Here is a 130,593-nt window from a genome sequence, read left to right on the forward strand (position 1 = left end):
AGCAAGGCAGGAAAGAAAGAAGCACTAATGCAAGGTAAGTTTGAAGCTGGCTGCCGTAAGTGCCAACTGATTGCTTCTTCTCCCAGTAGGAACCTCCAGGAGGCTGTATAAGCTAAGTGTCTCAGGACTCGCCACCAACAGGTGGGAGGGAGAAGAATCTATCTACTAGCTCCTTTCTCCCATCACCAAAGGCTCATTTGACAGACTTAGGTCTGCTACACATCCACAGTGCACGTGGGTGGACACTGGGAGAATCCCGCAGCAGAGGGCTCAGCATTAAGCGATGCCCAGGAATAGGTGAGAAAGGTGTGGCTGTGCCTGAGGGGAGGGGCTGTCTGTGGGTGCAGGAGGTTGGTCTGAATCTCATCTGAGCCTGGGGCTGGGCCTGAAGAGACCAAGGTCAGTGAGAGCAAGAGGATCTGAGCAGCTTATTGGATGTGTGCTTGATTCACCAATCTGAAGTAACCCACTGAAGATGACGTGGACCCACATATCATGTCAAGAAATTTTTCTGAAGAATGTGAAGCATCACCACATTGAAAATCCACTTTCCATTGTGAAAATCTGGCACATCAAACTAAAATCAAATGAAGCTCGGTGGAAGAGGAATTCTTTCCCAGAATGCCCGATCTCAGTGAATACAGGTCTCTGGGGGAGCTGGAGAGGTACTGGGAGAATGAAATAAAAAAGGAAAATAAACTGAGTGAAGCAAGTCGGAATGAGCTCAAAGTCAGAAGACCTTGTTACTATCGGTAAGATTAAGAAAAAGGGTTCTCTGGTTCACTCAACAGCAGATAGTCTATAAAGAATTTTTAGCTGTTTTAAGTTATTTTTACTTGTCACCTACTATGAAGCACTAATTGCAAGTGCATGTTTATGAATTTACATTTTTTTAATATATTTTATTGATTTTTTACAGAGAGGAAGGGAGAGGAATAGAGAGCTAGAAACATCGATCTGCTGCCTCCTGCACACCCCGCACTGGGGATGCGCCCGCAACCAAGGTACATGCCCTTGACCGGAATCAAACCTGGGACTCTTCAGTCCGCAGGCCGATGCTCTATCCACTGAGCCAAACCGGCCAGGGCTGAATTTACATTAAAGCAGAGGGAATACTCTGCTCAGAATCTTTATAGGTGCTGTACTGGAAGGGAGGGAACATTAAAAAAAGGGAATGCGTTTATCTGTTGGAAGAATGTGAGCAGTAGGAGAAATACAAGCCTGAATAGACATTACTTAAAGGGGGAGAGAGGAAATGTACATGACTTCAATTTCTTTATAGTCATCAGCTCTATATTTATTTCTGTATACCATTGAATTTAATTGTGAGTAGATATTGATAAAAAGGTTGACACTTTTTCTACAATCATGCAGTAATATTTCAAAAGGAATTATTTTACTTTAAAGAAAATATTTGAAGTGTTAAACATTCCCATTTAATTCTGCACCCAATGAAGAAAGTCAATTATTGAGTTTTTCCAAATATGCAAAAAATGATCTAAATGTTTTAAAATTAATATAGAACATATATATGTTGTTAAAATGCATAAAAGGATTATAGAGAAGACTAAACATAATGAATTCAATAGTGAAGATAGTGCAACTTTGTTTTAAACAACAAATACTTTTCAATTTCTGGTTTAACAGCTGTGTAAACTGCTACAGAAACCAGTCTATGTAATCATATCACTTGGCATATTCTTGAAGATCAAGTGCTTGGTTATAGTCAGCCATAGCTTCCTCAATCAAACCTATTTTACCACGAACTTCTGCTCTAAGATTATATATCAGGGCATCATTAGGATTCAAAGACAGAGCTGTAAAAAGAAAAAAATGCAAGATGTGTTTTATGATAACACTCAAAAGGTCTCAGTTTTTAGAATAAAAATCTTATAATATAACAACTTTAGTATTACTTGTTTAAAAACATTTTCTTCATATGCAGCTATTTAAAATATTGAATCTTTCTTAGAAAATTAAATTGGGGAAACACTACAATGTCTTTCTTTGAAAGGCTGCCAATGCTTGTGTATAGTTTCCCTAATAATTTTCTGCATCTTAACTTACCAATACTGCAAGTTATTACATAAAGGAACCCATATTGCTTACATTAAAGACGGGGTATATAAAAACATTCATTTCTAATGTAAGTTTTTCTAGACAAATAAACCTGATAGGTTTGTTCTTTTATTATTTAAAAAACACATCAACCACTGGAATCTTACCCAAAGCATTACAAAAATTATACCTTTACTTAGGTCTTCCTCAGCTAATTCATATCGCTTCAAACAACAGTATAACTGTGCTCTATTAAAATACGCTGCAGCCCAAAACGGACAGCTTTCAACTACATTTGCAAAATCTTCTTTTGCTTCTTCATACTTCTTTAATATTGTATTTGCAATAGCTCGATTCATGGCAGCACATTCATTTTCTGGATCAAACTTTAAAGCCTTTGAGAAGTAGTCACTGGCCTATAAAATGTGAAGATAATGATAATTTGACTACAATTTAATTGGCAGCTATACAGAAATTTGAAGTATTTTACTCTTAATATAAAATTAAGGCCAATGGCATTTCCAGGGGATTCTGGAAGCATTTCATCCCAGATACAGATGATAAGAAGGTGCATTGTCTGTAGAGAATGCAAAAATCAGTAATAAAACTGGCCAACAGTTGGTCTGCTTTTTGTTATCACCACAAGTAGACAATTCTAGACAACATCAGTGATGAAGAATAGGAAACTTGACCATGCAATGCAATATACAGATGATGTATTATAGAACTGTACAATTAAAACCTATATAATCTTAACCACTGTCACCCCAATCAATTTAAGTTTTTTTTTAAAATAAATACTCTTCTCTATTGAGGTGAAATGTTTCACTACCTTACCCCCACCCCATAACTCCCACATCCTTGCACAGCACAAGAAAAAGGTAAAATATAAATTAGAAAATAAGGTCCCAATAAGAAGATAAAATATATTAGAAAATTAACACTTTTCATATAAAAGCAGAGTATCTAAGAGCTAAAGAGATAAATTTTGAAAATAAGGTTCTAAACCATATTAAAAAGGGATTAAAAACTCAGTTATACTATGAAAAGTTATAAGGAAGGATGAGAGAAGATAAACACCAGCTTGTCAACAAGATCAAAGACTATGTTATTCATAACTCATCATCAAGCTGGAAGGACCCTTCAAAGTGTGGTCCATATACCAGTACTGGAGTGTTGATCAACAACAAATTAGAAATTAAAAAAAGAAAAAAACTGGCCCTTCACCACAGATGGCTTGAGATGCGGATTAGACACCCTACCACTGAAGGTAAGAATCTCTTCTCTAACTCCATGATGGATGAAAATTTGGCTCCTACTTTAGACTTCCCTAAAGGAAAACTTATTTTCCACAATAGAGCTTGCTCTCTCCAGTTCCTTACCACTTGATTTTTCCCCAGCACAATAATCTGGCTTCCACCTACCTCTCCCTCTTCTATGAGTTTGCTCTTATTAAGGTGGAAGATGACCTCAAGCCCAATGGACATTTTCTAGTTATTTTCTTCCATGACATTTCTGTGGCATGAACATTCTTGACCTCTCCTTCCTTCTTAAAACTCTCTCTGTCCTTGAATCAGGGTGACTCCCTGTTTTTTCTCCTAGCTTTCTGATCATTTTCTATCAGTGTCCTTCACGGAACTATTTTTCTCTGTTTCTCAGGGATTTTTCCTCAGTTCACTTCTATCATTGGTGAAAGAAAATCCTGATAGCATGGTCAGGAGCCCAGACCATGGAGCCAGATTTCTAGGTTCAAATCCTGGCTCTACTATCTCTGCTTTTGGGTAACTAAAGCTCTCTTTTCCTTAACTTTTCACATCTGTAAAATAGAGGTAACAAATAGATATCTATGTCCAGTGCTGCTATGAGGGTTAAGTGTGCTAATAATAAAGTATTGAGAATGATATGCAGAATCTAGTAAGGACTAAATTATTATTGATATTAGAGGCCCAGTGCACAAAATTCATGCACGAGTAGGATCCCTAGGCCTAGCTGGTGATCAGGGCCGATCAGAGCCTTCCGGCTGCTGGATGGGGCCTTCCTTCCCCGGCTGCCGGCAGCTGGTGGGGGCCTTCCTTCATTCCGCACTGCCCCCTGGTGGTCAGCACACGTCATAGAGAGTGATCAAACTCCTGGTCTCCTGGTCAAACTCCTGAGGGGACACTTTGCATATTAGCCTTTTATATATATAGAGATATCATTTTTCCCAGTGTCTACAAATGAAGATACATTATAGTCTTCAGGCAATACTCCATGAATTTGGCTGCCTATGATTTTTGAGAGGCAATTAGATCAAGATTTTGTAACCCATCTCATCCCAGAATGGCAACTCTTCTATGCTGCAGTTAAGTGCAATTGAGGATGTTAAGATGGCAACAGAACTGGCATCCTGTGAAGAGCTTAAAGAGAATTTACTCCTAAACAGAAAGCTGGACTCACAACCATCAGAAATTAGGCAAGGGAACGACTCTGAGCAGGGATAAGACTTACTTCAAAAAGCAATTTAGGCCCTGGCCTGTGTTACAGTGTTGGCCCACACACCAAAGGGTCTCAGGTTCCATTCCCAGTCAAGGCATGTGCAGGAGGCAACCAATCTATGTGTCTCTCTCACATCAATGTTTCTCCCCCTGACCCCCTTCCCTCTCTTGCACTCTCTCTAAAAATCAATGGCAAAAATATCCTCAGGTGAGGATTAACAACAACAACAAAAGCAATTTAGGCTTCATCTTAATTCACTGATAAATGATTAATAAAAGTGCCACAATTATACATCACCAAAGCAGGACTTCAGTCAGGAAGGAGTAAATGCCTGCCACAACTAAAAATAACAGAATTTAGTAAAACACAATATGTGCCTAACTTTGAACAATCTACCTTTCTATTAAAATTTCCAAAATATATTGTTTAAAACTAGAGACCTGGTGCATGAATTCGTGCACATTGAAAGGAAGTTAATTAGAAGAAATATTTTAGAGGCTGGGGAGGGACCGCAGGAGGTTGGCTCCAAGGCATGTCCAGCCCGTCTCCCCCAGTCCTGATTGGGCCCATCGGGGCCATCTCGCCCAGTCCCCATCAGGGCTAATCAGGGCTGGCCGGCCGGGGAGGGACCGTGGGAGGGCTCCGGAGCATGTCTGGCCCATCTCACCCAGTCCCGATCGGCCGGACCCCAGCAGCAAGCTAACCTACCAGTCTGAGCATCTGCCCCCAGGTGGTCAGTGTGCATCATAGTGACTGGTCAAGGGGTCGAATGAATGGTCAACCAATCAGTCAGACACTTAACATATTAAGCTTTTATATACATAGATATGAAAGCCTATACATTTAAATAGGATTTTTGAAGTACAGAAATATTAACTATGAATCAGAGGCCAAAAACACCAACCACAATGGATGGCCTTGATTTTTTAACAATTGTTCTAATGCCCTTATAACTGTAATTAATTAGAAAGCAGATTTAATTATTTTTTAAAGTCACCTGTAGTTCACGATGCATACACATAGCTCATCCAAAAGTGGTTTAAAAGCACTAAATGACTAATTAACGATTAAAGTTGTCAAAATGTATACATGTTTCAACCCTCTAGAGATTATTTACTCTGTTGAAGGACCCTTTCTCCTGACCATAAATCTTTCCAGTATAGTCAGAAACAAAGGTAAGAGGCCTGGAGCATAGTAATATAGCTGAATGACTGTATTAAAGTCTGTTTGTCTTTAATAAAGCCCGATCATCCAATACATCAAGACAGAGGGCAACCTACATTTCATATAAAATATTTGCCCAACAAATGTATCCCAGTTTTTAAGAAAGAACCATAAAAATATACTAGTATGTCAAACTACACTTCAGATCTAACTGAAAAGTATCATACATGATGCCCAGAGTTATTAATGACAAATATGTTTAAAATGTAAAGGTCTCCTTCTCATGTGGATCTTAAACATTTAAGGAAACAGAAAATTGCTGTGGGCATTTTAGTTGTCTTCATCTCATTAACTAACTCCATGGTGCAAAGAAACATTGTTGGGACCTAGCCAGACAGTGGTCTGAGTTTGATGAAGTTTAAGTCAATTGACTCTAGCTTGTCAGCCTAGGGAAATATTAGCCTCCCAGCTGTCCACTGAGGTATCAGCTACAAGTCTCATTCATGCCTTACAGAATTATACTTTCAATAATTCTCTGTCCAAGCACCTAGCTTCACCACTGAGGTCAACCAGGCTTATCACAGGGATCAGCAAGCTGTTCAGGGTCATGATCTAACTTAGGAAAGAATAAGAGCTAAACCAAGACAATGTCAGAAGACACAGAATGAAAGGGATAAGTCTGAGGGGGGAAATAAAGAAGCAAAACTGACATGATTATATTAAGGAGGAGAGGAAGAGAAAGTCATGGTTGACACTGGTGTTTTTACCAGGGTGATTTTATGAAAGATGACATCTTAAATTGAGAGAAGATTTATATGAAGAACCACTGGACTGGGGATAGAGGATATAGAAATTCTGTTTTGGCGTAATGTATTTGTAAAATATCCAGATTTAGTAACTGGTGATAAATATGGGTTAGGAGCTCAGAAGAAAGGTGGAGGCTGACATGCAGTCTAAACCATGGGTACAGACAAGCTTTCTGAGTAAGGAAATCTAGGGAGAAAAGGAAGGGTTTTGATTCCTGGCCCTACGAGCTTGCAATCTAACTGGAGTGAGGAGATAAGAGATCAACATACAGAGACAAGTGTGGAGTGACACAAAATAGCATTGAATCTGTATAGAAAGAATTGTATACAAATCAGTACAGAGTCAAGATCTCATTTTAAATTCATGACCACAAACCTCAAATGACAGCTTAATGTTGTCTGATAACTATGGATGGTGCCAGGTGGGGGGATTGCTTCTTAAATTATATAAATGTCTAACCACTATGCTATACACCTAAAGCTAATAAAAAATATTGTCATCGGTAATTGAAAAATTTTAAAGAAAAAAAAAAGAATTGTGCACTAAAAGACGAAAAGACAGCTTAATCTTTTCTGCTACATTTCCCTGGTGTGTTCACCCTACCACTCTCTAACACAAGCATTTCACATTTTCTCTACCAAACTCCTAGCCACCCCGTTTCTCTTTTTAACTGTCCACCCTCAACTGATAACTGATACTTGTATTCCATGGAGGAAATATAATCAGCAGGAATGCCTACTATCAATATTTACCAACCTATATTCAGCTGTGCCCTGACTCTCTGCCTTCCCTCATGACATAATGCATCGTGCATCCTGCTCCAAGCAAAGGCTACCGCTGCAACTTCCAAACTCTAACCCCATCAAATTCTCAAAGATTTTTAGCCTAATTGTCCCTGCCACTCTCCTGCATCCATAACTTCTACCTTTCTCCTAGATCCTTAGGTACATGCCCTTGACCAGAATCGAACCTGGGACCCTTGAGTCCGCAGGCCGATGCTCTATCCACTGAGCCAAACCGGCTAGGGCACAGCAACACTTCTTAACCCACTCTAGCTACTACCCCCATTTCACTGCTCTTCACAGAAGAATGTCTTGAACCAGTGGAACGGTCCCTAATTCTTCACCTCACATTTTCTCCCCAACCCAACCCTTCCCACTCAAGCCTCTGCTGCACTGCTGTTCCAACAATGTTCTTGCCGAAGTCCTCAATGATCTCGTCCATCCTCCTCGTCCTTGACATCTCAGCAGCATTTGACATAGGACACTTTTCCCTTCTCAAAACTCTTATTCTTGAGAGTGACATGCTCGCCTGCTTATCCTGGCTGCATGCTCCTGCCTCAGTCTACTTTGTGGCCTCTCCTTTCTGCTTCACTCCTAAACATTGGTGCTCCCCAGGACCTGCCCTTAAACCCTTTCTCTCCATCTATACTAGTTACCAGGCAATCTTATATGGTCTCAGATATGCTAATACTGATGTAATAATGCTGATGTGAGACTGTATTAGGCATGTATCGCTTCAAATATTTTCTTATTTATTTTCTATTTCTTCCTCCAATAAAATATAAGCTACATCATAAAAGAATCCTTTCTTACCTTGTTCAGCTCTGTATCCTCAAGGCGTTTATAAATGCCTATCACATGGCAAGTACATCATGAATATGTGGAGATTGAAAGAATGAAAAGCTAAGTGGAAACAGGAAATACTTGCTGAATTTTTTCAGCAAAATATAGATAAGAACCATAGCCTCTTCACACATAAAAGCCTCAAAGTTCGTTTTATTAAGAAGTGTGGTGAGCCCTAGCTGGTCTGGCTCAGTAGATAGAGCATCGGCCTGTGGATTGAAGGGTCCCAGGTTCGATTCCAGTCAAGGGCACATGCCCGGGTTGCGGGCTCAATCCCCAGTAGGGGACGTGCAGGAGGCAGCTGATCAATGACTCTCATCATTGAGGTTTCTATCTCTCTCTCTCTCCCTCTCCCTTCCTCTCTGAAAGCAATAAAAATATATATTTTTTTAAAAAAGAAGTGTGGTGACAGTTTTGAGTGGTGAAGGAGAATATAAAGGTGACAGGTCTCAAAAAATGCAGGCAATAAAAACAACTTTTTAAAATGAGCACATTATTTTAGAAGGCAAGGGCTGTGAAAAGCTCAGAGAAACACAGACTGTGTGGTAGCCTTCCAAACCAAGATAGGCTAGAAAGGACATATTGCATCAGAGGGAGCTCAACTTGGCAAGTTACTATGGCCCACCCTCCTATTTCCCACAAGAACCTCTGCTATTAGAGAAGGAAAATAATTTATTACACTCAAATATGAGTAACAGAAAAGTAATTCACCTGCCTTCATGGCAAAAACAAGGATGAAAGTAACTTAATTTTTTGAAAGTAAAAACTCACCAGGAAAAAAGTACTGCTACAGTGTCAGTGGTCGGCAAACTCATTAGTCAACAGAGCCAAATATCAACAGGACAACGATTGAAATTTCTTTTGAGAGCCAAATTTTTTAAACTTAAACTTCTTCTAACACCGCTTCTTCAAAATAGACTCGCCCAGGCCGTGGTATTTTGTGGAAGAGCCACACTCAAGGGGCCAAAGAGCCGCATGTGGTTCGCGAGCCGCAGTTTGCCGACCATGGGTCTAGATTAAGATTATAACGTAGCATTTCAAAATGAACTAGAAAACATTCATTATAGAAGCAATTGCGTTTAAGAAAAAAGTAATTCAGAAACAAAGGATCTCAGAAAAGGCATGGCCAATAAGGTCTGACATGGAAACAAACAAACAAAAAACCTAAAGAGAACTTGAATTCTAAGGTCTACAAGGGGACAATAAATATCTCAAAAAACACAGGGAAGAAGGCAACAAAAATGAAAAAGAAATTAAGAGCTTTAAGAAATGAGAAAAATAGTTGATATATAGAAGCTAAAGGACAGGAGATAGATAGAGTTGCCCAATGAAGAAAATCAAAACCACGAAACAGAAAAAAATTTTCACTGAATTCAGCAAAACTTTTCTGAAATCCACATATTGAAAACACATACTGTGTGTTTGTTAACTTTGACACCAATGGTCAACTCTAAGGCATGCATTGTTAAAACTTTTCATTAAAATAATTTGGTTATCCTAACAAAAAAAAAAGAGTCACAAATAACAAAAATTGAATTGTACCCAGCTTCTTGACATCAACCTACAATATCAGAAACAGTGAAACAACACAAGATACTCAAGGAAAAATAACAAAAGAACCAAGGGTTTTAAACCCAGACGTGTCTCCTTAAGATATCAAAGCTAGAGGCAAACAGTGATGAACATGAAAAAATCCAAGGAATATTGTTCACATGAGCCCTTTCTCAGGACCCTATTAAAGGACCAACTTCAGACAACCAAGAATGATTGGTTGGGATGGAAACTGGCAAAATAACCTGGTAATGAGAAGTGAATATACTTAACTAGAGAACTAAGACGAAAATTTGAAATAAGAGTAACAAAATGTACACAAATATTAAATCCTTTGGCAGTATAGGAATTATGAAACTCACAAGACAATGGGAGAACACTGACAGTGGAAAGTAAGCTGATACAATAAACTCAAGCATATTTAAGAATACAAATAGAAAAAAATTTAAAAGAGAATACTATTAAGTAAAATTGAATAATAGATGAGAGGGAGAGTAATTTATTGTTGTTCATAGTAGAGAAACTAAAAATACAAGGAAATAAGGGTATAAAACTACTATTATAAAGGTAGTCACTAGGGCAAAACTGTAAATTTTATCAATATCTGAAAAACTGAAAAAAATTAAACAGACCGCAGAATAAAATTCTTCTAAAACACATGAAAGCAAAAATAACAGAACAAAAACAAACATACTGTTATGCCAAAATGAAAATGGGCTTAACCCGCCTATTAAAAGATAATTATTTTCAAATTGTCTTTTTTCTTTTTTTTAAATAATTCTTTATTGTTGAAAGTATTACGTATGTACCCCTTTCCCCCCATTAACCCTGTTCAGCCCACCCCCAAGCAAAATCCAACTCTATGCTACGTGAAAGAGACACATCTAAAACAAAAGATTCTAAATGTTGAAAATAAAGGGACAAAGAAATACCAAACAAAAGCAAACCAAATGGAATCAGAGGTCAGATCTGATTTATTCCAAAGAGCTTTAAAAAACAAAGAAGGGCATTTATAATGCTGAAGGTTACAGTATATAGTGCATATATAATATGTATTAACATCTATACAAGAAATAATGCAGCAGCAATTTTCATAAAGCAGAAATTATAAGAAATATAAAAAACTATATAGAACCAAACCAATGATATGATACTTAAATAAACCTTTCTCAGTCCAAAAAAAGAAAAGAATGGATATTGACTAATTAAAAATATAATTAATAAGGTATATCTTATACTTCTTTGAAAAGAACCTTTTAATATTTTTCAATACTTGCCACATATTAGACCACATTAAAACTCAATAAGAACCAAAATTAGAAAATATAAAAGCCTTTCCATCTTGACATTCCAAATGCCTTATTAATTTATTATTGAGTCAAAGGGGAAATAAAATTACAAGTGCAAAATTTGGGGAAAACAAAAATTAAAACTTCAAAGACCAAAATATGTGGGATACTGCTAAAAGCAGTACTTGGAGAAAAGGCATAGCCATAATAATTTATCACAATAGAAATGAAAGGGTGACAATAAATGATTAGCTTCTGACTCAAAAAGATAAAGAATGGATAGCAAGACTTCAGTAAGTCCAAAATAATGTTTGCTGGACAAATGTTGAATGGATGGTGATAATGAGGAGAATAAATCCAGAGAGGTTAAATATTTAATTAATTATAAACATTCTTATGAAGGACAACATTTGTTTAAAAAAGAACTAATGAATGATTAGCCTAGGATATAAGGACTGAATTTTAAAACTATATATAACAAAGAAAGCATTTAATGTAAAAAGAAAACTCATATTACCTGGGAAAACTGCCTGTGGTGAAAGTAGATATTTCCTGCATTAAAGTAAGCCAGTGCGTATGTAGGGTTTAAAGAAATTGCTGCTTGATAGTCTTTCATTGCGTTTTGTTGCTGACCCATAAACTCATGAATCACACCACGATTTGTTAAGAATTCTGCTGTAGTATTGATCTGCAATTTAATAGTATGAGTATTTAGTATCTGGGAATAGTATTTATCTCCGATTTCATATCTGCAAAAATGAACATTATGAAATCTACTTGTGGGAAGCTAGTAACTTTATAGTTCAGGTGAAGCCCTATTAGAGCAAATATTTTGAGAGAGGACTTAGTATGAAGTTGGCTCAATGTCAACACTTTGTTGATTTTGGTTATAATAAAATAAATAATCTCAGTGCATTACTCAGTTCCTTTCCAAAGAACATGGGGGAAAGCTTATCTGCTTAGCTCTGTTAAAGCTGGGAAAGAAATTAAATAGTTAACATGTTTAGTTGTCCTAAGCAGCAGCAATTATCTTTCAGGTCTTTCCTTTTTCTCACCTCAGAGATTATAACATTTACCTGAAGCTATGGAAACAGAATCCAAAAATCTAGGGGAAAAAAAGAGGAAGATTTTCTTTCATTGTATACAAAACCTAAGGTATTTATTTGCTTCTTTACTACAGAAGAATCTGGGGAATTACATTATTCTTTCTGTAGTGCCTTCAAACCCAGAACATTATTTTTTTGCATTCATTTTTTATTACAAAACTAGAGGCCCGGTGCACGGATTCGTGCACATTGAAAGTAAATTAATTAGAAGTTGGCTGGCAGGATGAGATGGGCCAGACACGCCCTGGAGCCAACTTCCCTGGGTCCCTCCCCAGCCGGCTGCACCTGGGGCAGCGCTGGGACTCTAAGGGCATCTGTGGAGTGAGCAGGGTTCCTCAGGCAGGTGGGGTCCTTTGGCCTGGCCTGCAGGGATCAGGCCAAAACCGACAGTCCAACGTCCCCCGAGGGGTCCAGGAGTGCGAGAGGGCACTCTGCAAAGTTGCTGTTGCTGGGCAGGTTCTGCGTTGAGCATCTGCCCCCTGGTGGTCAGTGTGCATCATGGCCCGTCTCTTAGGCTTTTATATACAGGCAGTCCTCGGGTTACTTCGGACTCGACTTACGTTGTTTCTTGGTTACGTCACCATCTCTCATTTACAGTGTTTATAAAAAAAAAAAGTTCTGTCATTTTGACGTATGTACATATGTGCTTTATGTTTTTTATTATTTATTTACCACAAGTAAAGGTCAGGAATTGCTATCTTTCTTTTAAATTTTTTTTACTGTTTTACTTCATTACTGCTGTGTATATGCTCCATGTGAGTGACATAGGTGCTTATGTAGGTGGGTTCTGATTTACGGCAAAAATCAAGTTACGTCGTGCCGTAGGAACAGATCTCCAAAGTAACCGGAAGACTGCCTGTATATACATAATATTGATGCCCCATAAAACTATAAATTGCATTTACTGAGAGAATCAACATTTACCAGGAAGTTGTTTTTTGAATTTTAAATGTATTCAGGTTATAGAACTGGCAAGCCATAATAATTCTTTAGGAACCTCTTGGAACAAAATATATATATTATTTTCTCTACAAATCACTTTAAAAAGTAACAGAATATTTCTACTTAACCCTATTCATTGATGTGTTAATTTATGCTAATTATAACACAATCTAAGTGGATTTTTACCTTAATGGCAATGTTAATATCCTGTATTGCAGCAAAGTTATTACCCATCTGAAGACAGACCACAGCTCTTCCTTCATAGGCTAGGTAGCTCTTTGGATCAACTTCTATGGCAATGGTAAAGTGGTTCCAAGCTTTCTGGAATTTTTCTTGGGCCTAAAATAATTTTCCAGAAGTAGGAAATTATCCATAACATGACAAATATTTGATTCTAACTTAATCAAATAAAACCTTTAGAAAGCATATATTTATACAGTGCTAAATATAAGATATTTTAAACAAGAAGTAGGCTGTAATTACCTCTGAGTATTTACACAGAATTTTTAATTAATTAAAATAAATCTAATAGAGTCATTTCATACCAACCTTGGACAACATAAAATCACAGCCACCATGTGGAACACATATGCTTTGGACAATCACCACAAAATTGAGCTCTGCATACACAGGCAGAAAATGTATTTATTTGTGTGGCATTGGATCTCTGGTTTTGCATAATATACATAATAAAATAAATATGTGTTGAATAAATAAATGCACAAACTACTGGTGTAAAACCTACTTTGATAAATTGTACAAGCACCTGGAATTTTAAGATCACTACACATATTCCAGGGAAAATGCATGCAAATCTACGAAGCATCTATTTATACTAACCTTAATGACAACTGGAAAACAAGAAAAAAGGTCAGGAGAGCGGCATTGTGCACAGAAGGATGTCAGAATATTTCCTAGAGAAGACCAACGGGCAACTAAATACCTCCTCACAGGAAGACAGTGAGTTGATGAATTCAACATGGTCCAGGGCCTGTCCTTTATTCCTATGAGCTCAAAAACACAACTGGCCAGAATCTCAGAAGCTGACTCACATTAACCAAGATGAGCCCACTGACTCTTGCACAAAACTAATAAGGCATATAACTAGTAAGATATAAGTAATAAGACACTGTCCTTTAACCAGCAAATCTTCTCCCTCTTGGCAAATTATGTGAAATTCACCACCATCATCACAAATTCATTTTGTAACAAGGAATCAGGCAAACTGAGATTGAGTTATTAGAATATTAAGCTGCAAACAGCCTCACAGTAGGATTATATCTGTCATCAGCTCCTGACAACATCTGTTTTGCTCACTTCCATATCTCTATTGCTAAGCACACAGTAAGGAAAACTGTATTTGTTGAACATATGATCACTGTCCCCTGAGGAGGATTTGAACTCTCCTTCAGTCCTTCCTTTCCTGATTCAATCTTTCCTCATACTAATGTGTGTGGGGTTTTTTTTAGTCCTTTTCCATATTGATATGTATCCAGTGACAGCTTCATAAAACATGAATCTGATGTCACTGCTCTAGTGATACTCACATTTTTAACTAACTGGCAAGTTAAAAGATATTATTCCAGTTATTATTCAATTCTCTAGTCTCACCTCACATCACTCCCCACAATCCCTAACATTCCTTTCCCTGGACCCTCCAACTCTTTCGCTATCCTAACACTGTGTCCTACTCCCAACTCCTATGCCTGACTAATTACTGGTATTTCACGCCTCAATTTAAATGTTAATTTCTTTAAAAGCCCTCCTTTACTCCTCAAAGCTAGGTTCCCTTGTTATAAATGTTCCTAAAACCCATCCTTTTCCTTTGTTGCACTTACCCCACATACATATAACTAAATAACGAAGAATATGACTACTTGATGCTCATCTCTCCTCTAGATAGTAAACTCCAAGAAGAACCAAGTATAGTTTGTTTATTATTCTATTCCTAGGCCTAGATCAGTTCTTTCCCATACTATGTGCTCAGTAAATGCTTATTAAATGCAATAAATGATGATAACTCATTCCATTGGGTTACAGTCAGCTTTAGATGCCTTGGGAGTCATCATGTATGTCTCTTTAAATTGACTTTGCAAATTTCTACTGTGATCCAATAATGGCTAATTTTATGTTTAATTCTTAGAAGGCAAGCTTATTTCCCGTATTAATAAGTTTTTGGGAATATCTCACTATAACCACCAATTCCAACAACCACCTCCAATATTATTAATCTTAAACCAGACAAACTCACTTATTTTCAAATGAAAAAAATTCAACTTTAATTTCATTTTAATAGAGATTTCTGCAATTTATAATATTTGAATGTACTTCTTTGCCGAGTGTTTAAATTTTTGATATTAAAAGGGATAAAAAGAGAATTTAAGATTATTTAGTTCCTTTTCATGGAGAATACAGGACTTTTAGCACTTTATTTCAAAAAGGTTACTATGTAGGAAATGGACCTGTGACCCATCTTCAGCATGGTCAGCTTTTGATGGAATTTGCTGAACTTCCCCAGGGCAAACAGAATGTAGGGAGGAGGGAAGGGGATATAGGAACAAAGAACTGTGTGTGGGCCAGCATCATGGTGGAAAAACCCCTCTCCACTCCCCCCCCAGGTGCCTGCTTGGGCTAGATGGGGAGGTAGAGGCAGCTAGAGAGGGCCTCAGCCCAATTTTTTTAAATGGCCCAATGGAAGACAGCAAGACCTAGGCAATGTATGAGGAAACAGGTGACCCCATAGAACTCAGCCAATGAGGAGCTGGAGGAGAGACTGAATAAATAGGCTGTGTTGGTTGCCCCAAGTGTGCCTATACAATAGCTATGGACACCCACTCTCAATCAAGGATGTATTAAAAGTCTCATTTTCGCCATACTTCTGTCTCTGAGGCCGTTATTTGAATTCGGACACATGAGCATTTCTCACAATTAACATATTTTAATAGTGCAAAGACCTTGGTGAGTGATGGGTCAGGTCAGAGTGTCCCAAAAAGCCCTCAGAGAACTGCTTGGCCTCACACAGAGTCGCACTCTTCCATCTTGCTGGAAGGACAAATGCCTGGTGTCTTGCCTTCCCAGTATGTTCTAATTCACTGCCATTTAGAGGATGCCCTAAATTCAGAAGTCCCTAACAGTGGTTGCTGACCCATTGCATGGCTGGAGTCCACTTCAAAACTTTCATACATTGTTTATTCCCTTTAGCTTTCCACTAATTCAATAGGACAAAAGTTATGAAGTCCAGATATGAGCTAGTGAAACAAATGCTAGCCAGGTCCTTACATGTGAAACTCATCAGGCAAATTTTAAAAGTTGTCTATAAACGTGGGGTGAGGTAGAAAGGGGTGAAGGTGGTAAAGAAATCAGATTCAAAAGATGCTCATTTCACTAGTATACCAAGTCCCCAGATGGGTTCCCCAGGCAGGGTTGCTGAGAAACTGCTTCCCACTGCTGCTGTGGATACTAATAGAAAGAGAAAGGTAAAATGTCCCTAACCAAAGAGCGAGCAGGTATCCCCATCGCCAGTAAAGAGCCAAATATATTCTCACTCTTGTCCAAAAGGTGCTGTTGATACTGTTGTATTAATAATAGGAAAGGCACAGAAAAGGAGGCCAGACATGCATGTCACTGTGCAGCTGCAATTTCACACTCCCCAGGGAACCACTGGCCCATTCCCCACAGATCACTAGGGGAAGAGGTCCAACAGAGATAGGTGCAAGCCCAGTGAAGTTGGGGTGATATAGGAACAGTACTTGCCTGTCAGTCAAACCTAGAAACAGGGACTATTGGCCAGAATAGGCAGAGCCACTGCAAGCACATGAAAATCGGGGAACACAGAATCCCCTAAACAAAGGCGTTTGCTCTCTTGTTGCTCTAGGCTCACTCTTGGCCCTCTGGCATTTGACTGTATGGCCCATGGTCATGTGGACCCCACATGCAATGGACTACTGGACTGCAGCAGGGAGCACAAGTCAAGTTAGCCTGATGCTGGACTGGAGTGTGCAGACATAGATGGAAACTCTGGACATCTGGACACTGACTCTGATTTCAACGCTGCTGAAACCGAAGCTACATTTCTATGGCGGGACTGAGGGAGAGAGGACCTTGGAAACTCAGGGATTTAATTCCATGCAAATAAGAAGTCACTTGTTCTCTCATGCGAGTCTGAGAAAATTCTTTTTCTCAGGATATTGCAAGAAATCCACTCCTACCAGCAACCAGCAGGGATGAAGACCTCTCCCCACCAGTAACACTTTCATGGCCCAAAATGTTATGTAATATTACCTGCAAATTGTAACCTAAAGAAATTCTGGCTTTTGTGCATATTGGATTGTAATGCAACGCTTTCAGAAAGTCCTTCTGTGCTTGTTTGATGCCTTCACCGTGACCATATTCCATGTAAGAATTTCCCCGTCCAATGTAAGCATCCACAAAGCAAGGATTGATACTAAGAGCCCATGTGAAGAAATGGACAGCTTCTTCAAACTCTTTGTTTCTGAAAACAAATAAAATTATTGATGCTTTCTGTTGAGTTACCTAAGTACTTTCCTGTATATAAAATTTTCATAAAGGTTTACGTTCACTCTTACAAAAAAATTTTCACTTTATTAACCATCATAGGAAGTAAGAATATGAGTCCACATGACCTAAGAAAGGCTGAAGGGGTCTTTGAAGATTGAGGTAAAAGGGAAAGAGGGAGGTAAGAGCCATTTTCATAGCAGAATATACTGGGATAATATTCTAGAGTTCTTTTTTCAGATTTATAAAAGGATGCATGGCATTCCTGAACCTGTTTTTAATAGCTATCTGTGGCCAATATGGGGGAGGGAGGGAGTATATAGATGGAATACACTATTTAAAGCAGATTATAATAAGTTTATATGTATTTTATATTTCCTTATACAACAAAAGGAACCAAAATATTATACATGGGAGCCCTTACTTCAGATCTATAAAGGTATGCCCTTTCTTTTTGGACACCAGGAGAGAAGAGAAAAAGAAGAAAAATGCATTTTATTTATAAATTTGTAAATATATATAACTAAATAATAACTCAGGTTTTCTTCTCTATTTATTCTTTTGTGGTGCGGGTGAGGGCTGGTAAGGGAATCAAATATGTTTCATAAAGGAGTCATTTTTCCATCTCATATGCATATCTAATAATTACATTTCATCTCAATTAGCCTGGAGGACGCCATTTTTCTATACCTATCTAGTTATCAGCACTAGCATGTAATGAGCATCTAGTCTGTTTCAACTAAGTAAATAATCATTAAACTTTAACACTGGAAAGGGACCTTGAAAATCACCTACCAACACTTCAAATCAGGTGACAACTAAAAATCAAGTCCAGGGGAGGTGTCAGTGTCAAAGCCAGAGACACCCAGCTCCCCGCATCAACAGGGGAAAAATGATGCAGGGGCCACGATAGAAACAGCAATTTCATTTTTCTGAAGATGAGTATATCAGAGTGTCCTGTAGATTGAAGCTCTTGTTAAATGATCACATGGCAGTTAGCAATGAAAAAATGTATTATGTCAGGATACATGTTCATCAATACATAAAAGTCTTAGGTATCAGTCGGGTACCACAAACATGAAAGTATATTAAATTCGTTTTTCTAAAATAAGATGTGTTTGTGTAAACGGTGTGATCACTGACAGAGGTGCGTCTTCCCATCAGGGCCCATCCTTCAGTCGGGACTGTGAGCTGAGCTTGCAGTCGGTGCCACAGACAGAGGCCACCACATTTCCTAAATTAATCACATACGTGCCCAGATGCGCCCTACTGAGTTGTACAAATAAATCGTAAATACCTCCCCAAACTAAAGAATGTGGCTTGCAGAGTCAACGTTTCAAAAATATTGTATGCAAATATAAGAATAGTAAAATCAATGTGCTGAGGTAAAAAAAAAAAAAAGTGGCTAGGATATGTAACTCTGAGTAATCACGCTCTCCTCTGTGACATTTTTTTTCTTCATATGAAGATGGCTTTCATAAAGGGATCTAAAAAGCAACTATAGCACAACACTCTTCGTGACCAAATTGGGCAACAAGTAGATAGTCAGCCTAAGGAATGTTGTCTCCTAGCAACCACAAGAGTGAGAACCAGAGATATACAAAGGCATACTTCAAAAGTCTGCAACCCCCTGAGTTCAAAGATCAAAGCCCTAAATTTCAAATATTTATTCCTTTTCAAAATTGTTTTTCAATTGGGAAAATTTTTACTTTCCCCACTATAAGATACCAGTAATGAATCTCCAATACTGAGAAACTGTACTGCTGTGATATAAGTATGTTATAGACAACCTTGAAAAGCAAAATATTTTTTCCTGAAATAGATATAATCAATCACTAAATATTTCTTATTGTTAAATTCAGCAAAACTGTTAAAACTCAAAACACATGGAATTGGGACTGTCAGCTATTAGGGCTTTACCGGTGATTTAAATTCTACTTTTATTAAGGGACAATAGAGATTCTAATCAACTGATAAAAGTTGGTTATTTGGAATTGCAAAGCAGTATCAGCTTAAGAAGGCTCCGCCATGTAGTATATCCAGTGATTATAATTCATGAAAGAGATTGGGAACAGACACAGAGAAATTTACTGACTTAGTTGCTAAACACAGGAATGAGTTTGGGAGAAATTTTGGAGTCTGTTTTTAATTTAAGAGATTGCAATGACCTCAGACATTTTTGGTCTGTACTCACCCACCAAAACAAACATATCAGTCATCATTATTCCATCTCTTTTCAAGAATGACAATTACTTAAAGGGATGGATTGTACAAAGTTTGCTGGATTAAAATAGACAATGGTGTGACTATGTTTTGCTGTCTATATAAAAGAAAAGTCCCAATTTAGGCCTTTAAACCCAAAGACATCTTCACAAGTTACATTATTATGTTCATAAAATTTTAAAAAATCTAACTTTCATAGGGAAATGTAGCTGTGCTATGTCCTAAAAAGGAAAAAAAAAGAAATGTTTATTCCCTAAATAATTCAAAATTGGATATTTAAATAGCCTAGTCTGTATAGTTTATGAACTATTCTCATTTCCCCTCCAATTAATTGCTATTATTTCTGTCTTAAAAAGTAATACTGTAAACTACTAGTTAACCAAATAAATTTTATCTCACATAAAATCTTCACATGCTGAATCTCTATACTTTGAAAAGCAAAATGACCAGAAATTAATTTTAGATGTTAAATGTATATGTAGAAATGTAAAACTTATAATTAGTAAAAATCTATGTAATATTATGTCAGAACAAATTATAAAGTGATCTTCTGTATTTTAGCCTATGTAACTGTTCTCTTCTCCCCTACTATAACTTGACTTATAGCAGGTAATAATGTTTTAAGTAATATATTTTTGTAGATTTTATTGTATCTTGTAGATGTTTACTGGTATTATTTTAATTAGTTTTAGATTTAGAATTATGTTTTCTAAATGCAAAATTTTTTGAAAATATTTAATTTTTTGAAATCACCCTCTCTTGCAGGAAACAGGCTTTTTAAAGGTTAGTTTCATTTTAGGAACAAAATTAATCACTTAATTTTATTCTTAGACATTTCAAGCTGTGCATGATTTTATTCTGTGTATCACCCAGGTCCTTTTGCCCAGTAAATGGGCTTGAATCAGTGGGTACCCAATGCCAGGATACAGGTATTTGCTTGCAGACATGGTTAAAATACCTTATTAGAAGGTAGGAGGGTGCTGATGGCACACCTAGGTGTGCTCCCCACTTCTATGCAGGGATTCTTTGTCTCTCCCCATTTTTGTCCCTGTCACTTCCACATTTTCCTCTTTCTAGTCTTCTATTATAATTATTAGATGATCCCACTTGCTTTCACTTCAGCCTAAATTGCATACCTGTGATAGCACATGGCGGTAGCTTGACAAAGGCTCACATTAGTCTTGCTCAGCAATGTAGCTTGTTTAAAATCCTGAAACAGTTTTATAAATTTTGTTAGTTTTGCAACATCATCCTTTGTGCTTTCTTAAACTTCATTCTAGCTTGTGTTCTACCACGAATATACATAACACAAGCATTAACAAAGACATCTTAGCCTAACCGGTTTGGCTCAGTGGATAGAGCATCAGCCTGCGGACTCAAGGTCCCAGGTTCGATTCCGGTCAAGGGCGTGTATCTTGGTTGCAGGCACATCCTCTGTAGGGGGTGTGCAGGAGGCAGCTGATTGATGTTTCTAACTCTCTCTCCCTCTCACTTCTTCTCTGTAAAAAATCAATAAATTTTATTTTTAAAAGACATCTTAAAACTTTTTTTCCCTTTTTAGTGTCACATCTAGTGAGAATGAATGGAGCAGAGGAAACCCATAACTGAAAATTCACTCAGAATATTGTGCTACTGGTCTGCACTTTCCCAGTGGTTTTGCCCTGATGTGTGTAATGAGATCACATTTACTTTCTTTTTATTTTTTTTTTCAGTTCACACCACCAAAGACTTGCCCATCTAGATAGAAATGGAAATTCTCCTATAGAGAAACTTGGACTTTATAGGGCAAACACACACCCAGACCCAGAAAAGGACATTCATTGGGCCTTCTTTGGGGATTAGCTAAGGCTGCTTCTACCTTTGGAATTCACACTTCTGGGGAGAAGTGTATCATTTTGTCCAGGTTTCCTAGAAGCCTCCTGAGAAGGAGCAATGGAAAATCCCAAGACTTTGAGTTAGGAAACTTGGCTGGAATGGCCCTGGGGAAGAGGTTGTTTGAAGAGAATTAAAAGCCTGCAAGAGATCCTGCCTCTGCGGCCCTGAACACTGACCTCCATTAGGCTCCAGAGACAGTGTCCGAAGTGCATAAGCTTTTCAAAGACCTACAAAAATGTTTGAGAACTGAGGCAAAATAAGAACATCACTACATTGAAACTGATACAATATTTAGATGAATATCTACATATAAAAATATCATGTAAGTTGCAATGATTCTGCTTTTCCCAAAGCACTGCTTCAGCAGGAACCTTCACTGGCAGTCTTGGTTGTAACCTCGGGTGGCCAAGCTAGAACAGGAGAGTGCTGTCACCTCCTCTGGAGTGTCAAAGGGAACCCCTCCAGCTCCCTTCCTGGAGGCTGGCACCCGCACTCTCTAGCCTCAGAGGGCAGGTGTCTGAGTCCTGGTGTCCACCCTGGAGGAAGGAGAGGAGCTAACCACACAGACAGCCTCCCTTTCCCTCTCCCTCCTCACTGTCCCTCTTCCTCCTCCCCCTTCCACAAACCTTCCCTGGCTGCAGCAGAGGGAGGAAGCTGGCTAACTTTTCTGCAAACATTGGGAAGGCAGGGGGAGTAGTAGGGTCAAGCAGGGTCACTGGAATCCTATTGGAGGAGGAAGGTTTCAGTCAGAGACCAATCTGTAGATATGGAATCCGCACTTAGATTCCTGAAGTATATTTTGATACTAAAAGGAACTATTATTGGAAGAAAATAAGAAATCTATTGTCTAATCAAGTGTAATATAATCAAATATGCTACCAGATAACTCCCCCAAATACTGTGTTATTTACTGATTTTATCCTCACCTGAGGGCATGCTTAGAAAGAGTGAGGGAGGGAGAAAGAGAGAGAGAGAGAGAGAGAGAGAGAGAGAGAGAGAGAGAGAGAGAGAGCTATCAGTTTCTTTCGGAACATGCCCCAACTAGGGATCAAACCCACAACCCAGGCATGTGCCCTGACCAGAAATGGAAGATGCTCAACCAACTGAGCCAACCTGTCTGGACTAAGAGAACTGTTTTAAAGTGGAGGCAAACTTAGTGGAATTGAGATTTATTACAAATTAAGATTTATTTCCTATTTATTTATTTTGGAAGTTGTGAGTTGTGATCAAGAATTTAAAAGACTGAGAATACCAAATTCAGTTTTGTAATCAGATAAAACTTACAAAGTCAACCTGACTCTATATGTATAATTATCAGCAATAAACATGTGATGACTATTCTCATTAATTAGAATAAAGCTAACTAGTCTTTATGATTTTCCCCTTCTGCATTCATTTTTTTTCTAATATGAAGATCATAAATAACAAACCACACATAGCCACTCATACACAAAGCAAATTCCTTATTTGTAAGGTCCTTCACCCACATTGTCTTTGTGTCAGAGGACAGATTCTTGACCTGGTTCCTTCTGTTCTCCTCTGGAAACTTGCTCCATCATATTCCTGCCTTCTGTATTTTTAATTCTTGTTTCATGCCCCGACCTAACATGCCTTCCCCTCAACCCTCCCTGCCTACAAACTACACATGGCCTGGTCTTTCTAGTTCCTGTCACCACCAATCTCCTTGAAAGCATAGCTAACACTCACGTTCTCCACACCCCCCAATTCCATCAACTTCCTGTTATTTGTGTTATTTAATGAAGGCCAATTTTATTTTGTCATTTTTAAATTGCATCGAAAGGCATTTTTTATTTATTTACTTTTATTCTTATCAAAGTAACCCATGAACAAAGTGTATGGTGTCTAATACAACTAGAAAACTGACAGTGCTTGTAGCAATTCCCTGTCCCACCTCTCCTTGCCCCTGAGGCCCACTCCCCAATTGCAATTGTTTGTACATCTTGCTGCTATTTACCTTCAGATTTCAAAATAACATGAGAATTGTCATGTTTAACCTCCCACATAGGATAGAATTTAGCTGTCTTACCCCAGCACTCCACACATTTTCTTTTCTCCCACCATCCCTAAAAAAATAGTCTCTATTTTTCCTCTTAAGTGTAGGAGGATCCTTGGCTACCCAATCATATTTAAGTTTGAGGCATTAAAATACAGAATGGTAGTTTTCGGTGCCTGAACATCTCTTTTTTCTACTATCTTCAACCTTGTGGAATTACATCTTTTTTATTCCTTTACTGTCTTCCTGGTAGGTTTTCAAGAGGACAAAGAGATAGACACATGTTCTCAATCCAACCCACTTAACCATTAACTTCCCGAACAATGCGAGTCCCAATGCTGCGCTCTGCTTCCTGGCCAAGGGTTCCTAGGATCAGTTACCTGGTATGGTGTCAGCACTCATCCCACTTGACCTCTCTGTTAATCAATCATTCTCACCAAAAAAATTTCCCTGCGTAAGTGTTAAGACTGCTGCTTCCTGTTTCTTCATCTAGCCCTTCTATTATTCAGTCTTATATGTCTTCATTGGTTCTTTCTCATTTTTCTAATTTAATTTTTCAAATATTTTTTTATTTACATAAAGGAAACTCATTTTTGTTTGTTTGTTTGTTGTTGTTTTTTGCTTTTAATTTGTGTTTGCAGGGCATATTTTTTCCAGCCTTTTACCTTTCCGATCTATATCAATATGTTTAAAGTGTGATTTTTGTAGCCAGAGGCTTTTTTAAAAAAAATTCTGGCCGAAACCGGTTTGGCTCAGTGGATGGAGCGTCAGCCTGCGGACTGAAGAGTCCCAGGTTCGATTCCGGTCAAGGGCATGTACCTTGGTTGCGGGCACATCCCCAGTGGGAGGTGTACAGGAGGCAGCTGATCGATGTTTCTCTCTCATCGATGTTTCTAGCTCTCTATCCCTCTCCCTTCTTCTCTATAAAAAATCAATAAAATATATTTTTTAAAAAAATTCTGATCTGACATTTTCATTACTTAAATTGGTCTATTTTTTACCATCCTACTAAATGTCACTCCTAATATGGTTGGATTTAGGTCTACCATCTTATTATTTGTTTTCTGCTGTTTTCTTCTGTTTCCTGTTTGTTTTCCCTGTCCAGGCTTATTTTGGATTATTTTAATTTTCTAATATTCTATTTTAGAAATAGAATATTATTTCTGGGCAGCCGACATCTGAGGCTTGCCTGAGCCTCAGGCCAGCCCTGAGTGGCTGGGGGGCTGAGGGAACTGGGGGACTCTGGAGGCAGGCACCCCGGTGGGGCTGAGGAGACTGGGTGCCGCCATCTAGTGGCTGTGGGCACCACCATCTTTGCTATAGCGTGATGGTCAATTTGCATATTCCCTTTTTATTAGATAGGATTATTTTAATTTTCTAATATTCTATTTCAATTAATCTACATTTTTGTTTTGTTTGTTTGACTGAGGAGGTCACATTTGAGCAGAAACCTGAAATGAAAGATGGGCATGAGCCACACACAGATTAGTAGGGAGAGCGTTCTACGAACAGAGAAGAGCTTGTGTGAAGACCCTGGGGCTGGAAGGAAGCCTGGCATTTCCAAGGAAGAGCAAAATGCCAAAGTGGAGGGACCTGAGTGCAGAAAAGAATAACGTTTGACAATGAAGTCAGATCAATGAATGACAGTCAGATCATGATGGGTCTTGGTTGGCCACAGTCAACAGTGCAAATTTTATTCTAAGTGTGATGGGAAGCCACTGGAGGGTTCTGAGCAGAGGAATAACATGGTCTGCTTTATGTTTTTAAGGGGTCTGTCGGCTGCTGTTTGAAGAACAGCATGTAGAGACAGGGACAAGAGCAGAAGCAGAGAGGCCAGCTGGGAAGCTCCTGATGTAGTCCAGGGGAAAGATGCTTGAGGATGGAATCAGGAAGATAACAGTGGCAAAAAATGAGAAATGACTGCATTCAAAATATGCTTTGATGGCAGAGCCTACTGAACTGCTGGATGTAGAATGTGAGGAAAGAGAGGGGTCAAGAATGATTTCGGATAGACCAAAAGCTCCTCAAGGACAGGAAGTCTGCCTTATTTATCTCCACACCTTCAATACATAGGATTTGGAATCAGGTGAGACCTGAGATCAAATCATGCCCTAGCACTTCCTGGATAAAAGACTATTTAACAATGCTGCACAATTTATAATTTAAAAAAAATACGCATGTTTTACAAAAATTCTATTAGTCATTCAAAGTATTTCAACATGATTATTGCTAAAGTTTAGTTATTGCTCTTCTGAATATCAGCTTCCTCATCTATAAGTTACAATTATAAATTGTGCAGCATTGTTGAGAACCTGGTATGTTGATGTTAAATACCAAATAAATATGTGCCATATAGACAACACAGGCCCTGCATTTAATTCTCCAACAGCTGAGGTCTTTTGCTCCCAACCCCCATTTTCCTCACTTCTCTACTCCCAACACTGTTCCCTAGAGTTCTGTAGCTTTCTTGCCTAATCCAGAGAAATTCTTTAGTTCCCTCTCCCTGAGGAAATTCCAAATGGTATAACCTAAACCTAAAGGAGTTCAACTCTTGGAATTACATTTCATCATAGTGTAAATTGCCTAGAATATGGTTTCTCAGACACTTCCTTAATACATTGCGGACCAATAGTTTTACTGCTAGCTTTACCCAGTGGCCAGATAAGTTTCTATTGAACGAGTACAAAAACCGTTTTACATAAATGTTAACGGCACGCTTTAAAATTAAATACCCATTGCATTTTGAGATTATTTATTACATATTTTTACAAGCCATTATCTTTTTAAAGTATGATACTTTGTAAAACACTGTGTAATATGAAGCGAGAATTCTCGTGATCCGTCCGCAAAAATAATAATAAGTAATTCTGTGGGGCAGAACCTCAAAATATGACTCCAAAGGTAGAAAAATAACATGATAGATCCTCCCTTCCCCCAACTGATGGACGGAGTATGATGTAAACTCCACCTGCAGCCCAGCCGGACATTCCTGAACACCTTATATGGACTGTACATTGAACCACCAATCAGCACCTGCCAAATACCCTAAACCCCCGATTCCTAAGTCCCTAGGTGCCTAATTATGTGCCTTACATGAAACCACCAATCAGCGTGTGCTGAGTGCCCTAAGCCCCGTCCCCTCTTTTCCTCCCCTTAAAAGGCACTCTCACCCCGGCAAGCTCTCTCTCTCTCTCTCTCTCTCTCTCTCTCTCTCTCTCTCTCTCCCTCTCTCTCTGGTATCCCATGGTCTCCAGCCCTCTGTTTCATCTTTCATAACACAAGTCACTTTTGGAGATGAAAAGAACGAAGAAACACTCCATTACATAATGTTCTGTTGTAGTTCCTCAGAAACAAAGAAGCAGCAAAACTACCATTATTCAACTGCAAACTTTGTTTGATTTGTCTTGTATTTCTTAATCTTAACTCCAAAGTTAATTTTTAAAAAAATACAAATAAGATCAAAATGAGAATGGTAAGTTTTGTTTAATTGTTCTACAAAGAAATGCATTTTTTTAACCAAAGAAACCATGTATCTTTGTGATGTATCGCAGATGCTATCTCTACTACAATCCTGCGTGCCTGTTCCCACCATTCTCAGTAGCCTATTTTGAGCAGGTATTTTCCACTCTATACAAAACAAACAGATTTAGTTTGATATATTTGCAATGGAGAATGAGGAAAATTATAAATGAGAGAGAGCATCAAGCAGCAAAGTAAACAATACATAAATCATTTTATTTGCTAAATAAATTGAAATTTGTATAGCCAAGATACTCCCTTGGGGGAAGTGATAGTCTTGAACTTTCACCAAGTTAGAAACTTTTTAAAAAATATATTGGCTATTTGCCTGTAATCAAAACAAAGTAAAAATACGCATGTTTTACAAAAATTCTATTAGTCATTCAAAGTATTTCAACATGATTATTGCTAAAGTTTAGTTATTGCTCATTAATATTGCCATTTGGTAGTAAGAAAAACTTGTTCACTATTTTCAGAAGTGAGCATGAAAAATCAAGTGGGTTCAGGTTTACCTCTAATGCGAAATTGTGATGCCCTTGTCCTAAATAGATGAGTCCACGATTAACTAAGGTATTGAATGCCATAGTTTTCCCAGCATCAAGAAGAAGCACGATTCCATAGTCTATTAATGCCTAAAAAGAAAAGAAGCACTTACAACCTAGATTCAACTCTTTCCTACATTGGCCAAGGAAAAAATGTGTTAATGCCCAAACTAGGAACCCATAGTTAGTATTTAATTTGACTTACAATTTATGGCCCTAAATAATCATTTGTTGGATGTAAAGGGGCCCCTGAACTAAATATTTGACTGCTGCTGCGTTGTAATAGACGGGGCTGACTGTGGCTGCACGTCACGTGTTCTTGTGAAGCATCCTAAGCATTTCCATTGTGATTGGACAGAAGAGGCGTACCACCCGCCTCCCCCGGGCAGCAGTTCCCCAGCAAGACTGCCCACAGTAAAGCCGAGCACTTGTTGTCATTGGAAATTCAAGTTCTTTTTAGTATTCGATTGTTTTTCTCACAGAAACCTAAGCTTTATGGAGGCAGAGCTGATCCTTATTTTTCACCATTACAAAGTCAGTAACTAGCACTGTGCCTGCACAGAGTAGGCAATCGATAACTGATTGTTGAGAGAATAAATCATGAATCAATGTAAATGGGTCTTAATATAACAAAGAAGCCTGTTGGAAAATTACTTAGCTATCTTAGGGTTGTTTTTTTAAGACATTAATCTCAGTTGAGAATTAACTCAGAGAATCTTTCTCTATTACTTTTACCTTTTTATTTCATTCATTGAATAAACAATTTTTTACTGGTCATCGTTCTGCATCAGGTAACAGGACCATCCCAAATTTGAGTTGGAGCTGAATCTCTTACCTCATTTTTCTACTGAACATTTTGCCCAAAAGAGCCATATAATTTCATCAGAAAAGGGCCAGAACTTACATGCCTATAGCACGTGCTAACTGAAAATGCAAATACATAGTATTTTGTGTTTGCTCAGTGGTGCTCTAGTATTTCATGATTAGGCACTCAAGTGTCTAAAAGAATTGTACAGTTATGTACATTGAGGCATAATTAATAACAAACATTGCCAGGGCTGTAAAAATAATTCATAATACTTATAAAAACAAAACTAAAATGTTAGCACTCTTGCTTTTATAGAATCACAGAATGTAAAACCTTTAAGATACTTCAAGATCCACTAGACAGCTGAATATGTGACACAAGAGGAAACAAGAGCTATAAAATTAGTTTCATGAAGGTTAATGAGCAGGATTTGTAACATGCCTCTGCTGTTATTACTCGCTTTTTAGTCTCGGGTAAGTTACTTAACACTAGCTTTAGTTTCCTCATCTGCAAAACTGGGATATTAACAATTCATCATATTGTTGCACAAATGAATTTTCGTTTAGCCCAGTGCCCCCCACACAATTAGCTCTAAGTAAGTGGTAACTATTACTACTTTTATGAAGGTGATAGGAATCAGAACTCACCTGTTCTTAATTTTTATGAAACCATATCTTAAGAGAATGTCTAAGTGCATTTTCTGCAGAAAGATACTTGGGTTTTCTCAGTGTAGTGTTGGCAGCAATGCTGAAAAACGGGTGGAGGTAGACATGAAGGGAGGAGGTAGACAAAAAGGGAGGAGGCGACACTGTTAAATGCCTTCCGTTCCTCGTGCTGGAGGTCAAACGTTTTTACAAAGCCGCCTACAGACTGTTAACCAGAAGCAAACAAACCTGTGAACAGCAGCACAGGCCTTTACTCCCTGTGTGACTCTCCCAGCGTCCATTTCCTCATCTGTAAAATGAGTGTCTGAATGAAATGGGTTGGGTACAGGGCAGCTCCAAAATAGCCAAGATGATTTATTCTAGTAGTTAGGTCTCTATTTAGGTAGTTTTTTCATTTTCTTTATTCAGAGTGTGGGGCTCTGTTAAGTATCAGAGATAACAAAAATGGGAGGTCCCTGCCCCCACCCAGCCCATTGTTTGTGGCTTCAGAGTTACCCAGAAAAGGCAGGAATGGGGGTGGGGAGGAAGTCATCAAAGACACCTGCTGTGCAGGTTACTCTGATAAATGAGCCCTTAATTAGTCCTATAATCTTAACAACCCCTTTGTTTAAAATTATTCATTTGTCAATGGTTCTGGAGGAAACCCGATCCTCTGGTTACCGGGAATTCTACATCCTTTGAGAAACAACGTTTCTCAACTTCCTTCCATAGCAAATAAATTCCAAAATCTCTACGTGTTTTAAACAGACTTGACTTCCCATGCTTCCAGGAGATTGGGGAGCATGACCAACAGCAGGCATGTGACGTCGTCTATTAAAGGAATGCCTCATTGACTGTGGACCTGGATAGAAATAAGGAGGGGAGACAAGAGGACAACAGAGGAAGAGAAACAAGAGGGGACATAGCACTAAGAAGACCACAGACCAGCTGCTTCCCAGTGAGGAATCTTGACTGGAAAAAGACCAAGCAGACAAAGAACAGGAGAAAGAGGAGAAAGATTAGAAAATCTAAAAAATGGCTTGCACAGGGAGCTATAAGGACAAATAGAGAAAAAGGATTGCTGCAGCCATCAGCTAGGCCTGCAAAAAGCACAAGCAGTACTGGTCACTGGTCACTGGTCACTGGTCACTGGTCACTGGTCCCCATAACCGGAAACCATCACTCAAAACTGCTGCATCTGTGGCCTGAACACTGTGCAAAAAATACCTCAGCAAATTCTGAAGCAACAATATTGCTAATAATCACTGCTTAAAAATACTGCAAACGGTGTATCAGTAGAAACATTTACCCTAATGAGAATTATGTAATGTATTTTAATTTATATATGTCTTCAAATGCTTTTGTAAACATTATAAAATCAATTTTTCGTGTGACATTGCTGAGATTGTATAAGACAATCTTGTGAGCACTAACAAAAATAATAATGTCCTTTGAAATGGTTCTTTGGGTTCTCAAGGTGTGTGTGTGTGTGTGTGGTGTGTGCATATTTCCACAAGAATTATTTTTCAAAATTACAACAGATATAATAAAAAATATTTTACACATGCTTTACGTATGTTTACAAATACTTTAACATTTTGTTTACTAAAATGGTCATCTTACCATCTGAAGTTCACCTATCTTGGTGTAACACAATGCTCTGTTATAAAATGCTACATAACTGTTTTTGTCCATGTTGATAGCGGTAGTTAAATCTGTAATCGCTAGCTTATAAGTCTACAAAGGAAAAAATAATTAGGTGAGAAGGGTTAGTCATAATGGACTGACATTTAATTGTAAAAGAAATTATTGATTCTATCAGACTTTTTGGAACACTTTGTGCAGCATCTGTGATATTAAGACAATCAAGCTCATCTTTCACCAAGTTAATTAAGAAAATCTCTTGGTAGGAATTATTATTATAGTTTCTGTTACTTGCAAATAAAATTAAATATATAAAGAATTTTAATTTAGATGATTATCTTATTGCCAATGTTGAGAAAATTACACTTCTTATTGGTAAAGGAGAAGCAAGTCATGTTCCTCCAGCAAACATTCACCAGAGCTTGCTTGCTTCTGTCATTCATACTGTCAGATCCCATAACCGTCATGTTTTCTACCTACAGTCTCTTTTGCTTCCTCTTCGATGCTTCTCTGATACCTTGTGTCATCCATTTCTATAGATAGTAATTTTCATGGAATTAATACATAATACAAGGTCTTACCTTTGCTTTAAGGCATTATTTGCAAAATATTTCATATGAAATAGCTACAAAAAAGGTTCAGAAAAGAAAAGTAGGAAAAATAAAGTATTCGTGAAGTATCGGGTATCAGTGCTGCTACTCACACCTTTTGACCTACTAACTTCTCTTTAGGAATCAACTATAAATTCAAGCAATGACTGTGTTCTCAGTGTGTATACTAGTAACTGTAATGTGTAAAATAGTGAAAAAAATTAAAAACCCAAATGTCCAACAATCAAGTGGTAAAAAATAAACTATGATAGAATATTATTCAGTCATTGAAAATGGTATCTTCAAAGGTTAAGTGTGAGAAGCAGGGCACAACACAAATTAGGTAGCATAATCCCACTTTGGAAAATATATCCCATATATTATTAGGAAAAAAAAGACAATGCAAATACACCAAATGCTCTCAGAAATTTTCAGTTGATGGTGAGATAATAGGTGACTTTGGTCTTCTTTATTCCCTCTTTGTATCTTCCAAATTCTTTACAATATGTTACTTTCTAAATAATGTGTTATTTAAAATGTAAATGTCCAAAAAGAACCCCACTATTTTGTAAGCTTTTTGATGTACTGTGGAAGTGTAAGGCGTCCCATGTAGCTCTGCCCTGAACACTACGTTGATTCTTCTCTCACGGATTAAAAGAAGGAAGTGCGTCCCTACTGGCATCCAAGCATCACTCACTCTGTTTTCTGTGAACAAGACAGGAAATCGCCTACCCTGTTGTGGTATTTGAGAACACCTCTGTAGATGTAAGCTCGCACACTCTGAGGATAGATTTTGATGGCCTCGTTACAGTTCAAGATTGCTTTGGAGTATCTGCCTTTCAAACCGTAGAAGGCTACTCGGTTTAAATATGCCTTTTCAGAGAAAGAGAAGAGGAAAACAGGAATGTGTGTTATAGTAAAAGCATTAATTATACCAAAAGATATGATAGTTTGGACAAATCTATACCACCCAAAGATGTTATAAAATGTAGGATTTTTTCCAAACATACAGAATAATTGAAATAGTACAATGAACATCCATATACCTACCACATCCTACCTAATAATAGACAAATATGCAAATTGACCACACCTTCGCTATGCCCAAGCCACGCCCACCAGCCAAGCCATGCCCACCAGCCAATCAGGACGAGTATGCAAATTATCCCAACAAAGATGGCGGCTAATTTGCATATCAAGACAGCGTAGAAAGAAGCCAAGAGCTGCAGAAGGGAGCAAAGCTGCGGAGAAGCAAGCAAGCCGGGGGGGGGGGGGGGGGGAGGAGAAGGGAGGAGCGGAGGCGGGGCCGGGGGAGAAGGGAGAAAAGCAGGCAGGCTGGCGGAGAAGGCGGGGCGGGGGAGAAGAGAAAAACAGGCTGGCTGGTGGAGAAGGCGGGGCAGGGGAGAAGGGAGGAGCAGAGGCGGGGCCCGGGGAGAAGGGAAAAGCAGGTGGGCTGGCGGAGAAGGCGGGGCGGGGGAGAAGGGAGGAGCGCAGGCGGGGCCGGGGGAGAAGGGAGGAGCGGAGGTGGAGCCAGGGGAGAAGGAAGAAGAGCAGGCGGGTTGGTGGAGAAGGGAGAAAAGCAGGGGAGCTGGCGGAGAAGGCAGGGCGGGGGACAAGGGAGGAGAGCAAGCAGGGCGGGGTAGAGTGCAGCAGGAAATCCTATTGCAGGATTTTTCCTGCAACAGTAACGCTAGTAGATTAAATAATTATTAATATATTTGCAATATTTATTATATCTACTTTTCCCTGAACTGTTAAAAATATATGTTGTAGACATTGTAACAATTCATCGCAGCTCTCCAGTATGCATCTCCTATGAAGAAGACATTTTTTTGTACAATCACACTACCATAATATATCTAAGAACATTAATAGTATTTCCCTAAAAACATCTAATATTTGGTCCGTATTTAAAATTTATAGACTTTTAAAATCAGGATCCAATAAAACTTCACCTATTAAATTTTGTGTTATCTCTTTAGTCTCTTAAAAGTAAGAAATAAATGCAATAGCAAAACAAGAAGTAAATAAAATTAATAACATAGTATATAAAATTATAATTATTAATAGATACATTAAAATATTAACAATATTTATATACATCACAATTTATAAAACACATATATAATATCCCTGTTGGAGATAATATTTTTAGTTCAAAGGGAAATACAGATATATGCTTTATTAAAACAATTATATGAAAAGTAGGTATAATTAATCAATTGTTGCTCACTAATAACAATGACATATGAAGGATTTAATAGTTTTAGCAAATCTATAACACACTCTCTAAATCACCAGAAGTGTTCATTTAAATACCTCGTAATGTTTTGGATTGAGGGTAATAGCACGATTAAAATCCAGGATTGAGCTATCCTTGTGGAGTTTTATTTTACAAAGCCCTCGTTGATGGAAGCCTTCTGCAAAACTGGGATTTAATTTCACAGCTTTGGTAAAAAAATCAAAAGCCTAGAAGAGCATATTGTTACAAAGCAAATGGTTTAATAAGCAGAATTTATTAATTTATAATGCTAATAAATTATACTATATAGCTGTTGTTGAAAGTTTTCTATCTTTTTCTGGTCATTTTAAATACATTTTTCCCAGTGAAACTTGTGGAGCAAACAAAAGTAATATTTATTAACAAGTCAGGTTTAGTATTATAATTTACTAGCCCTTATTCCCAGATTAATGTCCGCATAGTCCAAGTTGTTAGATTTCAATAATTTTGCGTGTAAATTTAATCATTATTCTTCATATTGTGTTCCTTCAAAGAAGTCACAACCAGCACACTTGTTTTCCAGGAGGGCCTAAAACATTTCATAGCAGATGCATAGCTATGAAATTTCAGAATGATAGAACTCCAAAATTTTCCCCAACATTGTAGGGCAAAGTTAGTTTTAATGCTGGTTGAACAAAAGGGCTAAAAACATGGAAAAGATTTGTAATTAATCTTATTAGAATTTCTTAATAGAACAACTAATCAAGTGCAACTCTGTTTCAGATGCAAAAAAGGTTTGAGATGCAAATTTTAGACACTATCCACTCCTATGAATATAAGGATAGGAATGGTGTGTGTGTGTGTGTAAAGATACAGTTGTGAAATATTCAACATTAGCCATTAGAAAATAACAATTATTTTACATATTGGACAATTTTGAAATGGAGACTTCTGTAAAATAGCCAAATATTGGTAAGCATGTAAATATTGACTCAACTGGTTTTCAATGATATCTTGGCTATCTAAATAACCAGTTTCAATCTTTGAATTTTTAGTCGTCATTAAGAGAAATTAGTGTGCTAATCATTTTCCATTTATTCTACATTAGAATGAATCACTCAATTTAAAGTATTTAAATTTAATAGGTAAATTTATATTAATGTGATGAAATTATTTTGCTATAATAATTTCTTACAATTAGATTGTTTTGGTGAAAAACATACATTAGTCTTTACAATACTATTGACAAATAAACATCAAATAAAACAATGCAGTAGGTATTGTAGGATGCATAGTGTCTGTAACAAGCCATGCCTTATAATTATTATCTACTAATTATAATTATAATTATTGGTCTACTGCATTGGTCACTTCCTGTAGAAGTAACCTTCAGAAATAGAACTAAATGCAAGCATTTTCTAAAATCACAAGTAACCTAAGTTCCTAAATATACAAAATACCATTTGGAAGTTGCCTTCATCCATGTAACAAAGACCCAAGTTATACAGACAGTCCACTGACGCCTCTAAGGCATTTGATCCTCTCTCAGAATGAGAACAGACATCCAACGCCTTTTTAAACAGTCTCATAGCTTCCTGCAGGGTGAAGAGAGAGAGGGCTGAGAATGCTTCTTTCTACTGTTTACTTAACATGACAACCTTAAACGTTAAAAGGAATCCTGAGCACATAGCCCTACTCACATACAGATTTGTCCATACACAGCGAGAAGACCATTGCCTGTCTGATCGCAGCACGTCCCACAAGGTGCCTATCCTAGAGCCAGTGCTTAAGCAGGCTCTACATGAGGACGTTAGAAACCACACTTCCTAAATTCTAAAGATTATTTTCTTGTAGTCTTAAATTAAACTTAAAGTTGTAGACTAGTTTATGACCAATTTCCTATAATTTTCCTGAAATGAATACTGGGCAGCTTTTAGGTAGTAGAAAATCTCCAATGATAATATCTGATGTGGTTTTAATCAACCTTTGTTCTGTCCTGCTGTGCTGTTAATAGAGTTCCATTGACACCAGAAAATAAACTAACATAAAAAATAACCCATTTAAACTATTTAATCAAAATACTTGAAAGGCATTAATGAAAAAAATTCAAATTTTCAGATAGAAATGTCTTTTAAATCAGCTAATTGAAGTACATCTATATAGAAACAAAAAAACCTGTGACCCTTTAGCCCATTTTATTAATTCTATTACATTGCAAAAGAAATAGTGAGCTTTAACTTGGATATGCTAAGTGTCCATTTATGGTAAAATTGAAATTTTATCCTGTCTCATACTCAAAATATATATTTAAGGTAAAGTCTTAAATGGAAAAAGTAAAACTTATAAACTTTTAGAAGAAAATATAGGTATATCTTTATGACCTTGGAGTAGGGAAGAAATTCCTAAACAATTTTTTTAAAGTCATGACAACAAAATAAAACATAGATATATTCAACCACATTAAAATTAAGAACTTATTTTCGCCAAAAGGCACAACAAAATAAATAAATAAATAAATAAATAAATAAATGGCACAAATTGCAAGAAGATATGTATCAAACATATAGCCAACCAAGAGTTAATAACAGAATTTAGTTTTTAAATGCCTAAAATTTATAGGAAAAAGACAAAAATTGTGTATAGGAAATTGATAGACTAGGAAATATGAATGCCTAATAAACATATATAAAGAAGTTCAATCTGTGCTCAAACTGAGGAATGTGAATTAAGACCACAAGGAGTGGTCTCTCTCCTCCAAATTGACAAAAATAAAACTTGACAACACCCATTATTGTAGAAAATGCAGATTAGCAGGACCTTCATACTGCAGGTGGGAGAATAAATTGATACAACCCTATGGAACAATGTATCATTAGCTTGAAAGTTAGGCATTCACATTCTCTACACACCAACAATTCCACTCCTGGGAAATCCTGGAAAACTACTCCATGTGTTAACAGAAGACAGGAAAAAGAATATTTTTAGTAACCCTACTTTTTGTTGTTGTTGTTAATCCTCACCAAGGATATTTTTCTATTGATTTTTAGAGAGAGTGGAAGGGAGGAGGACAGAAACATTGATATGAAAGACACAACTATTGGTTGCCTCCCGCAGTTGCCCCAACCAGGGCCCTGTAAGAGCTGGCAACCAGGTATGTGTGCCCTTGACTGGAATCAAACCAGGGACCCTTCAGTCCTAAGGCCTTTGCTCTATCCACTGAGCCAAACTGGCTAGGGCAGCCCTACTCTTAAGAGGAGAAAAAATAATAAAAGGAAACAACCTCAATGTTAATTAGCAAAAGAATCCTATATAATATAAGGCTAATATGCAAATCGACTGAACGGAGGAACGACTGGTCACTATGATGTGCACTGACCACCAGGGGACAGACGCTCAAAGCAGGAGCTGCCCCCTGGTGGTCAGTGAGTCCCACAGGGGGAGCGCCACTCAGCCAGAAGCCCTGAGCTGGGTTCACGGCTGGCGAACGCAGTGGTGGTGGCGGGAGCCTCTCCCGCCTCCACAGCAGTGCTAAGGATGTCCGACTGACAGCTTAGGCCCATCAGTAGGACATCCCCCGAAGGTTCCTGGACTGCGAGAGGGCACAGGCCGGGCTGAGGGACACCCCCCAAGTGCACGAATTTTGTGCACCGGGTCTCTAGTCAATAAATAAATGATATAATTTTGTTTTATAAAAAGATATGCAGCCGAAACCGGTTTGGCTCAGTGGATAGAGCATCAGCCTGCGGACTGGGATGTCCCGGGTTCGATTCTGGTCAAGGGCATGTACCTTGGTTGCGGGTTCATCCCCAGTGGGGAGTGTGCAGGAGGCAGCTGATCGATGTTTCTCTCTCATCGATGTTTCTAGCTCTCTATCCCTCTCTCTTCCTCTCTGTAAAAACTCAATAAAATATATTTTTAAAAAAGAAAAGAAAAGAAGAAAAAGATATGCAAGCAGTCATTCTAATCAAGATATTAAAATTCCATTAATAGCCTTAGTAAGCATTATTCAAGACTTTGTACCTTGTTTCTCTTGGCCTTCATTTGGGTTTTTGCTAATAGAATAATCATGTTGATTTCAGGCCTATTCAAAGTGGCCCCATCCAACACCTGAATGGCCTTCTCATGGTTTTCACAAAATGAATAAATGAGTGCTTGCTGTATAGGACTCAACTCAATGAGACCTAAAATAAAAGGAAAGCTTATCAATACCTTTGTCAAGTATCTAGGATTTAGAATACATGTAATATTTTGATCAATGATCTATCTTTTAATATGAATTAACAAATCAATATGATACTAAAATCTATTCACCATCAACAAACAGTAAGCAATTCCAACACAAACAAAAAAAAATAAAAGTGTAAGCCTGGTATTTCCTATAATAACTTCTCTCACAAAATTCACTGTTTTGATGCATTTTACTAATTGATTATGTGCAAATGAAATGGAACTTTTAAAGTTTCAAAAGTCTAACTTAGATTTTCAAGTGAATCCTTCAAGCTATCTATGCATAGCTTTTGCAAATACCATAAAAATTTTAAAGAAGCGTTTACTTTTAAGTTGAGGCCATTATAATTTCACATTAATTATATTTACCTTTGTTCATTTCTGCTACTTGGTAAATAGTGAACTTTGCAAGATCATAACATTTCATCCTAAGAAGATATTGTCCTCTGGAAGAAATAATGCCTTTTTAATTCTAAGCTTGAAGCATTTTTCCACAACAAAGTTTCTTGTAACCAGTTACTTGTAATTTTATAATTATAATACATATATGTATACTTACATATGTATGATAAAAACAATGTGAAAATTATAAACATTTTATATTGTCTAAATGAACCAATTAGCTTAGAGATGTGATGAGAAAACAATTTAGGAAATATGAAGCTGAAAGAAGAAAAACCTCAAATCTTTTTGCAATTACTGTATTTAAAATGTTAAACTCTGCCGAAACCGGTTTGGCTCAGTGGATAGAGCGTCGGCCTGCGGACTCAAGGGTCCTGGGTTCGATTCCGGTCAAGGGCATGTACCTTGGTTGCGGGCACATTCCCAGTAGGGGGTGTGCAAGAGGCAGCTGATCGATGTTTCTCTCTCATCGATGTTTCTAACTCTCTATCCCTCTCTCTTCCTTTCTGTAAAAAATCAATAAAATATATTTTTTAAAAAAAATGTTAAACTCTGTTGCTAAGAAATTAATAAAAAAATAAACACAGATCAAGGTACATAAAAGTGGAAAAGTATTACATAAATTGTTAAAATGTGGTCCAAGGGTTTAAAAACAAAGCAAGCCCTTATCAGAAAGCATTATTCTAGTCCATTTTCCCGTATCTATCTATACATCCATTTCCTGAATTAGAGACAATAACATTTTTTTTTTTTGGTGATAACTCATAATGTTCAATGAGTCTCTTTATAGAAAACTCTATGGCATTTGAAATACAATTCAATGTGTCACTTTTTCCCCCCACTGAATTAGCTGAGGTTCACATTTGGTACTTCTGTGGACATAATCAAATAATTGTTCAAAATATTATCTTACTTTCATGAGCCCTGTGATAATTATATATAACCAGTAATATAGAGAGGCCTGAAATAATTTAAAACATGAAACAGTTGTGTTTTGATGCAAGGATAGAGCAAAGGGAAAGATCTGGTTATCTTATATTATAAATTTTCTTCAAGCTTAACAAAACCAATAACTACATCTGACTTGGTGGTTGTGTCTTGGCCACCGCTGAAAGATTAAATGTAAAAGGAGGTCACTGGAAGGATCAAGAGAGGACTTGAAGATGTGATTTCTATGCCAATACCTTATTATATATAACTCGATTCGATCTGGCTGAAGGTGGATAGCACGAGATATCTCTCTTACTGCCTTTTGCAATTTATGTACCTGTTGATTGATAAACAGAAGCTTAGCTCATAATAACACTCCTTTCTGGTGTTTATCCCCTGCCATTCTTCAATACAGAAGTTTTGCAGAAACATTTCCTAATACATGTTTTTCTTAAGAATTATCATAGCAGCCCAGCCAGTATTGCTCAGTGGTTGAGCATCAACCCATGAACCAGGAGGTCATGGTTTGATTCCTGGTCAGGGCACATGCCCAGGTTGCACATGACCAAAAGATATAAGTACATTGCGTTTGGTAGGGCGCATGCAGTAGGCAGCTGATTAATTATTCTCTCCATCATTGATGTTTCTTTCTCCCTTTCCTTCTCCCTTCCTCCTTCTGGAATCAATGAAAATATTTTTTTTTAAAAGAGCTATCATAGCAAATGGGATACAAAGAAGTAAAAAGAAAAGTTTGTGATGCAGTGTTGTTTTTAAAAACCAGTTATCTTTAATTTTGAAGAATTTTTACACATACCCACATATATAATTTTACATAAATGTGATTATATCATACATTTTGGGTTGTTTTCCTTTTTTTGTTTAGCTTTTCAGTTTTCCCCCCTTTTACACCAAACTTTATTCATGCAAAGGAGGGTAAAATTTAAATTAAAAGTCAATTCCACTTAAAAACTAGGGGGAACAAAGAGGCTTGCACTTAAAATTAGTAAGTAAATTAATAAATAAAACAAAATAAAAGAATAAGAAAAAAAGGTGACTGCTTAAAATCAATATAGACGTTCTAAACATTGACTATTTCCTTAATACTGGTCACAGAAGCATAATCTGGATTTGTAAAAATTTAGGGGAAAAACCTATTATCACTGGGAATATTACAAAAGGAGTTCGACAGAAACCCCAGCAGAATGAATCTGGACAAGCAACGGCTCCTTTACTGCACTGACATGGTGATACAAAAAGGAGAATGCACTCATTTGTGCATGGAAGCAGAAATTGTGCAACTGTTTGGAGGAAAGAATGAGTGGGCTCAAAAGAGGGAACCCCAAAGGAGCGAGTTTGAGATGTATTTAAATTAACTGGAGAATTCCTGTGGGACTCAGGCCTGCTGCTTCTCAAGCTGACCCTGCTCAGGTTGGTGTAAGTATTAAATCATCTATTCATATGTCTGTTCCACCCGTAAATATTTATACATTGAAACCCTGGTTGGGAAACACGGAGGCTCACTCTCTGATCTTTATGAGCTGACCTGGGGTTGGACTTCTCCAGACAGCCTTAGATTAGCTTCACCCTGGAGGCTGAGCCCACACAGTAGGCATATGTATTCTTCTATATGCAAACGGTTTGATTTGTGATTGTTTTATTTACATTGAATTATATTGTACATACTTTATACTCCTTTCTGAATCTTGCTTTTCTTATACCAGTCAGCTGATATTCTTTTTAAAATTAAACTTATTGGTGTAACATTGGTTAATAGCATTATAAAGGTTTCAAGTGTACAATTCTATAGTACATCATCCGTATATTACATCACATGCTTACTACCCATACCTAGTCGTCTTCTTACACCATATGATATAGTTCTAGTTGTTTTTTTATTGACTACATAATATTCTGTGTGTAAATACAACATAATTTATTCACTACTGTGCAGAGATTTTTGCCTCCTCAGAACAAAGAGTTTTTGAATGCATGTCCTTATACCCTGACATGATGCTGGGGCTTTGGTTTCTAAGTGCACTCAAAGGAAATTTCAGAAGCCTTCAGCTCCAACAACATGTAGGCAAGCAAAAGGACCACACACCACAAGTATGTCCATCCCTTTCCCAGCAGGAGTCAAGAGCAAACTTTCCCTGGGGACTACACTAACCCTAACCTGCCCTGGGTCTTCCACCTCTATCATCAGGAAGGTAAGAGCTCGGAATGGATTCTAGTCACACTGGGTCCTGAGATGGAGACAGTGGAGACCAGAGACTCTAGCCAAATCTCCTAGGAGAGGCAGTGTGATGAAGAAAAAAACAAAAAAACAACTTATTTCAATAGTGATTTTGAAGTGGAGTTTTATGTTTGTTTTTGTGGGGTGGGTTGGTGTTTTGTTTCTGTGGCTCCCCCATCCCTCACCCCCACACCATAATCTGCCTAATCTGATGGAAACCAGTGTGACTAGTGGATCTGTAGGAGACAAGAGCCAAAAAGTATTGAGCCAATTCACATGGGCTCTTGCAGGCCTTTCTTTGGCTTTTGCAGGATTTGGCTTTTATTCTGAGTGCAAAGGGAAGCTATTGAAGGATTCTGGGCAAAGAAGTGAAATAATCTGGCATGTTTTAACAGGATCACTATGGCTGCTGTGTTGAAAGTCCATCATGAAGGAGTAAAGAACAGAAGCAAGAAGACCAGAAGGCTACTGCAATAGTCCTAATGAGAAATGACAGGGTCTTGGTTAGTGGTGGAGTAGTGGAAAGGGATATCTATTTTGAAAGGCAGAGACAACAGAGTTTCTCTCCGGAAAATCAGATATGGTTGGAGTCAGCTAAGACTTCCTGTTTATTGTATTGTTTGAATTTGTTACATAAAGGATATGCTACATTTTTTAATTCAAATAACATATAAATCTAAACAAAATCTAAAGGAAAGCCTGAGTGAGTAGGATCCCATTTTATGCACAAATTCCATTCCACAAACCCATCACACACACACACACACACACACACACACACACACACACACACACACACAACTGATAGGCTCCCAAATGTTAATAGCAGTTAACCCTAAAGAATGAAATCATCGGTAGTTTTAAATTTATCTGTGACTATATACAAGTAAAAGTATTATATGCAACAAATATATGTTGCTTTTGTAATTAGGAAAAAATATATTTTTAAAAAAGAAAATGAAAGACAAAAAGTCATACCTCATCAATACAGTCTTTATAACTGGGCAATTATAGTTAACTATATCTACTTAATGTTTATTGCTTATAAATGCATTAGTCACTGCAATTATCTGAAAAAACACATTAACATATTTTAAATTATATTGAACAAATATCCAGAAACTTAAAACTTTTTAAAAAATCAAGGTTCTCAAACCTTAAATACCTTATTGTAAGTTTCTGCTAGACACATATAGCTTTGAATATATGAAGGATCAAGTTTAAGAGCCTCAGAAAAATACCAAGTGGCGTCAGTGTAGTTATCTAAGTGTAGCAGATCTATGATGCCAATATTTATATAAGCCAAAGTAACAGTTCTAAAAAAAAAACGAGAAGGCAAAATCTTGTTAGACATTTTAATTACTCCAATGTTCTTCAATTATGAATGAACCTAATGAAATACATCTATTTATAGCAGGTTTCTTTTAATGCTTTACTAAAGCAAAGTAAGTTAACTAAACACTCTCTATTAGAAATTATAAACACCTTTATAAAATCCTTAGCAGGGAATGAACATTTGCTGAGTTTGGGCCAGGAACAGAACTCCTGAGGTCTGACTTAGCAGTACTTTACTCTTCCTTGATTTAATCTTGATTTATCTTGAATTACAAGCTTAGTTTTCCTCAATTCAAAAGTTTCTGGGCCCTCAGCAGGTGGCTCAGTGGGTTGGAGTGTCCTCCTGTATACCAAAAGGTTGCTGGTTTGATTCCCAGTTAAGGCATATACTTAGGGTTCGATCCCCAGTTGGGGTGCAACCAATTGATGCTTCTCTTTTACATCAATGTTTCTTTTAAAACATACACACAAACATATCCATCCATCTTTGGGGGAAGATTTAAAAAAAAAAAAGGTTTTGCCTCGGGTTCTATTATATTCGCCATGAGTAGCAATGAGAAATAATGATAGTCTCAAGGCTTGTGATGAAATATCCTCTCCACATAGGTATTAACCCAGCTTCTTTTCTAGAGCAAATAAATGTTTTCTCTCTTAGAGTAAAACAATTTTCAGTATGTAAATGACCTTAGAAATTACCTATTCAATTCCCCTGTTTCAAAATAAGGAAACTACACATCCTACAGCCCAACTTCATGGAAGCCTTGTCCCCTTACCTAAAAGATGCCAAAATTATTATTGCCCATGTTTCAGCTTTTTACAACTGAAACTCTTGTCTTTCCATCTCTGGCTCAAAAATATCAAAAAGAAAATCACTGTGGTTATTATGGAGCCATACTCCATGACTTTCCTGGACAAGTGCAAAATTTGCCTTATTGATAAGCTAAGTAAACAGTCTGGTGGTTAGCATGGAATCCCCATGCTTTATTACTCTTTCTGACATCTTCCATTTGAATAAATGCTTCATTCAATTTATTTAATTAAATCTTTATAGCTTAACTTTCTGACTAGTGTATATAGCTTTCAGTCTGTGTTCCTTCCTTATACACACTAGTTCTAAATGTTATTGGCTTTTTTCCCTTTTGTTTTACTAAGTAAAATGAAGTCAGAAGTTCTAAATAGAGGTTTCCTTCTATTGAGTTGTGTGTTGTGCATAGCAATGATATATCAAGCAGAATATTTTCTCACTAGAAGTCCAGTGCACCCTCAGCCCAGCCTGCACCCTCTCCAATCCAGGACCCCTCAGGGATGTCCCGCTGCCAGTTTAGGCCCTATCCGGGACCACTGGCTCCTAACTGCTCACTTTCCCTCCTGCCTGATTGCCCCTAACTGCTCCCCCCTGCTGGCCTGGTCACCCCCAACTGCCCCCCATGCCAGCCTGGTCACCCCCAACTGCCCCCCCATGCCAGCCTGGTCACCCCCAACTCTCCCCCCCCTGCCGGCCTGGTCACCCTTCACTTCCCCCCTCTGCTGTCCTGGTTGCCCCTCACTGCTCCCTCCCCCTCCCACCTGCCTGGTCGCCCCATGCAGCCTGCCTTTCAGTCGTTTGGTCGCCCCTCACTAACACCCCTGCTGGCCGGGTCATCCCACACAGCCTGTTCGGTCATCCATTCGGTTGCGATGGTCACTTAGGCTTTTATATATGTAGATTATTTTAAAACTTGATGACAGTGTTACATAAAGTTAACTTTAAAAAGCTCTAACCTGGGCACCTCCAACCTGCTTTGAAAAAAACTTGTGGGGTTTATTTGTCATTCGTGGATTTAATTCCTCATAAACCCATTCAATCTCTAAAGTTTTCAAAACCATCTGAGGCAAAACAGATGTTAACAACGGGTCTTATTTTAGAAGTAATCCTATTTTTAGAATAGGATTAATATTCTAATTCTAGCATAACTTCATAATTATGTCATTTTTACCAAGTTATTAATGACGAGGGGGGAAAGCTTTTTCTTTCATTGTTTATTAAAAATGTTACACAAAAAGGATATTAGTAAAAATGGAAAGGAAAACCTACCTTTCTAAAGAAATAACAGTTTCAAAGTCACAAATTGCCAGCAACCAAAGTTTTAGATGTGCATAGAGTATGCCCCGATGTAGGAAACAACCAAGATTCTCATAGCCATCATTTATGAGAGCTTAAAAATAAAAATATATCTCTTATTCACATTCTGAACAAACATATCTGAGTTATATTTTAGTCTATACCCTTCCTACTTCTTTTTTTTAACATTATATAAAGGAAAACATGTATACAATGAGTATACTTATTTGAAGAGTACAAAATAGTATTCATTTAAAATGTATTTGTTTAATGAGTATCAATGTGGTTCTCATGGTTCACAAACTCATTAGAGCTGGAAGAAATCCTGGTGGAAATCTATGATAGGCCACTCACTTTATAGATGAAGAGATTAGGGTCCAGTGGGGTGGGGCTGGGTACACTGACCATGGCTGTGATGTAAATCAAGGGCAAAGATGGGCCTAGAATCTAAAAGCTAACTTCTGATTCATTTCAGTGGATTGCAGTCAGAAGGGTGCCATTACCCTTGATGACCAAAGAACTGGCCCTAGTACAAGTGCAGGCTGGGCACACAGCAGAGTTCCAGCTGACACACATAAAGGGTTGGTGCTCAAAGAGGCTTCTCCAATGGAAGCAGAACTTGGAGTGAAGGCAGATAATGACTCTGCCTGTCCCAAATAACAGAACCATCAGGCAAAAGAGCCTCCTCTCAATACTCCAGGTTTGTGGCTCTCATCAGTAACCAGTCTAAGGGTCATCTCACATCTCCCCATTTACTGATTCCCCTTCCACTTTCAAAAACATGCTACTGAATTAGATGGGTTTTCCACACTGTTTGATCTGTGTCTTCTAAGCTTCTCAAGCTTGTTTCAGCTAAGAAGGGAAAGTTTTACCAAAAAATGTGCATTGTGCTCACAGTCTGGGACACAAATATTCAGAGTACTAGATTTTGGAAAGTATACCTAGTACAAAAAAGAAAAAAACAAAGCTCATATAGATTAAGTAAATAATCACTTGAAGGAAATCTGACTGTCCAGTTCACAGTATGATTGGCTAGCAAGGAGAAAGTGGGTTGCAGTTTTGGTGGTTGCTCTAGAAAAATGGAAAAATTCTTCCTAATGAAATAATTATTAGAATCACTTAACTTCTCTGTGCCTTGGTTCTCTCATCAGTAAAATAGGAATTATACTGATACCCCCATCACAGCATTATCTTGAACATTAATTGAGACACTCTATATATAGCACTTAGAATAATGCTTTACAAATAAAAAATGTCCAATAAATGTTAGATGTTATTATTAGCTTAGAAAAAACACCCAGAAGATCCTTTTTGATTGTGGAAGAGAAAACTCTTTATGCTAGACTAGGAAAGTGTTATGGCCCAAATCAAGCTGGTCTGTCCTGAATAATTAAATGTCAAGGATTTTATATTATTGTGATAGCTTAGAAAAGAGGGGGTGAGAAGCCCAAAATATGGAGAAGAGGGGAACAAGAGAAAGGGGCCTTCAGAGGCCAGGGTGGGAGGGGTCAGCAAGATGGCAGATGGACAGAGCTGACGGAGTTAGATAAACTTACAGAAATAGGGGTGTTTGACCTTCACAGTTAAATTGTCTATGCTAACTTTATCCTTTGAACCCTAAAATGTTTAGTAACAGACAGTGGCCACAAGAAATAAGTGGATAAGCAACAACAACAACAAAAATGCAGAATCAGAGGGCAAAAATTAGCTACAAAGATTATAGGAGAATTAAACAGGAATCCGAAGCCCTCTCTTCCAAGAAATCCCGGAAATAGAAGGAAGGACACTAGACTCCTCTCAACACGTAGAGTGAGATTTGAGTTATTTTATTTTTATATTTATGGAAAGGGTGATATCAGAAAGCAAATGGATTTAGAGACATCAAGTAACAATCACCTTAGATTCCTGCCTTGAGAAGCTCTGTATTGCTTTGTGAGTCTAGTCTTCTCTTCATCTTTGGATATAGCCTCATCTAGGATTCTAGCACTTTGCACCCAGGTGACCATAATCATGTTTGGAGTGTTGGGTGGAGTTTGCTATTCAGGATGGGCTAATTTATTCAGATGGGGGTTGTTTCTTGTGCACTTACTCTATGCCCAGATTGTGCTGAGCATATTCATACACCAGGAATGCACTGATAATAGGGTAAGGAGGAAATGGCTGTTCCCATCCTCTTATTGAAGATTCTCAAAGCCCATTTTTAGCTTAAGGATTAAAAAATTCTGAATTTGACTAATCCATGGGCTTGGCATATGCAGTAGGACATAGCCCACCAGGATAATTCACTACTATTTAGCAAGCTGACTAGGAAATAAATCTTAAATTTCCAGAAATATCCTCAGGACTCAAGATGTAGAAAGATATTTCTTTGGTATGATATTCTCTTTTTGCCACAATTATACACCCAGGTAAATACATATATACTCACATACATTAAAAGTGCATATTAGAAACATTTTTAGTTAGACTATTGTAGCTTATAAATATATATGAATATATATTATATAAATTAATACATAGGTATATATATATAAAACTATATAATCTATATTGATAAAAGGGTAATATGCTAATTAGACCGGTCGACCAGACATCTTCCAGACATCTGACGTCCTTCCGGACAAAGCCATGGTGGCAGGGGCCGAGGCAGAGGTGGTTAGGGGCAATCAGGCTGGCAGGGGAGCAGTTAGGCTGCTATCAGGCCAGCAGGCAGAGGCAGTTAGGGGCAATCAGGCAGGCAGGCAGGCGAGTGGTTAGGAGCCAGCGGTCCTGGATTGTGAGAGGGATGTCCGAGGGGTCCCAGATTGGAGAGGGTGCAGGCTGGGCTGAGGGACACCCTCCCTCCCCTACCCCCATGCACGAATTTCTTGCACCAGGCCTCTAGTAATATACATATTATATTAATCATCCTTTATATGTGCAGTTGAAAATGAAGTACCTGAAACACTATAATCCTGTAGTGCTCTAAAAGGGTTACTCTTTCTAAATAAGCAGCCTCTATAATAAAATGCTAGCCAGTTATTAGGATCCAAGTGAATTGCAACAGAAAAATCTTGAGTTGCTTGCTTATAAAACTGCCGTTTAAAATATGCTCTCCCTCGGTATGTCCTAGAAAGAGAAAAGAAGTTCATCTTAACATGTATTGCAGAACAGATATTTTCTCTTTTTGGCAAACCTATACAATTAATTTCATATTTAAAAATTTGTGATTGGCCCTGGCGGGGTTTCTCAATGGTTAGAACATCATCCTGATTGGCCAAGGTTGCAGGTTCGATTCCTGGTCAGGGCACTTGCAAGAATCAACTAATGAATGCATGAATAAGTAGAACAACAAACCTCTCTCTCTCACTCTCCCTTTCTCTCTCTCATTAAAATAAATTAATAATTAGTGATTATTTCTCCTTGATTTCTAAGAAAGATTGATCATAATGTTAATAGCAAAAAGGATATAAACTTTTTATAAATAAATAAATAAATTATACTTTATTGTATATAATAATATGATGCTTATTAATAATATGCTCCATATTACTTATTTTATTATTAATATTATATTTCTTATATGTATCAGAGAGGTGTATCAATAAAAATAAGTATCAGATTTTAACATTTTTATTATTTTTGAGTACCCAAAATGTAAGGCCCTAAATTATACAAGATCGTTTTGTAGAAAAATCAAATAATCCATTTTGAACAAAATGGGCATCATTGTCACTGGGTAGAATTATTATGGTACTTTCCCCTGACACTGAAGATATGCCCACATAAATGGGAAGCTGCTCTACATGAATAAGAGCTATTATATCAGTTGCATGAATTGGATTCTATCTCCAATAACTTTGACTCCAATTTCAAAATTATCATTATTATTGACTTATACTCAAAATTATCACAACTATATCAATTTCTGAAAATCCCATCTTCAATCATTTAATGTAAAGCAAATCAGTTTTTAGAAATAAAGGTAAAACAGGAGGCATAGCTAGTCTGCTCTGAAGAAAATAAATCCAGGGAGAATATAAAAGATGCTAAAAAAAAAAAAGGTTATATTAGGAAAACAATAGTAATTTGGAGAAAAGTATGCAGCCAGGTCCTGGTCAGTGTGGCTTAGTTGGTTGGGGGATAATCCCATACACCATAAGGTGGTGAGTTCGATTCCTGGTCAGAGCACACATGGGAGGCAGCTGATCTATGTTTCTCATAGTTATGTTTCAATCTCTCTCTTTCAATTCCTCTCTCTAAAAATCAATTTAAAAAAATAAAAAGATATAGCCAGTATATTGGTAGACTAGTAACAGAGGTCTTTCAAAAGCACTAAGCACCTGACAGCCAGGATATTTTATCCTAGAGCAAAATATTTTTTTTTTACCTAAACTTTAAGACATGTTGGAGACATTAAAAATGGCAGTGGAGTAAATGGAAACTACATTGACACTCTCTTAGGACCAAACAGGAAATACAACTAAAATACAGAAAAAAAAAAAAAAAAAAAAACCACCCTGAAAAATCTACTGAAGACTAACTGATAACCTAGGACGGAAAGTGAAGACCGCAAAAGAGACTTGTATGAAGTGCAGAGATGGAGATGTGAAAGGGGTGGCCAGGCTCCCACAGACAGCAGCTGAAGGTCCAGAGGGATATCTCAGCTGTGAGGAGTTCCCACCGAGAACTCTGGGGTCTTAAATCCCAAGGTGGGCTCCCCGACCCAGAGCACCAGAACTGAGAAAGATGAGCACCTAACACCTGTCTGTGAAAAACAGCAGGCACCCTCTTAAAGGACCAATTAAAATTTCACGTGTAGCCACTCACCTTGGGCTCTGGCAGAGGGAGGAGAGAGTGCATTGGAGCTGTGTGGGGAGAATCTTGGGTTGGGGTCTCTGGGATTGGAGCTTGGAGGGCAAACACCTGGTCTCTTGGGCTAAGTCTCCTCGCTCTACAGAGGACATTTTTCTTGGATGAATCTTGCTATCCAGGTGGTTTTGGCCTGGGGGAAAGGCAGTTGTCACACCTGTTTGGATGACCCCACCCTGAGGTCAATAGCTTGAGGCCAATCAAGGCTGATAACAATCAAACTGCCTGCAGAGGTGGATCTCTGGAGACTTTGAGTCTTTGCCTGGGGCCAGGAAAAGCAGACACTGGTGCACATCTGGGTCCTTTCCCAAGGCATCCAGCCCCAACAGAGGGAGCCACAAGCTGTGGATTGCTGACCGCCACAAACCGGATACTGGGAGCCAGTCGGAAACAACACCTAACATTGTCCTGCACTATAGGCTTGAAGTCTTAGTAGATCTACCTAATGCACAGACACAAACCCAAACAGGCAGCCCAAATGGGGGGGACAAAAAAAAGAAAAAAAAGAAAGAACAAGAGAATTCTCCAGAAGAAGAGATAAATGAAAATGAGATAAGAAATGTATCTGATATAAGTTCAGAATAATGATGGCAAAGATGTTCAAGAACATGAGGAAAGATATAGTAACTATGAAAAGCGAACAAAAAATGAGAGGAAACAAAGAATGACACGGGACTAATAAAGAACACATAGGAAGGAATAGACAGAGTAGGGGAAGCTGAGAATCAGATCAGTGAATTAGAAGATTGGGTAGAAAAAATCACTCAATCAGAGAACCAAAAAGAAAAACAATTAAAAAATCATCTGAAATTAAAAAAAAAAAAAAAGATCCTGAATAGCCACAGCAATCCAGAGAAAAAAGAACAAAGTTGGAGGGATCACAATGCTAGATATCAAGCTGTATTACAAAACCACTGTTCTCAAAACTATCTGGTAGTGGAACAAGGACATATAGACCAATGAAACAGAACAGAGAACCCAGAAATTGACACAAGCCATTATGCTCAATTAATATTTGAAAAAGGAGGCAAGAGCATACAATGGAGTCAAGACAGTCTCTTCAATAAATGGTGCTGGGAAAATTGGACAGATACATGCAAAAAAATGAAACTAGATCACCAACTTACACCATACACAAAAATAAACTCAAAATGGTTAAAAGACTTAAATGTAAGATGGGAAACCATAAAAGTCTTAGAAGACTCCATAGGCAGCAAAATATCAGATATATGTCTTAGCAATATCTTTACCAATACAGCTCCTAGGGCAATGGAAACTAGGGAGGAAATAAACAAATGGGACTACATCAAAATAAAAAGCTTCTGCACAGCGAAAGAAACCATCAACAGAACAACAAGAAAGCCCACTAAATGGGAGACCATATTCGCCAATGCTATCTATACTAATAAAAGGGTAATATGCTAATTAGACCGGATGTCCTTCCTGACAAAGCTGGGGGCATGGCCAGCCTGCAAACCACCCGCAGCTCCTCGCCCAGGCCACCCTGCCCCCTAGCGGGGACTCCAACCCCGATCGGGGTCATGGCTGGCCTACAAACTGCCCCAGGTTCCTCACCCAAGCCAGCCTCATCCCACAGCAGGGACCTCCCACCCCAATCATGGGTATGGCCAGCCTGAAAAGTACCCCAGGCCCCTTGCCCAGGTCGGCCACGCCCCCATGCAGGGACCTCCACCCTTATCAGGGGCGTGGCTGACCTTCAAATTGCCCCAGACTCCTCGCCCAGGCAGGCCCCGCCCCCCAGTGGAAACCCCCACCCCGATCGGGGGCATGGCTGGCCTGCAAACCCCAAGCGGCCCCTCACTCAGGCTGGCCCGCCCCCCAGCAGGACCCCCACCCCAATCAGGGGCCCTCGGCCCCTCGCCCAGGCCAGCCCCACCCTCCAGTGGGGATCCCCACTCCAATCCGGAGCCCCCTTCAGGGCAGGCCAGCTGGCCCCCACCCATGCACCAGGCCTCTATCCTATATAATAAAAAGGATAATATGCAAATTGACCCTAACGGTAGAATGACCAGAACGACCACTGGACCAGTGACCACTTCTTGGTCTCTTTCCCGGCCGGCAGACTCTGATTGACTGATGGCCACCCACTGCAGGGGTGGGGCTGGCAAGCGGGTGGGAAAAGCCGACCTCTTGGTCCCCTCCCCCGGCCATCAGGCACTGATCCCCTGATGACAAACGGGGAACTGGGGGTGGGTGGTGGTGGGTGGTAGGGCCAGCTACAGGCAGCTGAGGAAGATGGCTCTGATTGCAGGCCAGACCTAGGGACCATGCCCGCACACAAATTTCGTGTGCCGGGCCTCAAGTCCTATATAATAAAAGGGTAATGTGCAAATCGACCAAATGGTGGAATGACCATTTGCTATGATGCACACTGACCACCAGGGGGCACATGCTCAATGCAGGAGCTGCCCCCTGGTGGTCAGTGCACTCCCATAAGGGGAGCACCGCTCAGCCAGAAGCCGGGCTCATGGCTTATGGCTGGTGAGCACAGTGGTGGCAGGGCTAAGGATGTCCAACTGACAACTTAGGCCTGCTCCCCATGAGGAGCAGACCTAAGCTGTCAGTTGGAATCCCCCAAGGGCTCCCGGACTGCAAGAGGGTGCAGGCAAGGCTGAGGGACCCCCCGCCCCCACCAAGTGCATGAATCTTGTGCACCAGGCCTCTAGTCTTAGATAAGGGTTTAATCTCCAAAATTTACAGGGAACTCATACAACTTAACAAAAGGAAGATAAACAATCCAATCAAAAAATGGGCAAAAGACCTAAATAGATACTTTTTAAAGAGGACATACAGAAGGCCAAGAGACATATGAAAACATGCTCAAAGTCACTAGTCATCCAAGAGATACAAATCAGAACAATAATGAGATACCATCTCACACCTGTCAGAATGGCTATCATCAACAAATCAGCAAATGACAAGTGCTGGTGAGGATATGAGAAAAAGGAACCCTCATGCACTGCTGGTGGGAATGCAGACTGGTGCAGCCACTGTGGAAAACAGTATGGAGTTTCCTCAAAAAACTAAAAATGGAACTCCCATTTGACCTAGTAATCCCACTCCTAGGACTATATCTCAAGAAACCAGAAACAGCAATCAGAAAGGATATATGCACCCCTATGTTCATAGCAGCACAATTTACAATAACTAAGATTTGGAAACAGCCTAAGTGCCCATCAGCAATATGAGCAGATTAAAAAACTGTGGTACATCTATGTCGCTATAAAAAAGAAGGAATTTTTAACATTTGCAACAACATGGATGGAACTGGAGAACATTATGCTAAGCGAAATAAGCCAGTCAGAGAAAGATAAACATCACATGATCTCACTCATATGTGGGATATAATGATCAACATAATTTGATGAACAAAAATAGATCAATCTAGAGACAAATGGTAGGGGAGGGGGGTTAGAGAGCAACCAAAGGACTTGTATGCATGCATATTAGCATAACCAATGGACACAGACACTGCAGTGGTGGGGGCTTGCTCGGGGTGGGAATGGCTGGGGGGGGTGGTCAATTGGGGAAAAAGGAGACATATGTAAAACTTTAGACAATAACAAAAAAGAAAGAAAAAATAAAAACATAAGCTAATACATTAAAAATTAATAATGTAACTAGTATTTATTTCTTTATTTTTATAGTTCATTCTTAAAGATTTTATTTTTATTCTTTTTTTCTCTCTTTTGATTTATTTTTATTTTTTAAATTCTTTATTGGTGAAAGTTTTACATATGTCTCCTTTTTTCCCCATTGACTTCGCCAGGCCCGCTTCCACCCCCCAGCACATGCATGTAACTGGTATTTAGAAAATGCTAATGAAACTAAATGTATGCCTTATTAAATTAAATTAACCACTACTGTTAGGGTATAGTAATGATTTTCTTCCTTGAGGTCACTGAAAATAGATACATATTTTTAAAGGGCTGTCTGATGTATTTCAAGCAATTTTCTTTCCTGAGAATGTATTTCAAAAATATTATAATTTCAAAAATTACATGTAAAATAATTCTTACCTTGCTTGAGAATTTTGGGGATCTATATTTAACAAAGCTGTAAAATCCTGTATGGCTGAATTCCAGTTTTCATTTTCATAGTGAAACATTCCACGCTTAAATAATGCAGCTATTCTTTTGGGATCATAAAAAATGCACTACATGGGGAGGGGTGTCAGGTTGGAGGGGAGACACAAAAACAAATCACATAATGGGGAAAAAACAGACAAGAAAACATATAAATGTGGAAATTAAATGGACTACAGCCACATTTTAAACTTCAGATTATATAAAAGCAAAGTACTGCAGATGAAAAAATTTTTAGATTTGCATTTTAAAACCATGTCTTTAGGAAATCCACTTATCATCAAGTTCTAGAAAGAGGAGGTTTTCTGAAAGAGAACTAAAATGGCATATACAAGCAACCTAGGCTTTACCCCACTGAAATTTTTTCAGATAAAATTTCATAAGTGAATTGTTCAATTTGCGTTATATTGGCTCTATCAATTTTACCCCAATATATCCTCAGCATTTTATCTATATATTAGACTAAATTAAAGATACTATATATTAGACTGCTTATCTACATATTAGACTGAATACACCAAGGCTGATTCTAATCCCTAAAATTGTGAAAACAAATTAATTGGTATTGGCATGATTCATTCATTTTACATTGACATATAGGCAATAGAGTGAACAGACTAAATCATTGTATACTCAGTTATAAAGCTCCTCACCATTGATACTGGGGGTGGTGGGAATGAAGCATAAAAATTATCAAGTATTTTTAAAATAGGGAAACAAAAAAACCTAAAGATTTTGAAGTTTGTTTGACCTTATGTTACTTCATTACTCAATTTTTAAACTATTGGTGCCAGATGGAAGAAATGAACAAAATAGATAATCTAATGATTTCAATATCTTCAAAAGAAAATATTGAAAAGATTTTATTCAAGACCAGATGTTATCAAACTTATAATCTCTTGAAGCAAAAATGATGTCAAGTATATGACTAACCATCAAGGATTAAGAAACATGGCAGTTGGGAAAATGAAAAGATAAATTATTTAAATAACTTCTAAATTCACAACTGTACTAAGAACTAAGAATTTAGAGTTAAAAGTCAGGAGATCAAGGTTAAAATTATTCTGCAATCAGAGGAATATTTTGCCTGATTATATAGAGTCTCAACGTACAATTCAGCCAAAAGTTCACTTCCTGAAGGGAATTCCCTGATATCCCATACCAAATATAAATTACTCCCCCATCTTTTTATTTTCTTTATAGAAGTTACCATAATTTGTAATTATATATTTACTTATGTATTTATTTCTTTAATGTCTGTCCTTTAAACTATAGGCTCCATATAAGCAGGAAGCATGTCTATTTTATTCATGAAGATTTATTCACTACATTATAGAATGCCTTAGTCAATAAATATTTGTTGGTGAATGAACGAGTGAGTGAGCGAGTGAACACAGCTTCTTTAGAAGCAGATGGGTTTGCTGCAGAAGAGAATCAGCTGTGTCTCAAAAGTTAAGTGGAAAATGGTTTTCTCTATTGTTTAAGGGAAGAAGCAATTTTCAAAGGTTTCCTGGAAAAGTTAAACCCCCCTCAGGATTGACTCAAATCTCCAAAACCCAACTCTTTGATTAAATCCATTCATTCACTAATAATAATAGTTTTAAATATTTGACATAGTAGTAATATTAATTCCAGTATGAATGCCCTATCAGTGGTCGGCAAACTCATTAATCAACAGAACCAAATATCAACAGTACAATGATTGAAATTTCTTTTGAGAGCCAAATTTTTTAAACTTAAACTTCTTCTAACGCCAATTCTTCAAAATAGACTCACCCAGGCCGTGGTATTTTGTGGAAGAGCCACACTCAAGGGGCCAAAGAGCCGCATGTGGCTCGCAAGTCATAGTTTGCCGACCACGGCCCTAGGTCCTAACCTATAATAAATTAATTTTGGTTATACAACATTTTGCTATAATATTAGGACGAGGATATTATAAACTAAAACCTATAAATAATGGCAGCATTATATGTGATACAACTTACTGTAGAAAAGTCATCAATGGCCAGGAATTTGTTTGTTAATTCATGCATCTCACCCCTCCTGAAATATATATCAGCATCCATGGGCTTTAACTTGATTGCCTGGGTATAATTTAGAATTGCCAGAGTAACATCTTTTCTTTTCCTGAAAATTTCTGCCTTTGACAAATATGCCTCTAAAGAAAATATAAAATGAACAATTTAGTGTTACAGTCCTTTTAAAGGAAAAATTTTAAAGATTAATCCCTCTTTCTCCAAAACTCTAGTCTTAGAATATTATACTTTCTTAACTATTTAATGCAAGGATTTTGTGGGGTGTTTTTCCTCCCAACAATAAAAATGTTTTTCTCAAAGTCTGTATAAATATTCATTTATGGTTGAAAGCATTTTCAATTTCAATTGAAGTAACAAAAATTAACTATTACTTTTTTGAATATCTGAAATATTTCATAATCTTTTAGTGTTTGTAGGAAAGTTAGATTTTGATGGCATAAAATTTTATGCAGTTTTAAGCTCATGATACATTCTAGGGATATGTGGTGGATGCTGGGATAAGGAGATGAGTATGACATTTTCTCATTCCCAAAAAGTTTCATGGGCAATAGTTCAAGTTGGTTAGAATCCTATCTAATAAAAGAGTAATATGAAAATTGACTGTCACTCCAACATACAAGATGGCTGCCCTTATGTGGTCAAAGATGGCTGCCCCCATGTGGACACAAGATGGCTGCCACAAGATGGCCAGCAGGGGAGGGTAGTTGGGAGGGACCAGGCCTGCAAGGGAGGGCAGTTGGGGGTGATCAAGCCTGCAGGGGAGGGAAGTTGGGGGGGACCAGGCCTGCAGGGGAGGGCAGTTAGGGGTGACCAGGCTAGCAGGGGAGGGCAGTTAGGGGTGACCAGGCCAGCAGGGTAGGGCAGGTAGGGGCAATCAGGCTGGCAGGGGAGCAGTTAGGCATCAATCAGGCTGGCAGGGGAGTGGTTAGGGGGTGATCAGGCTGGAAGGCAGAAGCGGTTAGGGGCAATCAGGAAGGCAGGCAGGCGAGCAGTTGGGAGCTAGCAGTCCTGGATTGTGAGAGGGATGTCCGACTGCCCGTTTAGGCCCCATCCCGGTAGGATCAGGCCTAAATGGGCAGTTGGACATCCCTCGAGAGGTTCCAGATTGGAGAGGGTGCAGGCTGGGCTGAGGGACACACCCCCATGCACGAATTTTGTGCACTGGGCCTCTAGTATGTTACATAAGGTCAAATGTATAGATTTCATCCAACCAAAAAGTCCTAGGAACACTACAATCTAATTCAGAGATTTGTGGTTAAGAAAAGACTTGTGAATCACTTCTATAGCTAAAAATTTTTAAAGACATATTTTTCTTGTGGGATACACAGTAAGCAACCAATTAATTGTAATGTATACCAAAAACATTCACATTTCAAACCATTATTTTGAAAATAATGTAGGATCATATGAGTCTTAAATTTATATCTAGTAAATTTAACTTAGGAGTGTCACAACCTGTTCAGAGACCTGGGTCTATTCATTTATGTATCTTTATAATACCATTAAATGACCACAGATTAGGTAAAGATATAATTAATATAACTGTCTGCACAGACAACCCACCTGCATTATTTTTATTATATTTAGTTATATAATTCAGGTCATCCAAAGCTTCATTAAATTTGTCTTGGAAAAGATAAATGAGATGCCGGTGCCAATAGGCATTGAGAAACAGTGGTTCCAAGAATATAGCCTAGAAAATATATGTATAAATTCAATTAAAGTTGATTTACTAAAGGAAAATATACTATCAGATTTCAAGCACTATTGATCCCACTGGCTTGTATGTGTATGATATAAAATAGTACCTCCCAATCTGACAAACAAAATCTAGTGTTTTTGGTATTTATTATTTGAAAATGTCAATAAATATAATTTCACAATCCCAAAGGTACACTACAAATTAATTGTTTAAAATTTTAGTTAAAAAAATGCTATATAATTATATGCAAGTTTAAATTGTTAACGTTGTTATTTTGATTAAATAAACTTACTTCCTGTAGATCATCCATGGCACTCTGTAACTTCCCCAGTTTCCTATACAGAGCGCCACGCCTACAATATGAAAATGCACAATATGTTTTCTTATTATTTATCTCTTCAGTCAAGATCTTCACTTCAGATTCATAATGTTTAATGACTTCTGGAGGAAGATCACACTTCAAAGAATCATTCAGTTCTAGTTCTGGCGGTTCTTTCGCTTTGACAGGAAAGTCTTTCTGAACAATTATTTTAACAACTTTCTCTTTTCTGGTTGTCTTCTGAGATATTTGCTTAGAGAATATATCAAGAACCCATGTTCGAAGGTCACTATTTTCTGGAATTCCTCCCTTACTTTGGGCAAATTTTTCAAAATTTAAACATGAAGGCAGGCTGGGGCTCCGAAATTGACGTTCATATAAAGGCAGTTTGAGCAAATATTTCTTCTGTTCCGGAAGGATTCCATGAGACATTGACCTAGGTTTTAAAGAGTGATCTTTTTAATTTACAGAAATATAATTATTTCTATAATCAATAAATCAACTCAACCTTAAACAAAATTACTATTTTTCTGTTGTTCACCAAAGTCACCCAGAGACTTGTTAAACACAGATTTCTGGTGTATTAGCTGGAATTGGTGGTCACAATGACCAAAATAAACCACAGGGACAGAACGGTAATCACAGTATTTTAACTCGCAAGGATCTGTGGCAATAACTAACGAGATAGATGGGCAGCCCGCTAAGATGTTCTTTGACTTACTATTTATCTAAGAACACCTAGAAGGTTTTCACCTCTAGGTGAAACCTCTTACCCAACTTTCAGACCTAAGCCAGTTCACGGTCCAAAACCTTTTACCTGACAAGGATCCCAGGCCCCATTGAGGAAGGGTCTTACTATGTGGCCAAGATATACAGGGTGTCCCAAAAAATGTATACACACTTTAACAACTAGTAGCTCAATTTTGAAAATGAAATGTATTTTAATGAACACTGTCTATAATTATTCAAAGTGTGCGGATACATTTTTGGGACACCCTATATTTAATGAATTATTCCCCAAAAGCTTCCAAAGATCTGGGAAAGAGTAAATACCCAAACCTTCTGGAGCTTATTAGATAGTACTGGCTCTAAACTTATACTGATCTACAGATACCCACTATGGATGCCACTGAAATCCATCAATGAAATTAGGGAATTAAGAAGGCCAAGTGGTAGAAAGAATCTTGGCCTGAAACCACCTAACAGTGGATCTAATGAGACATGGGACCATCCTGTGATAATTCCCCTAGTTCCTGAATATGTAGTGGCAATCAATCAACTTAATAACTAAATAAGGTGTACTCTGAGGGAGATAATGGTAATAAAATTTAAATGGAAATCTCTGGAACTGACCCATTCCATCCCATATCGTCCACCAACATAGTATATACTAAAAGCAATACTTGACCATCAGGAAAATTATAGATTAATGGTACTTAGGAATATAATTCATCTCCTACTTGTAGAAAAAAAATCCGCCTGTCTTGGGTGTGTAGCGGAGCAAGACAGGCCAAGAAGACTAGGGTTGAAACCACAGATTCACTTTCAGAACCAGGTCAAGTTTGGAAGTGCTAGCCAAGTTTGAGCTAGCCAAGAATGAATGTGTTTAAACAAGCTTAAAGAGCTGATATAAAATGGTAAGAAAGATATTTCTGTGTTAACCAAGTTAAGGTTAGTGAAAGAACGATCTCAACCTATAAAAATAAAAAAAAATTTGTTGTTTCATAAACTTGTTTTAAAATACAATTATTTCATACTACAATTCTGTGGTAATTTAATGTAAGATTTTTTTTTAAAAGAAAGTAGGAAAGCTGTACTAATGTATTATCTTAGATCAATACTCCCATAGTTTGCTTTATTGCCTCTACCTCTGCCTATACAAATTTCAAATTTAGTTATTAAAAATCAAATAAATCTCTTTATTTTTTAAAATACATTCTTATTGATTTCAGAGAGGAAAGGAGAGGATGAGAGAGATAGAAACATCAATGATGAGAGAGAATCATTAATCAGCTCTCTCCTACACAGTCCCCAATGTGGGATCGAGCCCACAACCTGAGCATGTGCCCTGATTGGGAATTGAACCATAACATCAACTACTGAGCCTGCTGGTTGGGACAAAAGCAAATAAATCTCTTTAAATGGTTAAACTTTATAATCAAAATGACAAAGGGCCAGGAAGCAGGAAAACATCCCACCGAAGCAGTGTTGAATCTGCTAATATGCTTTATATAGATAGAAGTCACTTCAGTCATGGCCAAAATAGTGCTGTGTAGTATCGTTTCTAGGATGGTGAAGATTCATAATACTTTGAAAAGAGAAAATGTATCAAAAATGTATAAGCAATCTTCTGATTTGCCAACATAGAAAAACCTAGCTAAAGTCTTCTAAAGATGATCTAACAAGAAAACCTTCCAGATATATTTGTTGCAGGGGAAACAAACATTAAGTAGTGCACAGAGAACTTGGTACTTGAATGGCATTCTTCACTAGGGTTGATCTCTACTCTACTCTACTTATACCTACATAGGGTTATCCCCTAGCCTCCAGTCTTCTAAGGGACAATAAGTCACCACACTAACATATAATGAACCCTTTTCAGAACTAGCAATTATTTATAAAGTGAACAAAACATTTGTAACTCTCTTATCATCAGGAAAATCTTTACTTTTCAAAAGGGCATAAGTTTAATGAAGTATTTGTTGCAACTTGGGGACACTGAAAGAGAACAAAGCCCACAGCTTTCTGGAAACTATTTTGACAATGTCTGGGTCATAAGAAAGTTATGTCCTGAACACTTAAGTATTAATATATCTGGACTTTCAGTTGTCATTAATTTAGGTCCCTCCATATTTCTAAACAAGATACTATTACTTCCGAGGTGGAAGAAAAATTATTTGTGTTGATCTCTGAATTAGGGCTCATAACATACAGAAAAACAATTTGTCTATCTGCTTTATTATTCAATTCAATAGGTTAAAAAAATTTTAAATGTTCAACTCCAGCAACCTATTTTGGCTTTTGAATGGATATTTGTTTGGAGCAGTGGTTGGGTTTTGGTCTTAAATCACTTCAGAAAACTAACTTAGTAGATTTTATTTCTTTCCACTAAAAGATTTCATTTAGCCATCAAATTGACTTAGTCTTCTTCATGCCCTTATATCAGCCCCATGTTCAATGAGTGTGATTATAAAGTTAAAGCCAAAACCACAATGCATTTATTAAATATAACAATTATTGATTAAACAAGACCTGCTTAGAACTTTTGGAGGCTTGGATAAATCAGCCAACACAGTTGAAAGTTTAGAGAATTTCAATGCTTTCTTCCATTTCATCTTCCTTTTCTTGGGGTAAACAATGTAACTAATGCCAGCTTTTCTAGATGCTTCAATGAGAGAAAGAGACAGATTTCTCATACTGTGACTGTCCTCCATGGTATCTAAGATGTTATCTATATTTTCTTTCACGGGGGTGGTTTCCTCAGTTTCAATTTGCTCAATCTTCTGACGACGCTCCAACTCCTTAGCTTTCTGAAATAGCACCTCTTTTATACTGCTTTCCATGTCATTCTTAACCTCTAATGGAGCTACGGTCTTCTCCTTCCTCAATTCAACTGCAGAATTTATTCTCTTCTTAATGAGGAAACAAAGAGGCAGAAAAAAATAAAATCAATTTAGTTGATTTATATTTAAAATTAATTCAATTACAATTACTATTAATGTAATTTGGTCACTATTGAAAAAATTTAAAATCATGTATTCTTGATGTTTTTAAAAAGTCAGTTTATAAAGTTAATAATTGGGATGTAATGTGCAGCATTATAGCATCAAATACTGTCTTGCATATTTAAAAGTTGTTAAGAAAGTAGATCTTAAAAGTTCTCACCATAAGAAAATAATGTATAACTATGTGGTAATGGATGTTAACTAGACTTACTGTGGTGATTATTTCACAATATATACAAATATCAAATAATTATTGTATACCTGAAACTAATATGTTATATGTCAATAAAATAAATTTTAAGAGTTGTGTCAGTGCCCAGGGATACAAAACAGAGGCATCAACGAGTCAATAAGAAAGAAGAATATCAGAAATATAATAAGAAGTAGGATAAAGTTAGGCAGATTACAAGCAAGTTAGAAGCAACTGATGTGGAGAATCAAGAAAGCTATCAGATTTTTCGGGGAGAGAGGAGGTGGCGTGGAAACACCTTGGAGCTAGGGGTCAATGCCAGTGAAGATAAGAACCAGCTGCTCAGAAATGCCTATGAATTCTTGGTAAAGAGGAAGTCCATTTCATTTGGTAAGAAGAGGTGTGGGTTTAAAGTACTAGCTCTACCATTTATCACTTTCTGACCTTTGCTTTGTTTTAAAATGTGAGCCCGATACAAGTGTAGGTCAATATTGTAAGTGACTTGATTTATAATATACCAGGTAAAGTCAAACTATGACTAGGAGACACTTCCAAGTGCTACTGAAAATCTTAACTTGGAATCACCAACCACAATCATACATGCGCTACCAGATATACACTCAAATCCAAACTTTCAGTCAACTCTGGATGAAATAACAAGCCACATATTTCAGGAAAACAAAAAAAGCATAGGTGGTGATTATAACTAGTAAGATAAATATTTCTTTTGAATAATAAAAACTGAAAAATTATCATACCTTTAATTGTGAAGATGGTGTGCTGCAATATTTTGGGATATTTTCACATGATAAAGATTTTCTTGGGGAAAAAATCTGAAATAATAAAATGGTAATTAGGCCCTGGCAAGGTAGCTCAGTTGTTTAGAGTGTCATCCCAATATGCCAAGGTTGTAGGTTTGACCCCCCATCAAGGTACATACAAGAAGCAACCAATGAATGCCAAAGTAAGTGGAACAATAAATGGATATTTTTTCTCTCTCTCAATCTCTGTTTCTCTGTCTTCCTTCCTCTTTCTCTCTAAAATCAATCAATAAAGAAAAAATTAAAAGGGCAATTATACACTGGCTATAGATACTATGTGTTAAACTAAAATATATGACAGTTGACTATTGGTAACTGCTTAGGTAAGTTAACAAAATGCAGAAAGACTGATTAATTAAGATTCTTACTGATTTTGAAGTCATTTAATTGACAGAGAAGAGCAGAACTTAAAATTCATTCATTCATTTCAAATTCGTTTTAAAATTTACCTAGTTAGTACATGCTCTGGGTAAAGTGCTATGTGCATTTTTCCAGTTGGCATAAGTGACACAGGTGTGTGTGAATGTGCCATGGATATGCTGAGCCATTAATCCCCTTAGCCCTGGAGTTGTGATTGCAGAACTGGAGCAACTACTGCCCCATGAACACTCACCTCTAATCATGAGTAACCTCAACCTTCTACTCCACAGGACCACACAAATGTTATCACTTATTATCACTTACTATTATATTAAAAGAGTTGGGAAGTATATCAGTATGTTCCATGAACTCGACCAGTATAATGGTGGAAACAGACATAAAGAAATAACTATAATCCAAATTGACTGTGGCAATGACTGAGATGGCATAAATCAGGTGTGAAAAAAACCAAGAGAGGGAGAGGTCAATTCTGAATGGAAAAGAACCTTAACAGACTGGCTTAAAGAGGTAGGTAGCATCAGGGTTGGTTGTGAAAGGCAGTGACATTTCTATGGACTGAGAAGGGATTGCGAACATCCCAGGCCAATGGAATAGCCCAGTGGTCGGCAAACTCATTAGTCCACAGAGCCAAATATCAACAGCACAACGATTGAAATTGCTTTTGAGAGCCAAATTTTTTAAACTTAAACTTCTAACGCCACTTCTTCAAAATAGACTCGCCCAGGCCGTAGTATTTTGTGGAAGAGCCACACTCAAGGGGCCAAAGAGCTGAATGTGGCTCGCGAGCCGCAGTTTGCCGACCACGGGAATAGCCTACTAGTAAACACAAACCTAGAAGTGTCGAAGTGCTGGGATTTTGGTCCCCGCAGACTCTGGTGCAGACAGAGTACAGGTACATAGAGGCTACATGGAGGCAGAAGTATACTAGGAAGTAGGATAGAAAATATAGTTGAGGCCAGGTTATGAGACTTAGTTAAGCACTCTAACTTTATTTGTAGGTGGAATATTTCACTTTAAGACATAAGTTACATAATCTTACCTGTGTTTTAAGAATATATAGCAGGGGGCAAGAAAGAGGATAGATTGGAAGAAGCAGCTACTAAAAATGGGAATTATCTGACAGGTAGGTATAGGTACTGCTACTACCGTAGTCTAGAAAAGTGCAAATGGCATTTCAAACTAGAAAGTGTCATTTGTTGACTCAATTATTTTGTATGTGATGGTCGCTGCTCTAGGTGTTATGGATAAAACAGTGAACAAGAATGATATGACCCCAGGCTGGTGAGGAAAACAAAGATCAAACACACATAAGGACAAACATTTAGTAAATGCTATAAGGAAAATAGCAAGAGAGTGATCTATATTAAATAGAAATGTTATCCCCTCAAAAAAAATGTATTACCTGACTATATGGGAAGAGGCATGAACACATAGTCCAGTTAACTGACTAGAATAGGGATTTGATTTGTCCCATGGGACTAAGACTCCCTACTGTGTAACACTTAGCTTCCCAAGATGTCATCCAAGGGAAGTAGAGGGCTGAAGGCACTAATAAGAGAAAAGTAACTGTTTCTTGCTTGTCCCCATAGCATTCAGGAAACTTATTAGACCAATTATATAAAGTTCTACCATTCTTCTTCTCTCAATCACGATCTCTTTCCTCCACGATTGTATTATTTAATTCACTTACTTGGATACACTGTAGTGAAAAAGATGAGCACAAGTCTAATCGCCATTTAGAGAATTCAGTTTTACTCTGTTTCATGGCCATGAACAATTCCCCATTATAAAAACACTTATAATCATGTTCCTCTGATCATTGAGGACCTAGGCAAGAAGTGGTAAATGACTACAAAACCAGAGGTTTTAGAAATTTTAGGAAAACTCACAGCAGATATCCTGCCATTGATTAGTAAATAACATCTTCTGGGTGTCATAAAGACAACATGTTTGAAAAAGAGGAAATGTGTTCTCAACAAAGACACCAGCAAATGTTGTGAGGCATTTTCTGGATTGGGGAAGCACCAAGAAATCATTTCAGCATTTCTAGAAATATTATCTGAGCTATAGGCAGATAAAGCACCCAACCTACAAATCAGAATTAAAAGTATACATACCCTCAGACTTCGGCTATGCTGACTTAAAGCAATGACACTTTCCTTGCTTTCAGATAAAAATTTCTCAATTAAAATTCTACTTGCTTGAACACTCTGTGGTAAAAAGATAACAGTTTTAAATTACATAGTGAAATACTTTAAAAAGGCTATGATAAAATAAAATAAAAAGCCTATGATCACTGTCACTCTAAAAAACAGCATTATTAACAAAAGAGAAATGTATGGAAAGGATAGAATTGCAGGAAACATTCACTAGAGTTGCATCAAAGTCCAGCTACAACTTTAGTATTTGGCCAAAACCCTCAATTTGGCTTCAGCATTAGCCGTTAGTCAAGTGGGTACACCTATGTTATTTCTGGCAAACCTAATCTTAGGAGCAATCCATGATCCTGTGATCTCACAGGTTAGTATTGAATCTATGCAGCATGTCAACAGCAGGATTATGAATAAAACATATCATTTGGATCAACTGTCAATGTTACTACTGACTATGAACTACAAGTAAGCATTCTAAATGTTAAACTAAATGAAAATCTCCTTATAATTCAAACTCTATCAGTGAATTTTTATATATGCACATTTATTGTTGTATGGGTAAACTGCTGCAGTGATTATAATTATTATTAAGTGTGCTATTTATCTATCCTGTAATCAGCAATTTAGATATGCAGAAACAAACAATACTTATTCAATTCATTCAAAAAACATTTATTCAATAGAAAATCAGCTTTAAAAAGCACCATGTAATTATCACTAAAAATGAAACAGATATGGAGAAGGTTATGGGTAACTTAGGAATCACCAAGTATTTATTTTTTTGTACATCCTCTTTTGTTGTATTTTAAAAACTGGTTAGAGCACATTGTAAGAAAATTACCACACACAGCAAAAAGAGACTTGGATTATTTTATCATTATTCTTCAAAGACAAACTATAAGATATGCAAGAAATTTTGGAACAATTTTGTCATATGTATGCCTACACAGAATATTTAAATATGATGGAATAACAGCAATTACATACAGGGTAGAGCTAAAGGAGGTTTACAGTTGTTTGTATAGAAAATAACACAATAATTAATTGAAAATACAAGAATAAACTGTGTTTCATTTACAACTGTAGACCTACTTTTGTCTTAGCTGTATTTAAAAGAATGCTTTTACCAATAACAAGGACAAAGCCTTAATACAGCAGGTCCTAGAGTAACGTTTTATAACATTGATGTGATGCCATAGAAACTTAACTATGTTTATATCAGTTAGCCTATGGTAAAATCAGTTTTATTACATGTCATTTTGCTTTAAGTCATGGAACCTATCCACAATGATAAGTGAGGACTTACTGTAGTGTATTTTACAGATATTAAAACAGCAGAACTTACTAACAATCAATTATTGCTTTTTAAAAGAGAACATGATTCATATGTTGGAATCTGTCAAAATATTGCCCAAACTAATTTGCTTGATAGGGCAATTACAGTATTGCTTACATGATATCTGATGGAAAAATTCTCCTGCTCCACTCCAGGAATATTGCTGAAATTGGTATGCATGCAATAAAAGCTAGGGTGCAGATGAAAATGAAAACAATTATGACTTCTGCTTTTAATTATGGCATGCTAGATAATTCTGCTGAGGAAAACTAAGAAAGCTACTTGTAATATGAAAAACATAATCTTCAAAGCATCAAAAAGCTAACAAGATGATGAACAGATAGTAGGCCAAAAATCTAAGAAAAGGCAGGAATCTGGAAAGATAAGTCCAGAATTCAAAGATGCTTTTATTCTCAGGATTATGCTAGAATAGCTACCAAGGCAAGGGTGACAGAAATTAAAGACCAGAATTTACCTGATCTACCTGAGGTGTGAAGCCTGATTTTATATATATTTGTAAATATTCAAAATATGCAAGCATTCAAGGCTATACATTCAGGTTGAGTGAATGAAAGGGGGGACCCTTTCCCCCTCCCCACATGGGAGTCTGTACTTGTTCTTCAATAAATCTCCACCTTTGCTATAAAAAAAAAAAAAGAGTGAAAGAAAGGGCCTTGGCTGGTGTGGCTCAGTTGATTGGGCATCGTCCCATGCACCAAAAGGCCACCAGTTCGATTCCTGATCAGGGCACATGCCTGAGTTGTAGGTGTGATCCCTGGTTAGGGTGTGTGCAGGAGGTGACTGATCGATGTTTCTCTCTCATATCCATGTTTCTCTCTCTCTCTCTCTCTCTCTTCCTCTCCTTTCCTCTCTCTCTAAAATCAGTAAAAATATATATATGCTCACAAAACAATCACATGTGTCAAAAAAAAGGAGTAAAGGAAAGAAAATTAACCTTTGTGTAGATTTTCATCTGGGGCTTTGTCAAGAGGGTGATCAGAGAAACACAAGACTCAACCTTATATTAAGGCTGACTCTGAGTGGTAAAGGTCCCAGGTTCTGACAAAAAATTTTTCCTGGAGAAAGTAACCGCCATTCTATGTCTCAAATATGTCCTAAAACTAATGTCTTAAATATAACTCTAAACATTTAAAGACAGACAGATACACAAAGAAACGAAACATCACAAAATAACAGATTTGGGGGAAAAATTTAAATTCTAAAAAGAAAAATACAAAACCAAATTTTAAAACTACAGTAGCCCTGGACAGCATGCTCAGTGGTTAGAGCATCGGCCTGTAGACCCAAGAGTCACTGGTTCAATTCCCTGTCCAGGGCATGCACCTGGGTTTCGGGTTCATTCCCCAGCCCCAGTTGGGGTGTGTGTGGGAGGCAACCAATGGACAGACGTCCCAACTGCAGACCTCCCACTTTATTTAAGGAAAATTCTAAAGGATATACTGTATGAAGACGGTAGATAAAATGATTCCAGAAAGAAAGCTCTGAGATGCTAGGAAAAGAAAATAAGTAAAAAATAAAGAAAGTTAAATACATGAGTAAAATGTAAGGAATAAGATAAAATGATAGTATTTAGGTGGTTTTGAAAGATAAGTATAGGAGAGAAAATGGTGGCTGAATAGGCAAACCTTTCTTGCACTTCCTCCCAGGGCCACACTGGAAATAAAACTAACGTGGGGAACAGACATCCAAAATTACCAAGTGAGGTCCAGCTGAGGAGATGTATATCAAGGAAGAACAGAAAATACCTGGAGACTGATAGGAAGAGAGAGGTTGCAAGAGGGACTAATCCATCTTCCACGGGCTGCAGGCCAAGAGTGAAGAGGGATCTTTTGGCTACAGGAGGGTCTTTTCCCTTAAAAGATCAAGGCCCCCCAGAACCCATTCTGAGCTCCACAGCCTGAGCTGTTACAGTAGCTCATGTAGCATCCAGCTGTAAAAGGTGGGGAGTCTGGAGCCAGTAGACCTGCGCTGGTCAGAGAGAAAGCCTTGGTTTCTGTTGCATTGGTTTGCTTGCTTGCTTGTTTATTTTAAAATGCACATCACAGGAGTTGCATTTGCAGCTACTCACCAGAGGCTTTAGTGGAGGGAGGGCAGTGTGGACTCAAGGTGCATAAGGAGAGGCTGGGGCAAGAATCATTGGGGGGAGATGTGGAAAAATAGCAGCCAGGAGTCCTGCATTTGGGAATACCCACCCCCCAAACTGAAACAGCCATTTTTCTTGAAAGGAGCTAGCCCCTCCCAGAAACCACAGCTAAGAAAAAGGAAAACACCCCACCTGACACACCCTCAGGAGTTCTGACAGCCACACCCAGCATCTTGACCTTCACAGAGGAGACAGCAACAGAGACCAGGCCTACGGGTTTGAACAGACTCAGGAAGCAACAGTGACTAGATTGGGGATGGGGCCATCCACCCCACTATCCAGGGAACCTGACTGATGTTTTCCCTGCATAGGAGAGCTGATAGAAACTCCAGGTTTCCAGGTGACCCCACTGGTCTGCACACAAGGATCTCTGCCCCGCCAAAAGCAAAGTAATATTCTGGGCCACTCGCAGAGGAGTAGCTCTGGCACAGGGATACACACCCACCACTTTCCCTGAGATCTAAACAATACCTCCCCCTCAGAAACCAAGATGGTGGTATAAGGTATACACCTGTATGTGCTGCCTCTCACAACCACACCAAAACTATAACTATCACCCAGAACCACGTGAAAGCTGGAAGAGTAGAAGTTCTACAACTAGAAGGAAAGTAAAAAGCTCATTGAGACTATGTAGGAGGTACATAGCTGTGGAAAAGCAGAGGTACTGAAGCACGCGAATCGGGCTGGTGACTAGGTGCACTGTTTTTTCCAATTAGAAGGGAGATACAAGCTCCTGACTGCTCTGAACTCCAGTTTCCAGCAAGACTCTGGGGACCCAGACTCCTACAGGAAAAAACTGGACTGTCTGGCATCAGGTCGGAAAGTGAGGGTGGCTTTCTCACAGAAGTGCACGCAGTAAACAATGCGGGACTTGGAAACGCGGAGACGCAGAGAAGACTGATTGGCAGCCATCGCTGGTTGCCACACCCTAGTGATTCCCTGAGACCCCGCCCCACCCAATTTACAAACCCACCTGATCTGTGTGCAGCAGCTTTTGCATATGAATGGCCTGCCCTTTCGCAGCTTAACCTAACAAACTGTAGCTGGGTCAGGCAGCTCCAAAACTTCCAAACCCCAAACAAAGAGGAGAAATCTGAAGATCTTGCTGTAGTTTCTGCTGGGTGGCCTCAGACAGTAGATGACTTGCACCTCCTTGAAGATCCAGGAGCCAGTGTACCTAGTGGTCAGTGTAAGATGACACAAGATTTTAACTCTTCACATCCATAAGCGACACATTCAAGAGGCAGACTCAGTGAGCACCAAAGCCCCACTGAAGCAAGTCCTGCCCCATAAGGGTGTCTCCAGAATAGCAATTCTTCCATTATAGACACAGCTGATCCTCACAGCCAATTGGCCTGGAGGTCAATTCCTCCCAGTGTACCAACAGCAATCAAGGCTTAACTACAACAAGACTGTGCACCCAGCCCACAAAGGGGTGCACCAAGAGTGTCCACCTCAGGTGATTGGGGAGGCTGAGCCACTGGGCCCTATAGGTCACCTACCACACAAAGCCACTCCATCAACACAGGGAAGCAGCCAAAATGTGGCGACAAAGAAACATGTCACGAATGAAAGAAATGGAGGAAAGCAAACTACTGGATATAGAGTTCAAAACCACAGTTATAAGGTTTCTCAAGAATCTTCTAGAAACCGCCAAGAAACTTAGTGAGACCTCTGAGGAACTTAGTGAGACCATCAAGGATCTTAATGAGAATACCAAAAAAAATGGAAAAGGACCAGTCAGAAATTAAGCATACACTGTCTGAAATAAAGAATAATATACAGAAATCCAACAGTAGACTAGAGGACCCCAAGAATCAAACCAAAGATTTGAAATATGAGGAAGCAAAAAACACCCAACCAGAAAAACAAAAAGAAATAAGAATAAAAAAATATGAAGATAGTGTAAGGAGCCTCTGGGACAACTTCAAGTGTACCAACATCTGAATTATGGGGGTGCCAGAAGAAGAGAGAGATCAAGATACTGAAAACCTATTAGAAGAAATAATGACAGAAAACTTTCCCTACCTGGTGAAAGAAATAGACTTACAAGTCCGGGAAGCGTAGAGAACCCCAAACAAAAGGAATCCAAAGAGGACCACACCAAGACACATCATAATAAAAATGCCAAGGGACAAAAGACAAAGAGAGAATCTTGAAAGCAGCAAGAGAAAAACAGTTAGTTACCTACAAGGGAGTACCCATACAACTGTCAGCTGATTTCTCAACAGAAACTATGCAGGCTGACGGGAGTGGCAAGAAATATTCAAAGTGATGAACAGCAAGAACCTACAACCAAGATTACTCTACCCAGCAAAGCTATCATTTAGAATTGAAGGCCAGATAAAGAGCTTCACAGACAAGAAAAAGCTAAAGGAGTTTATCACCACCAAACCAGGATTATATGGAAAGCTGAAGGGTATTCTTTAAGAAGAGGAAGAAAAAGAAAATGGTAAAGATAAAAATTATGAACAACAAAGTGACAACAAATACATATCTATCAACAAGTGAATCTAAAAATAAAGTCAATAAAAAAATCTGAAGAACAGAATGGACTGGTGAATATAATAGAATCAGGGGCATAGAAAGGGAGTGGACTGACAATTCTCGGGGGGAAGGGGGCATGAGGGTTGCGGGAAGAGATTAGACAAAAATCTTACACCTATGGATGAGGACAGTGGCGGGGGGTAAGGGCATGGGGTGTGGTGGGGAATCAGGTGGAGGGGAGCTATGGGGGTAAAAAAGAGGAACATCTGTAATAATCTGAACAGTAAAGATTTATTTTAAAAAATAAAATAAAAAAATAAACAACACCTCCCCCTCATGGGAAACCCAGAGGTCTTCTTAAACCCAATTCTTCTTAAAGCCCTTTCAGAAACAGACTTTTGAGTGATTAAGATTGATAGCTGGCTAGCAGGCAAAGGAGGGTGGAGGCGGAGACCCGGGAACCTAGGGAAACTCACTAATCCAGCTTTGAAGCCCATGCTGTTTAAAAACTTGCTTTAGCCCTAGCAAGTTTGGCTCAGTGGATACAGCATCAGCCTGTGAACTGAAGGGTCCCAGGTTTGATTCTGGTCAAGGGCAGGTACCTCAGTGGCAGGCTCCTGGCCCTGGGCTAGGGCATGCAGGAGGCAACCAATTGATGTGTCTCTCTCACATCAGTGTTTCTCTCTGTCTCTCCCTCTCCCTTCCACTCTCTCTAAAAATCAATGAAAAAAATATCCTCAGGTCAGGATTTAAAAAAAAAAATTGCTTTAGAGGGCAGCTTGGTTCCTCCCACATGCAGCCAAGTCCTGTGGAGACAGACACAAACTGTGGATCAGTTGGAGCTTCAAGCAGGTTGCTGAAAGCCAAAGGAGGACAGTTTCTGACAGTGGTTAGCACATAAGTACCTCCCAGGAAGCCCAGAATTGGCAGACAGAACAGTTGGCTGCAGTCATAAGAAGAGCAGGATCCAAAGGGAGCTCCCAGGAGGCACTAAACTTTGCTAAGATGAACACCACTTCGCTTTTTTCTTTCTTTTTTTTTCCTCTTCCCTTTTCTAATTTATCTTCTTTATCTATCTACTTTACTGATTTGAAAGTATTTTTATCTCTACTGTTTCATTCATATATCTAATTTTTCTCTTCCTTTTTCCTACTCAATCATTTTTTTCTTTTTCTCCTGATTTCTTACCTTTTTTTTTCTTTCTTTCTTATTTTGGGCCTATCTGCTTTCTCCCATATTTTCCTTTTCAACTTTTTTCTTATTCTTTTATTTTATACCATTTTCATTCTCCTAGAATTTATTCTTATTTTCTTTATTTCAACTCTGCCCCTTCATATACCTCTTTCTTCCCCCCTTTTTTGTATGTTTTTCGTTTTGGTTTTGTTTGTTGGTTTATTTTCCTTCTTATATTTTTTTCTTACTTTCTTTTCTTCTGTCATTCTTACTATTTTTTTCTTTCTCCTAATTCTCTCTTCTCTGGTGGTTACTTATGTTATTGTTGTATGTTTTGGTTTTGTTTCTTTTGTTGCTTGCTTTGCTATGTTGGATTTTGTTCTGTTCTATTAGCACATCCACAAAGTCCACACAACGTGGTCAGTGATGAGCCTCATAGTTAGCCAGCCTGAGAGGAGATTCCATTCATGAATGGAACAACAACATTCAAGACACAATTACAACAGGAAAACCAAAATAACTGAAACAAGGGGCATTCCTACAGCACCCAACTCAGGATGTCTAAGAGACTGCACCACTAGGTCTTACAAAACACCTACTACATAAGACCACCCCACAAAGTTTTAGAAGCACAGCAGTTTGATCTAATGTATAGAAACAATGACAAAGGGACAGTAAAAATGGTGAGACAAAGAAACAATCCCCAAATGAAAGAAAAGGAGGAATTGCCAGAAAAATTAACTAAATAAAATAATTCAAAGTAATGGTCATAAAGGTGCTCAAACAACTTAATGAGAACTACAAGTAAATTAATGAGAATATTCTAGAACTCAATGAGAATTACAGCAGCATAAAAAAGAGGTAAAAACCATCAATAAGAATCAAGCAGAAATAAAGAATGACATAGCTTAAATAAAAAATTCTCTGGAATCAATAAACAGTAGAGGAGTAGAAGTGGTGTACCAAAACAGCAAATTAGAAAACAAGGTAGAAAAAAACATAAACTCAGAGTAGCAATTGAAAACAGAGCTTTGGAACAACATAGAACATAACAATGTTCACATCATAGGGATTCCAAAAGTAGAAGAATCTGAGAAAGGAATAGAGAACCTGTTTGAAGAAATAACAACAGAAAATTTCCCTCACCTGGTGAAGGAAATAGTCATTCAACTTCAAGATGAACCTAAACATGATGAACCCAAAAATACCCACACCTAGACACATCATAATTAAAATAGCAAACATGAAAGACTAAGAAACCATCTTAAAGGCTACAAGAAAGAGACAGAAAGTTACCTACAAAGGAACTCCCTTTAGACCAGTGGTCTCCAATATGGGGCACACACCCCAGAGGGGGGCAATTTGATTTTTATGGGGGGGAAATTTGAGAATGAGTTATTAACTGAATTTTTGCATTTCTTATGTTTCTAGGAGCCCCATATAGAGTATATAAGTATATATTGTGACATATTTATGCATTTCAGTTCTCTATTATATGTTTTGAAACTTTATTTGCTATTTTTATATCACTTCATATTATTATTATTTTAACAATTTCTTAGTGATTTCTTCCTGAATACTTCAACTGTCCTTTCATCCTTTTATTTTTTCTCTTTCATGGATACCATGTTCTTTGGAAGCTTGTTTAGATCAAGTTAATGGCCTTTTAGGCTTCCTCCACATGAACAGGAGTTCACTTTTTGAATAATAAGAACTATATGTTACAGGGGGCATCATGATTTTAGAGATGCTTAGGTGGGGCATGGCCAGAAAAAGGTTGGGAACCACTGCTTTAGACTGTCAGCTGATTGTTCAATAGAAACACTTCAGGCCAGAAAAAGGTGGCATGAAGTACACAAAGAAATGAAAACTAAGGGACAAAATCCAAGACTACTCTATCCAGCAAGGCTATCATTCAAAATAAAATGTGAAATAAAGAGCTTCACAGACAAAAAAAAAGGCTAAAGTGTTTATTACCACTAAATCAGCACTGCAAGAAATGCTAAAGGGACTTTTGTAAGGAGAAGAAATACAGAGACAGAGGAGAACAGAGACATAAAGAATGAAAATGGCAATAAATAAGTACCTATCAATAATAACCTTAAATGCATATGGCTTAAATGCATCAATCAAAAGACATAGGGTAACAGGATGGAGAAGAAAACATGACTCATGTACATGCTGTCTATAAGAGACCATGCTCAGAACAAAAGGATGTAAGTGAAGGGATGGAAAAAAATTTTCCATGCAAATGGAAATGAAAAAAAAAAAAAGCTGGGGTAGCAATACTGATATCTGACAAAAAAAAGATTTCAAAATAGAGACCATTACAAGAGGCAATGAAGGGCCACTTCATAATACCAAAGGGATCAATACAATAAGAGAATATAACTCTGGTAAACATATATTTTACATATAAACATATAAACAGGAGCACCCAACTATATAAAAAAAACTTACAGAGGATTTTAAGGGAGAGATAAACAACAATACAATCATAGGGGACTTTAATACCCCAGTGTCATCACTGAACAAATCTTCTAGACAAAAACATCAACAAGGAAATAGTGATCCTAAATGACATACTAGATCAGATGGAATTAATTGACATTTACAGAACATTTCACCCAAAAGCTATGAAATATACATTATTCTCAAATGCACCTTGGTCATTCTCAAAGATAGACCACATATTAAGACACAAACTAAGTCTCCACAAGTTCAAGAAGATTGAAATTATGTCAAGCATCTCCGCAGATCACATGGCATGAAATTAGAAATCAACTACAATAAAAACACTCAAAAATCTTCAAACACATGGAGGCTAAGTAGCATGTTATTAAATAATGAATGGGTTACCAAAGAAATCAAGGAAGAAATAAAAAACACTTCCTGGAGACAAATGAAAATGAACACATAACAACCCCAAATCTCTGAAAGCAGTCCTGAGAGGGAAGTTCACAGCATTACAGGCCTACCTCAACAAAACAAGGAAAACTGCTGATAAACTATATAACACTACGACTTAAAGAATTAGAAAGAGAACAACAAGAAAGGCCCAGAATAAATAGAAGGAAATAATAAAGACTAGAGTGAATTCTTCCAAATTTTCAAGATTATTTCTATGCTACCTATATCAGTTCCAACATATTTAAAAAGATAAACTGCTATTCAATTAACATTATGAAGCAAGAATAATCCTGAGAGCAGAATTCAACTAAGGAAAAAAATAAACTACATGCAGGTTTCACTCATAAATATATATTAAAAAATAAATTATTGCCTAACCTAAGTCAACATACTATTTGAGAATAATACACTATAATAAAGTAATCCAAGAAACATAAAGACATTTCAATATTAACATTTTAAACATATAATATCAATAGGACAAATATGAATGTGATTCCATCCCTGCCTTGGGTGCAGAGAAGCTAAGAGGTAAATTGATGACTGCATTTCAAGCAACAGATATGAACAGAATTTCTTTGTTTTAATCTTATCTCTGACTTTATTACACTATTATTCTTATAATGTTTTCCTTAACTATTTTGTTTTATCCCTTTCTGATATGTTTTAGTAAGGTGCCTAAAATTTTGTGTAAATAAAATAATCCTCAATAACATTAAAAATTTATGCACAATAGTGTTTAAGAGGAAAAAATAAGGAAAGAAAAAATGGTAAAGGAGAAAGAAAAGAAGAAGGAAGAGAAAGAATATTTAAGAATGAAAGAAAATAGATCAAAAAGTAGATGGTCGTTGTCTTGAGAGCACAGATTAATAAATGATTTTGGTTTTATTCTCTTGATTTTTCTAATTTTTAAAATAATTGGTATAACATAAAATTATAGCAAACAAGCAGTATTTAGAAGGAAAAATGATAATTATATTGGGTAGTATGGTAAAAAAATTTAAAATTAAATAAACTAAAAATGTACTTTTTAAAGCAAATGAAAATACCATGAAGATCTTCTAAAAAACCCAACTAGTCTTATATCTTGGAACCACAGTTAAATTAAATATCCTTTCAAAAAGAAAATTTGACTCGCTGAAGTACATAGATAAGTACAACATTTTTTACATATAATCTATATATATATAAAGGCTAAGTTGACTTGCACATGTGCAATACATATGAAGCTCTCGCTGGCACCAATCACATGCATGTGTTTCAATCTCTCATTGTCAATCATGAATTTGGTTGACACTTCTATTATAGATAAAGGGCAAACAGCAATATTAAAATATTTCTTCTAACTAATTTCCTTTCAATGTGCATGAATCCATGCACTGGGAAACTAGTATATAAATATATGTGTTTGTGTATATATAAATATACACATACTATCCTATCTAATAAAAGAGTAATATGCAAATTGACTGTCACTCCAAGACACAAGATGGCCTGCAGGGGAGGGCAGTTGTGGGAAGTTAGGGGTGACTAGGCCAGCAGAGGAGGGCAATTGGGGGTGACCAGGCCGACAGAGGGCAGTTGGGGGAGACCAGGCCTGCAGGGGAGGGCAGTTGTGGGTGATCAGGCAAGCAGGGAGGGCAGTTAGGGGTGACTGGGCCAGCAGAGGAGGGCAGTTTAGGGAGACCGGGTCAGCAGGGGAGGGCAGGTCTGGGGGAAGGCCTACAGGGGAGAGCAGTTGAGGGAGACCAGGCCTGCAAGGGAGCGCAGTTGGGGGGGACTAAGCCTACAGTGGAGGGCAATTGGGGGGGACCAGGCCTGCAGGGGAGGGCAGTTGAGGGAGACCAGGCCAGCAGGGAGGGCAGTTAGGGGTGACCGGGCCAGCAGAGGAGGGCAGTTGGGAGAGACCAGGCCAGCAGGGAAGGACAGTTGGGGGGAGACCAGGCCTTCAGGGGAGGGCAGTTGGGAGCCAGCAGTCCTGGATTGTGAGAGGGATGTCTGACCGCCTATTTTTGAGCCAGCAGTCCTGAATTGTGAGAGGGATGTCCGACTGCCTGTTTAGGCCCGATCCCAGTGGTATGGCCTTAAACGGGCGGTCGGACATCCCTCAAGGGGTCCCAGATTGGAGAGGGTGCAGGCTGGGCTGAGGCACACGCCTGCCCCCGTGCACGAATTTCGTGCACCAGGCCTCTAGTGGTTATATAAGTATATGTGTATGCAGGAGTGGGCAAAAGTAGCTTTATAGTTGTGAGCATGTGAAACAGAGTTTATTCTTGTATTATTTATGAATTATTGTACTATTTTTCATATGAACAACTATAGACCTACTTTTGCCTAACCTTGTTCTATATAATTATGTATTATATATATAATTTCTATAGAATTTCAATTATTCTTAATTATGGCAACAGTTGTCTGATAAATTACATAACAACTGTTCAGTAAAATTTAGTCTAATAATCAATTATTAAATTATTAGAGACAACAATAGAGAAAATTCATTCGGTATGTTACCTCATAGTTTGGATACAGTGTTTTCTTCATGACAGATACGGGAACAGAGAATTTGGGTGAAGTTGGTTTCCAAAACAACTTCGTAATTCCTGGATAAGCAGACACCTTTGAAAAGAACATAACAGGTTATTTAAAACTAACAAATGGTCCCTAAGGAAAATACCCAAGCTCCTATTAAAATCATATCTAGTTACCCAGGAAGTGAGATGATGGGTTCCACAGCCTCTGAAAGTCTGGAAAAAACTTTTCATATCCATCAGATTAGCAAAAATGTAAAGTTGACAATTTCAAGTGGTGCCCAGAGTGTGGGGAAATTAGTAGAACTACACTGGAGGCAAATTGTCATTTCTAGTAAAATGGGAAATGTGCATGGCATGATTCAACAATTTCACTCCAGCTATATAGTGTAAGGAAATTCTTAACCATGGGCATAAAGAGATATGTATAAAAATGTTCATACTGCATATGAAATAGCAAAAAACAAGGCCCAATCTCAATGTCCACTAATAGAGAAACAGATGATTTAATATGGTATATTCATATAACTAAACACTAATAAAGCTGATCAAACACAAATAGTATAAACCATAGATCAGTGATGGGCAACCTTTTGAGCTTGGTGTGTCAAACTTCGCTAAAAAACTGAGCATAACTCGGGTAGTGTGTCACTTTGAGGAAAAACTAACTCCAAGACTCTGGTTGCAAATGTTTCATCCTCAGGAGCAGCAAATGTTTCATCCTCGGCATGCGGCCGCCTTAGCGGCCGCGTGTCATCAGAAATGGCTACGCGTGTCAGTGCTGACACGCGTGTCATAGGTTCACCATCACTGCCATAGATGGATCTTAGCAGTATAGTATTGACAGTAAAATAAGCAAGTTTTAGAAAGAGGCATACAAAATAGTGCCTCTATATAAATGTATATAGAACACACAGAACTACATTTATTGTTTCTGGTCACAAATACACCTATCTAGCTACACTAATAAAAGAGAAATATGCAAATCGACCATACCTCCGTGACACCCACCAGCCAATCAGGAGTGAGTATTCAAATTAACCCAACAAAGATAGCAGGTTAATTTGCATAAGTAGGCGCCAAGCAGCCAGGGGTGGGGCGGGAACATCCGTTGCATCGCCACGCTTGCGTGCACGCTGGCCACTGAGCAGCCGGGGCAGGGCAGGATGCCAACTAGGCACCGAGCAGCCAGGGTCGGGGTGAGATGCCTGGCTTTGTCGCCAAGCACCCCGATCACTCTGGCTTGGTGGGCTGGGCTGGGGGCATGCCCCAAGCTGTGCGGCAGCCACTGGGAGCATGCCCCCAGCCCAGTGGACACACACACACACCTGCAGCCTCAGGGTCTCAGCCTCGGAAGCGCCCGCGCCCCCACGGAGTGATCCTCTCCCAGTGGCAGCCTTGGGGTCTCAGCCTCGGAGCCTTGCATGTCCCCACAGAGTGATCCCCGCCACACACACACAAGCAGCCTCAGGGTCTCAGCTTCAGAAGCTCCCACGCCCTCACAGAGTGATACCCCCCACATACACCTGCAGCCTCAGGGTCTCAGCCTCGGAGCCTTGTGTGTCCCCACAGAGTGATCCCACACACACACACCTGCAGCCTCAGGGTCTCAGCCTCTGAAGCGCTCGCACCCCCAGCAAGTGATCCCACACACACACACCTGTAGCCTCAGGGTCTCAGCCTCAGAAGCGTCTGCACCCCAGCGAGTGATCCTGCCCCACCTGCAGCCTCAGGGAGTCAGCCTCGGAACTTCCCTCGCCCCCAGCTGAGTGATTGGAGAGGGGAAGGGAAGGGGTGGGGGGGAGGGGAGGGGCGGAAGAGAAGGGAGGGGCGGGGCGGGGGTATCTGGACAATGCTGCCCAGCAAAACTCTCCCATTGGGCAGGGAGGTAAATGGGTTTTGTTTAAAATCTTTACAAACCACAAAGGAAATGTCTGAGGTATGTTTCACATCAGAAGTAACTTACAACTAATTTCTGAAGAAAAACTGCTACATTGCAGTTACATTACTACAGAGTACCCCGTGGTCTGGAGGTCGGGTTCCTCAGTGGTGGTGGCGGGCACTCCCCGCCCTGGTTTCTCAGCACCTCGGGCCAGGCTTGAGCCCACCCAGGAAGGCCTTTTCCCCTACAGTTTCACCAAGGCAGGGAGGTTTTGTAGACATGAATAAGAAGTGCCCATGCACAAGTCCTGAAGATGCTGGGGCCGGCAGAAATGACAAACAAGCAGGGAAAAGAGCAAAACCAGAAACACCACCAATCCCAACACAGATTATCTTTTTCTTCAGAGGACAGTGTGTTTCCCTTTTCTTTGTCTTCTGGAAGCGAGACAGATTCAAGTACTAACGATTCTACCAATGGAAAAGTTAAGAGAAAGAGAGGACAGAAAAGGAATAAAAGGAGAAAATAAAGAACAAAAGATAAAACAAAGAAAAAGAAAGAGAAGGAAAAAAAGAGGAAACAAACACATGATATCACCTTTCCAAGGTCTCATGAAATTCCTGTTTAAGGAGTTTATTTTATGACACTTTTAGTTTGGGTTTACATTTTTACTGGTTTGTCAAGACCACAGCAGGTATGGTGTCCAATAAGTTAAAGAAAAAACCATATCTAATAAAAGAGAGAATATGCAGGGGAGGGCAGTTGGGGGCGACCAGGTTGGCAGGGGAGGGCAGTTAGGGGTGACCAGGCTGACAAGGGAGGGCAGTTAGGGGTGACCGGGCCAGCAGGGGAGGGCAGTTAGGGGTGACCAGGCCGGCAGTGGAGGGCAGTTAGGGGCAATTGGGCTGGCAGAGGAGCAGTTAGGCATTGATCAGGCTGGCAGGTGAGTGGTTAGGGGGTGATCAGGCTGGCAGGCAGAAGCAGTTAGGGACAATCAGGCAGGCAGGCAGGCAAGTGGTTGGGAGCCAGCAGTCCCGGATTGTGAGAGGGATGTTCCAGATTGGAGAGTGTGCAGGTTGGGCTGAGGGATACCGCCCCCCCCCCCCAGTGCAACAATTTTGTGCACCGGGTCTCTGATGTATATCTACACTAATAAAAGAGAAAAATGCAAATTGACCATCACTCTGCTACGCTACCAGCCAATAGGAGTGTGTATGCAAATTAACCCAACAAAGATAGCGAAGCCCATAGTGGCCAGGTAGCACTGGGGCTGTCGGGGGGCTGGATCGGAAACACAAACCCACAGGGAGGCTGGCACCTAGCATCCCTGAGCCCCATGGCCGAGGCACTGGGGCTGCTCGGGGGTGAGGGGCAGCAGAGATACAAACCCTCAAGAAACCTGTGGAAAGGGAGATAAACTATCTTAACTTTATCTCCCTTTCCACAAGATGAGAAAACTGACCCTGGTTTATTTAGTGATGTGGCCCACACCTTTCTACAAGCACAGGGTATGTTATGATCACTCCCAGGAAGGTCTGCTCAGAATACCGTCTCCAGGGAATCACACTACTGTGGCAAATCATCTAAGAGAGGAAACAAGCTTTTGTTGGGTTTATTCTGAAGGTCAGAGAACATGCCACCCCAACATATGCTGTGTTGTTATATTGATGATCTTGAGCTGCATATGCTTGAAAAACAGCAAATGCATGCAGAGGCTTTCACTGAAGTCTCCTGATCTGCCTAAAATCAGACCCCTCAAAAGGAGCTTAAATATCATAGGTCCCCTTGACGGGAGAAGTGTCATCAGGCAGAGAAGACTGACTCCTGTCACAGGACAGCAGAGTAGAAATTTACATCACACCCAAACTTTGTTACAAACTATTTTCCCCCACCCCCATTCATCTTTCCTAAAAATCATTTACTCTCCTCTAAGAGGCCTACATCTCCTGTTAGCTTTCCCTAGGAAGAAGGTATTTAAATCTGGATTCTAAGCCACCTTGGGGAGTTACTCATTTTTCCCTGGGATCTTCCACATATACACGAGGTACACATGTTAATGAACTTTTGTTTTTCTCTTGGTCATCTGTCTTTCATTACAAGGGCCTCCACTAAGAACTCAGAAAGGTAGAGGAAAACTATTTTTCCTCCTCCATAATTCTATCTCAGGAAATCAAGTCCCCAGCTGAACAATGAGGTTGGCTCAAGTACTAAGCAGTCTTGGCTGACGGGAGGGAAGCTTCTAGGGAGAAATCAATGATATTGGCATCAAAGTGGGACAGAGGGCACACTCATGGTTGCTGGTGGGAGTTTAAAGTGGTTCAACATTTTTGGAGGATGATTTGGCAAATTTGATAAAAATGTTCAAGGTACATCCAAGAGTCTTCTTCTAGGAATCGCATCTGCTGAGATAAAGCACAAGCACATAAGCCCTGGTCAGAACCCAAGATGCTACTGTGGGCTTCCCTTCCACGATAGGAAAACCTGGGAACAACCTGCATTTTTAGGACAAGGTGGCATCTATACTAATAAAAGGGTAATTAGACTGAACATCTTCCGGACGACCTTTCGGATGTCCTTCTGGACATCCTTCCTGACAAAGCCATGTTGGCGGGGCCAAGGCAGAGGAGGTTAGAGGTGATCAGGCAGGCAAGGGAGAGCAGTTAGGGGGATCAGGCCAGCAGGGGAGAGCAGTTAGGGGGATCAGGCTGGCAGGCAGGTGAGCAGTTAGGAGCCAGAGGTCCTAAGGGGTCCCAGATTGGAGAAATTGCAGGCCGAGCTGAGGGGACCCCCTTCCCATGCACGAATTTCGTGCACCAGGCCTCTAGTATATACAGAAAACCCTAATATGCAAATAGACCAAACATTGGAACAACTGAACAACCGAACAACTGAACAATCAGTTGCTATGACGTGCACTAACCACCAGGGGCATGTGTGGAATATGGCAGGCATCGGCAGCAGGCAGCAGAGCGCAGAATTGGAGGGCATTGGCCACGGAGGAATGGTGGAGCAGGTGAGCGGGGGCGCCAGACCAAGGCAGGGCACTGGTCGCTGTCATTGGGGCGAGCCTCTGGTGGTTACTAAAAAAGCGTGCCATGGTCCCACCGGGCACTCACACCTGCTGCTGGCGCCGGCCCCGCTTGCACCTACTGCCGGCGCCTGGTGCAGGCCTTGATCGCTTGGCACTGTCAGCAGGAGCAAGCAGCGGCTGCTGGCCCTGATTGCCCTTCAGGGCTTCTCCACCTTCCCCTGCTCCTGAGGGGTGATCGAGGCTGGCAGCCGCCTCTTGCACCTGCTGCTGGCAATGGCCCCACTTGTACCCACTGCCAGTGTTGGAGCCGCCACTCATACCCGCTGTTGGCATCGGCCCCAACCGCTATGTGCCATCAGCGGGTGCAAGCAGGGCCAGCGCAGTCAGCACGTGGGAGCAACGGTGTGGGGGTGCTGGCAAACAGGGAACCAGAGGCTGCAGTGGGAGGGGCCAGGCCCGGGCGTGGAGAATGGGCTGAGACCCACCCCTGTGCCCACCACAGCCTCATGGCCCATAGTTTTTTTCAAGGTGCATGAATTTGTGTACTGGGCCCCTAGTTAAAGTATAAAATCAGTGACTAGAAATACCACAATTGTAACAGAGACTACCCTTGGGCAAGGAGGAAGAGAAATGGAACTAGGAAGTACAACCAAATGTTAATATTTATAAATTCTTCATAATATGTCCCCAAGTATGTATTAGTTTAGTTTCTGTATTTATTTATGTTTTTAAAACCTTTTCCAAATAAATATTAATTAAGCATAGGGGAATTTTTACAGAGGTGAAACTATTCTCTATGATGCTGGAATTGTGGCTATATGACATTACATATTTCCCAAACCTATTGAACTGTACAACACAAAGTGTAAACCTTAATGTATAATTTTTTTTATTCATTGAGGAGGTCAAGAGGAATCCCAATATGGAATACAGAATGCAACTAAACAGTCTAACTGTATTATAAATGTATGAAACAACCTCACAGAAGGAGGAGGGATGAAAGTTGCTGACCTTAATAACTGGGAAATGAGTAGATATATAAAACTAAAGGCCACAGAAACTGTACACAGCTGATAAAGTGCATTCCATAGGACTATGGGTTAATAATTCTGATACATCTATACATGTACACTTCTATACTGAAATTGAGCAATTAAGTAAATGGATGGAGAATGATAGGACCCAGGTTTGTTGGAGTAGGAATTTAAAGATGAGTGAGGGAGGAGGCTAGAATGATCCATGTGGTAATGCATTAGAGTTGGAGACAGCAGTATGAACTCATGTTTTAGACATGGATGGTGACATGTAGAAATAGTTTTAAATATGTGTGTTTTATAGGTGTTGGTATATACACATGTGTTTCCTTGCTGTGTCAACTGAGACACAGTGCCAACAAGCATACCTAATGCCCAGATCTTTACATTAATTACATTCTTTAATAAAGGGAACTAGGGCTTCCGGTAGAAATTGCTGATTCTATGGACTGAAGCAAGAAATATACAGATGAGCCTAGAGTTTATTGTATTGCCAGAAATTAAGACAGAGTTTTCCAAAATCCCTCAATGGTGGGGAGTGATGCTGGCTTCATAGAATGAGTTTGGAAGTGTTCCTTCCTCTTGGATTTTTTGGAAGAGTCTGAGGAGGATAGGTTTTAGTTCTTCCTTGAATGCTTGGTATAACTCTCCAGTGAAGCCATCTGGCCCAGGCTTTTTTTTTGCTGGGAGCTTTTTGATGATTGCTTCAATTTCTTCCATAGTTATCAGCCTATTGAGATTTTTAGAATCTTCCCGATTGAGTTTTGGAAGGTTGTATTTTTCTAGGAATATGTCCATTTCCTCTGAGTTGTCTAGTTTGTTGGAGTAGAGTTGCTTATAGTATTTTTTAACAATCCTTTGTATTTCTGTGGGGTCTGTTGTTATTTTGCCTCTCTCATTTCTGATTTTGTTTATTTGAGTTCTCTCTCTTTGCTTCTTGGTGAGCCTGGCTAGAGGTTCATCAATCTTGTTTATCCTTTCAAAGAACCAGCTCTTGGTTTCATTGATCTTTTGTATTGATTTTTTGGTCTCTGTTATTTATTTCTGCTCTGATCTTTATTATTTCCTTCCTTCTGCTCACTCTGGGCTTTTCTTGTTGCTCTCTTTCTAATTCTTTGAGTTCTAGAGTTAGATGATTTACTACCATTTTTTCTTGTTTTTTTGAGGTAGGCTTGTAAAGCGATAAACTTCCCCCTCAGGACTGCTTTCATTGTGTCCCATAGATTTTGGATTGTTGTGTTTTTCTTGTAATTAGTTTTCAGGATGCTTTTAATTTCTTCTTTGATCTCTTTGTTAACCCAGTCATTATTTAATAGCATGCTATTCAGCTTCCAAGTGTGTGAGATTTTTGGATTGTTTTTATTGTAGTTTATTTCTAATTTTATGGCATTGTAGTCTGAGAAGATGCTTGGTATGATTTCAATCTTCTTGAATTTGGTAAGACTTTGCTTGTGACCCAATATGTGGTCTATTTTTGAAAATGTCCCATGTGCACTTGAGAAGAACATATATTCTGTGGCTTTGGGGTGAAATGTTCTAAAGATGTCAGTTAAGTCCATCTGATCTAAGTGAGTCATTTAGGATTGCTGTGTTTTTGCTGATATTTTGTCTAGAGTATTTATCCAGTGATGTCAGTGGTGTATTAAAGTCCCCTACTATGATTTTATTGTTGTCATTCTCTCCCTTGATATCTTCCAGTAGTTTTGTTAAGTATTTGGGTGCTCCTGCATTGGGTGCATACATGTTTATCAGGGTTATATCCTCTTGTTGTATCGATCCCTTTAGTATTATGAAGTGCCCTTCCTTATCTCTTGTTATGGCATTTACTTTGAGGTCTATTTTGTCAGACATAAGTATTGCTAACCCAGCTTTTTTTTCATTTCCATTTGCCTGAAAGATATTTTTCCATCCCTTCACTTTCAATCTGTGTGAGTCTCTTGTTCTGAGGTGGGTCTCTTGTAGACAGCATATATATGGGTCATGTTTTTTATCCATTCAGCCACTTGATGTCTTTTGATTGGAGCATTTAGTCCATTTATGTTTAAAGTTATTACTGAAAGGTATTTGTTTGTAGTCATATCTATTTTTGTGTCTGTGTTCCTTCTTACCTGTTTATTTCTTCTTTTTACAGTATTCCCTTTAGCATTTCTTGCATTGCTGGTTTGGTGGTGATAAAATCCCTTAGCCTTTTTTTGTCTGCAAAGCTCCTGATTTCCCCTTCAATTTTGTCTTATTGGATAGAATATTCTTGGATTCAGTCCTTTGCTTTGCAACACTTTGTATACCTCCTTCCATTCCCTTCTAGCTTGATGTGTTTCTGTTGAGTAATCATTTGACAATCTGATGGGTGTTCCTTTCTGGTAACTCTCTGTCTCTCTCTTGCCGCCTTTAAGATTCTCTCTTTGTTGTTTATATTTGCCTTTGAAATTATGACATGTCTTGGTGTGGGTCTTTTGGGTTTGTTCCGGCTTGGGACTCTCTGTACTTGTGTAACTTTTTTCTTCCCCATATCCGAGAAGTTTTCTGTCATTATTTCTTCAAATAGATTTTCTAATCCTTGCTGTTCTTCTTGTACTTTTGGCAGCCCTATTATACGTATGTTACTTCGTTTCATGTTGTCCCAAAGCTCTCTTAGGCTTTCCTCCTGCTTTTTAATTTTTTTCTACAATTGCTATTCAGATTGAGCTTGTTTCTGTACCTGATCTTCTAACTCACTAATTCAGTCCTCTGCTTCTTCTAGTCTACTGTTGAAACTTTCCATGGTGTTTTTGATTGTAGCTATATCACTTTTCATTTCTTCCTGATTCTTGCATAAGTTGTTGATTTTCTCATCCATCCGATGCATAAATTCCACGACCATTACTCTCAACTCTTTTTTGGTCATGTTGCATGCTTCAATTTCACTAATTTCCTTTCTTGGCAATTCCTCATTTTCTTTCCTCTGTGGATTGTGTCTTCTCCCCATTCTGACTATCACCAGAAAGTTCAAGCTTCAATTTGCGTGGACCTGGGCCATGTGCCATGGGAACTTCGCACCACCCGAGTTTCACTGAAGTGCTCTGACACTAGGACTTGTGGCTGCCATGGGTTGGTGGGAACCAGGCTTGCCCAGGGTCAGTGTTCCCAGTGTTCAGTGTAGTCTCGTGTGCGCACTTAGAATCAGGGTCCCTGTCTGCACCACACTGTTGGTATGTGCTGAAAATGAGTCCTTTAGCGTTTGCCAGGAGTCAGAGCTTCCCTTTGTCTACACCAAGAATCGAGTGTCAGAGTCTCTGTCACCTCGTGTGGCTTCTCGCTGAGAATCAGGGTCCCTGTGTGTGCATGCACCAAGAATTGGAGTCACTGGCTCTTAGTGTGAATGTGCTGTGAGTCAGGGATCCCAGGCACACACAGTAAGAAACAGAGTCAAGTCGTTGGTGCTCAGTACTGCCTCTTGCGGGGAGAATTTGGGTCCCGGTTACCATGGGGGACTGGGTTGCACAATAGCTCTGTGGTGTGCCTGCGCTGCAGAAACCTGACTTCCGTGTGCACTTGTCCAGAACCAAAGTCAGGTGGCACTTCCACCCTGTGTGGGCTTTGGGTTTTAGTCGCCCAGTTGCATTGCGGCGAGCAGATTCCAGTCTCTCAAATTCCAGTAGCAGCTCTGGGGTCCGCGTGTGCTCTCTCTACTGAGCCAAACCGGCTAGGGCTTCGAGCACTCTCAAATTCCCCGAAGGGGCGAAGGGGCGTTGCAGCTTGGGCGAGGGGCGGGTCTATCAGTTACTATGGCGCTATCCGCGCGCCTGCGGGGAGGGGGATAGGCTCTTTGACTCACAGAAATCTGCTGCCAGGAAGTCTGGATTCTTGTCTGTTGGTCTGAAGCTGTGGTCGCAGTTCTGTCCCCAGTGGCTGCAGGGTCCTGGTTTGTGTCTGAGGCCAGCACCCTAGTCTCACGCAGCTTTGTTTCTCAAGATGGCATGGTCTCCGTGCCTTCACCGGCCGCCCAGAAGTGTCCGCTTTGTGCACGGGGCTCCACCATCTAAGACTGGCCGGTTTGGCAGCCCCTTGGAGGACCTGCAGAATCTAACTGTCCCTAGCTCATACACACACACACCACACATGTCTACACTCTCCTCTATGGGTTCCTTACTCTCTCACACTCTCTTCCTCCCTACCTTCCTGCCAGTTGCCATCTTGATAGAGCTCTGTTTTGTGTGTGTGTGTGTGTGTGTGTGTGTGTGTGTGTGTGTGTTGAAGATTTTTCTTGCTTGGGGTTTGCTTAGCTTCCTAAATATATTTAAGTATTTTTCCAAATTGGGGAAACTTTTGGCCATTATTTCTTTCTATACATTTTCAGTAATCTCCCTTTCTTTTTCTTCTCTTTCCAGTACTGCAATCACACAAGTATTAGATATTTTGTTATATTTCCACAGGTTCCTGTGTCTCTGCTAAATTTTTTCTGTCTATTTTTCTTTGTTGTTTAGACTGGATAAATTATATTGTTCTATTTTCTAGATCACTGATTCTTTCATGTCTCCTCCATCCTACTTTTGAACCCATCCATTGAGCTTTTTATATTAATTATTACATTTAATTAAAATTTTTGTTTATTTTCTATAGTTTTAATTTCTTTATTAAGACTTTCTATTTCCTTTTTGCTTATCTGGTGATAAGAAGCTTGCTGTCTATGTTTTCTCTAGTTTTATTATTTCAGTCTTTCATCTATTTTGAGTTCATTTTTATATGTGGTATAAGATAGTGAACCAGTTTCATTCTTTTTCATGTGATTGTATAGTTTTCAAAACACCATTTTCTGAAGGGACTGTTCTTTCCCCATTGCATAATCTTGGCTCATTTGTCCTAAGTTAATTGACCATATATATATGGGTTTATATCCAGGCTCTCTAATCTGTTCCAATAATCTATGTGTGCTTTCATGCCAATCCCATATTGTTTTGATTATTATAGCTTTGTAATATAGTTTAAAATCTGAGAGCATAATTCCTGTGCTGTTTTTCTTCTTTCTCAAGATTGCTTTGGCTATTTTGGGGTCTTTTATGTTTGTAAAAAAAGATGAAAATCTTACCTTTTGCAACTGCATGAATGCACCTAGAGAGTATTATGCTAACTGAAATAAGCCAGTCAGAGAAAGACAAATACTATATGATCTCATTTATATGTAGACTAATGGATAAAATGAGCTGATGAACAAAATAGGACCAGAGTCATTGATACATGGAATGAACCGTCTCATCTCAGAGGGGAGAAGAGTGGGGTAAACTGGATGAGATTAGCCAAAGAACATCTGTGTATATATGCATAGCCCATGGACCCAGACAACAACAATGTGGTGAAGGTTGGGGATTGGGGGAAGGGGTCCAGGGCTGCATGGAGGGGGACAAATGGGGGACATCTATAATAGTGTCAACAATAAAAAAATCAGACATGAGAATCCAACCATCTTCTATTAAGCCAGACAGAGATTTGTAAAACAAATAACAATTCTAGTTTTCCCATCAAATTTTTTGTTTAAAAATATAATTATTTTTCATAAAAATACATTATTTATGTTGACATATATGACTTTATTACTATTAGTTTTAATAAACAAAAAATAAACATTTAGTATTTTCTCAGTTTTAATTTCCAATATTGTATCAATAGATATAATCCACATAAATAATTATTGAGTTCTCCAATATTTTTAAGAGTACAAAAGAGCCCTGAAATTTTAATTTGAGAACCTCTGAGGTAGAGAAACTAATATTAAAGAAAGTTCTTACTTCCTCTCCGAAGAGTTGTAGGTGTGATAGCTGAGCATGCTGTCTAGTTTCTTGTGCCAATTCAGGTATCACTGGCGTTGTTGGAAGGTCGGAAACATACACTTGATTGTCACTCATAAGAGGGATTCCTTGCAATACTCTACAGTGTGATAAAAACAATAAATTTCTTGTTTACCTTATTGACAAACCAGAGGCATTTTCTCTCATTTTATATCTATATTGAGGTAAATACATTAACATTTGATTACTGTATTAAATAGAGATTGTTCAGAAGTCAGATAATCCAAATGGGAAATAATTTAAAAATAATTTATGTTTGATTCTAAACACATTTAAGTCATAACCTTTATGATGGTTTTGTTTTATTACATTAGAATAATAAGTTCACCCTATGTAAACCTGATTACAAAAGAGATTAAAAGTTCTGTACCCTCTTGATTGTTAACCTGCTCCCCACTCCAAACTCACAGAATATGCTTTCATTTCTTGGACCAAGGTAAAGCAGCAGCCTTAGCAGAATTCCCTTCTGACATTAAAATGTCCTATTCCTGATTCATCTCTTGCTAGCACAAACAGAAAACTATTATAGCATCAGGTCTTTCCTTCTACACTAAAAACTGCATAAACATAAGGATATATATGAGGTACAAACTTATCAACAAAAGCCTTAATTAAGCCAAAGAGATAAGCTAAATAAAAAATTGAAGGCCTAATATGTCACTAATGACTGACTTCCAGACCACCTGAAAATGCATTAATTTTTGTGTTGCAGCATTTACTGTAAAGGAAATATAAGGTAAGTATAAAGTGAATTTACACAAACTATAACTATATCAATTTCACCTGGAAGTATTTAGAGCCGATGTTGCCTCTAACTTTTTTATATATTACTAGAGGCCCAGTGCACAAAATTCGTGCACAGGGCGGGGGGGGGGGTGGGACGGGTCCCCTCAGCCCAGCCTGGACCCTCTCCAATCCGGGACCCCTTGGGGGATGTCCGACTGCTGGTTTCACCTGGGGTCAGGCCGAAACCGGCAGTCGGACATCCCTCTCACAATCCGGGACCGCTGGCTCCTAACTGCTCATCTGCCTGCCTGCGTGATTGCCCCTAACTTCTCCCCCGCTGGCCTGGTCACTCCCAACTGCTCCCCTCTGCCAGCCTCGCCGCCCCTAACTGACCCTCCCGCCAGACTGGTTGCCCCTTAGTGCCCCCCTGCCAACCTGGTTGCCCGCAAACGCCCCCCCTGCTGGCCTGGTCACTCCCAACTGCCCCCCCTGCTGGCCTGGTTGCCCCCAACTGCCCCCCTGCCGGCCTGGCCACCCCTCACTGCCCCCCCTGCCAGCCTGGTCACCCCGCACTGTCCCCCTCTGCTGGCCTGGTCAACCCTCACTGCCCCCCCTGCCGGCCTGGTCACCCAATGCAGCCTGCTGGTCAGTCATTTGGTCGGCCCTCGCTAACCCCCCTGCTGGCCTGGTCACACCTCACTGCCCCCCTCTGCTGGCCTGGTCGCCCCTCACTGCTCCCCCTGCCGGCCCAGTTGCCTCACGCAACCTGCTGGTCATTCGTTTGGTTGTCCCTTGCTAACCCCCCTGCCGTCCTGGCCACCCCATGAAGCTTGCTGGTCAGTCATTGGGTCATCCCTCACTAACCCCCCTGCTGGCCTGGCCGCCCCACGCAGCCTGCTGGTCAGTCATTGGGTCGTCCTTCGCTAAACCCCTGCCGGCCTGGTTGCCCCACTCAGCCTGCTGGTCAGTCGTTTGCTCATCCCTCGCTAAACCCCCTGCTGGCCTTGTTGCCCCACGCAGCCCACTGTTCGGTTGTTACTGTGAGGGCATCGTGACCAATTTTCATATTACCTTTTATTAGTATAGATTATATGAACAATCACATATAAGCCATCAAATGTGAAGACTACGTGTACACAAACCCACCTGACTTTAGCTTACTGAATCCCTCAAATTCCATCATTCCAGCTGTTAGAAAACAAGCCCACCCAAAACTAGGCTGGAGAAGATGGGGCTTTGCCAAAACAGAGTCATGGACAAAAGCTTCCTATTTCATGTAGTCAAATATTTGCATTCAGAGAAAACATAAAGTTCAACTCCCGGTATGGTGACTATGATAGACTGCCAGTCAACAACCAATCCATCCTAACTCTCAGGTGCTTCTCTAAACTGCTGAGGATGGACAGGTAAAACTCTCTCCTGCAGCCAATGTCCTAGATATAATTTAAGATCCACTAACCAGATGCACTCACATACAATTGGGAAGGCAGAAGGTTCTGGTCTTTTGTTGGCAAGGAGTCATGGTCACATTGAGTTCTGTAGCAGTATTCAGTTACTTCTTTTACGTGTGTGTGTGTGTGTGTGTGTGTGTGTGTGTGTGTGTGTGAGTGTGTGTGTGTGTGTGTGTGTGTGTTATTTCCAGTGAGCATATCAACAGGCATAGTGTGCCTGGTGTGTTGCCAGTGCTGGTTCCACATTTCCCTCCCTTCTGACTAGGCCAGAGGAGCAGCTCCCAGCAGCCAGCGAAGCATGTTGTGTGAGTTATCTGTGGAAGCCCTCCCTGCATAAAACCCATTTTCCAATCTTCCCATTGATGTTATAAGCATTGAATTCCCATTATTAAATCCCCTGTTGCTTAAAATAGCTAAAATATTTACTTTTTTCTGCAACTCAGTCTTGACTAATGTATAAAAAAACAAACAAACAAACAAACAAAACACACACACAAAGAACAGGGTAAGGTCTAGGCCAGTGATGGCGAACCTATGACACGTGTGTCAGCACTGACACGCATAGCCATTTCTGATGATACGCGGCCGCATGCCAAGGATGAAACATTTGCTGCTCCTGAGGATGAAACATTTGCGACTAGAGTCATGGAGTTAGTTTTTTCCTCAAAGTGACACACTACCCGAGTTATGCTCAGTTTTTTGGCGAAGTTTGACACACCAAGCTCAAAAGGTTGCCCATCACTGGTCTAGGGGCTAGAAGAATGATCCCGGAAAGTACATACATCAAGATCAGTAAAGTATTTCTAAGGTCAGGGAACAGATGAGAGACTTAAGAAGCTACCTGAGGCACTGCTGTATTTTTATCTGTTCCTAAACCAAATAACAAGGTAGTGAGGGTCTTTCACAACTTACTGTCTTTTCACATTCCAAATGTGCACTGAAGAAATAGAAATTCTGGTTGATTGGAAGGAAAGTGAAGGAAGTCATTAGACATTTTAGAATACCCACCCCTGGTAGACATGAATGCGGAACCTTAGTGGGAAGGCTGCCCAAGGTTAGCAACTGTTCTTGTATGACAAAGATGAATCACTTACTCTGAAATTCTTCTCCACATTTTCCCTGTTTCCTTCTTTATTTCCAGAGGGAAGAACCAATCCTTTCTAGAGTTCTTCCCATTGGAATACACCACCATTTCAGTTGTTCAGACTGAGTCTCTTCTACTCCAGGCTCTCCCTCACTCCCAAAAGTAATCACTAACACTGATCCTTCTCCTTCCAGAGAGTCTCTCAGGTCCATTGCCTTTTCTCTCATCTGATCCCAATGATACCATGTTTGCTGGTCCCTTACCTTCAAACTCTCCCTCCCCCACCCTATGCTTCATATCCTGCCAGAGTTATCTTCAAATGCTTTAATGACTCCACCTGAGCTCCTGTGCCTGGCATTTTGAATCTTCCAGTTTGGGCACTATCCACCTTGCCAGTCCTACTTCCCTCCCCTAACACCTGGCCTAACCTACATTCACTCTGCAAAAGGTGCTCTAGGTGCTGAGATTATTACAAGGGCAAAAGGGAAGACAGCAAACCAAATTACCATACAGTGTGCCTATGAAAATGGTGAAAACAATGCTTTCAGATCTCAACTCCTACAAACTGCACCTATTTATGAGCCCTGAATGGAAACTGAACCCACCTTTCAATGTATAGAACGGTGCACCAACCAGCTGAGCCACAATGGCCAGGGCTCCATGAGACCTTTATAATGCCCCTCTGCCCAGTCAAAATTCATCTTTGCTTCCCTAGTTTTCCTGTTGCATTTGATTCTTCTCTTTCATTATAGAGTATAAAGTACAATTTATTCTATATATCTTTTCAGAGTAGATCATAGGTTGGTTTGGAGGGCCACATTAATTCTTATTCACTTTCTGTTTCCCATGAATGCAAAGGTATTAGGTACTGAGTAAGTACTGTTGAATTTTGGCTGAGGGAGAAAAGTCCCCCAGGAAAAGCCAGTCTTAGACCCTGTCCTGGGGAACTAAGAACAATGTGTCAGCATGATGTGCTGCAGTGCTTCTCAAAGTGAGTTCTCTACTTAACATTATTGGCATCGCATGGGAACCTGCTGGAAATGCAAAATCTTGAGCCCCATCACAGCTAATGAATCATAATCTCTGGAGGTGGGGCCCAGCCATTGGTGTTTTAACCAGCCCTGCAGATGCTTCTGATGTAGGCTGAAGGTCGAAAACCACTGAGGTACTGCAGTCTAGCCTAAAACAGCCTGATCATTAGAATATGCTGGGATAGCTTCTCAGATTTCTCCTCTAGAGATTCTAACTCAGTGGGTTTGAGATAGAGTCTGAGAATTGATGCACTTAGAATTGATTCTACGTGGTCCTTATCCTCAGGAGAAGCCTAAAAAAATCACTGATATAATGGGGAGCGCTAGCTTTTGGAATGAGGCTAAAACACAAGATTTTAACCCCAGTTTGGCCAGTTAGTGTGCTATGTGGGGTAGGTCACTTTTCTGTCCTAAGTCTGTTTCCTCATCTATATACGGCAACAGTAATCAGGCTTTTTAGGCTCTAGCACTAGTTCAGAAATAATATATGTGCAAGTTTGTACATAGTATATGCTCAATAAGTGGCTGATATGATAATCATTGTTGTTATGATTAAGGCGACTGAATGACAGAATAACACCCACCTCACTAGTGAGTTAAATCTCCTTCCCTTTCAACATCGGTCTCCCACAGGGCCAGAGATATAAAATGTATTTCTTATTGTAGATTGCTGTCAAAAAGATTTATAAAACATTTGTACTAAGCTGTGAGCACATGTTAAAAATCTCTGCACACACATTCTGTGAGTTACATAAAAGTGACCATGAGCTCCATCCTGGGAAGCATGGAAAAAGGCTCTCGCCTCCTTGGTGTGACTTGACCCAAGTTCCCCCAACACATCTTCATTCTCCCTTCCTTAGTGAATTAATTTTGCTCCTTGGGGTACAAAACCTCGGGGAGGCTTCACAGGATGGAGCTCACAGTCATTTTTATGTAACTCAAAGATGTACACAGGGGTGTTTTAAGAGTGCTCATGTACAAAAGTTTCACCAAGTAATACATCCAATAGATTATTCTATTCTTAAGGGCTGGTAGCAAGCCACTACATTGATTTCATAACCCACTTATTGGGTCACAATCTAAAATTCAGAAAACAGTAACTTACAAAAACTGTTGTTTGAAAAGTTAACTCCTAGATCTAGAAAAGATTTTGGGAGTTCACCTTCTTGAAGATGCTAAACTACAACTAACTTTCTTTAGTATAGTCTTTAAAATCTGCATCAGCTTTAAGGAATACTTTGAATACTTTTTAAAAATTCAGGGAATATAGTCCTGATAAAATAATAAATCTAAAGAAGAATAAGTGTATAACTAATATTTTTACAAAATATGAATAGGGAGGGGGTATTTTTAATCATTATAACTTCATTGCTACATGCAAACAGTGACATCTGGTGGAATGACATTGCTGTGCTTTAAAAAAATCCCAGCTTTCACATCTTGGTAGCTTTAAAATCAGATCAATGTCCAAATAATTCCTTTTTATTTTCTATTTCCATATAAAAACAAAAATCCAATAATCTAATATATTATCAAACATTGACAGTGCATACTGAAATGACTTCTTGCCATCCCAATCTGCATTTTATAAATGTGCGTAAGGTTTACTTAGGTAGGGGCTATATTTTTGAAAATGGATATAATAGAAATGTTATTGTAGTTGATATTAATTACAGTTCTAAATCTGCCACTAATTGTGTTTTGGGATGCAAAATTCTGCCTCAGTTTCCTCATGCCTAATATGAGTAGTTTAGGTAGGGGAAGGCTAAGATCTCTTATGGCTCTGATATAGGTGCTTCTGTGACTCATCACTAGCTAGAGCAAACAAGGATTGAGTCTTATGTGTTGTGGTATAATATCTTGGTTCTTGCCTGGATTATGTAGCAAGGAACAAGGCCAAGTAAGGGGTATGGTGGGGGCAGGATAGGATTGCACCTGACCATTGAGGAATGGCAGGACAAGGCAGGAAATGGTGCTGGTGAGGGGAAGTCAGGTCCAGGTACCCACACTGGAAGGAAATGTAGAGCAGAAGACAGAATACTCCAACCGCAGTACAACAGACCACAGGTGGTGCACTACAGCTGGCATCAGAAAGGTCTAGCATGGGACAATGTCCAAGTGAGGGGCAACCAGTGACAGGAATACAAAACCTGGCAGTATTTATGCAGGCTTTCAGTATTTAAGTACTCGACAACAGGGAAGGCGCCCACAGTTATCAATGCCCCAGTCCTGGCCTAGAACTCAGAAACAGGATTTCCATTTCTAAGAGAGACCAAGCAATATAAGATAGAACACCCACCTTATTATAAGCAGAAACTCTGCTTCCAAAGTCAGTCACAATGAATCAAATCCAAAACACCAAGGGTGGGTAAAATAGGCTTTTCTCATATTACTCAACTAAAGCTCTCAGATTCTGCCTAGCTATACCAGGTTTGGTTCTGAGAACAAGTATTCAGAATGAAGCATAGAAAGAAAAAAAGAGACATGAGGGTCTTCACAAGTTCACAAAACAGTGGGATATAATGGAAACCACATTTAGAACCAGCGAAACCTGAAGCCTAGTTCTTACCAGCTCTCTATATGTGTACTAGACACTTAACCTCACCTCTGAACCACATATTCTTCATTTGGGAAATAGAATGATTTATCTACTACATAGAGTTGTTATTAAAACGAAATTACATGATAAATGTACCTCAATGCATTTTCCAATAGATACTTTTTTTTCCCCTATTCGTAGGTTCTACCCTATTTGTAGGGTTCAGATAAAATCTTTCAACTGGAAGCATACTTTATATATTCAATTTGTAAATTATTAAAAAGTAGAGCTGAAACCAGATTGGCTCAGTGGATAGAGCGTCGGTCTGCGGACTGAAAGGTCCCAGGTTCGATTCCGATCAAGGGCATGTACCTTGGTTGCAGGCACATCCCCAGTGGGAGGTGTGCAGGAGGCAGCTGATCGATGTTTCTCTCTCATCGATGTTTCTAACTATCCCTCTCCCTTCCTCTCTGTAAAAAATCAATAAAATATATTTTTTTAAAAAGAAGTAGAGATAATGAGTCAAAACAATTACTTAAGTGCCAGTCTTTCCATTTAAAAATAAAATCCTCAAAGGAATATAAAGTGTCAAAACAACATCTTTAATGTCATTTTAATAAGAAGTATGTATGTGTAATATATGTGTATGCACAGAAAAAACCCTAAAATAATCTTTATCATATAGAAAACCAATAGTAAAAGGTCAACTTCTTTTAACAACCACAGAGAAAAATTGCAGAGGCAAAATTTTCAGATACTGTCCTATCCCACTCCAAATGCCTTCCAGGATTCTAAATGACCAAATTAGTAATATAAATCTGCATCTTCTGGTTCTCCTACTTACAGTCTATATAGTATATATAGTCCATGGACACAGACAATAGTGTGGTGAAGGGTGGGGGGATCAGTGGAGAATAAGGGTGTGGGATGAAGGGGGTCAATGGGTGAAAAAAGGGGACATCTGTAATACTTTCAACAATAAAGATAAATTTTAAAAGAAGAATTTTATCCCCAAAAAAATAAAAAATAAAAATATTATTCTAATGCCTCCCAGATGAACAGTTAAGAAACACCAGTTAAACCTACCCATTATTAACTTTGACCTAACTTCATTCAAAGGTGAATACACAAAAATCAAATATGAGTTCTAGGAACAGAGTTTGCAAAGTATAAGAAAGAAATATATCATTCAAAAATTTATATGAAAAAAATTTTTTGAAAAATATTTATTATAGAAATTTAAGAGAAAGGGTTTGTTTGGTTAAGAAAAATTTTAAATGCTTTCATGAAACAGGTAACAAAGTTCAGATAAGAAAAAAAAACTTAGTTTTCTTAAGAGGTTGAAAAATTCAGACAAAAATTTTTAAAATGCCACAGCAGTATTAAAATGGTTGCTGGAAAAAAAAATTTTAAACTTACAACTCAGAAAATAAAACCATTGATGAAGAACAAAGGTTTGAGAGATTAATGTAAGCAGAGATGAAAACTGTAGAGAATAGATAATGAAGATCCAATATGTGGCTAATTGATATTCTTGAATAAATGCACTAAATAAATAGGATGGAAAAACTACTCAAAATAAAACAGAAAGAGTCCTCAACTGAAGAGTTATATTTGCATATCAAAAGCGCTTTCCATGTACCAAGAAATATTAATTAAAAAGCAATACACTCCAAACATATGCTAGTGAAGTTATTTAAGGCAAAATTTTAAATTCTATAAGCATCTAGGAGTGGAGGAAAAACAAATTGCAAGAAAATAAAAACAGACTGGCTTTAGATTTCTATTTTAAAATATTACATATCAAATAATGATACAAACAACAACAAAAAACCCACATAGACAAATGTTGACAAACATGATAGATTATAGGAAATAGCAAAGAAGCAAAATAGGGGAAGGGAATACAAAATAAGATAGCAAAAATAATACCAAATATATCTGATATGACAACAAATTAATATGGAGTGATCCAATCTATTATTTTTAAAAATTTCTGCTTGCTTCCATTTCATTTAGATCTTTTTCTGGAGATTTCTTCTGTTCTTTTATTTGTGACATGTTTCTTTGTCTCTGCATTTTGGCTGCTTCCCTGTGTTTGTTTCCATGTATTAGGTAGAGCTGCTATGTCTCTTGGAATTGGTAGAGTGGCCTCATGTAGTAGATGTCTTGTGGGGCACAGTGGCTTAGGCTACCTCATCACCTGAGCTGTACACTCTAGGTGTGCCACTGTGTGGGCTGTGTGCACAGTCATGTAGTTGAGCCTTGGTTGCTGTTTGTGTCACTAGAAGGAACTGACCCCCGGACCAATTGGTTGTGAGGATCAGCTGCAACTACAGTGGAAAAGCTGCTGTGTAGGACACATTCCTATGGAGTACAACTTGCTTCAGTGGGGCTTTGGTGCTCCCCCAGTCCACCCCTTGGGTATGTCGCTTGTGGTAGAGTTGTAATCTGGCATGGTCTGAAGCTGTCCACTGGGTGCACTGGCTCTGGGACCTCCCAGGAATTTAAAGACAAAGAGAGAATCTTAAAAGCAGCAAGAGAAAAGCAGTTAATTACCTACATGGGAGCACCCATACGACTTTCAGTTGATTTCTCAACAGAAATTTTGGAGGCCAGTAGGGAATGGCAAGACATTCAAAGTGATGAACAGCAAGGAACTACAACCAAGATTACTCTACTCAGCAAAGCTATCATTTAGAATTGAAGGTCCGATTAAAGAGTTTCATGAACAAGAGAAAGCTAAAGTTTATCACAATCAAACTAGTATACAAGAAGTATTAAAGGGTCTTCTTTAAGAAGAAGAAAACAAAAGATCAAAAATGTGAACCAAAAATGGCAATACATACGTATCTAACAACAGTTGAATTTAAAATCAAAATAAACAAATAAGGAATCTAATGAACAAAATAAACTAATGAATACAACAGCACCAGAGTCATGGAAACATGGAATTGACTGATGAATTTTAGAGGGAACGGGGGAAGGGGCCAGGAAGAAATTAACTAAAGAATATGCATATATGCATTGCCCACAGACACAGACAATAGAGTTTTGAAGGCTTGGTAGAGGAGGGCAATGAGGGGTAAAGAGGGAGCACATCTGTAAAGCTCATAACAATAAAGATATCCTTTTAAAAATCTGATTGGCTTTAAAAATATTCAAGTCTATGCAATCTATAAGAGACACAAATAAGAAAGATTAAAAATGAAAGGAAGGGTGAACATATACCATATAAATAAAGCAAAAAAAAAATACAAAGCTCATTTCATTTTTTATGAATTTAGTGTACAATCTACAATGAAAACAGGACCAAAATTAACAGTTCCTTGAATTTTCTTCCACATGAAATTGTTTTGTATAACCAAAAATGAATTTATATAATATTACGTTCCACCTCCCTTTAGCGCATAGATCTTTCTTTCATTCTTCATCATGACTGCAATCCACCCTATCATTAAATGCACCATAAACAGTTATCTGTGGATTCCAAAATGGCAGCTGGAGTAAATGGAAGCTATACTGACACACTACAAGGACCAAAAGGAATTACAACTAAAATACAGAAAAAACATACTGGATAATCAACTGAAGATTACCTGGAGAGAACCCTAATAACCAAGGATGGGAAGTGGAGACCATACAGAGACTGATAGGAAGTGTGGAGGCATGAAAGGCCTGGCCTGGCTCCCAAAGACAGCAGTTGAAGTTCCAGAGGGATATCTCAGCTATGTGTGTGTGTGTGTGTGGCGGGGGGGGGGGGGGGGGGGAAGAGGGGTGGTTCCCAATGAGACTCTGGGATCTAAACCCCAAGTGTGGCCCCCAGCCCAGATCACTAGAACTGAGAAATGTGCCCACATAACATCTGGCTGTAAAAATCAGCAGAGTTGCTATCTACCAGCTAGAGATCAACTAGAGATGGATGAAAATGCTAGCACCCTCTTATAGGGCCAACACACAAAACTTCCTGTGCAGCCACTCATGTTGGAGTCCAGCAGAGGGAGGGCAGAGTGGACTACAGCTGTGTGAACCAGAGTAGGGGGCTCTGAGTTTAGAGCTCAGAAGGCAGGCACACCAGTTTATTGTGCTGAGTCATTCCTTCATACTGCAGAGGACATCTTTCCTTGCAGACCTTTATCTTCCAGGCACTTTTTGCCTGGGAGGAAAGCAACTGCCCCACCCTATTGAAAAGCCCCTTGCCCACCCTGTGGAGTTTCTAAGGCCCATGAAGAGATGAGAATAACAGCCTGCAGGCAGAAGCAATTGCCCCACCCTATTGGAAAACCTCTCTCCCCACCCTGTGGTCAATAGCCTGAGGCTAATCAAGACTGAATAACAATCAGATTGAAAGCAGAGACAGAACTCTGGAGATTTTGAGTCATTGCCTGATTCAATCCTGGGCCAGGGGCTAGGAAAAGCAGACCTTGGTGTACACCTCAGTCCTTTCCTAAGGTATCCAGCCTCAGCAGAGGGAGCCACAAGCTGTGGATTGCGGATAGCGCCAAACAGGGTACTCAGGGCCAATCAGTAACAGCATCTGAAAGTCCTGCATTACAGACTTGGAGTCATAGCAGATATACTTAATACATAGACACAAACCCAAAAAGGCAGCCAAAATTGGAAGACAAAGAAACATGCCCCAAATGAAAGAATGGGAGAATTCTCCAGAGAAGAGAAAAATGAAATGAAAATAAGAAATTTATCAGATATAGAGTTCAGAATAATTATGGCAAAGATGCTCAACAGCATGAGAAAAGATATATAACTATGAAAAAAGAACAGTTGGAAATAAAGAATGACATAGCACTAATAAAGAACACAGAGGGAGGAATAGACAGCAGATTAGGGGAAGCTGAGGATCAGATCAGTGAATTAGAAGACAAGGTAGGAAAAAAATCACTCAATCAGAGGTTCAAAAAGCAAAAACAATTAAAAAAATAAAACAAAACAGGAAAAGAGCTTAAGGGACCTGTGAGACAACATGAAATGTAACAATATTCGCATTGTAGGAGTACTAGAAAGGGGACGAAAGTGAACAAGGAATAGAGAACTTGTTTGAAGAAATAATAGCAGAAAACTTCCCTAACATGGTCAAGAAAAAAAAAATCACACAAGTTCAGGAGGCACAGAGAGTCCCAAATAAGAAGAACCCAACAGGCCCATGCCCAGACACATCATAATTAAAATGTCAAAAATTAAAGACAAAAAGAGATTTTAGAGGTCACAAAATAAAAGCAATTTGTTGCCTACAAAGCAGCTCCCATAAGGCTGTCAGTTAATTTCTCATCAGAAACTCCACAGTCCAGAAGGAAATGCTCTTTCTACAAATGACACTAAGACTATAATATATTAAAAAATTGATAATTTTTGGTATATAAAAATTAAAATTTCTATATAGCATAAAACAACAAAAAATACTGAAAATCGAACAGCAGAGCAAAGTAAAAAGAAGACTATAATATATGACAAATAATTAAAGTCTTTAATATAAAAACATCACTTACCCACAAGAAAAAGATGAATGACAACTCAACAAAATAAATTGGTAATTCTCAAAAGGAAAAATGTAGCCAAGAGACACCTAAAAGTGTGATCACCTTTACTGGAAATTAATAAAAATAATAATAAAGATATTTTTCCTCATTGGATTAGAAAAAAGTATATAGAAGATAAACAATTAGTAGTTTGACAGGGTGAGAGGAAATGAACAATGTCATAATTGTTGATAGGTGTAAGTTGATAGAGTATGTATCAAAATTTTGAAAACAAAAGTTTAATAAATAACTCCACACCTAGGTATTTTCTTACATTGCTGCTTGGTTAAGTTAGTGAATAATATGAAATAATTTAAATGTTCACATATAACATTGAGTAAAAATGATCTTTCTATATAATAGCATACATGGTTTAGGCATATGCACATACAAGAGATGTTCAGAAAGCTGTGCACCAAGTGTTAACATTAATCTAGTTGTTTAAATGCCATTAGTAATTTCCCTTATTTTAAAAATCAAAATCTAAAATTCCATGCTAAGGATTCTAATTAAATATATATAAAGTTCCTTTATATTACAGACATTTTAAAAGCAAAAATATGAGCAATATAGGACATTTTTAGAGTTCTCGTCAAAATTGTTTTTTAGCAAAATAAACCTGTTTGAACAATACATTGCTACTTTAAGTAAATTTAAGTATGTACCCGTGCTATTCTATTAAAATATTCCTTGGTGTTTGTCACAAATAACAATAACTACATACAGAATTAGGAAAGTATTAAAACTATACAACACAAGTATTATTAAGCTTTGTAGTTAACAGTTTATTGCACAGAAAACCCAAAAAGTTAATGGAAATTAACACAAGTAAAAGGGCATTCATTTCCTGTTTACAATTACCTTACTTGAGAACACTTATTAGTCAGAAAAAAAGTATACATTTCTCTGAATTTGCAGGCTTATCAGACAGATATATTTTGAAAAGGTTAAGCTATGTTTAGCAAGGTAATCCTCAAGAGATGGAGGACAGAGAATTAAATATTCAGTACTTAAATGAACTTCTTATTTGGTACCTAGGAACAAATTGCCAGAATTAAATTATCATCATCAAATACAATATTTATTGACTTTCTTGAAAAAAGAGTGTGAGATTTACTTGAAAAAAATTAGAATTAGAAAGAAACCAGTATTTTTAACACTTTGCATGACTAATAGAAGCTGTAATATGATATTTTGCTTGTAGATTGCTAATGAAATGACTCAAAATAGTAGTATCATGACTACTAGATTATGTTTATGTCTTTATTTTCTACACTCAGTTTTAAGCCTTTAAGAGACATTCTGGAGGAACCAAGATGGCAACATAGGTAAACCTGGTACTCGTATCTTTCTACAACCACATCAAAATTACAACTAAAATACAGAACCACCATCATTCAGAACCACCTGAAAGCTGGCTGAATGGAAGTTCTACAACTAGAGAAGTAAAGAAGAAAGCACATTGAGACTGGTAGAAGGGGTGGAGGCACAGATTGGGCTGGTCTGACACCTATGTGTGGTGTGTTTTTAATTGGGAGGAATATCTGGCTGAGGAGGCTTCCTGCAGTCACACACTGGGCCCCAGTGCCGGGAAGAGAAGTCCCTGTAACTTTGGGCTGTAAAAACCAGTGGGGATTATGGCTGAGTGACAGGGAGGCTGCTGGAGTCCCAGGCAGTTCCTCCTAAAGAGCTGGTTCATGGGCTTACTCAGACTCACTCCCTCTGAGATTCAGCAGTGGGGGGGCAGCTTGAAAGGATGCAGGGACATTTGGGGAGGAACTAAATTGTCTGGCATCAAGGAAAGAACTCAAGGGCAGCCTTCTCCCAGACAAAACTGCTGGGACCTCCCCCTGACAGAGCTGACCTGACTGGCAGGCACTATACAAGTCTCCATCAACCTGACCCACATTGTTGCCACGCCCTGGTGATTCCCTGAGATCCTGCCCCACCAAATTTGAAACCCCTCCCAAGCTGTTTGCAATGTTGTTTCCATATAAATGGCCTGTTTTGGCTCAGGCTGCAGACTTTCCTAAAATCTCTCAAACATGCAGCAACTGGAGTCAGTGTGTATCCTACCTCTTGACAAGTGGCCCAAGGCCCAGCACTAGCAGCAGCTTGCCAAGGTTCACAGCATGGCCTTTTCTGGGCACCTATTAGCCCAACACAAGTAGCAGCCATCTGTAGATCACTCTGTAGCACTTGCTAGGTGGCCCCAAGAAGGGCATAGGGGATCGGGCCTAAACATCTCTTGTATGTGCATATGCAGTCGGACATCCTTCTCACAATCTGGGACCACTGGCTCCTAACTGCTCACCTGCCTGCCTGCCTGATTGCCCCTGACTGCTTCTTCCTGCCAGCCTGGTCACTCCCTATCCACCCCCCTGCCGGTCTGATCACCCCAACTGCCCTCCCCTGCTGGCCTGACCGCCCCCAACTGCCCTCCCCTGCCACAATCTGCTTCTTCCGCCAGGACCCACCTCCTCCGCACGAGGCAGCGGAGACACCGGGACCAGCCTCCTCCGCAAGCGCGTGGAGCTACAGGACCCTCTGGGCCCCACCTCCACTGTGTGCGCAGCTATCTTGTGATGGCCATCTTGTGACGGCCATCTTGTGATGACATGAGGGCATGACACCACCTAGGCTATTATTAGTATAGATAATATATTGTTATTGTTGATAGTATTACAGCTATCTCCCAATTCCCCTCCACCCTCATTCCCCCTTTCTCCCAGCCCCTGCCTCTGCCCCCAGGTCTTCACTACCCTATTGCCTGTGTCCATGGACTATGCATATAAGTTCATGGTTTATATAAGTTCTTTGGTTTATCTCTTCTTATCCCCCCAACCCCACATCGAGGTATGCCAGCTTGTAATTAAAAATGATCTTTTAAAACATTATTCTCTAGACCTAAAATAGCTAAAATATAATACTAAAAACATTTCTATTTAAACTTGTTAATATTTAATATTTTTTTAATATTCTGAAAACACATAGGCGAATGGTTTTTCAGGATTCCTAGCATATCTTTTGAAAGGCAAGAGACTTCAGAGCATGCATTCTCATCGGGCAGGTGATATTGCTCCTAAGGGGCAAAAATTGGTGCCTTGTGAGGGGGCTGATATAAGCTTACTCTTTTTATGTATAGAACACAGCTATACTGGACCATACACAGATGTACAGTGTATTTGGGGTATTAAAATTTAATAGGCCAATTAGGGGAAAGAACGTCTAGAAAGGCTCCTTAAGGGAGTGATGGATTTAAATAGGAGAGATGTAAAACACAAAGCACAGTAGTAAAAGTATAATTACTGCTAAGTAAATGTTGGCTGCTTCTCTTTTCTCCTCTCTTTTGTACTCTTCATAAAAGAATACTCAGAATCAAGAGAAAATATGACACAAGGAGAAATGGAAGAAACTCCAGAGGCAATGGCGTTTGTACATGATCCCTGGACCCAAGTATGCCCAATGCCAGTGAAATCTAAGACCAAGTCCCATATCTGTGATTTTCTTAGTCGTATAAGCCTGGCAAAGTTACTTGATTTTTTATGAGCTTCAATTTTAACATCTGCACCCCAAAGTTGTTATGAAGAATAAATGACATTCTTTGGGAACCATAAACCACTCAAGTTACCTTATGATAGGGCACAGTTCATGCTAGTGGCAGGAACTGAAGATACCTAGTTTGTGTAGGTACAGGGGAAAAAAAATGGAAAAAGACAGAACTAGGACAAATATTCCAAAATTTTATATGGACCCTGAGTAGCAACAGCAATCTTAAGAAGAATGAAGTTAAAGGAATCATGCTGCCTGATACCAAACTATACTACAAGGTAGTAGAAATCAAAACAGCATCGTCCTGGCATAAAAACAGACATATAGATCAATGGAACAGACTAGAAAGCCCAGAAATAAACCCAGGCCTTTACAGTTAATATTTGATGAAGCAGGAAAAAACATACAATGGGATAAAGATAGTCTACTCCAGTGGTCGGCAAACTCATCAACATAGCCAAATATCAACAGTACAACGATTGAAATTTCTTTTGAGAGCCAAATTTTTTAAACTTAAACTTCTTCTAACGCCACTTCTTCAAAATAGACTCGCCCAGGCCGTGGTATTTTGTGGAAGAGCCACACTCAAGGGGCCAAAGAGGCACATGTGGCTCGTGAGCCACGGTTTGCCGACCACTGGTCTACTCAATAAATGGTGTTGGAACAATTATACAGATATGTGCAAAAAAATGACATTAGACTACCTTCTTACACTAAACACAAGAATAAACTCAAATGGATTAAAGACTTAAATGCTAGACTCAAACCACAAAATTCGTAGAAGAAAACACAGGTAGTAAATCTTGGACATTTCTCATAGGAGTATTTTTTTTGATATATCTCCTCAGGCAAGGGAAACAAAACAAAACAAAAACAGGACTACATCAAGTGACAAAGCTTTTGCACAGCAAAGGAAACCATCAATAAAATGAAAAGACAATCCATTAAATGAGAGAACATATTCACCAATAATGCATCTGGTAAGGAGTTAATATCCAAGATTTAAAAGAACTTATAAAACTCAACACCCCAAAAAAACAGTCTAATTTTAAAATGGGCAAAGGAAGAATAGACACTTCTTCAAAGAGGACATACAGATGGCCAATAGACATATGAAAAGATGCTCAATGTCATTAATAATCAGAGAGATGCAAATTAAAACCACAATCAGATATCACTTCACATCTGTCAGAATGGCTATCATCATTAATCAATAAACAATTAAGTGCTGGCCAGGATGTAGAAAAACAGGAAACCCTTGTGTACTGTTGGGAATGCAGAGGGATGCATCCACTGAGGAAGAGAGTGGCGTTTCTTCAAAAACATTAAAAATAGAACTGTCTTATGACCCAGCGATTCCACTTCTGGGAATTTATCCGAAGAAACCCGAAACACTCATTTGAAAGAATGTATGTACCCCTATTTTGTTACAGCACTATTTATAGTAGCCAAGATTTGGTAGCAGCCCAAGTGTCCATGAGAAGATGAGTGGGTAAAAAAGCTGTGGTTCATTTACACAATGGAATACTACTCAGCCATAAAAAAGGAGGATCTCTTACCCTTTGAGACAGCATGGAGGGACCTGGAGAGCATTATGCTAAGTTAAATAAGCCAGTCAGAGAAAGACAAATACCATATGATTTTACCCTCATGTGGAATCTAATGAACAAAATGAACTACTGAGCAAAATAGAGACAGACTCATAGAGAGCAGGCTGACAGCTGTCAGAGACAGTTGCTGGGAGGGTGGGGTGGAGGAATTGAGAAAAAAAGAAAAAGAATTAATGGATAGGGACAACAGAGGTTGTGGGGGAAAGGAAGAGGAGGGTATAGAGGGATAAATGGTGATGCAAGGAGTCTTGACTTGAGGAGGTGAACACACAATACAGCATACAGAGGATGTGTTGTGGAATTGTGCACCTGAAACCTGTATAACTTCGTTAACCAGTGTCATTGCAATAAACTCAATAGAAAGGGAATGGAAGGGAAGGAACAAAAACTGTTCCTCTCTAGTGTCCAAGAACAAAATCAAGTCTTCAAATCTAAACCTCAAAAAGCAGAATTTCTGTGCCAATTTGAATCGTTTAAAACAAAATTACCAGTGGAACTCTTACCGATTTCTTTGCTCTTTAGCTATAGAGTGGTCATCGAAGAAGGAATTTCCAAATACTCCAAGTATAGTATTGTGGCCTTTCTTGCTGGCTGTATGATACACTCGAGAAGCCAGATGCAAGTCAATGGGCAGCACCCGGTCGGGGACAATGGTGCACAGATCATGAAGGGTAGGAGTGGCATGGTCTTGTGGAATTCTGCAACAAAGAAAAGAAAGTGGGCTTCCTTTTTCACTGTGTGGTCTATTGGTATAAAATACATTTACACTGACAGATCAGTGCAGGGTCTGAAAAGGATGCCTAAATGTAGGAGATGAGATTTAAAATGATAACAGTGATTTATAACAAATTTAACATCACAGTCTCAGGCCATTGACCAGATCTTCAAAGTCATATATCCAACTGTCTGCTAAAATATCAACATGTATATCTTACAGTTACCATAGAATCAACAGGTTTAAAAGCAAACTTATTTTCATCCCACCCCAACCCTCTTCTCTCTTGAATGCTCTAACTCAGTTTGTGACACCATATCCAGCCATCATGCGTTACCCCTTTGCAACTCTGCTCAAACGCTAATGTCCCTGAAGAGGTAGAAAATATAGAACATTACCCATTAACTAGCATCAGTGGAACCCCCGGTCTAAGTTAATGTGATACCTCCCTTCCCACTATGCTAAAACTTGCCTTTTCTGCCTTTCCAAAATAGGGAAGAGGGCATGAAGAATGCTTTCTTAATCCCCACTGTCACTTGCCATCCAATGGACAAATGCTTTTTGAGCACCTACTATGTGCCAGACTCCATGCTAAGTGATTTACATTCTCTCAGCAATGAGCTTGTATGGGTGGTATTATTATCCTTACATTGCAGCAGGCTTATTTTGGATAAATCACAAAATTAGTGAGTGGCTACTAGGATCTAAACATAATGCTGCTGACTATAAGCCATAATATTTTCCTACTGCTGCCTCTTCATGACCCCTGAGGTGGAAGTGGCCCTTATCCAGTGCTACTCCATCCCCACCGCCTTACTGAAGTCATACTCTTACATTAACCAAATGGCCACCTTGTCATCAAATCAAATAAACTTTAGATATTTAGATCGTGTTCTCTATGAAGCTACAGCTGATATATTGATGACCTTTCTTGCAATTGTTCTTCCTCCATGAGCTTGTTAAAGCCTGCTCTGTCTCAGCTCTATGTCTGCCTTTCAGATTCATCACAATTTGACTTGGTCACTGGCTTTTCTTTCTCCATCTTCTAAACTGGGTATGGCTTCCAAGGTTAAATTTTTCTTTCTACATTGAAAAAAATCCGTTTCAGTATCTCAGCTCATTCCTCTGCACTAAGTAAGCTCCCAAATCTCATTTCCAGTATCACTATCTCACTCAGATTCCTCACCTTCAATATATAAAACACTGCCTACCTAGCCAATGAAAAACTGAGCTTCCCTCTGCACAGGGTTGCTCAGCTGTGCTACTTTTCCCTCCTCACTTCCAACACAGTCAAGGTCCTCATCACTTCAATCTGCATTAGCAACAGGCTAATGCCAGTCAGGTTGATCACTGCACCCTCTGTCCTTTCTCCTCTCCAATATCGCCTGCAAAATCCTATCACATTGATCTTTAAATACTCCTTTGCCTAGCACTCCTTTACTTGCTGGAGTACTTCCTTTCTCTGAGTTTCAAGGCTCCTAGGATCTGGCCCCACTTCTAACCTAGTGGTGAAAAGTGCAGAGTATAGTGAAGTCAAACTGCCCCTGTTCAAATCCTGTTTTAAACTATCACATGGTCATAAGCAAGTCAATTAATTTCTTTTTATATCAGTAAATTGGGAGTAACAACATTAGCACATCCTGCATAAATTACTTTAAGAAAGAAAGGAAGGAATGCATTTAAAACAGTGTCTCTCACATGGCAGATGTTTGCTATTATTATTAGTTTCCAGGACAATTCACAGGACCAGCAAGACCTGTCCATTCCTTCAGTTATGAATAGAATGCTGCCTGTCCTTTTGTCCATATCTAAACATCCATCAAACAATACCTCCAAGACAAACTTCTCTGCAAACTTTAATTATTTTCCTTTTTCACAAATATCTCTTTTCATACACTGTCCTATTCTTTTGCCACCCATTCTGACCATTTATCTAATAGGTTAATGCAGGTCTGCCCACCAATTGCTCTACACGTCTGGATAGTAGCATACCGTAATATAAAGAATATAGTGTTTGGAACTGGCAGGCCTGCATCAGAATCTCAGCTGTAACATTTGCAAGCTGTATCATTGACCTCTAAATATCTTGCAAAATGAAAATAAAAATCCCTTTTACCCTAGCTAGTTTGGCTCAGTGGATACAGCGTCGGTCTGAGGACTAAAGGATCCTGGGTTCAATTCTGATCAAGGGCACATACCTGGGTTACAGGCTCGATCCCCAGTGCGTGCAGGAGGCAGCCAATCAATGATTCTCTCTCATTATTGATGTTTCTATCTATCTCTCTCCTTTCCCTTCAAAAAAAAATATATTTTTTTTAAAAACCCTAACTTTTGCCTCTGTAACAATTGATGACAGTGCTTGTTTTATTTGTATTGCTATAGTTACTTATACTGCACAGCACCCAACCCATTGCTAGGCATTACTGCATCACTAATAAAGAATGGTTTGTGTCACTTCTAAAACAGCACAGGCACCAAAAAGCACAGAACATGAAATGTGTACATGTTCGAGTGGAGGAGGATAAAAAGAGGTAAATCTAAAATATTTGAAAATGCCTCAGACAAAGAGACCTAACTGGAAGAGTGAAATGGGTGTCCAGGAAGTAGGGATCCTAAGAAAGAACTGAAAGAAAAAAAAAAAAGGGACAAAAAGGTGAGCTCTGATGTCAAGCTCATCTACATTATCATTCTGTCTGGGACAGGTCCCAGCAAGTGGAATGTACTGGAGATTACATTACTTTTTTTTTTTCTCCTTAAAAAAGCAACACCACCTATCTGAATTCCTATGTTCCCATCATACTCTAATTACATAGGTCTGTAATTGAATATCCCTTGGTTATTGAGCTAAATAATGCTATATTTTCAAAATAAGGCTCAATTCCCAAGAAGATAATTTAATTTGAGTCAGGTAAAAAAAAAAAAAATGTTTAAGAAAATAGAAGCAATCGCTTCTCGGCCTTTTGGCTAAGATCAAGTGAAAATAGAAGCAAGGAATAAAAGATTTTCAGAAGTATATTTTCCAAAATTATTTTATTATATAATTTTTAATATCAGATTTTTATTCCTCTGTATCTCATTCTTATTTTTCTAATGGAGATTTCTAATTTCCATTGTAATGAATTAACTCAGCACTACACATATCAAAAAGATCTACAAATATTTTTGGCATGCTCAAGAAAGACTGTGTGTTTTTATAGCATACTCTCCTTAAACAGGACGATTTGTCATTCTTTGAAACACTAAGACATAAAAAAAGAAAAGGCTCTGACTCTGTGTGTGGCCATGCTACTTTGCCTAATGCACTAAATGCAAGGTTTTTTAGGGGGGAATCAAGAAGTTTCTGCTTCATTGATAATCTGACAGTAACTATTTATTGAAGGTAAAATACCTGTTGTCCTCTGTCACTATTTGTTTTAATACATAATCTTGCTAACTAAATGAGCTTAAAGCAATGCAGATAAGCAATGGCATGTACAGGGTCACTTAAATGCCAATTTGACTCTTTCATAAACTTTGGAATTCTTTTCCCATGAGTCCATTTCCAGATACTAAATAGTGAGTAATATCCATTTACAGAGTTTAGGCTGGCCATAAAACGGTTGTCTTCCATGCCCAGCACACCTTTCAGTGCCCTAAGCAACAACAAAAGCTAATAATTAAAGCTTCTTTAAGCCCCCATAAACAGTTAAATGAAGAAGAGTCTAGAATAAACCAACCCATAAAAATCCAGTGGTGAAATAAGGAGAAAATCTTTTCAACAAGGTGAATGGCAAAAGATAAAACCATAAATCTAAGTTGCACACTATTATTCAAAACTGTAGCTACATCCTGGTATAAAAAGAAGTTCCATTTAAAATGTGGTGGCGGTGGGGAGGGGGAGGGAAATAAATTTAAAAAAAAAAGTCATCTAAATAACCAGTTCTATTGGCCAATGGTAACTCAGAGTTGGGTTGTCTTTTATTTTATAAAAATAAAATTAACCAACATAATAAGCAATTAATCTAAATTAGACATTACAGTGATTGAAAGAAATAAAATCTAACATGTTAACATTTAATTTTCTTTAGTCTCACAAACAGCTATTTTTATTCTAGCTTTGTTATGTCATTAAACCAAGTGCCTTGATCAAAAATGGAAAGAGAAGCGTGGAGTACAGCATACACATCCTAACCTGTGAGAAGGTTTAACCTAAATCTCATATATAAACTTCTAAAGCATTCAATTTCCTTTAAAAATCCACTTTCAGGTATCAATGCTACTAAATAAACCTCTTCAGAAAGTAAAATTTATAAACTGAAGTTACTTTGTTTTTAATAGTTTTTGATCCTGCATGGATTTTGCACACTTTCTTTGTCGTGGAATTTCTGGTTGAGTTTTTTTAGTTCGTTTAACTTCTTTTCCTCTGATTTGCAATAATTCTGATGATATCACCTTTGAAAAATATAAAAGTGTGCTGTTAAGAAAAGTTGTCACATGAAATTAGATCTTTCTCTCATATTTAATGGTCCATCTCATAAACTCCTAATTTGTATGTATATTTTATTTAAAAAATATAAATTCTAAAGGTGAGTTGATATATTCCTCTAAATCTCTTCCTAAAATTTTACATTCATAACCTCCCAGAAATAAAAATATTAGTACCATATTTATTTGTAATACATTTTTGCCTTAAAACTAGTAAAGAAGAAATATAAGATTTTTCCCTCCATAGGTCTACTCTTCTTGATTGGTATTTTTAATGGGACTTCCCCTTAGTCTCTCTCTTTTTTTTTCTTACCCTTAGCCTTTTAAAGTTTGGCATGACTGGTGGTTGCAAGTACATGCCAAAATGAACTTTAATGCTTTCTTATACCTATTTTAAGCAATGTTTATTAATTTTTACTTCTTTACAGTTGTACTCTCTTCTACTGCTTGGAGAAAATCAAATGCATGTCTGTCTCTTAAATAATTGCCTTTTAATAATAATAGGTAGTAGGAGCACTGTTTTCCCAGATTTCCTAGAAAACTTGCAGAATTCATGGTAATAGTTGATCTAAAAATATTTTTCCCCATGGGTTACTCTGTCTTTTTTTGCGACTGGATTTGAGAAAGAAAGCAGGCTGGCTTTCCTTGGAGAAAGCAGAGATATGATTGAATAGGTAGAAGGAGGCCAGAAAAGAGGGGTTATAAACTAGGTAGCCGGTTTGGGTTCAGTGCAGCAGTAAGGAAAGAGCTATTGCAATTTCTTGAGTAAGAAAGTGATGACAAATAAGGAAAGCTCAGAGTACAGATCATTCCATCTCGCCACCCAGTTAATGTTTAAATTTCCTCTAGTTTCTCCACCAAATGGTTATTCATTCTGGCTTGAACATGATCAGGAGCAGAGGATTTGGAAGTCTTTGAAACTCTTCTGTTTATAGAATTTATGTTTATTTATCATAGAGCCTAACTAGTCTCAATTCAAACCTCCCAATCTAGCTCTCTTCCATTTGACAGTCAAATATTTGAATACAGTTGACTACCCTAGACCTGCACCTCCCCTCCCACCCCACCCCAGTAAACACCCCCCAGGCCCTTCAGCTCTACCTTACATGACAGAGTTTTGAAGTACTGTGCTTTAACATCTTGAATGTTTTCTTCCAGTCTACAATTTGTCAGTATTTCTCCTGGGATTGAATACCGATATCTGAACACAGTATTTAAGGTGTGATGTGATCAGATCAACAACAAAAAAGATTATCCTCTTTTATGGTATTTGTCAACCAATGCAAACTATGATTGCATTTCCTTTCTTATCACTAAATTATAGTCTAAAACCCTGAAGTCTTTTTCACATTTACTCTAAATCACATCATCTTGTATCTATGCATTTAGTTTGTGGCCCCAAGGACAGAACCATTATGCACATTTATCCCGATTAAATTTCACCTGAGATCTGACTAACCAAATCGTACCAGTCACATTTTGAATGTTACCTATAAATCCAATCAGTAAATCTTCCATTTTCTCATCAAAATTATTAGGATATACAATGGATTGGACACAGCCAGATAGCAGTCCACAGGGACTTTCATATCGAATTCTGCATCCTTTGCCTAACTAATTACAAATCCATCTAGCAGTTCTCCTGACTGCAGTCTTGTTTACAGTCTGTCATTGGGAGACGTTCATAAGTACATGGCTGAAGTCCAAAGGATAATAACACCTAATGTGTATTGAGTTATCTTGTATACCAGTCTCTTCACCATGATACTCTTGTCTTGAACTTCAAGTCCAACACTTAATGGTATTCAGTCTAGTAATTCTAGGAAAAGAAATAAGGTTGATCTTCCATGGTGTGTCCCACAGAGAAACTCTGCTGGTTCCAAGTGATTGTTGCTTCCTCTTAAAAGGGGTCAAACACAATCCTTTTGTTTTGGTTTTTTTCTTAGATATGCAACTGTATTTGTCATTGACTTGACATCACATTTCCAATCTCTTGTAAGCCTACAAGCTCTGGCTGTGTTTACCTGCCTGTTCCCAATAGGTTTTTTCTTTTTTTTTTTTCTTTTAGAGAGAAAAGAAGGGAGAGAAAGGAACACCGATGCGAGAGAGAAACGTCAATTGGTCACCTCTGGTACACACCCCAGCCGGGGATCAAACCTACAACCTAAGTATGTGCCCTAATTGGGAATCGAACCTACAATCTTTTGGTGTATGGGACGATGCTCAAGCAACTCAGCCACCCAGCTGGGCTTGATCCCAATCTTTTAATGATTCATTAAATCATTCCATAATTTTGTCTAAGATAAATCATACATCACAGAAACCATAACCATTACCCTTAGAAAAATAAAACTCAGATTTGCCATTGTCAGTCTCCAGGCATCTAGCACCTCCCTCGCCCACTGTAGCAACTGCTGACAGAGGCCCAGCAGGCTTAACCCTATCTACCTAAGCTAACAGGCTCAGGCATCTAAGCTAACTCTTGAAATCTTTTACCAATCTTGGGCTTCAAGTTTCTTTTATCAATTCTTTTTCTCTTCTTTCTAAACTAAAGATCATTCTCCTTGTCAGATTTAAGAGAACCAAAGTGCAAGTTTATCAGCTTCCTTTTCTCTGTCATATTTCTATTTATTTAAAACCTCACCCTTTTTCCAAAAATAAATTAAGGCAGCTCTGTCATATGTTGTCATCACATTATTCATTGAAATATTTCTCTCTTTGCTCCAAAACTAACATGAAAAAAATACTCTTTTATTTTTAGCATTATTCACAGGCCTCAACCCATTCTGGATCTTAGCCTTCTTGATATAATTGTTATAGACACATGCCACTTTTATGTCTATCTATGGATATGTATTTCTTCTTTCATCTTGTGTACATTTTTAAAACTGAATGCAATAAATCATTCATAATTGTTTTGTGAGAATTTGGGAGGCCTTGGGGCATCCCACATCTCTTTTTTTAAAAAAATAAAACACTTTTTATTGATTTTTAAAAAGAGATAGGGGGGAAAAAGAGAAAAACATTGGCCCACTGTTCCTCCCATATATGCATTCATTGGTTGCTTCTTGTATGTGCTCTAACCAGGGATTTAATCCGCAAACTTGGAGTATTGGCACAATGCTCTAATCAACTCACCTATCCAGCCAGGACCACATCCCACATCACTGAAATGTCCTTCTATTTATAATCTCAATATATATATATTGAGATTATATATATAATATTTAAATATTTTTATTATATTATATATATTACATATATATAATATTTAAATATTTTTTGTTATAGACTTTTGACTTTTTTCCTCAACAATCCTCTGATGAGCTCTTGTGTCAGTCATTTCTTCACAAAATTTCCATTATCTAATTTCTCCTTTTGTTAGTCATGACTTAGACCAGAATCTTAATAATCTCTATTATACTACTGAGCTTATAAGAGTAGAAATGGCCAAAAGAGTACAGATTGACCAAATTTTCTACTTTTAACTGAAAGAGAACTTATGGTATATATGTGAGCAATAAAAATTCTGCACTGCTACTTTAACACATCTCTGTGCTAGTTCTATTAGTTATGAGCTATGTAAATATATATATATTTTAGCCATGACCAGTTTGGCTCAGTGGAGAGCGTTGGCCTGCGGATTGAAGGGTCCCAGGTTTTGATTATGGTCAAGGGCATATATCTTGGTTGTGGGCACATCCCCAGTAGGGGGTGTACAGGAGGCAGCTAATCGATGTTTCTCTCTCATTGATGTTTCTAACTCTCTCTCTCTCTCTCTCCCTTCCTCTCTGTAAAAAATCAATAAAATATATTTTTTAAAAATATCTTTTAAAAAAGTGGTCTTCTCCCACTGATGTGGCCTGAAGTATATTGTTCTTTATTCCTCAGACAGAGATGCTGGAGATTAACATTATGGCCTCAAATGTCCAAACAGGGTAACTGATCTTGAGATGTTAACATAAATAAATACATATTCTTGGTGAAGACTTGGTGGGATGAGTTAAAGGAACACTTCCAATGCTATTTCCTATGGCATTTCTGTTGTGCCCCACAATATCCCACAACAACGACAAAAAAAAAAAAAAATGCTTTATCAGACATTCTCTTCTCCCCTTGAAACACTTCGGTTCCCAGTTTAGAGCTCTTTTAATTCATTCTCCAAGTCTCTCTTGTCAAGTCATTCTTCCTAGTTTCATGAAGGACATCCATCCCTTGTCATTTTTGCTTCTGAGAGTATGTGTTCTTATACTTAACCAGATACCTATTAATTGTTGCTATGAAAGGGCAGCACTGATAAGTAGTAAAAAGTGAAAGTTCCAGAATTAGACCACCTCAGTTCAAGTCCTGCTGCTACAATTTAACCAGATGTTTGTACTTGGGCAAGTTATTTACCTTCTTTATGACTCAATTTTTTCAACTATAAAATGAGAGTAATAATAGGGTTATTACTAGAAAAAGTAAGATAAATCACATAGAACACTTAGTAAAGTGGTTCCCACATAGTCTACACTCAATAAATTCTAGTTACCTAAAGAAAGGACTGCCACTTTTTATAAAAAATACATAATTTTGTATAACTTCTTAATAGCAGCCAAAAGAATTAACATTTGGGGTTTTTTCTAATGAGGGATTTAAATTCCTGATAGGCCATGGTAATTAAATCATTGTCCAGAAAATCCATTTGTCTTTGACACATTTGGTAGCTAACCATTTTCTTCTCATGACCACATTTTATTTCCAAAGTCCCAGTGTCCAGGCAGAAGAATAGGTGACACTATCTGTGCCCACCAGTCTAACACTTTTTCAAGATGTCATAGTCTTTCTAGTTGACACCTAGAAGGTGTCAGCCTAACACAGGATTCACCTGGAGGGGTTAGCAATGTGTGGGTTTAGCTAGCCTTGTCAGGATGCACTTCATACCCCAAAGGCATCTTTAGAAAGACAGCATGACTTCTAAAGGAGCCAGTAGCAATCTCAGGATATGTCCCTTCTCCCTGACAGCAGTGGTAGATTTTCTCTGGCCAACTATTACCTGTGGATCTTCCTTATTACTCATATTCCCAAAGGATCGATATGCTAGTGTCATACAGGATGAAACTAAGTAGGACTTGAGAAATTAATAAAAACCAGGACTCAGACTAGGACGGGAGCAACTAGAAAAGAGAAGAAACAATCATAACCAGTAATGTTTAGGGGCAATTTAGGCCTTGGAGACTGATTATATGTAAAGCCAAAGGAAGGTTAAGGTCACAGAGAAAGTCAAGGTTTCAGAGTTGGGAGTTTGGGGCAAAGGTTGAAGAACTGGTAATGGTCAATTGACTTAGGCAAATCATAGAAGAAATATGGTCATTGGTGGGGAGAGGGGGATCCAAAAAGAGAGAGACTAAGCAGGAAGTTTGTTGATCCAAGTGGTATCCATTGGAATCAGTCAGGGGGAGGATCCCTGGTGATAATCAAGATAATATGCAGTGGTTCAGTTAAAAGTAGCTTCTTTATAAATCCTAGGGATAATGTATCTAGTTTAAAATAAACTCATTTATTTAAGCCAAAGTGTGGCTCAAATTAAAGAACAGTACTAAGTAAATATAGTAATGTAACATGCAAATATGGTATTTAAAGATTATTTAAATTATAAATAAGTAAAATGAATCTGGAAAACATTCTCACAATTGGAAAACACTTAGGGGTTAGGACAGTGGTTGGCAAACCACAGCTCACGAGCCACATGCGGCTCTTTGGCCCCTTGAGTGTGGCTCTTCCACAAAATACCACGTGCGGGCACGCACGTACAGTGTGACTGAAACTTCGTGGCCCATGCGCAAAAGTCTGTTTTCGTCCTGGGAGAGTCTATTTTGAAGAAGTGGCGTTAGAACACTCAAGGGGCCAAAGAGCCGTGGTTTGCCAACCACTGGGTTAGGATAAACTTAAAAGAGACAAAGTTATAAATGCTACAACATATACCATTCCTGGCCCCAGAGCTATAGTTCCTGATTCCCTCAAGATGGTAAGAAGACTCAGTCTGAAAGCCCGGAGATTCCTTCCCTCCTCAAAAATCTATCTTGCCCTAGCCAGTTTGGCTCAGTGGATAGAGCACTGCCCTGTGGACCAAGGGTCCCGGGTTCGATTCCAGTCAGGGGCACATACCTCGATTCCAGGCTCCTCCCCGGCCCCTGCAGGAGGCAACCAATCGATGTGTTTCTCTCACATTGATGTTTCTCTCCATCTTTCCCTCTCTCTTCCAATCTCCCTAAAAAATCAATAAAAAATATCCTTGGGCAATGATTAATATATATATATATATATTTTTTTTTTCTCCCCAGAGTTGTGATTAGGTTTGAGACTAAAAGCTTTCAAACAAAACAGATGTTCCATTTTCCCAAATAGGCAATTTGCACATCAGGAGCCTTTTTTCAGGGTGAACTCGCCCCACATTCTTTGGCCCTTGCCTGGGTCATTTCTTCACAGCTGCACATCCTCAACTCTTATAATTCTGTTTTCGATATAAACAGTGTTTTACCTTTAAAGATAACCGTTTGGCTATTTCTGATTCACCTACAGACTGTTCATCTTCCAAGGGTTTACTTGAGTCATCTGCTTGCTGAATTTCTGAAGTTTCCTGAGGTTTAAATAGCATACTTTCTGCATCTGAGGGTCCCCATTCTAATATATCTTCTTGTTCAGTTGGGAAAACAGTTGATACAGTCTCAGGAATTTCGTCAGTCTCATTCTGTTGGAAAACATAAATGTATAGGAATGCTTTTTTTATTGGTCCTTTTTAAGTCATACAATGTTTTTTCTCTCTGACAACAAAATAATTATGAAAATGCATGATTGAAATTAAAAAGAGGTAGTAAGTTCCCTTGAATATTTACAACGAGAAACTCAAATTGACTTAAGAAAAATATGAAGTCTGGCAAATCAATTTCCTCAGTCCTTGTCTCAGGAAATATGGCTATTCCACAGTTATTATGCACCAACTCTAAGGAAATAACAAGACTCCAATCTGACCCTGACTGTGCCCCAAACTCATACAGCATCAAGGCCTACTGAAACAGCTAACCTCTGCCCAACCTGAGGTTCTTTGGTCCTGAAAAATGGGGTTCCTTGATGCTCTTCCAGAACCCTGACTTCAGGTGCTCAGAGAAGAGCTGGTCCAGAGGCCTCGAGAAGACCATCCTGACACCGCAGCTCCATCCCAAGCCCAAATGAAAAATTCTCACAAAAATATCACTCTGGCCTGCTTGGAGTTCCTTAAAAATGTCCCACGCTCACCATTCTTATTCCACACAAGTCTGGAAGTCCTAGCCAGAGCAATCAGACAAGAGAAAGAAATAAAAGGCATCCAAATTGGGAATGAAGAAGTAAAAGTGTCACTTTTTGCAGATGGCATGATTCTGTATATAGAATATCCTAAAGCCTCCTCCAAAAAAATATTAGAAACAATAAATAAATGCAGTATAGTTGCAGGATACAAAATCAATGTGCAAAAATCCAATCCACTGCATTCCTATATACAAACAATGAAATTTCAGAAAAAGAAATGAAGAAAAAAATTCATTTTGCAACTGCAACAAAAAGAATAAAATGCCTAGGAATAAACTTAACAAAAATGTGAAAGACCCATATACTGAAAACTACAGAGCATTATTAAAAGAGATTTTAAAAGACACGATGAAATGGAAAAATATTCATGTTCATGGACTGAATGAATAAACATAGTTAAAATGTCCATATTACCCAAAGCAATATGCAGAGTAAATGCAATCATAATCAAAATCCCAATGTCATTTTTAAAAAGAAAGAACAAAAAAAAATCATTAGAATTATATGGAACCACAAAAGATCCCAAATAGCCAAAATAATCCTGAAAAAAAAAGAACAAAGCTGGAGGTATTACACTACCTGACTTCAAATTATACTACAGAGCAATGTTAATTAAAACAGTATGGTATTGGCAGGAAAAAAAAGACAAATGGAACAGAAATGAGAGATCAGAAATAAAATCACATGTATACTTGCAAATAGTTTTCAACAAAGGAGCCAAAAATACACAATGGAGAAAAGAAAGCCTCCAATAAAAGGTGCTGGGAGAATTGGAAAGCCACATGCAAAAGAATGAAACTACATTAAATTTTGTCCCCATGTACAAAAATTAATTCAAAATGGATCAAAGACATAAAAGTAAGATCTCAAACAATAAATCACATAGAAGAAAACATAGGTACTAAACTTACCGACCATGGTCTTAGAGAATGTTTTATGAACTTGACCCCAAAGGCAAGGGAAGTAAAGGCAAAAATAAATGAATGGAACTATATCAAATTAAAAAGCTTCTTTACAGCAAAAGAAACTACCAACAAAACAAAAAAGCAACCAACCAAATGGAAGATATTATTTGCAAACAGCAGCTCTGACAAGGGGTAATATCTAAAATATATAGAGAACTCATACAATTGAACACCAAACAAAAACAACTGAATAAAAAAATGGGCAGAGGACCTGAAAGAACACTTCCCTGAAGAAGCCATACAAATGGCCAATGCAGTAGATAATATAAATATAAATATAAATATAAATATAAATATAAATATAAATATAAATATAAGTATAAATATAAATATGCTCCACATCACTAGCTTTAGGGAAATGCAAATCAAAACTACAATGAGATTCCCTCCTCACACCTTTTAGAATGGCTATTATCAACAAGACAGTAACAAGTGTTGGGGAGCATGTAGAGAAGAAGGAACCCTCATTCACAACTGGTGGGAATATAAACTGAGACAGCCACTATGAAAAACAGTATAGAGGTTCCTAAAAACGTTAAGGACACAGCCCATGCTGGTTTGGCTCAGTGGATAGAGTGTTGGCCTGTGGACTGAAAGGTCCCAGGTTCGATTCCGGTCAAGGGCAAATGCCCGGGTTGCTTTACAAGCTCGATCCCCAATAGGGGGCATGCAGGAGGCAGCCAATCAATGATTCCCTCATCATTGATGTTTCTATCTCTCTCTCCCTCTCCCTTCCCATCTGAAATCAATAAAATATATTTTTTTAAAAAGTTAAGAATACAGTTACCATATGGCCCAGCAATCTCTCTCTTGGGTATCTACCCCAAAAAATCAAAAACAGTTATTCGCAAAGATTAAATGTTCACACTATTAATAGTGTCCAAGACATAGAAACAACCAAAATGTCCTTTGATAGAGGACTGAATAAAGAAGATGTGGTACATGTATACTATGGAATACTATTCAACCATAAGAAAAGATGAAATACTGCCATTTGCAACAACATGGATAGACCTTGAAAATATTATGCTAAGTAAAATAAGTCAGTCATAAAAAGCTAAGAACCATATGATTTCATTCATATGTGGGATATAAATCTGAAACTCATAGACACAGACAACCATATAGCTACCAGAGGGACGAGACAAAGGGTGTAGGATAAAGGGGGCCAAATATATGGTGACAGAGGATGATTTGATTTGGGTGGTGGGCACACAGTACAATATACAGATCATGTATCATAGAATAGTACACTTGAAACTTATCTGATCTTATTAACCAATATCATCACAATAAATTTAATAATAAAAAGAAATGGCACAGCCACCCAAAAAAAAAAAAAAAGTCTCACTAACTTAATCTGTATCTCCACAAGTCTTAAGGAAAGAATCTTTATAGCCATATTTGGGTATGGCCCAATTTTGAACCAAGATTATTTGGGATTATGGAGCACTGATAATTAAAACTTCACTGCCTCAGGTTAGTAGATGATAAAACCAATCTTATTACATAAAAAATCTGAATTCTATAGACTGAATTGAAAATGCAATTGTATCTCTTTGTTCTTTGATACACTTGATTGTTAATAAGTAAAATAAATGGTAAAGATGGCATACAGTACAAAATGCTATAGAAGTTTATTTATATTCAAGGGATGGCTGAAACAAGAACTGTATATTTATAAAACACAAATTGAATCTGGAGCTCATATTTTTATAAATCTACTGGATGATGCTGTGGAAAGAGTAAGATCTTTATAACCAGACAGGAATTAATTCAAATCCTGGATCTGTCAATTAATAGATGAGTGATCTTGGTCAAGCTACCTACCCTTTTTAGCCTCATTTTCCTCATTGGCTAAAAGGAATGAATAAAATCCTTTTCATAAAAATGGCAGAATAGATACACTGGGGTAATATGTGTTATGGGCTCTATACTGTCTACCTATGACAAATTTATTCATTTTATGTGCCATAGCTTTCGGCACTCCCTTTCTTTTTAATTTCTCTATTCCTGACTTCCCCAGCAAACTCTCCCAGGGTTCTGGTTTGGGAGACTGAATAGGTGAAGGTGCCACCCTCCAAAATAGAAAATGGTCGGTGTGGATCAGTGGTTGAGCATAGACTCATGAACCAGGAGATCACAGTTTGATTCCCAGTCAGAGCACATGCCTGGGTTATGGGCTAGATCACCAGTAGGAGGCCTATAGGAGGCAGCCTGAGTCTCTCTCATCATTGATGTTTCTATTCCTCTCTCCCTCTCCCTTGTTCTCTCTGAAATCAATAAAAAGGGAAAATGGAGAAAGAAAAGCATGAGGAGAGGGCAATGGCAGCCTCTAGCTGCAGTGACCCTCTTCTGGACTGTGCCCAGCATCACTGCCTCTACAAAGTTTCTCCTGCTCTCATCACCACTCTGTCCCTTCCTCTATTTTAGCATGTATCACACTATATTATAATTGTCTCGTAATCATTATTATAATAATCAATATTTATGAGTACTGTCTCATTTAATTTTAATCTTCACTACAACTTCATAAAGTAGGGCCTATTTATAACCTCATTTTATGGATGAAGAAACTGAGGCTTAGAGAAGTTAAGTAACCTGCTCAGGGTCACACTGAGAGTAAGTATCAGAGCTGTGGTTGAACCTAGACAACCTGATTCCAAATTGTACTCTCTTAACCTCTTTTTCCTCCTCCCAATAGACTAGTGGTTCTCAAAGTGTAGTCCACAGACTTCTGACAGTCTTCAAGACCCTTTCAGGGGATCTGCAAGGTCAAAACCATTTTCCTAATAATACTAAGGCTTATTTGCCTTTTTCACTGTGTTGACATTTGCACTGATGATGAAAAGCATGGGGTGTAAAACAGTGACCAATACTTTTCAAATGATTAACACATGAGGTTACAAAACCATGCAGGAGTTAAAGATTTGTTCAAAGAACAAGGAGGATCAATAGATTTTAATGTAATGATATACAGTAAGTTAATTTATCTGGCTTCAGATTCCCCACTACAACTAATCTTTAAGAAACTACCACTTTCGGAGTTTTAGTATATTAACAAGAGTATTTGTAACTATGTAATAATGCTATTAAACTATGACTCCCTTTTTAATTTGAGACCAGATTTACTTAATATAATTCAACCAAAAAAACCATATACAACAGATTGAATGCAAAAGCAGACAGGATGATCTAGCTCTATATTAAATCATATATTAAAGAGATTTGCAAAAAATATAACACAATCCTACCCTTCTCATTAAATTATTTTGTTTTGGATACCATTTTGTCCTAAAAAAATGTTTTATATTAATATGTAATTGGCTTTTTAAAAATAAATAAATATTTTATGTTTTTATCTATTTTAATTTCTAATATGGTAAAATTGGTTGATATAATCCACATAGACTAAAACTCCTATGGACCTGTAAAATATAAATATTTTTAAGAGTTTAAAGGTATCCTGAGACCAAAATGTTCAAGTACTTTAAAACTTTAAAGTTTGAAAAATCCTTTTTAAAAGTTGTGAATCAGCTATATTTTATATCTCAAGCATTTAGATCATTGAAAACTCTCTGCTGTTATTTTTCAATGAGTGAATGAATAAATAAAATGAAATTATAGCAATTTTTCTCTACTATTCAATTAGTCTCTACTTAGGATATACATTGAACAGTATTGTAATTTTTCTCTTTATATATTGCTCTTCATACAAGTTCCTCAAGGGGAAAAAAAAATGTCTTTTCTATCTTTGTATAACCTATGAGTAAAACAATGTCAGCCACATTATAGGGGGGAAAATGAATAAATGCATTCCTTGATATTTTTATAATAATGTCAGGAAATAATTCTCCATAATCATTGCAGGGCTGGGTAAAAAAGGTAAAGGGATTAAGCAAAAACAAAACAAAACGAAAAAGTCATAGACAAAGATAACAGTGTGGTGATTACCAGAAGGAAAGGGGAATGGGGAGAGGTTGAAGAAGGTAAAGGGAGGATAAATTGTGATGGAAGGAGACTTGACTTCAGGTGGTGAACACACAACATACAGATGATGTATTATAGAATTGTACACCAAAAACCTATATAATTTAATAACCAAGGTCACCCCAATAAATTCAATAAAAAATAAATGCTGATTATTTTAATTCCAAAAAAATCTACTATATTTAAAATGGTGGATACTTTTAAAAAAGATATTCCATTCAAAATGCTCCTTTGTAAAAAGAAAATAAGTTGCATCAAAGAACTGAGGCCTGTGGAGCTGAGATGTCCACATTGATGCCACCGTGCTCTGCGGGCAGGGTGCCAGAACCACATGGAAAGGGCAGGCACTCTTGGGATGGGAGCCTGTTGGCCACTGCTTCCCACTTAAATCTTACCCAGCAAACTTCTAGAAGTCTAAGGAACAAGTAGCATGGACAGATAGAATTCTGCTGTCTGGCACAGAGTAGGCACCCAAAAAATGTGTCTGGAATGAAAGATACCACAGAGGTATCATGGCCAGTTGTCAACTTAAAAAGTATTTTACCTCTAGAGAAGTGGTAAGGGGAACCAAGATGGTGGCGTAGGTAAATGCCTATATTTGCTGCCTCCCACAACCACATCAAAATTACAACTAAAATACAGAACAACTATCATCCAGAACTGCGGGAAAGCTGGCTGAATGGAAGTCCTACAACTAGAGAGGTAAAGAAGAAAGCACACTGAGACTTGTAGGAGGTGCAGAGGCACAGAACGGGCTGGTCCAGCACCCAGGTAGTGCTGCTTTTTTAATTGGCAGGGAGATCACCTCTTTGGAGGCCACCTGGAAGAGCAAGGAGTCTCAGCCCCACACCAGACCCCAAGCCCAGGGTTCCACAGCTGGGGAAAGAAATCTCTACAAGCAGTAAAAACTACAGACTGTGAAAACAAGTGTGGATTGGGGCTGAGTGACAGACAGGCTGCTAGAGACCCAGCACTCCTCTTAAAAGGTCAGCAACGTGAACTAAACTTACAAGCTCCCACTTGCTCTGAGCTCCAGTGCCAGGCAAGGCTCTGGGGGACCCAGACACATAAGGAGAGAAACTGGATTATCTGGCATAGGGCAGGAATGCAGGGGCGGCTTTCTTCTAGACAGAGGTGCTCGCAGCAGTCATTGTTCCTGTGCTGGGACCTCCCTGGTGCAGGGCTGACTGGCAGACATTTCTGTTTGCTTCACCCTGGAGATTCCCTGAGACCCCGCCCCACCCAATTTACAACCCCACCTAAGCTGTGCATAGCAGCTTTTGCTTGTGAATGGCCTGTCCTTTCTCAGCCTAAAACCTTCAAACAAGCTGCAGCTGGGTCAGGGAGCCACAAAGCTACCAATAAAAGGCCCAAGGCCGGCATCAGCAACAGACTGCCTTGCTTCACAGCTAGGCCTCATCTGGGCACTTCCAAACCCAATACAAAGAGGAGGAATCTGCAGATCTCTCTGTAGCTCCTACTGGGTGGCCCCAGGCAGTGGCTGACTTTGCACCTCCTTGGAGATCCAAGAGCCAGTGTACCCAGTGGTCAGTGTGGGACCATACTGGATTACAACTCTTCACATCCATAAGCGACACACTCAAGGGGCAGACTCAGTGAGCACCAAAGCCCCACTAAAGCAAGTCCTGCTCCATAGAGGTGTCTCCTGCACAGCAGCTCTCCCACTGGTCCCCACAGCCAATTGGCCTGGAAGTCAATTCCTCCCGGTGATACTAATAGCAATCAAGGCTCAACTACAATAAGACTGTGCACACAGCCTAAAAAGGGGTGCACCAAGATTGTCCACCTCAGGTGGTTGGGGAGGCTGAGCCACTGAGCCCTATAGGACACCTACTACACAAGGCCAGTCTATCAACTCAAAGAGATTTAGCAGCTTTACCCAATACATAGAAACAAACACAGGGAAGAAGCCAAAATGTGGAGACAAAGAAACATGTCACAAATGAAAGAAATGGGAGAAAGCAAACTACTGGATTTAGAGTTCAAAACCACAGTTATAAGATTACTCAAGAATCATTTAGAAACCTCTGAGGATCTTAGTGAGACCTTCAAGGATCTTAGTGAGAATGCCAAAAAAAAAAAAAGGAAAAGGACCAGTCAAAAATTAAGCATACACTGAAATAAAGAATAATATACAGGGATTCAACAGTAAACTAGAGGATCCCAAGAATGAAGTCAAAGATTTGAAATACGAGGAAGCAAAAAACACCCAACCAGAAGAGCAAAAAGAAAAGATATTCCAAAAATATGAAGGTAGTGTAAGGAGCCGCTGGGACAACTTTAAGCATACCAACATCCGAATTATGGGGGTGCCAGAAGAATAGAGAGAGCAAAATATTAAAAACCTATTTGAAGAAATAATGACAGAAAACTTCCCCTACCTGGTGAAAGAAATAGACTTACAAGCCCAGGAAGCGCAGAGAAACCCAAAGAGGAATCAAAAGAGGACCACATCAAGACGCATCATAATTAAAATGCCAAGGGCAAAAGACAAAGAGAAAATCTTAAAAGCAGCAAAAAACAAACAAAGAAAAAAAACAGTTACCTTCAAGGGAGCACCCATACAACTGTCAGCTGACTTCTCAACAGAAACTATGCAGGCCAGAAGGGAGTGGCAAGAAATATTCAAAGTGATGAACAGCAAGAACCTACAACAAAGAATACTCTACCCAGCAAAGCTATCATTTAGAATTGAAGGTCAGATAAAGAGCTTCACAGACAAGAAAAAGCTAAAGGAGTTCATCACCACCTAACCAGTATTACTAGTATATGAAATGCTGAAGGGTAATCTTTAAGAAGAGGAAGAAGAAGAAAAACATAAAGATAAAAAATTATGAACAACAAAGTGACAACAAATACATATCTATCAATAACTGAATCTAAAAATCAAATGAATAAAAAATCTGATGAACAGAATAAACTGGTGAATGGAATAGAATCAGGGGTATGGAAATGGAACAGACTGACGGTTTTCAGAGAGAAAGGGGCATAGGGGCTGCGGGAAGAGATTAGACAAAGATCTTATATGCACGTATGCAGTACCTATGGACACAGACAATAGGGTGGCAAGGGCCTGGGGTGGGGTGGGAACCAGCTGGTGGGGAGCTATGGGGAGAAAAAAGAGGGACATCTATAATAATCTCAACAATAAAGATTTTTTTTTTTAAATGGTAAGCTTCATTTAAAAAGTCAGTGGATAGAAGAGGTCTAGTGATTGCTCATAAATGTCAAAGCTGAAGATATTATAAATACCCAGAAAATTAAAATAAATCAATATTTTTATTCAAATTTTTATTTTATATCATCAAGATGATGTCTAAGCCAGGTACCTGAAAATTGGCCTTTTTCATAGTTTTCTTCAATATGGTATCTTTCCTTATACCTTACATAAATATGTAGTGAATGGTATTGTTGTTTATTCTATTAGTGAAGATTTCTATTTTTCTAAACCTAACTAATATTATATTTTCAGTTTATTATACCTGTTAGAAACTTAGAGGTCAGAGGTTTTCATATCGACCTGTGAATGTAGAGAAACCTAGAGGAACTACACTAGAAGACAGTGTTAAGTCCATAGCGAATATGGTAAGGCTTCAAAATTGATTTATCATATTAATGCCACACATGCTGGGTTCTGAGGCAGGTGATGAGACTACAAGAGGGAAAAGACATGGTCTAGACCCAGAAGCATCTCGATTTCCAGTAGTTCAACCATTTAAAAATAACTCTAAAATTACAGGATCAATGGCTTTTGTGAAAATATTATATACACTTTCTGAACATAATATACTAGAGGCCCGGTGCACGAAATTCGTGCACTGGGGAGGGTGTCCCTCAGCCCAGCTTGCACCCTCTCTAATATGGGACCCCTTGGGGGATGTCCAACTGCAGGTTTAGGCCCGATCCCTGTGGAATCGGGCCTAAACCTGCAGTTGGACATCCCTCTCACACGGATCGCCCCAGGCACCCCCAGGGAGCGGCCACGCCCCCATGCCACGCCCCCTGGGGTGCCGATCGCCCCAGGCACCCCCGGGGAGCGGCGGCACGGGCGCGGCCACGCCCCCCTGGGGTGCCGATCTCCCCAGGCAACCCCGGGGAGCAATGGCAGGGGCGTGGCCACGCCCCCCGGGGTGCCGATCGCCCCAGGCACCCCCGGGGAGCGGCCACGCCCCCTTGCCATGCCCCCAGGGGGTGCCAATCGCCCCAGGCACCCCCGGGGAGCAATGGCAGGGGCGTGGCCACGCCCCCCCGGGGTGCCGATCGCCCCAGGCACCCCTGGGGAGCGGCCACGCCCCTATGCCACGCCCCCCCCGGGGGTGCCCATCGCCCCAGGCACCCCTGGGGAGCGGCCACGCCCCCATGCCACCCCCCCAGGGTGCCGATTGCCCCAGGCACCCCCGGGGAGCGGCAGCATGGGCGCGGCCACGCCCTCCGGGGTGCCGATCACCCCAGGCACCCCCAGGGAGCGGGCACGGGCGCGGCCACGCCCCCCCCCAGGGTGCCGATGGCCCCAGGCACCCCTGGGGAGCAGCGGCACGGGCGCGGCCACGCCCCCCCGGGGTGCCGATCACCCAGGCACCCCCGGGGAGCGGCAGCAGGGGCGCGGCCACGCCCCCCGGGGTGCCGATCGCCCCAGGCACCCCCGGTGAGCGGCAGCATGGGCAGGGCTACGCCCCCCGGGGTGCCGATCACCCCAGGCACCCCCAGGGAGCGGGCACGGGCACGGCCACGCCCCCCCCGGGGTGCCGATCACCCCAGGCACCCCCGGGGAGCAGCTGCACGGGCGTGGCCACGCCCCCCGGGTGCCTATCACCCCAGGCACCACCAGGGAGCGGCAGCAGAAGCGCGGCCACGCCCCCCGGGGTGACGATCACCCCAGGCACCACCAGGGAGCGGGCATGGGCGCGGCCACGCCCCCCCAGGGTGCCGATCACCCCAGGCACCCCCGGGGAGCGGCCACGCCCCCATGCCACGGCCCCCCCGGGGTGCCGATCGCCCCAGGCACCCCCGGGGAGCGGCCACGCCCCCATGCCACGCCCCCCGGGGTGCCCATCGCCGCAGGCACCCCCGGGGAGCGGCCACGCCCCCATGCCACGCCCCCCGGGGTGCCGATCACCCCAGGCACCCCCGGGGAGCAGCTACACGGGCGTGACCACGCCCCCCCCCGGGTGCCTATCACCCCAGGCACCCCCCGGGAGCGGGCACGGGCGCGGCCACGCCCCCCCCGGGGTGCCGATCACCCCAGGCACCCCCGGGGAGCAGCTGCACGGGCGTGGCCACGCCCCCCGGGTGCCTATCACCCCAGGCACCACCAGGGAGCGGCAGCAGAAGCGCGGCCACGCCCCCCGGGGTGACGATCACCCCAGGCACCCCCAGGGAGCGGCAGCACGGGCGTGGCCACGCCCCCCCGGGTGCCTATCACCCCAGGCACCCCCAGGGAGCGGCAGCACGGGTGCGGCCACGCCCCCCCGGGTGCCTATCACCCCAGGCACCCCCAGGGAGCGGCAGCACGGGCGCGGCCACGCCCCCCCAGGGTGCCGATCGCCCCAGGCACCCCCAGGGAGCGGCAGCACGGGTGCGGCCACGCCCCCCCAGGGTGCCGATTGCCCCAGGCACCCCCGGGGAGCGGCAGCAGGGGCGCGGCCACGCCCCCCCGGGGTGCCGATCACCCCAGGCACCCCCGGGGAGCGCGCACGGGCGCGGCCACGCCCCCCCGGGGTGCCGATCACCCTAGGCACCCCCGGGGAGCAGCTGCACGGGCGTGGTCACGCCCCCCAGGGGTGCCTATCACCCCAGGCACCCCCAGGGAGCGGTCACGGGCGCGGCCACGCCCCCCGGGGTGCCGATCACCCCAGGCACCCCAGGGGAGCAGCGGCTCGGGCGTGGCCACTGGGCACCACCATCTTGATTTTATCAACGGTCGACAGGCCACCCGGAGTCCCGCCCTCAGCCTCCGCTGGCCCAATCATGGGCATAGCGGAGGTGCGGTCAATTTGCATGTTTCTCTATTATAAGGTAAGATTGGGCTAAAAATAAAGTTTGATCTGAAATTTTATGCATGTGGAATCATATTTTCAGGAACTAACTATAGGAG

At 39.3% G+C, this 130,593-nt stretch overlaps 1 protein-coding gene across 10 annotated transcripts; it reads right to left on the bottom strand.

Moving 5' to 3' along the window:
* Positions 1 to 1,134: 1,134 nt before the first annotated feature.
* TTC6 (tetratricopeptide repeat domain 6) lies at positions 1,135 to 112,221 on the bottom strand. 10 transcript variants are annotated; one of them, XM_079767448.1, is made up of 27 exons: positions 112,037 to 112,221; positions 107,522 to 107,716; positions 89,432 to 89,570; positions 77,709 to 77,813; positions 65,089 to 65,181; positions 62,528 to 62,602; positions 61,107 to 61,486; positions 57,828 to 58,290; positions 57,397 to 57,526; positions 55,783 to 55,955; positions 53,732 to 53,868; positions 47,779 to 47,948; positions 44,814 to 44,934; positions 42,570 to 42,720; positions 39,426 to 39,508; positions 38,209 to 38,285; positions 37,633 to 37,793; positions 35,073 to 35,207; positions 33,711 to 33,860; positions 32,124 to 32,264; positions 27,676 to 27,795; positions 20,892 to 20,965; positions 17,299 to 17,509; positions 13,204 to 13,356; positions 11,487 to 11,657; positions 2,249 to 2,474; positions 1,135 to 1,817 (listed from the first exon to the last, which is right to left on the bottom strand). In XM_079767448.1, the coding sequence occupies exons 1-27, from the start codon at positions 112,063 to 112,065 to the stop codon at positions 1,687 to 1,689; spliced, it is 4,194 nt and encodes a 1,397-aa protein (XP_079623574.1). In that variant the 5' UTR covers positions 112,066 to 112,221; the 3' UTR covers positions 1,135 to 1,686. The 10 variants fall into 10 exon arrangements, with proteins under 10 accessions (XP_079623574.1, XP_079623576.1, XP_079623577.1 ...); XM_079767450.1 differs by lacking the exon at positions 33,711 to 33,860; XM_079767451.1 differs by lacking the exons at positions 44,814 to 44,934; positions 47,779 to 47,948.
* Positions 112,222 to 130,593: the final 18,372 nt, after the last annotated feature.

This window comes from Cnephaeus nilssonii, assembly GCF_951640355.1.
Source record: "Cnephaeus nilssonii genome assembly, chromosome: 4".
Lineage (NCBI taxonomy): Eukaryota > Metazoa > Chordata > Mammalia > Chiroptera > Vespertilionidae > Cnephaeus > Cnephaeus nilssonii.

Coding starts and splice junctions, on each gene's coding strand:
- TTC6 (XM_079767448.1), bottom strand. CDS start 112,065: ATGCAGGATCAAAAACTATTAAAAACAAA. Junction 55,956..57,396: donor ATATAATAAAAATAATGCAG/GTGGGTTGTCTG, acceptor TATTTTCTTTAG/AGGCATATTTGTCAAAGGCA. Junction 2,475..11,486: donor ACCACAGGCAGTTTTCCCAG/GTAATATGAGTT, acceptor CACATTTTATAG/GCCAGTGACTACTTCTCAAA.